The 144,179-nt window shown below is 39.4% G+C and overlaps 5 protein-coding genes across 40 annotated transcripts in view; 2 read left to right on the forward strand and 3 right to left on the reverse strand.

Moving 5' to 3' along the window:
• Nucleotides 1-6,144: 6,144 nt before the first annotated feature.
• On the forward strand, nucleotides 6,145-8,205 carry LOC112153046 (small integral membrane protein 32). The gene is made up of 2 exons (XM_024282927.2): nucleotides 6,145-7,007; nucleotides 7,275-8,205. Exons 1-2 carry the CDS (start codon nucleotides 6,952-6,954, stop codon nucleotides 7,648-7,650), a joined length of 432 nt encoding a protein of 143 aa, XP_024138695.1. The 5' UTR covers nucleotides 6,145-6,951; the 3' UTR covers nucleotides 7,651-8,205.
• Nucleotides 8,206-9,187: 982 nt separating this feature from the next.
• On the forward strand, nucleotides 9,188-91,135 carry LOC112153296 (protein diaphanous homolog 1). Of its 3 annotated transcripts, XM_024283386.2 has the most exons (28): nucleotides 9,188-10,195; nucleotides 24,608-24,634; nucleotides 26,354-26,515; nucleotides 27,352-27,453; nucleotides 27,952-28,082; nucleotides 28,600-28,683; nucleotides 28,789-28,852; nucleotides 29,707-29,846; nucleotides 31,288-31,393; nucleotides 31,585-31,695; nucleotides 31,885-32,003; nucleotides 34,099-34,215; nucleotides 36,129-36,244; nucleotides 38,457-38,521; nucleotides 40,141-40,320; nucleotides 42,262-42,846; nucleotides 44,277-44,391; nucleotides 44,537-44,545; nucleotides 74,667-74,765; nucleotides 74,844-74,938; nucleotides 75,683-75,784; nucleotides 76,157-76,396; nucleotides 76,924-77,053; nucleotides 77,178-77,302; nucleotides 77,446-77,610; nucleotides 78,003-78,135; nucleotides 81,698-81,787; nucleotides 89,241-91,135. In XM_024283386.2, exons 1-28 carry the CDS (start codon nucleotides 10,100-10,102, stop codon nucleotides 89,423-89,425), a joined length of 3,693 nt encoding a protein of 1,230 aa, XP_024139154.1. In that variant the 5' UTR covers nucleotides 9,188-10,099; the 3' UTR covers nucleotides 89,426-91,135. The 3 variants fall into 3 exon arrangements, with proteins under 3 accessions (XP_024139154.1, XP_024139156.1, XP_024139155.1); XM_024283388.2 differs by lacking the exon at nucleotides 42,262-42,846; XM_024283387.2 differs by lacking the exon at nucleotides 24,608-24,634.
• A 14,108-nt stretch (nucleotides 91,136-105,243) lies between these two features.
• The window catches only part of LOC112153685 (protocadherin gamma-C5), a 529,198-nt gene continuing 490,262 nt past the window's right edge, over nucleotides 105,244-144,179 (reverse strand). For 12 of the 34 annotated variants that reach the window (XM_036213896.1, XM_036213872.1, XM_036213895.1 and 9 more), the window contains exons 2-4: nucleotides 113,488-113,546; nucleotides 108,876-108,973; nucleotides 105,244-107,757 (exon numbers count right to left, since the gene is read on the reverse strand). In XM_036213896.1, the coding sequence (XP_036069789.1) occupies nucleotides 107,471-107,757; nucleotides 108,876-108,973; nucleotides 113,488-113,546 (444 nt within the window). In that variant the 3' untranslated portion in view covers nucleotides 105,244-107,470. Of the gene's footprint in view, nucleotides 107,758-108,875; nucleotides 108,974-112,724; nucleotides 112,779-113,487; nucleotides 113,547-117,727; nucleotides 120,449-121,545; nucleotides 124,323-124,961; nucleotides 127,788-128,318; nucleotides 130,973-144,179 lie in introns of those variants that run through there. The other 22 variants (XM_036213889.1, XM_036213885.1, XM_036213883.1 and 19 more) reach the window with 12 other exon arrangements.
• On the reverse strand, nucleotides 128,262-134,993 carry LOC118599224 (protocadherin gamma-C5-like). The gene is made up of 2 exons (XM_036213904.1): nucleotides 132,355-134,993; nucleotides 128,262-128,318 (listed from the first exon to the last, which is right to left on the reverse strand). Exons 1-2 carry the CDS (start codon nucleotides 134,812-134,814, stop codon nucleotides 128,277-128,279), a joined length of 2,502 nt encoding a protein of 833 aa, XP_036069797.1. The 5' UTR covers nucleotides 134,815-134,993; the 3' UTR covers nucleotides 128,262-128,276.
• On the reverse strand, nucleotides 135,580-138,675 carry LOC118599223 (protocadherin gamma-C5-like). The gene has a single exon (XM_036213903.1). The coding sequence runs from the start codon at nucleotides 138,497-138,499 to the stop codon at nucleotides 135,989-135,991; it is 2,511 nt and encodes an 836-aa protein (XP_036069796.1). The 5' UTR covers nucleotides 138,500-138,675; the 3' UTR covers nucleotides 135,580-135,988.

Below are 144,179 nucleotides of genomic sequence, written 5' to 3' on the forward strand. Positions count from 1 at the left end.
AAGGGAGATTCAGGCCAGTACTCAGCAGAGGCTCGGGGCCTTGGACCCACTGGCAGGACATCTGCCCAAACCAATCTGGCAATAAGCTGTTTTCTTAGAAATGTAACCAGACTTTATACTTGACCATGCAGTTCTAACCTCAGAAGCAGAAGGTGTCTCATATTTTTAAACTTTTTTAGGAGAAATTTTAAATCTACTTGACTCAGAAATATAGAAAAAATTTTAAAATGTCTAAAATAATTCCCATATTATACTTTTATGGGTGGATTCTGACAAAAACATAGCTTTCAAGGTTGTTTTCCTTTGCCACTGATCCAGTGATCCAACACTATGTCATTTTGTTATCCAGAAAAAATCAACATTTAAAATGAAAACTTTAAGGAAGCAAAATGTGTTTTTTTTCTTCATCTGATTTTTCTCTATCTTAACATCTCATTTCCCATTTTTTCCTCGACAAACACCTGCTTTTCTAAATCTCCATAGGACTAATAAGGTTTTTAAGCAGACTTGAGATGTGACACTTCAAAGAATCTGCACTCATAACAAATCAAAAAGCTTAACAGAGATTCTGAAAAGCTTGTGGAAGTTCAACCGAAGAAACCAAATTAAATACTTATCAGGCAAACTGGTACACACGTGGTATTTTTTTCAAGTATCACAGTTTGTTTGCAAATTAAAAGTAAATATGGTAACATTTATATTAAGATTCCTTAACGAACTTTATTAATACATTAACAAACATTATTAATGTGCTTGTAGGATGTTAGTGAGACATTTATTAGCACAACAAGCCGAATAAGCTTTATTATCATACCATCTAAAGGGAGACCATTGGCTAAAAAGTTCATATTAATAAACTGCTTACAAAATTAGCAAATGTATTAACTATCTTTGTTAATCTGAGTGTTTTGCAGGACCTCATCTAAAATGTTTATCAGAAGTCAATTCATGGTTTTACTTAGTTTCAAGAAATACCAAATGTTTAATCCACAATCAAGCTGGTTTAATCACCTTAAAGATGCTGACATGAGTTTTTAAAGATCATTTAAAGCAGTATTCCAATGGAAAGCACAAAATAACTAAATGCAGATCTATGATTTTTTTTTTTACCTCCTCTCCATAATATCTTCCTAAACATTAAGTCCATCTTTAAAGCAGTTTTCGGACTGCCAAAGCTCAGAAACTGCCTGATGCCATGTCCGGACCATGTGATTCATTTCTATAAGTAAACTTGAAAAAAAAAAAAAGTTCTCTACCACAAAGATCAATGAGAACCACAAACATGAAATAGTGAGTAAACATGGATGAACGTCATATTAAAATCCATCACTTTCTTTGACAAATACAAGTTTGAAAGTAAAAAAAAATATGGACACATCCCTTTTGTTTTTTAATTTCTATAAAAACAGAACAGTATCTCCTGAAGCAGATAATGAGCTTCTGACAGCAAAGCCTTCAAAGGCAGCTCTGCAGCAGCAGTCAGTCATGGTAAAGTAAAGGGGCCTGTATTGCTCAAGCCAACACACTGCCCAAAAAATCTCTAGTAATTCTGTAAATAGAAACCATCAGGAGCTTGATAACTTATGCGTAGACTAAAAAAAAAAATAACTATCCTGAGGAAGAAGATACTCTGACTACAAAGCCCAAATTCAACCTAGCTTGATTATTTTTCCACAGTTTACCAAGTTTTCTCATTTGAATTTCTGGTTCTCATCCATTGCTTATCCAGGAGACACCCTGCTGCTGATCTATATTAAAGTCCAGCTAATCTGAGCAGGTAATGAAGCCACAGTTTTCCCTACCCCATTGTTAAAGCCAACTTCTGCCATTTCAGCAAGCAGTTCTCACAAGCTACAACCTTTAAAAAAAAAAACACAGCACATTTTTAGTGCCTATTTGGAACTTTTGAAGCTTATTTGAGAGATTTATCCACCCCTTCAAAAACAATAGAACCATGAAGTCTAAAAATGAAACCACGCCGCCATACAATAGCTTTAAATATCTCATATATCACATTTTTTTTTCTTCTTCGTCAGGTTCCCAATCCCTGCCAGCTACGCTTTGTTAAATGTAATTACTTTTTCACACTAGAAATGTCCTTATTATAAAAGTTGTGAAAGTTAACATTTGATCCAAATGTTCCTGGATTTCAAGAACTATAGGGAGAAAAATGTACCGCGGAAATAAAAAAAAAAAAATACTATAGTTTTTTAAAAATAATTGGTTAATTCCAGTTGTGAATTTATGGAAACTTTAGGTTGAAAAGAATTTGGAAAAAAAATATATATATATTAATTGAAGGTTAACTGGGATATGACAACTAACTCTAGATGCCTTTTCTTCTCATGTTGTTTTCTTCTCCTTCTCAATCAAGTGAGAGCTGGAACATCTGATTTCTGCAGTCGAGGACATTCAATGGCAGTGGGAAATCTTACTTGGCAGAGTGATTTTTTTCCACAGAGGTTAAAGAGAAGATGGATTGGAGAAAATTGAGCACAATTACAGAGAATGAGATGGAAGAGAAAATTGTGGGCTTTGTTTGTTTGAGATTAGTTGGAAATTAGTCCCTCGAAAAATGGCAATGTATCGACATATATGGCACAAAAGAGTCAGGTGCTGATGCAGCTCGTCATCATCGTTTTTGCATGCTCCCTTTATGTGCTTTCTCTCTGCTCATCTCTCGATGTTTATGTAAGTCTGTGGCTGAAACTGTGTGGACTGCAGATTGTCATTTATACATGTCAAACACACAACTATGTGTGTGGTTGCTTTTGCACATATGGACATATTTTCACTGGCTTTATTTCATTTACTCATTTTTTGTTTGTTTGACAATAGAGTCTGGGAACATCCCTGAGTCCAGATGCCATTTATAGTCATGTTTACATTAAATTCAAAGAGAAAGAAACTGGTTTATTTTTTTTACAAGTGTTGATCATTAACATTTTTCTGGTAATGAGGAAGTGTTAACAGAAACTAATTCTAATTTTTTGCATCTCATTTTATCCCAAATGCTAACTTTTTGCATGAACTGTGCACGTCCTCTGATGACACTTTACAAAATATGCCTGTCAGGCTAATTTATGAGTAAAAGTTTCAGAAAATAGTGGGTGTTTGTTGATTTCCTCCAGCGACTCCACATAATAGCAAGCTGCACCCCTCCTCTTGCCTAAAAACTCCACAGAAAAATGCTGCAAAAGATAAGCAGGTAAGGCAAATTGATGAATAAAATCTGACATAATGGCTGAGTAAAGCAGTACTGTAAATATGGGTTAACTCCTCATTTGTTTGTGCTCTTCCCCACCTTTATTTGACATAATTAGAGGTGACAGGATTTTAATAATTATAATAGCATAATAAGGGAAAATGTTATAAACATCAATCTTTCCTCGTGGTTATAAAAAACACACAAATGAAATGGCTGCCCTTGAGCAGACCCAATTCTCCATTTAGCTGACAGTGCAGAAGAGTGTGCATCCCTGTGTGTACCACTGGAGTGTGTAAATGTGAGACAGATTTGTGTGTTTTTTTATGTGTGTAGACCACTCATACATAATCCCTGTTGCCTTATGCAGTTTACCATTTGCTTCCGCCCTATCATTGGAGGCATTAAGTCTCTGAAGCACTTTTCTGTCTCTCTTTTGACTTGTGGTGAGGCGGTTTTAAATTGAGATTTGCAAAAATAAACAAATAAAAAAAAAAGAAAAAGAGCCCAACTTTTAGTTGACTTGTTTATTTCCATTCAGTGGATGAGTTGTCTTTCCCTCTTCCACATTTATAATAATTAGTGGTGCAGTGGTGAAGGGTAAGGTGGAAGACAATAAAAAAACAAAACAAAACGTTCAGTTGAGTAAGAAAAAAGCACAAATTAAAATGCTTCAACAGGAGTATTTTGGGGCTAAACCGTGATACAGGTGTGTAGATTGTGCATGACCCAGGCTAATTGCACTCACAAAAACTGATAAATGTTTTGTTTTAAGTAGAGCTCATGCAGGAGAATCCCCATTTTATTCATTTTAATTGAATTTTTATGTTGCCAATTCCAGATAATCCACAAAAGCACTTTCAGTTATCAAGAGATCATACATTAGTCAATAAACTTCATATGTTAGAATGCATTAGATCCATTTAAGACTTTCAACCAAAGTCCAGCTTCTGCAAATTTCATGCTAATCACTTGAAATGTCTGACAAGAGCTGATCAGATGGTCTGCATGTTTAACATGTATATCATGGGAGTATCATCTTACTCTGCACAGATTGCAGCCTGAGAAGAGGCAGATAAGAGCGGATGGGCACAGTTCCATCAGCGCTGCAGTTTTTCTCCAGTAGCTGTTGCTTTTCTCCTGAAAAAAGACTTTCATTTTTCAGACCTGTATCTTCTCAATAGAACTTGATAGAAGGAATACTCTGCGTCTGCAAAGGACGGCAACTCACTCAATGAATTTCTTTCACACTTGCTTGGAGCAGGAAAATTAAACTTTCTGTTGACATTGTGTAAGTTATACCAGTCAAAATGCTGAAAGGCTTAAGTGCAGTTGGGAGTAAACAACATATTCACATATTTAATCCGTTTTCACTTTTTTTTTTTTTTTTTTTTTTTTTTTTTTTAAGCAAAAGGGATTTGTCAGGTTTGAATGCTGCTGTAAATCACACAGAGCTTTTGGGATTTTGCTTTCATCTGCAATGAACATGGGGGATGATGGAACATATAAGAAGAAAAGATAAAAAATTAGAAACTTCATGAATTGGGGCCATCATTGATTATTGTTGAATTTATTAATTGTTGATCCTCAAATTCACAGCCACATCCAGCATCCATGGCATCTACTTCTGATCTGACTCCCAAAATAAAGGCAACTCTTCAACTTGATTAGTCTTCTTTGACGTGAGGATGTTTGTTGGACGTATATTCCAAAGTTTTCATGGATTTAGCAATTTTACCATCCACTCTTGATTTAAATTAATCTTTCTATGACTCAGTTTTGTTCTCTCTAGAAATGATCCTTAAAACTCTTACAATCCCTTTGGTATTCATTGAGAATCTATGGTCTCATTAAAGATTCAATAAAACCAAAGTTTTCCTGTGAAGTTGATAAGCAAGTCTCCAACTCAAAGAGCACTAAAGACATTTTATGTGAAAAATGATTGGTTATAAGTGGTGTTGGCATGTGTTGAGTCAGGCTATAAATAAACCAACTTATCTGGCTTAAATAGCTAGTGAATAAAGTGCAAAGCATAAGTATTCTTTAGTCTTTTGGATATGTCAAAGCACTCATATTTTACTTCAATGAATTTCCATTCTCCTTTTTTCATTAAAAAATATTACAGCCCAGAGATTAGAGCCTTTTCTTTGTAAAGAAAATGTGTTCTCTTTCAAGGAAATAGAAAAGGTAATAAGAAAACAGTAATAAAGAATATTAAAAACAAAACAAGACTTTAATCTCTTTATCCATGCAATTACTGGTTTCCTTCTATCAATCTGGCTTCAGGCTGTTTTTTGGTATTTCCATGTGACACACTAAACACTGGTCCACAGCAAGCCGGTCTGTAGAGTTAAAGCAGAATAGTGCAAGGTTCATGTCTACTGTTTGTTCAGTAATTTGCTGCATGCTTGATTGTGCACAGATTTGCTTCAAATCTCTTTTTCCAGTCTGGGATAGATTTAGGTATTGAATAGTCAAGTATGTGAGTGCCTGTGCCACTCTACTCTTGCTCTTTATGCCTGCCAGGCGCTCTGTTGAGACAGAGCAGGTGCAGATGAATATCAAACAGATCGGCATACCTTTAAGAGACATGCATCTTGTATGAATACTGGTGATGGAAACACTGTGTAAGCACAAACGGACGCCCTGCAGCTCGCTTTGCTCCTGATCTAGCCTTTATTAAAGCATGCAATGCGATGCCATTCACACTCCACAAGCAGCAAACACATCTGCTCTTAAAGCAAGAGCATTGATCAAGGCTGAATAAATGGATATTGATCAAAACTCAAATGAGCAACGGCTTTTCCATTTTGCTCCAAACGTTTGGATGACTCACACCTGGACTCAGACAATGACCCGAACCCCGTCTGTCTGCAGCTTAATCAATGCTATGAGTTCATACACACATTCACCAGTGTCACACTTTCCCCCTGCTGTCTCATCACTCCAGTGTGAGACATTCCCCACACTGGCCCAGAAATGGACCCGAGCTGGGAACACACAGTCTCTCATCTCTCTGAAAATGAGGGTTTATGAGGATGGATGGATGGATGGATGGATAGATAGATGGATAGACTGATAGATAGATCAGGTGACATGCCCCCTCCTCACCTTCCCTTGATGTGCAATTCTCTCTTTCCCTCCCTCCCTCTGTCACACACAAGCACCCCAGGCAGCAGATCCTCGGCTCTCCACTAACCCGTGCGCTGGTGTCTTTTGTCCGACCTCCTTTTATCTCGACTCAGTGCCACCGAACCAATCGGTGTCAATAGATCAATAGACAGACCGTCGCAGTAAGTCAGCCTCGACATTTGACTGGACAAAAAAAGGGCAACCAGATGACCGGACTTTACAGGGACGGCTCTGCGCGCATCCAGACGATGTTTCACTGCGCACAAGCGCGACGCACAAGATTAGCCGCCTGTGTGCGCACCGTTCACGACCACCGCTGAACTCCATCAGCTCTGCCGGACGCTAAAGTCTTCAGAATACGGCTGTAGTGATAGTTTAAGAGAAAGAGGACTGCGTACACCACTCGCGCTCTGGGACCGTTTGGATTTAAAAGCCAGCAAGTGGAGAATGACGGTTGTTTGGTTTGGAAACTGGCTTTTTTTGGTTCCAGTGACTGAGGGGTGAAGCGCTGGTTCCCCGCAAAAATCGGGTGCACTTTCAGGGTTCAGCGCAGCCGCGGGATCGCTGCGCGTCCTTGGTGGAGCTGGAGGAGACGCAGCCGGGGATTCTGAGGAATGCAGAGCCGAGGTTTTGATTTTTCCAGACCACCTGCGAAACTCTGCGCAACAAAGTAAGTACAAACCCTTGAAGGTCGTCACTTTCAAGCGCTTCCTATAGTTTGACAATCACTTTTGCCTTATCTAATCATACAGTTATCGACCTTGTAATATTACTATGGATGCAGTAGATGTATAGAGTTCAAGTGAATGTGACTGAAGTGAAATTGGTGCCACTTGTTTGTCACGCGCTCTTGCTTAGTCAAACATTGACTGCTCTGCGCGGTCAAACCGTGGCTCAGTCAGCTGCGTAATTCTCTCCATGTGTCTGTTCTCTGCAGCCGTCCGTCGTTGCTGCTGAGCCCGCGGGGCACCATGCTGAGGCAGATCCTTCTCAATTCCACCGACTCCCCAGACTTTGACCTGATGCTCATGGCCCAGTCCCCCACAAACGCCCCCTCCTCCCTGAACGCCTCTCACGGCAGCTCGGTGAGCGTGGCCGCGCTCCTGAGACCCACCACGGGGAGAGGAGGCGCGGGGCTCCGGGAGGGCGAGCTCCACAAGCCGGACCTCATCACCTACTTAGTCATGTGCCTACTGCTTTTCTTGTTGGTGCTGCTTATCGTCTTCTTCATCAACTGCCAGCTCCGGAACTCTTTCTTCGCCTCCATGCCATATGACAGGTCCCTGAGAGAGGCCCGGACCTCCTACAAATAAAGTCCCCGCGGGGCATTCTGGGAGGCTTGGTGTTAAGTGATGAATCTACTCCTGAACTGTTTCTGGATCCACAAACCTGGAATTAATGAAGGCTTCTGTTGCCACACATTTAGCACTTAAGGACCCATGGCGTCACCCCATAACATTTCCAACAGCTGAGGCAAATTATCAAATAATAGCTGTAATTGGTGACTCATAGGACTGTTTTGCCTAAAAGGGAGCAGAGAGCAGCAGACTGAATAGGTGAACTGGGAGTATAGTCTATCACATGCTGTGATTCATTCCTGCCTTTTTAAGATGCATCCCTCTCAACGTAACCCCCTTCACATGCATGAACCTCAGAGCTGGACACTGGCTCAGTCAAAATGATTTTTTAATCTCCCTTACAGTCAAGATAGAAACTGCTGTCCTAAGTTGTGCTGTGAAATATTTTGTAAGACTATCTTCTTGTCTTGTAAAACAGTCATATCTGCAAACTTGTTGATTGTGATATGATTCAGTGACAAAGTGTACAGGCTATTCCAGCACATAAAGACAATTCGTCCTCAAATACTATTTTGTTTGTGCACCTCTAAATGATGATAGATGCCGAAGATGATTCTGCAGCGGCTGACGTGAAAGGTCAGCTGTTTATAATGTTAACCATCCATGGAGGCATTAGAAGGAGTCTCGTAGGGCTGTTTGTCTTATCACACACTTTCACTTTTAATTAACTTCTCCCCCACAACTGATAGCGTCAGTATGATCCCGGAGAATGAAGACTCGGGGCTCAAGTAGGATGAGCCCCTGTGCGATAAACCAAACTGTTGTGTGTTCCAGTGCACAAATCCTCTCGACTTGTTTTTTGAGAAACATCTCTCACATACCAGGACAGATAAATTTTGAGCCTATCTCTGTTATCCTTGTGCCTGATGTATGCGTGCGAGGGTATTCACATGAGTTTGTGTTGGTCTGAGATGAAAGGAGACACTGCATTTTGAATGCTAAACATTGTAATCTTGATATTGCCCCAGCCAAAGGGATTTGAGTCCAACATTTTCTAAACATGCATTTTCTCCTTGACTTTTTTATGTTATTAGAAATATTTAATCCCAATCAGATGAGCTTTTTATATTTAGCTTTTATGCATAAATGTGATCATCTCTGGAATACAAAAGATTGAATGTTTACTCAGTTTTGGACTTTTTTTTTAAATGTTCCACCTTGAATTCCTTTCTATTTTGAGCTTGTGTAAACTCAAGTCTATTTACAATTTAACCTCTTGGTGGAGCCCAAGCTCTTGTGGTATTCATGCACAACAATGTTATATTGGCCCAAATGAAGAAAAATAGACTTATATATAGAACAAAAAAACTAACAAACAGACAAATAAACAACAATAATAATAACGTGTGGTTGAAAAGAGCTAAATTGATAAAAGTTTCAAACAAATGACACCAAATATGTAATTTTAGCACTACTTATTTACCAAAGTGCAGCATTTTTTAAAAAGCTGGTTGCATTTTATTATGATAGTGTAAAGGGGGAGCAGCTCTGTGTGGATTAGAAGGCCTCTGCTGCCTGCTTGTGGTTGGTTATTATACTCATCTGACATTAATTTTTTTTTATCTTTAATTTTTTTATTTGCGCGGTTTTAATATACAACCTTTATCCACCTGGACATTATTTAGCAACACGTTTGTGAATCTGTGCAAACTTTGCGGCAGTGGCTGACAGACTGTGGTTGAAGCCTCCTCTGCGCTGGTTAAATCCGCTCAGGTGCATGAGCCGCAGGGCGCATGCTCCGCCCCGGCCAGGACGGCTAGAAAAAAACAGGAAGACACACCGCTGAAGACTGTCGCTTCCCTCTTGTCACCCAGGGGTTAAAAAGTTAACGAAACTTCAAGGAGTCATGGATACGCTTTTGGGGCACATCGCTGTTTGGATATACTCATAACACACACTCCTCATCCGTGTAGTTTCCGTGAACAGAACTTTTGTAGAGTGAACTTCGGAGAGAGGCTCTTTCCGCTTTTGCCAAAAATCACTTTAGCTCGAAGGCTAACCTTGCTAAAGCTAACGTTAGCTCGTTTTGCGCCGCGTTTGTCGGCTTTTGTGTACATTCTATAAACTTTTAAGTGGTGCTAAAAGTGGAATGTGTTGAGTTATTTCTACTTTAACTCCACAGGCGCAACAGGTCGTTTTGGTCGCCGTCGCTCAGTGAGCTGGGGGGGTTGTGCTTTGAATTTCCCTCCTTCGATAGGTGGCTTCGTACGGGGGTCGCTTGGCATTTCACCAAAAATCTTAGCAGCGTTGAGCTAATTGTGGTTTGCCCGTGTTGGAGCGACCAGGGCCTGGGACGTTTCGAGCGATTGAAGGGTCGGTGGCGTCGTGTTGGAAGACGGGGGGGATTAACCGCCACACGTGTTTAATTGGACTCGAATTCAAGGAAACAGATTAACTTATTAATATGGATCAACACTCGGGTGGTTCTGCCTCTGCCTCTAGCCACAAGGAGAAGAAGAAGTCAAAGAAGAACAGCGAGGATGGAGAGAAGAAGAAATTTGTAAGTAGCTCACTGACTCAACTTTTGTCATCAAAGCATCATCAGGGGCCTGAACATGCTGAACCAAACGTCACTCTTTTTAGGTTTTTTTTTTCTGACATTCCGAGAAGCACAAAGTGACACCATACCCTGCAATTACAGCCCCTCTTTAAAGCTGTTCACCAGCTGTCAGAGGTTAACGTACCCTGCAGGATTCACGATTTAGGTCAAAGTACCCAGAGACCTTCTATGAGGAAGTAGATTGCTCATCAGTTTAGAGTACAATAAGTTTCTTTTATTCCCCCCTCCCCCTTTTATTTTTACATTCTTGATAAATTACAACACATGACTGAAACCTATTCTGTCAGCTATGAACAGCCATTGTAGTTGCATTGTTTGCAGATAAGTTTAAATTGAAACTGACATGAAGTTTGGTGCTCTGTCAAGTGAAAACAAATGCTCTCTGGAAAAGGTGCGGCTTGTATTTTCTACTAGTGACTGAAGCGAAATGTTTGTCTCCACTGATGCGTCAGCATGTAGGTTCCTATGAGGTGTCTGCAGTGGGTAATGCTGATGACAAACAGCCTGTGAATCTTAACCCTTTAGAACAACACAGTGAAAAACTGCAGACACATGGGTTGCACATAGAAAATTAACAGAACTTTTCATATTTAGTTTGTTATTTTGAACAGTAAAACCTGATAAATTCCCATGTCCTTTGGGGGGAATTTGTCTTGTCTGGACTTGTGTCTGGTAGCAAGAATGCCATACTGTAGGAGTAGTTGGACTTTGTTAAAGGCCCGGTTTTGATTACAGGGAATTCATGTTGGTAGAGTTTACTATGGTACACATAACTGTAGGGCAGCTTTGTAAAACCTGTTCAGAACATGCTGTGTATGCCTTTTCCCCCTCTTTTAAGCTGTTTTAAAAGTTTAAAGACTGAACTAATAGATGTACTCAAAAGAAAATGTTTAAGCAAAATAAATATTCTATTACTTTTTCGTAAAGTAAGACTAACAGCTCAAATACTTGTCTTACTTTATACACAAAAGTACACTTTTTATTTCCAGAAAATATCATTAAAAAGTTACATTTTTGTGTTATTTATTTTATTTTGTTTTATTAGCTTATCTATGTCAGGAATTTGTTTTTGCAGCTTTCCATAATAATTCCATGGCTATTAGTATTCCTGTTTGACATCTGTATTCTGCTGGTGTCAGTTGTGTAGATGAAGTCATTGGAGACAAGGTGCACCATAGCGAGTCAAATTTCCTCCGTTTTTATGTTTGTGTGTCATCTGACCCGATTGCAGCTTTTGCAGTTAGAGAATCTCATTAAACAAATCCGTTATAAATTACAATAATTGTTCACCTTTTAATAAGTTGCATTGTTCATGTTTGTGTAGTTCAGTAGTCAGGGTCTTTAGATTTAAATACATTGTTGACAAACGCATTCCTTTTAAAATAATATTCATAACAAAACAGTGAAATTTCCCACAGAATTAGAAACCCTGAGTATTTTGAATTGATTCATAATGTGACTTCAGCTTCTAGTTTTCTCATGTTTTCAACATAACTCAGACTAAGGGTTTATTCAAACTAGAAACGTTTTTTGGTGCAGACAGTCTGCTTAATTTGGTCTGGATCTGCCTTTCAACCTAACGTTTCTGTTTTGAACTAAAGCTTGTAACAAAACCATGTGAATAACGATCTCTGCAGTCATTGGCCAGGAATTACGATGATGAGGCAAAGCTACGAGAGGCAGAAATTATGGAAGTCCTGCGCTTTGCAATCCTTGTCGGGAAAGTTTACTTATTTCAACTTATTATTTTTTGGAAAACATTGTAAGAAGCAACGTGTATCACATTAAAAGTTATTTTAATGAGCCTGCATTCATTTAACCACACTTTAATGAGTTGGTATTGCATCCTTGCACCACATTTGTCAGCTAATAACTGGCTACGGTGGCCATTTTGGTCCAATTGTTCCGTTCTGAGAACAGACCAAACCAAGATTCAGGTTGATTGGAAACGAGCTTAGACCACCTCAAAAGATGGGTCCGAGAACTGTTCCTTGTTCTGGACCAGGGTCCGTTTGCGTTTATTCCGACTTATTCCGAATTTGTCCTCGATTATTGTCCCACCCATTACACTTAATGCGTGGCAAAAGAGAACTTTATCAAATGGCATTTTTTATTCTGCTATTGATTCATCCTGATGTTAATAAAGAAATACTCAGAAATGCTATTTTAAAGCTACACTCCAACTACCTTTTATCTATTGTAAAGTTGTTCCCAGTGATCTTTCAATTATAATTACATTGTTTTTCACCAAATTCAAAAAGCCTGTGTTGTTTCTTGACATATTTTTTGCAGCACAGCAAGATTTAATTAGAAATTTGCCTCCAAGTTGTGGGGAGGACTGTTGGCGTAGAAGTAACCTTTCACTGATATCCTGTCATCCCTTTGTTTATACACTCCTGGCTAGCTTACAGCTCCTCGCAACCTTAACAGTACAACAAAAATGGTGAGCAATATTAGAGCTATCCAAAACGGAGCAAACAGTTGCGAGCCAGATACCACCTCAGACGAGGAAAGCAAAGACGTTAATGCATCTATTTGTCTGCAAGTGAATGCATCAGTATGGAGCTCAGCGGGGAGATTTTGGCCCACCCATTTCACTTGCATCACAAATATGAGCTTCATTAAATGGTGGGTTTTCATCTGCTCCTGATCCATTAGGATTTGAACAACGAAATACTCAGAAATGCAGTTTCATTGTTAAATTATTTTATACATGTCCTCCATTATGAGAAAAATTCTTACAGAACACGTTAAAAACACCACTATTCTTCTTTTTCAGGAACTTAAATGCAAAGAAAATTCATTTTTAAAGCATATGTTATTATTTTTTTATTAAGTCTGTTTGGAGATGCATTTATGAATTAATAGAATTAAAAGTTTGAATGCTAATTTGTTTCAGTCTTTATGATTTGGTGTGTTTTAATTTACAGTGTTAAACTTGACTTTTTCAATGGAAAAAAACAAGCAACATAATCTTTTGTATATAAATAGAATATAGCACATAACATTCAGAGTTATAATACTCTTTCACAAATGTAATATTTTCCTGCAGTAAATGTAAATGTAGCCGCAGCTGAACATAACCCAGGTATTTTGTTTGAAACCAAAGGCAGGTCACTTTTTGATGGTTCCTTAGAGGCTATCTGTTGTATTTAGGGATCAGCATCCATGACTGCTGTTGACATAAACAAGCACGCTGGCTAAACCCAGTAGGCAGGCTCAGTTAGGGATTAGCTACGGATCACTGCCTTGGACTGTTGTTTGGGATACAAGATGAATTTTAGATTACGCATTTAGCTGTTTTTTTCAGTGTCATTTATAATCCCTAGGTCTCTGAATTTAAATGTTTTTCTCAAATGCAATTTGTAATATTTTCATGCAGAAAAAAATTGAATTGGATCTAAAGGGTTTTGGCCTGCTGTAACCAGGTTACTTGAGAAAGGAGATTGTAACCTAGCGCCTTATTTATAAAACAGTGCGTGGATTTCAGTGTAGAACATGGCGGTCACCCAAATCCAAAAATGTGCCAACACAATTTATGAAGATATAGCAGATTTGTTTATCGGTTTAGTACATGCCTTCACACAGACGTCTCTTCACAAATGCCAGCCTGCAGTCAGCTGTCCGTAAATGCATGTTTTGTTTCTGCACACCCTGCTCCCATTTATCCATACAAGGTCCTTGTTAACGTACAACAATATGCAAATATTCATAAGCAGCTTTTGACAAGCCATAAGGAAGCAGACATATGTGGAAAAAAGGACCTCTAGTCACTACATGCGACTAATCACAAATATAGGGAATCGTCCCTCAAGCATGATATCTTGTTCTTTTCTGCAGCAATGCCTCTGCATCCTCAGGGGACCACCTCAGCAAATACTGTTCTCATCAATTAAGCCAACCAGCTTACTAATTTTCTGTCACCTCCGAGGCTAAATCAAAACCTCTGAGTCTACTTATAGAGTTAAACATTTAGCTTAGTGCACAATGCCTTTTTTATGCTGCTTTACACACAGCTACTCTACCTCTTAATATGCTCACCAGGCTGAGACAGACACCAAGTTTCCTGTTCTCTTCATAGGTCGGTAAGATGAGCATACTGTGAGTTGAACAGTAGGTAAACTTGGGGCAACATGAAACCAAAGTGGCTAATGGACGTCTGTTGGCAGAGATCCCTTTGCTTAGACCAAATGACAATATTTAAGAGTAAAGTTAAACAAGGAACTCAAGTGGACCATTAGTAAGCTGGGACAGTGGGAGGCAAGGGAGTATTAGTTATGGTCCATAAAATTTCAATACACACACAAAACATTCTAAAAATAAGTGGTTGTGACCAAGCAGTTAACAATATTAAAATTATGTGGAGGAGAAACAAAGCCCTAAAACAGCCAATTTACTCTTTTAATTGTAGCAACGATAATTGTAGCACTCACTCCAATGAAAACGTTTTTTTTTTTGTGTGTGTGTTTTTAACAAGTTTTTGTAGCATTTTTCTTGTGATGGAGGACATCTATAAAGAAAACTTGGATTTAAAATTGCGTTTTTGAATAATTCTTTGTTCAAATCATAGGTGATATAGGAGGGAAAAGTGCAAGTGTAAAAAAGCTTGTACATGCAAAGTACAACCAGCAGGCTATATGCTTGCTCTTTGTTCTTCACTCTGATGCATCCCCTTGCAGACAAATAGACCCTGTACAACTGGATGACTCTGATATTGCTCGCCATTTTTGTTGAACCGCTAATATTAGCTCGGGGTTGTGAGGGGCTGTATGCGAGCAGTAGAGTGTAAACAGATGGATGATGGGAAATGAGTGCAAGCTTTCTCTGTGGCAATGGTCCGGCCCACAACTCAGATAGGAGTTTTTGATTGACCACTGGGGCTACACAAAAACTGTCCTTGCAAACAGCATGCCTTTTTTTTTTTTTGAGCTAAAAACAACATAATCACGATTAAATTACCACTACCCTTTTACAAAAGATCAAAAGATAATTGGAGTGGGACTTTAGATCTATTCACTTGCTGTTTGCAATTTCATATGGGTGAATAGGAAAGGGAGATAGTTGTTCCATTAAGATGTAGGTACAGCCTATTCTGAAATAAATAAACAGAATTAAATACCCAAATGTGTATTTTTTTAGTCCAATTATTCATATAGGTGTAATAAACAGCAAATGTTTTCTCAAGGTGCCAAGAAAAAAAGTGAATAATGACAAAGCAAGGCAAAAGTTGCTTACAATCTTGCCTGTCACACCAGACTATAAATATTGGCCTCTCTCATTGACCAGTGGATGACATCAAGTCATTTGTTTTTTTCTATCTTGACTGATCCTTCAAGATTGGCAACTGGAAATAAAATCACTTTCTTTTTATTACCTCCTTTAAACGGTAACATTGTCAACCATTGCAGTAAATCGGTCAATTGAATTGGTAATCTAATTTCACAGAGGTTTTTTGCTATTTGTTTCTGCATGACTGTTTTACCATTCAACTGTAGTATTTTTATTTGGTTTTCCTTATTTTCTATAGTCTATTCAATGCTAACCCAGTCCAGAACTCTTATTCATTTTGAATCCTTTCTTGTTCAGATTTACCAATGTACCAGTACTTAAGCTATTGTCCTGTTTTATGATTGAAAAGATTGCCTCAATATGTCTCTAAAAAGCTCAAGCATACAGAGAAGAGTTCATGGTTGACTTAACGACTATGGTGTTATTCAGGTCCTGTTACTACAAAACAAATTTAAAACATAGCCTCACTGTTCTGTTATCAGTTAAAAAAACAAAACAAAGACGCAAAGAAAAACCAAAAAACCAAAAACACTTGTTAGAAAGATTCTTAAACGGCTTTTTTCTCCCTGTCCTAGACAACGGCATCAACTTTTAAGCCAATTAAGTACATTTTGGACACATTTCTCCCAGACGATTTCCTTAAGTTTTAATTTTCAAATTAGTTCATTCTCATTTGAAAAGTTTATTTGCAACTCTTTCAAACCAAACAGACTGTTAGTCTCCTTAGATTTAATTTGAGAAGTCAAATCAACAATCACAAAGTTTATCTGTTACAAATTATTGAACAAATTGGAATAGGGTCAGGTTTAATATTGCATCGAACCACCCGGTGGTTACACAGTGAAGTGCAGTGGCTCCAGTTGCTGTTCTCAACCCAACCTCCCAGAGTAGTTGAACATTTTGCCTCTGCTTTAAACTCTGATTGCAAGTCTTTCATCATGTTAGGTAGGAAAGAGTATTGTCTGCTGCTGATCTATGCTGTGGGCTTTCCAACCTTATTGCTGCATTCCATGCCACAATAGTGATTCTGCAGAAACTTTTAGATTTTTAGAAGGACTTTCCATTCAACTATTTTATAGCGGTAACCCTAATTTTAGTGATATTTAACATTATGCCACTCAGGGCTGTAATGAGTATCCGGGTGGTCGGATACTCGTGATCTACTTCCGAAAACTCGAGTACAAATATTCGCGACGTCCAAAATCGCTGATTCGCGATCTTTATAAATATAGTAGTGTACTAAAATATTATCATGAGACTTTTATATCCTTTGTTATATTCTGTTTTTACATCCATCCAGTAAAAAGACATTAACATAGCAACAAACATTATCTAAAAAAGTAAGAATCGTGGTTCGATTCGTGTTCTGTTGAGCTTAATTCATGAATCAAATTGGATCGCCACCTAAGCAATGTTTTCTAGCCCTAAATTTACTGTTACTTTCATTTCCCCAAAGTTGGTGTATTCACTTTGTTAAATACAGTATTTTGTCTTCTGTGGTTCTGTTTTTAGCTTTTTAGACTAAAGGTGATTTAAGCAAGTGTTTTATCTATCTATATATTTTTTTAAATCGTCATTTTTTCTTTTAACCACTTTCAAGGTGTGATAAGAACATTCCGGCAGAATGAAGATTAATCTACACTAAAATCTCTATTGGTGTTGTTACTAAACACTTCTAATTGGTACCAATAGTTTCTTTGAAGCCTGTTCTGACTTGATGTGATTGCTGGGTTGTTTCAAAAATGATCAACTTAGTTGGAAAAAAGAGTTGGAATGCAGAGCCTCTACACCTTTAGAAATTCCATTCTAAGAATAGAGTCCTACCTTAATACTCAGTTATTTGATTCATATCTTCTGTCTGTTTATGCCTCTGTCTTAAAAGCACAGTTTACCTGCTCAAAAAAATGCACTGTAGATTCTCACAAGAATCATGTCGGTCTAGTTTGTTATTTATTTAATTGAGTAAAACAATGACAATGAGGTGGAACTGGTTTATTTCAAATCCTCCATACACAGCAATTTGAGCCTCTCGGATGGCAGCAGATCTGGCAAGGATACATACTTTTCCACTTTCAAGGATGTTTTCTACAAATGCATATGTTTATTAAGGGAAGAGTTTGATCTTTCTGTGCAGAAAAAATGCATTTCTAATCAGATGTTTTTTTTTTTTCAGAGGAGGGAAAGGTTGGTCATATATCAGTCTGTTAACACTGGGCTGTTTAGAATTTCTGTGTTCAAATTACCATCATGTCCCCCTTATTATTTATGTATTCACCATGTTTATTTAATGGGGTAAGGCAAGCAAAAAAGTTAGAAGTCGGTTAAAAATTAATCAGTTGCACACATTCCATAAATAACATATTTTATCTCTTAACTAGTTGAAATTACTCTTGTAAAAATAGCTTTTTATATTAAAATGAAAACTGGTTAAGTAATAGAAATTTGGCAAATGGATTTATTTTAATTAGAACTTTTTAATGAATTGTTATTGAAATACATTGGTTTAGCAGTGAGACTTGCAATACATATCTTCTCAAAGAAATGTATACATTAGTTTACCACACAAAATAAGAAAAATAATGGAATCATGCAATCAGTAGTCTAACCAATAAATACATGCTGTATTAGTTACTGTAGCCAATGAGTATATTTGTTTAATACAGATTTAATACAGATTTCATATCATTTAAAGTAATATTTTCAGCTGTTATTTAAATACTGGAATATTTTTGCTGATGTCATACTTTTAAGGCCTCACCAAAGTTTTGTCCAAATTCACTTCTCCCTCTTGCTTCTGTTACAGTGTACAGAAGTTAGTTTCTGTGGTTCTACTGCACGGTATTTGCATTGATTAATGTATTCCGGTATGTGTTTGCAACAGTGTAAGTCTTCAAGTGTTAATGGGAGAGGTTGTGTTTAAAGCGGAGGGTTTCCGTTTCCTTCTTTCACTCTGTGAAAAGTTACGCAGAACCTGTTTCAACAAGAAGAGTTTTTGGCCAATGCTTTTTGGAGTAGTTATGTTTTTAGGAAAGAAGTTTTCATTTTCTGTAGGGGGAAAGCTGCTAAAGTCAGGAAACATTTAGTTTGGTTTCTTATAAAGCTACAGTGTCATGAAAGATAATTAATAAATTTAACCTTTGGTGATTATATTTTCTTGTGCATATACTTGTTGTTTTACACTATTCATTTTGTTTTTCATTGTAAATATTTCTTTATAATTTTTTAGACACCGGGTCTGTTATGTCAAAAGTTTCCTAACTGTTAATTTATTTCTCAAATTCTAAGAAAGCTTTGACAGGAAGTTGTGCAAAAATTAGTGAACAAGATGCTTCCTTTTTTGTCACAAGTGTCGTTTTCTCTTTTATTTTTTATTTATTTTTTTCTTCTTCTCCTTTTCCATAAGTTGTGGGGAAATGGAATTGCACTTGTAAATATGTTAAACTTTAGATGGCACTAAAGGCAAACCATTGAAAAGTTTCCTATATTAAATATTTCTCTCGGTGCAACAAACCCTCCTACAGCATGACACCGTCAATATATAAAAGCCATATGTGTATTTTAAAAAGACCAGTTAAGTTGTAGAATGACAAAACCTAAATTATTGCAGTTTCTTTGTCTTTGCAACCTTGGTCGTTTGTTCAATACTGCATTCAATGAAGAGCTTGGCTTAGTAAAAAAAAGAAAGGAAAAGTGTAATTCATTGAACTCAGAACTACTGAATATATGTATTTGTTGATCCTTTACTGGTTGCATCATGAATTGGCTAAATAACTACCGATGGTTTTCTAAAAATGTTTTGAAAATAAAGTGTTTTGATTTATGTATTCTAGGTACTTCTCCAGATAGCAATGATCTTTTAAATAGTAGTAATTCTGGTCAGCGACTACTTTAATTCATCATGAATTCATGATGACATTCTAAGCATATCAAAAATACAGGAAATCAGCTTATGCACTCTGATTAGGCTGTGTAAGTTCTCCAAAGTACAACTAGATCGGTTTGCTGATAAGCTGTATTATCTGGCTTCTAAAAATATGTCACTGTTGTTGTAGGTTGACTATAAAACTGGCTAAGACAACTTTAATCTAAGATCTAAATATCTTTCCAACTACTGCCACAAGAGGTCAAGAGGTCAAATCACTCTGAAGGATTTTTAGTATTTTTTTAATACTTTCATATATTAATTTGTTTGGGACCAATTGTTTTTAAAGTGTTGGTACTGAACTTTATTTCTTTGTTTTTTTTTTTTTTAACTCGCTAGCTCAGGGGTTTGAAACTTTTACCCTTGTGGGGGTCATCTGGACACCATAAGAGAGCACGAGGGGAAAGACCAATTTGGGACAGTTTTCTACTGACCAAAGCTATGGGAGAGCCCCAAAGTTCCACCTTGCAATTTAGAGAAATACACATTATGTTTTTATAAACAGTAATGAATTAGTCACAGGTCAAAGCCTTGTTTTTGGGTTGTCTGGGCCCCTGTAGAGGTTCGTAGACATGAGGGGAGCTCAGTTGTGTCTTGCAGGCACGTGGAGGCTACCTTAAGGGATATCATAAAAAATGGAATGAACTATTGTCAAATGTGTGTCATGAAGGATAGGCATAATGTAAGTTAAATTCACTCATGATTGGTTGGTGCTGTCGTATAATGCCCTTAATGCAGCACTCCAGTTGTTAGCAAGGTGCATGCAATGGCTCCTTACTGTCTGCATGCAAGAGGCATGCACATGATACAGAAGTGCACACCCCTTGCAAGATACCTGTAGAATGCCAACACAAACTATGCTCTGATTTTCTAATTTCCTCATTTCTAACAACCAGACTATGCGGAATACAAACTAAACGAAACAGAAACAACTTATTTGTGAAAAGTAGAAAGACTGATTAGAAATCAATAAAGGGGTTACTTAAAAATGTTTCTTTAAAAAGAACAAAAGAAATGAAAAAAGCAAACAATAAATTTGTTTTTATCTTACCGTTTTGGTAGATTAAATAATTTTGGGAGCTAGATTTTGTTTTTAATCTATGCCTAACTTGGCCGGTAAATGAAAAATAAAATGTTGGTCTCCGTACACTCACCAATGACTCTTGTGTCAAATTCAATTCAATTCAATTTTATTTATATAGCCCAATATCACAAATTCAATTTGCCTCATTGGGCTTCATGCCTGTAGTTTTTACAGATGCACAGATGGAGTCATAAAATATGCACAATAGGTAAAAACTAAACAGACTATAAAGAACAGGTCATCCCTGTCCTTAGACCCTCCCTCGCGGTAAGGAAAAACTCCTAAAAAAACCTGAGTCAGGAAAAAAAGAAGAAACCTTAGGGATTCCCACATGAGGGAGAGATCCCATCCCAGGACGGACAGGCGATACCAGAACGGTTAAAGAAAAGTTAGCTGCTAAAACTGCATATATGAGTAGAGTTCATTCATATAGAGCTGAGGGACGAGTGATGATTAAGTCCATAGTCCAGATGAAGCAGAACTGCAGTCCACGACCAGGAGCAGGAGGACAGACGACCCACCAGGAATCACTCCCACTCAGAGATGCAGGATGGTGTCGGGGCTTCATCCAGATGGGCGGGGCTTCGTCAGGATCACCAGCAAGTCTCCCGGAAACTGCAATCTCTCCCGGTCTCCCACAGGGGAGTCGGAGAGAAGGAAAAACATGTGAATTATACTGCACCACCAACAAAGGCATACAATTAGAAGTAAATAAAAAAGTAGAGGAGAGGAGAAGTAGATGGAAAAGAGGACAGAGCCCCAGTGCACCATACTTTCCCCAGCTTCTAACTTCTAGCAGCCTTCTATGTTATTATGTAGAGAATATACATATTTCATAATTTATATTTCAAGCATATATTGGAGAAGTATGTGATTATAATAATTATTTCCCCAAACTTCAGAACAGTATGGGAGCATTATGTTAATTATTCTATGATTACTGGCTAGTCTGGCAGAACGCCTGTCCAAATAGGAATGTTTTAAGGCTAGTTTTGAAGGTAGAAACTGTACCTGCCTCTCTGACATGAGCTGGGAGCTTATTCCATAGAACAGGAGCTTGATAGCTGAAGGTTCTACCTCCAACTGTACTTTTAGAAATTCTAGGAACTACAAGCAGTCCTGCATTCTGTGAGCGAAGTGTTCTGATTGGCTGGTAAGGAACTATGAGATCTCTAATATAGGATGGGGCCACACCATTCAGAGCCTTATATGTTAACAGGAGGATTTTGAACTTTACTCTAAATTCAACTGGGAGCCAGTGGAGAGAAGCTAACACAGGAGTGATGTGTTCTCTTCTGCTAGTTCCTGCTAACAATCTTGCTGCTGCATTCTGGACAAGCTGAAGACTTTTTAAAGAACTTTTAGGGCATGCTATCAGTAAAGAGTTACAGTAATCCAGTCTAGACGTAACAAATGCATGGATGAGTTTTTCAGCATCACTTTTAGATAACATATTTTTAATCTTAGCGATATTGCGTAGGTGAAAAAAATCAAATCACTCCCTAGTGCGTGTTTGTGTATTAACATGACAAATACGTGTGTTGTTGACGATTAACTGTATATGAGAACTGGACTAAATTACTCTTAAACGCCTCCAAGAAGCCAAAATCCCATAAACTTCCATTAGGAAACCGCTTGTTTTAGACTAATAAAGAATACAAGAAAAAAGCTTTAAAGGGAAAGGTTCTATTGAAAAAATTGCTTGTAGTATAAAATGTTTTTTCTGAAATAATCTCATTTTATCAACAACCATGTATGCTCAAGATGGTTATTTTATCTGTCATTCAGGATTACTTTAGTTGGCTATGTCTACACCAAGAAAAATATTTGTTAAATCAAAAGATATCCACTTCCCTATAGAGATCAACCAAGTCAGTAAATAAAAGAACAAATTCAACACTGGAATTAATGAATATTACATATTAAACAAGAGTAGGCAGTTTTCTTTGAATATGTGCATTGACTATGAATTTGGCAAACTACAAACTGCATTTCAGCAAAAATATTTTAGAATTATCCAATTCCTTTTTATTGTCCATGTTGCAGAAAATAATTGACTGACAAAGATAATGGACTGATTATGCATCCTTTGTAAAGATACACACTCTTTGTTTCAGAGTTATAGAATTGTTGTAGAAATGGCAAACGAAGTCTGCTGATTCTTGTTGCGACTCCCTGACTCAGTAATCCTCTTATGTACTTTTATGTTTCCTACTCTGTTCTCCTAATCTAGCAAATTCAGCTGCACTTTTAGCTGCTTTTGATTGACAATGTCTACAATCCCATCACTTGTGAATTCAATGTGAAAATAATTTGCTATCTCAAAATAGTTTTGTTATTCTAGCTAGGAAGACTTGTGCCGTTTTGTTTTAGCTTACCCATCTTCCTCCTGGTGAACTTAATTTACTAGATATGTTAAAAAACTCCTGGATTTCGAGAAAGTGTCAACACAAATGACTACCACCAAATCAAAGGAGTGAATGTGTTACATGAACCTATACTTGTTGATTCCACATATTCACATAACATTGTTGGCAGGAGTTTATCACTTGACACACTTGGCTGTGGTCTCAGTTGGAACATTAAAATGTTCTTCCTTGTTCAAGAAATAATAGATGTCCAAGACAATCAATGACCTTCAGAGTATTTTGATAATGGTGAACATATTACTATTGTATATTCAAACTGATTCTATTGTCTTCTGCTTTCATCTTTTTTTGTTTTTTTCTAAAACAAAAGTTAAACTTTTAAATTAGGAGGTTCTGACATGAAAGGAAATGAGTAATAAAAAGTTAATCTAAATGTGAAATCTTTGCACTAAACTTGTCAACTGCATTGTGTTTAATAAATTAGAGGAAATCGGGTTAGCCTTGAAATAACTCTGTAATTGTGGATTACATCATAGTTGTTCGTCATTTCCTGCTTTCCTTACATGTGTGGGCAACTTAACAGTGACGGGGTGTGTCTTTTGAAGTATCACTTTCTCATTTAAGCTCTGTTGACTTTTTTAAGTAGTTTTACTCCCATGAGGTTTGGGAGAAAAACTACTATACTTGTGCTATTCTTCTTGAAAATCTGTTTTAAAGCACTTTTGTTAAACCACAAGATTTTTTTTTTCATCTAAACAAAGTTTTAGTTTAACTTTCTGTGGTTTAGAGCCTTAGACATCTTGTTGCTCTGTTCTTTTTGTGCTACTACTGCTGCATTTGATTTTTACTAAGTACCTTTGATAGAACATGAAGCATTTTGCAAAATGTGTTTCTATTTATACTTTTTGGAATTCCTGTGGCATAAAATAGTAATAAAGGAACAAGGCATTTCTGAGTTTAACTAACCCTTGATCTTTGACCATACCACAGATATACTTGATAATCCATCCATATACATCGTAATGCTGTTATTTTCATTATCTACCTCTGCCCACATAACACACAAACAATATCCAGAATCTGATGAAAACACAGCACCAATGTCAGTTTCATTTTAAACTTTTTTGTATTTTAAAACAATGATCCAGTAGAGGCTGTTGCTGTTTCTCCTTTTTTGCTTTACTTTTTTGTTTCTCTAAGGATCAATGTATGTTAAAAATATACGTATATATCCCTTTTGGGTCTTGATGGTGTTCATTTTCTGTGGGGTTGTCATTCTGTCAGGGTATAGATTATATTTGATCTATTCTACTAAAACATTATTTGGTGTAGAGTGACATCTAGTGGTTCAGCTTTGATTTTATTTATTTTTTTTTTCACAAAAAGGGACTTGTGTATTCTTTTTTGTTTCTGTGCCCTCTTTATTGACTTCTTGGAGTATCATTACCCTTATAATGATGCATTAATCTTGGAAAAATACCGTGATGATGTTTTCATAGTTTTTGGTGTTTCAGTCTTTTGGTAATCATTCGTCAACTGCTTAGATAATTTTCTAGATCTGTTGCCTGTCAATAATTTTTCTCTGTCTAATGGATTCTTCTTTTTCTCTCTTTCCTCATTCTGTTCCCTCCAACCTGGTCAAATGCTTTTCCTGTCCTTGTCGTTTCTAATTTATTCATGCTCTGCAGACGTTGAAACGGCTGATTCCTGATGAGGTAGGTTGTTTGTTTGTGTGTTATTGCCATCACGCCTGCTTGACTCAACATGTCTGTAGATTTGGATAAAAACTCATCACCTAGCACTTTATGTAAACATTCAGTTTGATTAACATAATCCATGTTAACATATTTGCTGCTGAACTCTCTTTTTTGTGTTTGTGCTCTTGTGTGTTTAACAGCATTAAATGCTTTATACTCAAATATTAATGATGCCTTCATGGGAGGATATTATTGTATCAATATACTTGGATCTTATGTTTCCTTACATTCTTGTTTGTTGCTTCAGTGTTTTTTATTTCTTTTATTTAAACAAATATTGGCATTCCACCAGAGTCAAAAGAAAATTGAAATAAATTCAGCACATTTTGTTTTATCTTCTCACTGGCAGTTTTTGTTTCTTGTTGTCTTTGTTTTGACAAAATATGACTAATTCCTAATCAAACTGTTTTTTTTAAGACTATTTGAATCTTAGACCATTTCAGGCAATTTGGAAGTATAAATCGTTAATTTGAAAGTGTTGCAGCTACATATTGAATTCATTTATTACAAAGCCACAGTTTTACCATGACACGGATGTACATCCGTTTTGGTTCTTACAGCGACTCTAGAAAAAGATTTGCAAACATTCACCAAGCTTGTTTTTCCAGGAGTCTGCAGCCTGAGGCTCTGGAGCCAAATGTGCCTCCTTTACCCCTCCATTGTGGCTCTCTGGTTTAAGAAAAAAAGTTTGTAATTTTAAATAAAGTACCTGTAAAATAAAAAGTGAAATTAACCAACTCAAACTTTATCCAGCATATCCACAAACACTTAAAGAACAGTGAAAATCCCCCCTTGAGGCCCCTGACTACAGAGCTCATAACATTCATACAATCCATGAAGCGGTTTGGCCTCATTATTTACCTAAATGAAAACATTTTGAAATATTTTTGAGTTCTATTTGTCACAGAAAATCAGTGGAAGTTGGTAAGCACAACCAGATTCATACTTGAAGCGCACCAGATCTTCTACTTTTCAAAAGGATTTAAGGATTTTTAAGTGCATTTTAAGATTAAAAAATACTCCTGGGGTCACTTATGTGGCTCTGATCATTAGTTTTATATGCACGTTTGACAGTGATGCACCACATATGATAATTTTTTTTTTTTTTATGTTTATTATACAATTCTGACATTACACGACCTACTACTAAGATGATCTTATATGACACTGGTTGTCTTTTATTTTGAAAGGAAGTCATGCGACCCTCTTTCAAAAGTTATAAATATTATATATTTCATAAAAACACTATTTTGTCTTTATGCTTTTGTTTTATTTATGTCAAAAACAGCAGTTTATTTATATTTATCATACCAGTTACAATCACATAAATGCAAATGTATTTCTCCAAGGGGTGAAGTAAGACTTGGTGGCTCCTACTAGATTGTGGAGGGTAAGAATTCGAGAGCAGCTCTTTAAGTGTTGAAGGTTGCAGACCCTTGTCATGTGCATATAGCCTTAAATTTACATGACAGGTTAATAAGAACAAAAACAATGTCTTTTTTTTCTGGTATGCCTGCTTTTTCACTTTTAAGGTACCGGTAAATATTTAAGCATAAGTAACCCATGTGTGTCTAACATTCTAAAATTACATCTTTACTTGCATGCATATGAGGTATTGTTGTTGCACGTTTATTTTTTTTTTTACTTTGACCTGATTTATGCTGTTTGATAATCCAGCTGGAGCGTTTGACCAGCATGAGAACGAAAAAGGACAAAGAGAAACCTGGTGCGGCTTCCAGCCAGCGATATTCTTCAGCTGCCAACTATGAAATCAGCCAATCGGGTAACGCGCTGAACCTCTCTGATGAAGATGTGCTGGAGCAATTTGAAAGGATGCTGGTGAGAAAGATGATACAAATCTGTGAAATATTGTTGATTTAATGGTGATGTAAAAAGTGTATCAAATATAATTGGACAAAAATGACATTTAACAAGAACATAGATGATCAGCAGTTCATTTAATTGGTACCATAATTTTCATTTGATAAATAAAGCAGCTTCAACAAATTATGCAGCACTTACTTAACTCTTGTAGTGGTTGTCCTGTCCACACATCACATGAGGTCTTCACATGCAGAGGTTTGATATTGTTTTAAGATCCAGATTATTTCACCAGATCTCAGAAAGGGGTGGAGCATCAGTAAAGGGCCCGTTGCTTTGCAGCCTCTGTGATCAGCTGTTTTGATGCTATGACTAAAGATTACTGAGTAAAAATGCACCTATAAACAAACCATCATTGCAAATGTGACAACCAAGCATCACAGGGGATTACTGAAATAGAGTTTTTAAGGGAGTTGTGATAAAATTGTTTAAGGAATAAAAAGTAAAATATTTCTACCTTACATCAATATTCTCTTCAAATGTCTGTGCCTTTAAAAAAGAATCGATGACTTATAACTTGAAACCTAATATCTTGGTTTCGACTTGGATATACTAGAATTAAATTGTATATTTAAAAAAAGTATTTTACATATTTTATTAAGTAAAAAACAGTGCTATGATGATTTACATAAAAACTCTACTACATCATGTTTCTGACTAATGTGGTCCTTGATGAACACAGTTGCTCTAGAAAACCTTTTATTTTGTTCTAAAATATTTTGTTTTGAATTAAAAAAAAAGAAATGTGTGGCTTTTTATTTACTTTAATCCTGTCTTTTTTTTTAAACCACCAGGTGGATATGAACCTGAACGAGGAAAAACAGCAGCCTCTGAGAGAAAAAGATCTTAATACCAAAAGAGAAATGCTCTCCCAGTACCTGCACACATCTAAAGCTGTAAGTACTGCAATCTTTTTTTTTTCTTTTGGTCTCTTTTTGTACTTTAAAAGGCTAGTTATGGTATTATTCCTAAATTACTTCTCAAAGAAATGACATTTCTGCACTTTGATTCATGTTATTTATATTTACTTGTCACATAATGCCTTCTTTAGGTGTAAGAACTTATGAAATGGGCTTGGAGAAAAACAGATACTTCCTCTGCAGAAGTGTTGATTGGTGTAGTCTCACAGCAGAGTATGTCGGTGACAAATCAGTAAACAGAGAAAAAACATTTAAAAAAAATGGTAACCCAATTACGTACCATAAGTGAGCCCAGGTAAAGGCTAGCTACAGAACCAGAGAGTGTGACAAAATGATCTTTCTGTTCTTGTGTGTAACACAATATGATGACTTTTGTGTGTTGCTGTGTAAAGTTTTCCTAATTTCCAACAAGTCAAGTGGAAATGAAATAATTGCTATTTCTTCCCCTGCCGTCCCTTCCTGTCTGTTTTTCAGGGCCAGAGCCAGAAGGAGAGCTCAAAGTCGGCTCAGATGTACATCCAGGAGTTAAGGTCCGAAAACAAAGACAATCAGCTGCTGAACTGCCTGGAATCCCTGAGAGTCTCACTCAATAATAACCCAGTCAGGTAATACAGATAATACAGTAATGCTGTATTTTTTTTATTTCAATTCTATTAAGATGCACAAAAAATAAAACATTCTAGGAAGTTGTTTACTTTTGATTGTCTGAATCTTTCGTATTTTGTTAACTTTTAATTAGGTTATGGAATTCATTTAAATCAAGTTATGCTATTTATTCTAATAATAAATGTTCACTGTTGGTTGGACTTGAAGCATAACCAGACCAATAACTAAGTGATATGGGAAAAATAGCTGCCAAAATATACATAAAGTTTCAATAATTTAAGACAAAATTGTTCATACATAGATTGTTTGTGCTAATTGTTTTTAATTGAAGTGATTCTTTATAAGAATATTTAAACAAACATCCTTTTTGGCCACAAAATCAAAAAAACTGAAGAAACTCACAGAACATCCATGGAATGATATATTGATATATATCATGTTTTTGTTGCTAACAGTTAGAATCTAAATATAATAATCAAAATCGTAAACAATGCCTTTTACTCTGCTTGCTTCCAGTTGGGTGCAGAACTTTGGCAAAGAAGGCTTAGCTCTTCTTTTGCAAATCCTGAAAAAACTGCAGGAGGAAAAGGATGAAAACATGTAAGTCACATAAACCACCACACAGGAAGTGGTAGATTTTGCTGGTGGCAGTGAATTTGACTGATGTGATTTTTCTGTATTTGTCTCTCTCCGTTTACCAACTAGAAATTTTGGAGGCAAATGTCAGCATGAGATCATTCGGTGTCTGAAAGCTTTTATGAACAACAAGGTAAACCTTTTTTGTGAATTAATTATTTCTAGACGTAGTTCAATTTATATATGTTTTACTTGGCTCTCTGAAAGAAGTTCTGACTAAAATGTGATTTGTCAAACCTAAATATTGTGTTTTCATGTGATAAATATTGATTATTACCTCTTAATAGTGAGATTTGTCTAAAACTCTTTTAGTAATCAGTGGGGTTAACATTCTCATTCAAAGACAAATTTATTTGCACATTCATATTTACAAATTAATAGTTATGTAAAAATCTATTATTTAATAGATGGAACCAAACGTAAAGGATTATTTTTTTTTATACTGCACTCAGTAATCCTGAAAGGTAAAAGTGCAAGACAAACTATTCTGATGCAAAACTCTTTACATAAACCAATAAATTGTACATACCTCATCGGGTTTAACAAATAGAAAGTAGCATTTTAAAATGATTGAAGTATTCTTAGATACCTTGAGTCATCTATTCAAGTCCCTTAAGTTCACAATGGAGTTTGTTTCTAATCCTAGCTCAGAAGTAAATTACATTAACCAAAGATTAAATGAGATTGTTATAAACCAATTCAGTCCAAATCATTTCAGTAAAGACAGACTATTGTAGTTGTATGCTAATGATCGTTACAAGTACTCTATAGATTACTTTGCAAAGGCTCATGTTCTCCTTTTCGGAGTGAGTAAAAAGTGACAACAGAGTAGAAAAGTCTCTATAAATTAAAGATTAGAATGAAACCTCCACAAACAGCTTTCTAACTAGAAGCTTTAAAAAAAAAAAAAAGAATGATTTAAGAATGAAATGTTTACTCAAGTGATTTAATATTACTATATGACCTTTTTTTTGTCTTCCCTTTTAGTTTGGTCTGAAATCCATGTTGGACTCAGAAGAGGGCATTACTCTGTTGGTGAGAGCTGTCAACCCGATGAAACCTCCCATGATGACGGATGCTGTTAGACTGCTCTCTGCCATCTCCATCTTGGAAGAGCCTGAAGGCCTGTAAGGACCTGCAACTTTAAGATGAACACACAAAATATTTAAACGGGCTTCACTCTAGACACTAAATGGTTTGATAAAAATTAGAGTAAAAACGTAACTCAACAGGACACCAAAAGATGAAAATCCTTCAAAAAATGTAACTATACAAGCTTTGTTTTTTGTTTGTTAACATACTGCATTTTCTAATCTGATGACAGTTTAACAGATTCTCCAACATTTGAGTTTAAAAATGAACTTTTTTTTGGGGTAGCAAGTATATTTTCTGTTACTTTTGTTGGTTACAATGTCACAACTGTTTTGCTTTCTTTTAGACCAAAATAATTTCAGTTTCTACCCATTTCCTGCAGCAGTGTATTATACATTCACTGTGAATCCATTCTCCATGAAATAGAAACATTTAGTTATTTGACTTTTTTAAGTATTTAATAATAATATTTCATTACACTTGATTATATAGGAGCTTCAGCTAATGTTTAGTTTCCAATATAGTTTACTCTGTCCAAGGCCTTATTTTAATGATACACTAGGGAGTATTAATGGAAAAGGGGATGACCAAATATCAAGAGAGTACCAGACTAATTAAGCTGTAAATGTCACACACCATGTGGAAAAAGAGCCAAGTTTTCAACTTTATTACTGTCTTGGTTTTATTTCATCATTTGACATATCACTCACACATCTAAATTATTATCCAAGTGTTCTAGTCTTTTCCATGAATTAAAGTTATACACCTGGAGATGGAGATTGACTCTCCTCATGTGTAGAAGAATGAGGTGCATTCAGGAATTCAGTGGATTTCCGTTTGGTTCAGTGATAACCTGCTGCCTCTCCAACACGACCACTTGAACAATATTCCACTTTTAACTGTCAGTAGTATTATGATAAAGTGGAAATGTATATATGGGGAGCAACTCAGCATTGACATGGAAAACCAACGAAACTGCAAGAGTGGGAGTCAGCAGATCCTGAGATGTCAAACCCACAGAAATCATTAACTTTTTGCAGAATCGATCATGACAGACTTCCAAACGGAAGACCATTGATATTGTCTTGGAATGTGTTTACATCACCACGCAGCCTCATCCATGAGTTTGGGTTTGGTGGTGACAGTAACCCGACTCAAGTTTTTTTTTAGAGTTGATCTTGGCACACACCAAGCCCTGGGAAAGAAACTCTACCAGTAGATTCTGGAACATTTAATGGTTCCTTCTCTGTGAAATGGATAAGAGTGAGGAATGAATCAGATTCTCTAGTCCAGCGTGAATTTAAAATGCTCTTCGAGAATGGTCATGAAAAACATACTTTTGAGACTACATTTACACTGCATCTCACTACAATAGTTTATGAATCTGTCAGCTGCATTGTTGTTTCTATTGAAAGGCATAATTATCAAAAGCTGCTCCATGGTGGAGCGATTAACATCTGCCTCTTTTCTCTGCAGTCATGAGCGTGTTTTGGAAGTCATCACAGAAGAGGCTGAAAAACGAAACATTGAGAGGTTTCAGCCTCTCATTTCTGGCATGCAGAATAGCAGCATCGCTTTAAGGGTATGCACTTATAAGCAAATATTAAGTCTTTCTATTATTCCCATATATGTGTATGTGTTTGTGTCCTTTTATTAGGTTGATTGTGGCCTGCAACATTTGACAAACAAATTAAAGATATTTTTATTTAGAAATGAACTAAAGAAACTGACCTAATGTGTTTTTTTTTATTTTATTTTTTTATTTTATTTTAGGCCAGCTGCATGCAGCTCATCAACGCCTTAATCAGCCGGGCCGAAGAACTAGATTTCAGAATCCATATTCGTTCAGAATTGCTAAGACTTGGACTCAGAGAGCCTCTGAAGGTAAATAACATTGAATATGTGTTGAAAAGTACAGCTTAATTTATTTTTTTCATGAATTTCTCTCTCAACTTCAATGTTTTCCTGATGAGTCACAGTTGTTGTGCAGAAATCCTCTCTCAATTGACTTCTACACATGTCCTGTTATACTTTGAGCTCATTTGATCTCTGTCTTCATCCTGTACCTTGCAGGCGGTCCGGATGATAGAAAATGAAGAGCTAAAGGTGCAGCTCAGTGTGTTCGATGATCAGGCAGAGGATGACTCGGAGGATCTCAAAGTGCGCCTCGATGACATTCGTATTGAAATGGAATATCCTTGAAATTGCCAAACAAAAAAAAAAAACAAAGATAATCTTAGGTCTTTCTTTTTTAACTAATTAGGATGACCTGATTCTATCTCTTTATTGCAGTGCTACTTCCTTTTCACATTATATTAGAAGGATGTAGTGTAGAGTATTTCCTCTCTCCCTCACAGATCTCCCGTCGCAATCTCATTTTTTGTCCGTTTTTTTTCAGGGTAGTTTTGCACGCCTTTTCTCTCTCTCTCTTCAGCACACTGTGTTCTGCATCCTGATTGGCTTATCAATCTCCTCCATGCCATGTCTCCTGCATAGAATGCGTTTAGTTTACTAGAGTTACAATCTTTGATCGCCAGCAGATTATTGTTTTCATTCTATAAAATTGGACTTAATTTTCTATGTGGGTTTAAACAAAATTGTTAACTGTGAAAATGTTAATTTCTGTCGGACAAATGTGTATTCAGAGTGTAGTGAGAATTTTTCAGTCTTAAAACTTCTGTAATCCTACTTTGCGGGTTTCACTTATCGCGTAAGGCTGTAAGGATTAATCTATTTTACGATCCAACCAGATCTATATGTTTGAGGTAAGTTGATAATCAAATATGCCTATACCATCAAAAAAAAATTTCAAAATGAAATGAATCAATAATCTATATTGGACAGTACCGTTTAGATTGATGCATGGTAGTTGTATTCATTTTTTTTTTTAAAAACGACCAATGATCAAGTCACCATTACAATCCATGTGATGTAAATTGATTTGCCATTAATTCTTGTTTACTTGTTTGATCGTACACACATTTAATTTACACTCGATTATCTTTCAAGAGAAACAAGTAATCTGAAAAACTTTACCTGCACGGTTCTTTTAATTTTTCTTATTTATTTATCTCTGAGTCACGCTGGTTGAATTTTTGTCTTAAGATGTCCTGGATCGATTTAAGGTCGGAGAATCTGATCAAATCGGATTGTTCAATATTAACTAATATCAACTATGATTCATATCGTCAAACCCTAATAATGATATGAAGTAAATCATTAAAACAAATCGTTGTGCCCCTACTATTGCAGGTTATTTATGAAACAAATTCCCCACATAGGTCACAACATTCTTAATTCATTTTAATATTTTTACGCTTACTAAAGACTTGTTCCACTGAGTTGTAAAACCTGTATATTATTTATGAAAAGCAGTGTAGCTTTAAAATCAACAAACGGGTTGTTTTTTCATCTTTGGGCTGCATTTTTTTAAGGTTAACAATTGATCTTCCTTAAAAAATATGGGAATCTTACTTATATATTTATGTCTAGTTAAAGGCTTTTAAATGTAATGACGGCATAATTAGTTTAAAGTTTCATGTACTTGTCTTTTTTTTATCAACTTGTGGTTTTTTTTTTGTAAACCAGTTTCTTACAATCTGGGCTGTGAGAGATTGTCAGGTGCACCATGGGAAATGGTTCAATTTCACATAATTTGTCTAAACTAGCATGGCAGAATTTGAGCTCTGTGTCCTTTCAAATATACCCAGCTTTCACATTAAGTAGGCAGAAATATGAAAGATCCCAAAAGACTGACTTGTATGCATTTCATTCTTATTTGAGACACTTTGATAAGAGTAAACGTATATTGTTAATACTGAGTGCAGAGTTTTATTTTTCATGTTCACATTTTTTTAAATCAAGCAAAAAAGTGTACCATGGCTCAAAGGTTCAAAAAGGTTCAAAAAAACTTTTAATTAATAAGACAGACAGATGAGACTTGATTGGGTTTTTTTTATTCCAACACCAGGTGTCTCCCAAGCGCCACCAAACCCAGCAATCTGCTGTGCTGCTTTGTGCTTCTTTAAAGCTGTTAAAATAAAGCAATAGTAATACAGTAGAATATGTTAATTGTACTAAACTCAAGCATTATTTTCTGTTATATGTTGATTTTAATTATTATGTATATACATAAGTGCATGTGATGTGTGTTTAACAAGAGTCGTATGTTCCTCTTACATCTTCTTTAGCTGGAAAACATTAAATTGAGGAACTTTTATGTATTTAGTGTTGAGTATTTTCAATCTGTTGATTTGGTGAATTCGGCCTTGACTAAAGTGGCTCCAGTGATGTGAGGGAAGTGTTTGACATCGTCGTCAACACAGTGAAGGACTCCAAGGCTGAAGGTCACTTCCTTTCCCTGATGCAACACCTTCTACTAGTCCGGAATGATTACTTGGCCAGGTAACACTCATCTGCTCACACGTCACACATGAACACTGATATCTTGATTGTTTTACTTCATTATGTCATCTTCTGCTGTTTTATTATTAAGATCAATGCTCTTTTCGTGATGATTTTGTCAAAGTTTTCCTCAAAGTGTCTCTTATGCCAGTCTTACATTTTCCATTTAAAGGTCAATTCATTAAATCAATTCTTACATTTTTAGAGTCATTGTTTTGCTGCACAATATCCAACTCTGCTCCTTATCACAGATAGTTTTTAGAATGTCTGCATTTCTAGGGAGAAATTGGTTAAAGCTGTGTGAAGGGAAAATGTCTGTGAGAAGGACTGGAAAAAAAGGCACTCAAATTCCCCTCACATCCTCATTCTTTCAGTCACGTTTCCAGTCTGTTTGTTTTCCACCAAATCATTTCATAGCTGTAAAATTTATAAATTAAATAAGAAGTCCAATTTCATTTAATAGAGTTGAGCACCATACATCCTTATCAGTAAAATATGCTAATTTTTTTCCCACTGTGTCCTCCAAAGCCCTTGGCATTGTAGTTAAATAAAAGAAGGGAAGAGAAGCAGAATGACTAAATAACAAGAATAATATTCCAACTTGCTGAACATGTCTGTGTCCTCGTATAACAACACAGAAAGAAAAAGTTTTATTTAACGTGAATTACAACGCAGAGGACAAACTTTGTTGATTCCGAATGCTTTTGGAGCAGTTTCTTTGGTCGTACCTTACAGGCAGGAAGCCATGGTTTATATTTAATGTAGTTTCAGAAATAAATTGTCAAGAAATATAAAGGAGGTTTTCAGAAGAAACTGGTCCCAGCAGAAGTCTTTTTCCGACCCCCCCCCTTTTTATTTCTTTCATCCATTCTTCCCTCCTATTCAGCTTCGTTCCATACAGGTTAACACAACAGAGATGGTGTCTAATGGACTCCACAGAGAGACTGGAAGCCGGAGTGAGAAAGGAAGCTGTAGAGTGGCAAAAATATGTTTTTTTTCTTTCCTTTTTTTCTTTTTTTTAATACAAAGATGAAAGAGAAGGGAGTTGGTGGAAGCAAGACAACAGTTGAAAGGATGTCGAGTTGTAGTAAATTGCAACATAGAGTACTGGCTAGTTTTAGTTTTTTTTTTCTCCCAGAAAAGGTAATCTGGTTGTTTCAGATTAATTTGAATCAATCATACTTGGATCCATAGTAATATTTATTCTCGAAAACATATTATGTATATGCGCAATTTATAGAGTGCTAATAATATAATATGGCTTGTTTTATTAGTTGTCAGTATAGATGGAAGCTAATTTTAGTCTATTTCTTGGAGGTAAGCAGCATGAACAATATTACTAAATAAACTTGAATTAAGCTAAATGCATATTTTTTCTACAATTGTTTTTTAGACACTAGATGTCTCTCTTGCTCCACGGATAAATTTTAGTTTGGGTAATAAAAAAAACAAAAAAAAACTGAAGTGTAGTGATGGAGTGAAATAAGTGCTAGACAAAGGCAGAGGGACTAAGAGAGGGAAAGAAGACAGAATAAATAAAGTATTGAGTTTTTGACTCTGGCAGCATTTAATGGGGTTGGGGAATAAGACGGCTCCAAAATTGAATGTCTGTTTAAAGTTGGTTTGATCAGACAGTCGGTGCAGAACCCAAACCAGCGTGTTCCCACTGACATGGTTGAACATAATCAATCTTTGTGACAGGAAACTCAAACCGCCATGCTCTCACAGACCTCCAATCTCAGTTCAAAGATGTGTGTTCAGACGGCCAGGGTTTCTCCTGGTCACCATGTGTGTCTGATTTTGATGTTGCCACACACAAATTGTTTATAATTTGCTGACATGCAACAAACTCTGTAAATACTTTGTTTTTCATTCACCAAGCATCTGTTTTTTCCTTCTCTTTTTTTCTACAGGCCTCACTACTACAAGCTGATAGATGAGTGTGTCGGTCAGATTGTCCTTCACAAAAATGGAGCAGATCCTGACTTCAAGTGTCGTCACCTCAATATTAAAGTTGAACACTTAATAGGTGAGATTATAGACCCCTGTCAGCATACTCTCACAGTGCTCATCTATGTCTCATTTTATACTTCTAATCTCAGACATTTATTATTAAGCCAAAAGACAAATGGGCATTAAACTGAATATACTATATTGAGAAGACAGAATCAAGCAACTGTTACTCCTAAGATACTCTCATGAGATTCAACTGTTTCCATTTGCATAATTGAGCTTTATCACCACAAGGTGGTGCCAGAGAGGAGCTTATTATGAGTTGACTCTAGAGGTTATACCAAGGGTCATTCCTATTAAATACATTTTAGCACAGAGGAGGTGTTTTTTTATTATTATTCTAGCACACCCATAGTGAAATGTCAAATTACCTTCCATTGGATGTTGATGAATATATTCATAAATCAAGTCACCTTTGCTGCGCTCCTTTTTTTATGGCCTCATCTCCGTTTTATTGTTGCACAGAAATGCAAGACGCATAACATTTGTACTGTCACACTAAAGGCAGGAAGCAGATCGAAGGAATTGTAGCTGGTTTATACTGAGAAAACGTTAAGACATGTCAGCCAAAGCATTGAAACAGGACCCAATCAAGGACACTTTCATACAAGCCAAAAGCTTTGTCTGGACTTGTAGATAAAACGTCGGGTTAGGAGGTCGCATTACAATTCTTTGTGGAATGAAACATATTTTTTAATGATGAAAATGGGGGAGTTCAAACCAGTTCCTTGTGGTTGCACAACCTGGTCAAGTGCTGCATGAAGTCAATATAATAACAGGATTGCCATTTTTTTTTTGAATGGTAGAAAAATTGGTTGCACTCAGACCTCAAAAATCAAACATCAAAAAGGTCTCACTTAAGAGGATTAAAGGCAATTTTGTGAATGTCACTGATCCATTAAAGCCAATTCCTCTCAGTTATAGAGAAGTGAAAAGCAGACCTTTCCCTGTGAAATAATCATTTTAGCAAAATCTGATTCACACTTAATGCGCATGTGGACTTGTTGATTTGTTGTTGGTAATGGTCATTAACTATGCGAGGGTAAACCACCGAAAAGTGCAGGTGCAGGGCCGTGTCTCATGATTTCTGTGCCTCTGATGGCAGGCCTCGGCTGCTCACTGCAGGAGGCTTTAATTGCACTGCTTCTAAATGTGTCCTGACACACGCATACTGGCTGGCCTCCTTTAGGGCGACCAGAGTTATTATGGGTGAAAAGCAGCCCAATTCGGCCCAACATGCATTATTTAGTGTTTTTCTTTGAACTCTAAAATTCAGCACAGTTTTCCCCCCCACATTCTGTCTCACTTAGTGCTTTCTATTCAGAGTTTGTCCCATTTAGCCTAGCCACTATGACAACCCCCCCAAATCCATTACACATCCAATAACCACATAAAATGTTACACTCAGAAATTGTGTAGGTTGATGTATTTTTCTTTTATCAGGTAAAGTGTTCACATTTTATTCAGTTTATCTTGATTAAACCCAGTCCTTTAAAAAGGAACACAAAACTGCTCTTTTTGCTCTACTTCTATTGCAACAGCAGATATGAACTTTATCTCTGCGTATCATCTGTTTGATTCACTTTTTTCTTATCGTTTCCTATTTCTGGAGGGAGGGCAGGCTCACTCATAGTTTTATATCGTTTGAATCTTCTGACATCAAAAGAAGATACATTTGATCCACGTATATTTAAGCATTAACCTTCTTATTAATTACGTTTCTGCTGTTCTAAACTGAGACACCTGTTCACCCCTGCACTTATTCAAAATATTGTTTTGGTCATTCTTCTCTGTTCCACTCTGCCCTCCACAAAGTGTAACATTTGATAAAGGATGCCTCCCAGGCATTAGGTTTATCCGATATAAAAGGAAATCATTGTGCCGGCTTCTCTGTGTGACGCGCACACAGCCAAACAAAAGTGTGCACTGGAAGCTCACGAGCTGATATGAAAAAGCAGCAAGCCACACAAAGCCCGGTCTTCTAATAAGATGCCCATACAATCACTTCATAGATCTGCACTGAGTAGTGTGATAAGAGGAAATGGGAAAGACAGATTGGACACTTGCACTGTGATCACACACAGCCTGATGCAGATTGCCAAATGAAAGGTTATGCTGGCTTCATACTCGAGCATATGCCGCATGTGTCAAAGTCATTTCCTTTTACTGTACATTTTTTTTGTAATTTTTACAAGTTTTTTACTATTAATCACTGTTTTTGTTTGCAGACAACATGGTGGACAAGACTAAGGTGGAAGCAAGCGAGGCCAAGGCCATAGAGCTGGAGAAAAAGGTGAAATGCACACAGATTGAATGAACCAAAAACAAGCAGCACACACTCCACACACACAGATATATGTAGTTCCACACATCAACCCAGAGGCACGTAAGCTATCACAGAGGTAATGACACCGGAGAAAAATATACTGTGAAAGCGAACATTTCCCTTCACATGTGCAGACATATTGAGGTTGTAATAAAACTGTGATTGACCATTGTGAAGCTGACATGGGATGACAAATTAGAAAAAGGTAGGAATAGAGGGTGGACTGGAAAATGAGCGTACACACATTTGTCAGCCAGCAGACAGGAAAGTGCTTTAAGACGCACACACATTCACAAAAGGGGGTAAATGCCTTGATTGTGTTGTGCTGCTAACATGACATTTCTGTCCCAGTGACAGGATAATTGCAAAGAGGGAAGCAGAAACTAGCTGTCATTCATGCACACATAAAGACACACTCGCATGCTGTTAAATCCATCAAATATACACGTATCTACACAGCCGCCCAAACCATGAAGACACTTGGATTCATTCACACGGACAACATGAGAGTCCACGTCGTTCATGATTAAGTAATGCAGCCGTCCCTTTTGCAGGGAGTAGTAATAAAGCTTAATAAATCAAGAGTGATTGATTTTTTTTTTAACAAATAAAACATGTGTGTAATTATCTGTGTTTATCAGTGATAAACTCTTAGTAACTATATCTGTTTGGCAAGTTTGTCAGGAATGAATAAAATTGTCTGCTCTAAGTGAGATAATGAGAAATTAGAAAGTAGAGGTTTTACTACATAAAAATACCTAGTACAGAGAAGGAAATTGGTATATCATCCCTTGCTGATTTTGTAAGTTTGCCTGGCTAAAAAGAAAACAATCTGTCACAGTAATGGTAGGTTCATTTGTACAGTAGGATAGAAGATCCCAAAGAAAATTAAGAAATTGAATTTAAAAAATGTAACAGTCTCCAGACCTTAATCCTAGAAAACCTGTGGAGAAATGTCCAACTCAGTTGCCAAGTATCAGACACCAAACCTTAATGATTTAGAAGTCATCTGCACAGAAGAGTGAGCCAAAATTCTTCCTAATGTGTGCAGAAACCTGCTCATCAACTATATGAAACATTTGACCTCTGTGCTGCTAATAAAGGTTTGGCTACAAAGCACCAAGTCTTTCTGGCAAAAGAGTTCAAATATCTTTTTCTCTATCCTATATAAATTCTTTAAAGTCAATTTCTTGATTTCTTTTGTGATTTTCTATCTCCCACTGTTCAAATGAACCTACCATTATTATGACAGTCACTTAATTTATAAGTGAGAAAACCTGCAAAATCAGCAATGCACATTTTTAAAATACATTGAAGTGTCTCCATGTAATATAATGTTGGAGCTTGAGCATGTTTGAACAGGTTGTTTATATTATTTGGATTACTGTCTATTACAAAGATCTTAAAGGATTTAAGATGTAAAAACTCTTGATTTATATTTATATTTTTTACTTTGAAACCTTTATGTCCATTTCTGCCTTAAACAGTCAAGAAATCCAGCAGTCTTAAGACATTCTCTGTATTTTTTAAGTTAAAGCAAAAATAAACGTTTAATTGCGATGTTTTAAATATGTATTATGTTTCAGCTGGATGGAGAGATAACGGCACGCCACGAGCTGAATGTGGAGATGAAGAAACTGGAGTCGGATTATGAACAGAAGCTGATTGACCTGAGCCAAGAGAAGGAACAACTGGCCTGTGCGAAGAAGGACAAAGAGAAAGAAAACCAGAGTCTGCAAAAACAACTCGGCACTTTGGAAAAACAGGTACATACTAACAAACAAAACAAACGTCTGTCTTTGTAGTTCTGATAACTTTGAACTTTAACAATTGCTGTAGGGTACAAAACCTAAAAATCCAATATTAGATTGCTCCTGGTAGTGTCAGAGTTAAGTCAAATAGAAATATAATGAATCCAATTCACACTTTTGCAAGTATCAGAAGTAAACTGAGCAGATCAGTTATTCACTACTCAGTATTTCATCATTTTTAATGACAGTTCCCTAAAAAACAAGGAACAGCATTTAATAATGTATTTAAAATGAATATTCTAGCAGTTGGGATTAAGCTGAGATAAACATTTCTGGTATATTTTTCTAACAATTTGTCCTTGGCATATCTAAAGTAATTGGAGAACCGCAAGAGGAATGTGTTTGTATTGATCTTTTTGGAGCATTAAATTCTCTTCCTAAATTGCAAAATTGGGCCATAAACAGTTGATGTTTCATTAGTGGGTCCTTGAACTGCCACGGGTTTAAACTCTGGTAAAAATAAAGGAAAAAATGTTTTGAGAATTACTGAATATTCATGCAAACAAAAAACAACTCCTTGGCCTTAAATGGGGGGAAAAAAGATGAAAAAATATTGCCAAAAGACTAATTCTGTTTGAAATTTTAAGAATGTGAAAGGAAAATTGAAAATCAGAGTTTCTTGGATATAGACATGTAAAAGAGGAACATATAAAATGGCAAAACGTTTATTCCAAAGCCTAAATGCTCACACACTTTGTGTTGTGTGAACACTGTTCACTGTCCGTGTGTGCACAGGCTGAGATAAGAATTGTTTAGCTGTCAGTGTCCTGCTGCCACACCAGCTGGACTCTGCCTCACAGTGACACCCAAACTCACAAACACACCAAGTGACCCAGAACAGTCTGCTTTGGAGCGTGTGTGCTTATGTCCTCATGAAGATGTTTCTGTGCACGTCTGTGGGCTGAAGAACTACACAACTGCCAAAATGAGCCTCATCCAACACGGCTGATGCCAGAAGAGTCATCTATTCACCACACTAAAGCCTCGAACAAACGCGCACACACACGCACACAAACACACAGTTGTCCAAAGCATCAGCCGCCAAGCATCAAACAAGCTTCTTATTCTAAGATGGCTCACTTTCTGTGTTTGAGGCACTGCCCATCGAAGATTTCTTCACATGTAGAGATCTGTGTCCCCGTGTGTGATGTTTTGCCCAATTCTTCATCTGCTGCCTCACAAAGAAAGCATGCCTTGGAGGCTCTGTGTTTGTTGCTGTCATCTTTGTAAAGTCTGGAAACAACACAGTTTGCTATTCGTTTGCATACAGACACCGTTTTACACACAAAGGCACTGAATATTTTCTACTTGACACAAACGACACAAACATCAACTTGGCTCCTTAGTACTTGTTTTGCCCACATCTAATGTACAATGTCATTGTTTAGTGCCATTATCCGCCTAACCTGTCAATCAGCTAAGACCAAACTAAATCAGTCTACTGTAGAAATCAAATATAATGGAAATGGATCTGTTTTCTCTTCTACTTGATGAGGATGCTTTTTCTTTTCATCTTTTGACTGAACTCCCTCTTCTGTTTGTTATCTTTAAGCTTCTTTAATGATGTTTTCACTGTGTATCAAAACATCTTTCAAACGGTTTATTTGGTCCTCTTTGGGTTTCCTGGAACAAAAAGAAAAGCCAAACAACGGTTCCAGCTCATATCGCACATAACTTATTAGAAAAGAATTTTATTGATCTCTCAAGGAGAAATTTTCCTGATACAGAAATGGATTTCAGTACAACCCAAAGGATCAGATGTACAACAGAAACACGCACAGTTCAAGGTTGACTTGGGAGGGACACATTTTTAACTTTAGTTTTTGTTCGTATTGCTGTGTGCTTTATCGGTTTGAACAGTAGCTCATGCTGTTCCGTCCACACCTTCCCCTGCAGAATGAAAAACTCTCTAAGGATCTGGAAGATGCCAAAACCAAGCTTGCTACAATTCCCGTTCCTGTTCCTGTGCCAACACCTACTGTGCCCACTTCCCAGCCAGGCCAGCGCACGGGTGGGCCACCTCCACCTCCACCTTTACCTGGCCAGCCAGCCTTACCTGTTCCCCTAGCCCCACCTCCCCCTCCTGTTCCCGGTATGGCTGGTATTCCGCCACCACCTCCTCCGCCGCCCCTGCCTGGAATGCCGGGACCTCCACCACCCCCACCACTACCTGGAATGCCAGGGCCGCCACCTCCCCCACCCCTACCTGGAATGCCTGGACCGCCGCCACCTCCACCCCTGCCTGGAATGCCAGGACCGCCACCCCCTCCTCCCTTGCCTGGTATGGGACCTCCTCCACCGCCACCACCACCTGGAGCTCCAGGCCTTCCACCTCCTCCACCAGGCCCAGGAATGCCACCCCCTCCACCATTTGGCATGGGAGGATGGGGTGCCCCGGCACCACCTCAACTACCCTTTGGGCTGCAGCCTAAAAAGGAGTACAAGCCAGAGGTTCAGCTGAAGAGGGCAAACTGGAGTAAGGTGAGTCTTCCTAAAACTCTCTAAAATTTTTGATAGTAAAAGTTTGAAATCGCAGAAACACATTAAAGTAAAATTAAAGGCTTGTCGTGTCGTATTCATCATTTTAATTAGGCTGCAGATGGAATAATTTCGCATTAATGTGGATGCTTCCTGTCACAGATGATTGGAGGAGGGCTGATGATTGAAGAATTTGTCCGATCTGCCTTGATGCAAAAAGACGTGCCAGATTTGAGTCTTAATGGCCATTAGACATAAAATTCTGGATTTCTGCAGCTCAGTTATTGCATCAATGGAAGTCATAAAGTATCCAATGATGTTTCAGGATGGATGCATCAAAAAAAAAAGTAAAGTTTTGACAGAAAGATTTTTGACTGTGCCTTGATGCACACTTGCATTTTTCCAGTCCTTCCTCTCAACTGATGGTTAAAACATCAAAACGTCTTTTTTTCGTTCCTTAGCCTAAAGCTACTGTTTAATGGCTAAAGCAGACTTCATCAGCATTTAGCCTCCCTCTTTCTCACTCTCTTTGTTGGGCGGTTGCGAGGGTTTGACGAGGATGTCACAGAAATTGTGTTTTAATAAGCCTCCTTCTTTTAACTGCTCCGCTGCAAGATAATTAAATTGCAGCCAGAATGGATCGTATTCTTTTGTAATTTAAATTAACTTTTTTTTTTCTGACTTGGTCTCGTCCTCCTTGTTGCACGCTCTCTTGCTTTCTCTCTTTCTCTTTTTTAGCTCATCCCCATATCACATGTCCTTCCCTTATTCTGTCTTTTCTGTCCGACACTCATCCCTGAGGCTTTGTCCATAATGAAAGGCTTGATGTCTCAGGATTCACTTCTGCTGCTCTCCACTCGTTCAGGGTTTTATTTTTGCAGAATCCCTTTTCTCGTTGATTATACAGTTCAGGAGTTACAAAAACATGCAAACACAGTTATGTCTTTAGAAATCATGTAGAAAAAAGTAAATGTTCAGGTACTGGGGATTTTCTATGTCAAACACGTATTCTCAGGACTAAATGGTAGATAAATGCAAGATTTTTTAAAAAAAATGAATACATTCATGCTTTTATTAACTACTTGGTCGTTAATAACCAGTTTTATTTAGTAAGTTTAGTTTAGCAATTAGCAATTGTTTATATTTTATGAATGACCTTCTGCTTCTGCAAACTTACTGGCATGAAGCCCAACGAGGCAGTTGTTTTTGTAATATTGGTTTATATAAATAAAATTGAATTGAATTAATATCATAGTCCTCTATACTTATATTTATTTGCCATCATATCACAGCGTACTTTGGTTGTTCCATGTGTCATTGCCTTCATTTTTTTCATTACTCGACTAACCTTTTTAATAGAAAAGACGGTCTGTTTTGTTAAAACCTCAATATGTATGATTATATACATAATTTTCCTTTTTTGTGTGTGTTAGATCTTACCAACAGATCTCTCTGAGAACAGTTTCTGGACCAAGGCCAAGGAGGATCAGTTTGAAAGCAATGAACTCTTTGCCAAGCTCACTGTAACCTTCTCCTCACAGACTAAGAGTTAGTGTGTCTCCTGTGATTTTTTTTTTTTCTTCATTCATTGTATTCAAGTTAAATGTGATTCCAAAAAAATAACTATCTTTGTTTTTATTCCATGTCTCTACACGTACTCCTGGATGCATTCAAACTATTTTCCTCTCATCAGCCTCTAAGGGTAAGATTTCACCAACTGTTTATGAATATTTTTTCACACATTCTAAACAGCCTGTCTGGATCATGCCTTTTCTCTCTTGTCCTTTGAGGAAACAGCACATTTACATTATTTAGAGACAGCATTTTTCACTACTTTGAGTTATCTCATCACAGCTGGTAGTTCATCTTCTCAATGTGCCAGTGACTTGTACAGAGCGCTCACCTCTGGGTAAGATGGATTGGGACTTGAAGATGGGAGGGGAGACGGAACAGACCAGGGAGGGAGTATAAGGTTAGATAGGGAGAAGGTCGCCGATGTCCTTTGAATAGCCACCTGCCGTCCTGGCACAAAGCGCTGACACACAAACATAGACGCACATACCTGTCCACTTCTGTCACCTTGTCCCAGTGTCACAAAACCTTCTGCTCAAACTCTTCCATATTAAAATCCCATCCGGCAGGAACTTACAGTGCATGTGTGAGTGTGTATGACATTCCACCTGACCTTCAGCTTCAGCCTCATCACACACACACTGTCTGGTCTGCTTAGGTCATATAAGTAAACAGTAATGCGCATGCACACATAGCTGATGCTAGCTCTTGATGTCAGTTAAATGTCAGGCTTGGCAGCTGTCCCATCTGCATTCACTTGTGTAGCAAATCCTAACATCAGCCTGCCACTCTATAATTTGGCAGCCAGGCACCCATGCTGCCTCTTTTATTGGCTGAGACAGCCGCCTTTTCTGGATGATGTCTAATAACCTTTTCTGAGAGCTGTGTATAAAGATACCTTGACCTTTTCAGAGTCCCACATCTGTCTGTAGGCCTGCCTGTGTGAATGACGGTGAGGTGGTCAGGGGTGAAGGGGTAGGTGCTGTAGATTTCCCATGAGTGATTGGAATGTCCAAAAATGTTGTATCAGGTGCTAAAATGTGTTGTCAGTTTGCTGTGCATTTATTTTTATAGCATAGTTTTGTGTGGATTTTATTCCCTTATGGAGTTTTGTGTATTTAGAATGTTTGTGTGAGCAAATGCGCAGATGGTCTATTGGCAGCGTTCTCTAGTCATCCTCTAAATCTCACATCTGCCTTACATCCGTGCTCTTAATACTTGGACTCAGTCTTAAAGGCTGAATACATCATTGGGATTTTTTCTCAGAGCATCAGTGATGTCTTGGTAGCATCAAAGTTATCACTGACCCACCGTGACCCTTCTGCTTCCTCCTCATTATGGCACTGTGTGAGGGCTGTGGTCCTCAGGTGCTATAGAGAGAGCTGCACATATTTTTTTAGCACTTTGACATATAGTGTGCAAACATATGTTCAATTTTTCCCCCTCTTCTGCTGTAATTTATTTATTTATTTTGCTATTATATCTTTTCTACCCACAGTGTGCAATAATGAATAGAGGCAGAGGTTAATGTGTTCTGTATGAAGCTTTAGGATATGCCAGCGCTGAACTCGCCTCATTTTTCTCACAGTTTTGCATATGTTTGGTAATTAATAAAACTGTGGTTATGATGATCTGAAGAAGATAACACTGTGACATTTATCTTTTTGGTTATATGTTTATAAAGTCTGTTTTAAGGAATCTAATCTAATATGAACACATAATTGGGTATGCAGATCTTAATTTTTTTGCGCATTTTTTTCACTGTATGAGTTTCTTGCTCTTAGACAGCTATTAAAAAATCATAATCAAATAGGATGTGACACAATTTTGTTTTTATTTTGTTATAATTACATATACTTGATTAGATATTCTATGGAAACACAAAGTTTACCCCCTTTTGCAAACATTGATTAAGCATTGAAAAGTTTTCCCTAATGCATAATTCATGTCGTAAATAATACAATTAATAAAACGTTTTTTTTTTCCCCTGTCTTCATAGGAAAAAACACCTAAAATAGGTTTCTCTATATCACTAATGGCTTTGATGTTGAAAATAAATGATGGCAGACCATGTAGTTACCGCTTCCCTTAATGATTCACACACCTCACATTTCCTGCTAGCCTTGACACAGATGACTTGTTTGATTTATGCTGAATGCTGTGTCAGCATTAATCTCTTTTCACATGGGGAGCAGAAATCCTTGACATAAAAACGTGGAAGAGTTGCCCCTTTTTAAAAATTATGCTTCATCTTTATAAAAGCCAAGTTTGTTAGCTTTTTAGACTTTCAAGCTCAAGTTTTGATCCATTTTCTTTGTCATCCTGTCACTTTCTCTGTGTTTACAGAATTCTTTCCCTTCTCTTCCACATCAAATGTTGTTTGATATAATCTAATATCCAATCATTTTCAAGATTAGCTCTTGTTCTTGTAAGACGCCTCAAATGGCCTCTGACTACAGCTCATGAAAAATGTCTTTCACTGGGTGAAGGTGTTGTATGTCCAGAGAGATGCTCATTTAATAATTTATGGATGGACATTATTTAAACATGGATGTTGGTTATTTACAAGACAACCCAACTCAGCACCTTTTTCTAAAACCATCTTTGATTTATATCTAATTTCCAGCAAGATAAATTTAAACCAAATTGTTCAATTACAAATTAAATTTGTAAAGCTTTTCAAATTTAGGAATTCATTTTTTTTTAATTCTGACCAAATATCTGAGTATGATTATGTTTGTGGTTCTCCTGAGGAGGGCTGGTGATGAATCCTTGTGAGTGTAAAGTTTAATGTATTTATGAAAAGAAGGAATAATGACCAGATGCATTTTATACTGAACCATACTGTATCTGTTTTTATCTAGATATTTGGCATTATTGAGCTAGATTTGTGTTGCAGTAGTGTTGATTAATTTTCTTTGAGCCACAAGATGGTTGAGAAACAACAGCATAACTGGATGACAACCAAGGTCTTGAAACCAATTAAGAATTCGATACAAATCTAAGACTGAAAACAAACTATATTCTGGGTTCCATTGTGATCAGATCTTGGTGAGATTTTTCATTAAATGTGGAGATGTAACCATGTTCTATATTAAGCTCAGTTCAAAACACATTTTTTGTGTATTAATCATTCAAATATACTTTGAGTTTAAGTTCAGACCCCAAGCAATAATTTGATTATGATTATTACAAAAGTAGAGGATGACTCAAAACTGTTGGTCTAACTACGCATCCCAAACCATCCTTTTCACGGTCTCTGTTTGATAGTGGGTTCCTTTTTGAAGTCTGCATGTTGGATAGCCCAATTAGCAGAAGAATAAAATAACGCAGGACATGGAGGTAGGAGGTGTAGGAGGGTGAAAAGAAAAGCAGTGAGCATGGGGAAAGGCTGGGCTACAGGGATTGGTGGTGATTAATTTGATTTGGGAAAGAAAAGAGCCAGCAGCATATATAGTTATTAATCCTCATAATGGGAGGATCATTTTCATATCCCGATCCTCTAGCCTTTACATCGATCCGTTCTTTTTAAAATTGGTGCTCTTGTGCTGTTTCAGTACATTGTCCTCGGTTTTTGTTTTGATTTTGCAAAGATGAGCCTTTTTAAAACTGTCTGATCACTCCTAGCTGATGCAGTCACTACTCCAAACACTCTTACTGTCAAAGGATCATTTGTTGTTGTTCTTTCCCATATCCTGGTATATTTGCTTGTAAGGGTGAGTGAGGGAACTCGGATACAATTAGAGGGAAATTATTCTGAGCTTTTTGATCTTTCAGCGATCTGATGAAATCAATTTCCCTCTGTAATTGACTTGGTTGTTTCTAGGTGTGTGTTTCTATTTTAGCTCCTGCTTGGTTGATTTTTTTCCTTTTTTTGTTCTTTTTAGTCTAGAGCATTCCTGTTCCACCTTAATGATCCACCAATCAGCATTAAGGTACACGGCGTGTATTTGTGTGTTTGCGCAGAATCTTTCCTGGGGCTTCACAAGGATTGCGAACCAATCAGTCTTTGTAATATAAACCCAACAAATGGAGAATTATGGTGCTGTGTCATTTTGTATTCTGAGAAGAGCTCCTCTTTATGAAAAATTTCCATTTCCAAATTACAGATGAAAGCTCTGGTCTTTTTATTACTACTGTTTATCACAGTCTTGTTACTGAGCTGTCACCAGTCAGACAGCACAACAAAGTATTACTTTTCTCTGTGGTCAGTCCAAAGACACACTTCATAGACATTAGTTCTAGTAAAATAATAATGAGTTGTTCTATAATGTTCTTATACGGCCACATAGTTGTTTCTCCACTTTTGGCAGGTATGATTAACGACTCGCACGCTTTTATTAAAAACGGCAAAGTGAGTTGATAAATGTTCAGCGGTCTTGAGTAACCTTTTTCTGCCCCAGGCTTTGGTCATGACAAGTCATACACACCCCACCCCCACACTCCAACCTTTAAGATATATATATATATATTTTTTGCTCATTTAAGTTACAGTAAGAAGTTGTATCTTTTTACTTGTAATGCTTTGAGTTTTCAGAATAAAACTAAAGTGCAGATTTCCAGAGACTGATTGTCTGAAATCTGTCAGTTTGTTCACTAGATTGTAAACATTAAATTTGTATTTTAGTATTCTTAGATTGTAGTTTGTGTACGAGAATGTTAACAATTTGGAAAGTTTTTTTCTCAAGTTGGTTCAGAGTCTCATCAAGCTAAGTGTTTGTTTTCCTAGATAAGATCGTGTCTGAACAAGTGTAATCAGGAAATGAACAGGAGGACCAACTTGACAGTAGTCTGAACTTTCTTATCTGCAGTGTAGAAAATTATTGTTTTCTACCTTCGAACACATAAAAGGCATTGACATTCTGCAGAAATGTCTGTCAGGCTATTGATTCATTTTAATTGGTTCCAACCAAAGAAATATTTGAAAGTGCCGGATAGCAGCAATATCTGATGTTTCTCTTTGATGAATAAAGTGATGTGGGCCAATTTTATATTTGCTTACATTGATGAATTTTATGCACCAAAATAACTCTAAATATTGAGTCCAAGTTTTTTTTCCACTTGCATTGCAATGTTTCACTGCTTTCCTTTACCAAATTCCATCACAAAGAGAGGTAACCAGTATCTTCTGTCATGAAGCTGTCGAGTGAGTTAGCATTTTATCCTACCCCAGTGTGACAGAATTTAAGAAAAGCAGGATTTCTTTGCAGTTAAGGGCTTCATCCTTTAGCTTTCACTTGCTGTTACTTGAAAGGCTAGCCACGATAACAATATACAGTATAAACAGTATTTAAATCCTCCCCTTTTTAGTGGGTATATGACATTCAAATGAGTAGTGTTCAAAGGTTTGTGCAATATCGTGTATGTATTCAAGTGTTTATGCTATTAGCATTTAAGTTAAAGTCTGAATTATGCCTCCTAAGCCCTTAACAGTGGTGCTGCATTAGGTTGGCTTTGCTTACCCTGGAAGCCTCTGCATGCACCCTGGGTTCAGCAGTAGAAAATGTTCCCTCATTAACCATCTCTTCATGGTTCCAGCCACGAAACATTGTTTATGCATCAGGCCTTATCACATTCAAACACATCTGTGTGCGCTCACATTGCTTCTCATTGCCAAACGCAGAAGCTCCCTTTTATGCTCAGAGAGAGGCGCACGCTAACACACTCGTACGTGGGCATCCTCACACGCGCACGCTTTCACTTTTGTCCCAGTCCTCCTCATTCCATTTCTCCCTTCATCCCTCTCTTGTTGCATCTCTCTCCTCCTGTTTTACATGCAAATTAGCCAAGTGCGTTCATGCCACAGCATTACCTCTGTGTGTGCATAATCTCCTTGCTGCCTATTCTCTTTTCTGAAGATTATCCTGTGTTTTTTTTTCTTTTTTTTTGTTGGAAGAGGCCCTCCTCGCTTCACTCGGCTCCTTTCCCAAACAACCAGTCAGTTGGCCGGGCAGACAGCCTGCCACCATCTCAATCTGTCATCCCACTCTCACCGACTTCCACTGGCATTTCAATTTTCCCATTAATATGACAGCTGAGCACCAGATAAAAGAAGATGTATATTTACCTTTGAATTATGTTTACAGTCATGTGGAAAGGAATGCCTGAATAGTTCAAAAACTTACTGCAGACTTTAGGTGTTTATTTCCACTATCACCTAGACTCAGAAGAAAGGAGGGAAAATTGGTAGAATGTGGAAAATTGGGCATTTAGAAATGCACACATGCAACCCATCCACCCACTCTTCTTTAACTTTTCATAGTCATCAGATACTTATTCACGATTTTTAAAACAAAGGTTCTAATAAAACTTGCCGGATGGATTGATTTCTAGTGTCAAGAAGAGATGCATTAATTTTAGGGCTAATTGTTGCATTTAGAAACCAAGGGTCAGTTGCTGAAACCTTGTACATTAGCCAAGGGGAGGTCAAAGAGCAGGAGGCTTAGGAGGCATAATTGGTGGCCAATAGCTCAAATCCATTGATAGAAATACAAACATTATTTTGAGTCTTGCAACAATTTATTCCTCCTGATTTCCTTATCAGCTTCTGGATTTTCATAACAAAGACTAGAGATTGACTTTCAGAATTGAAGATAAACCAAACCCAAAATGAGAAAAGGAAAGTTAGTTAGCAATATTGCAGACACTGATGGATGTCTTTACTAAATCTCCTGGCTTAGTGGAATTGCTAAACTGTAGCCTTAAGGCTGGCACTGACTAGATCTTGGCTTTTTAGTGAGTTATTAGGGTCCTAGTAGGCTGTTACACTTCTGGTGCTAATGGCTCAGACTTTGTCCATAGGGTTCTCACCCAGCTACACTTATTAAAACTATCAATTTTACTCACCATGTGCCTCCTCTTCTAGGTGCTTCTAGGTGTGCCATGATTATACCTAGATTGTGTGTGCATTAGCTTTGATTCTTGACAGGTTATATGTGAGCTCAGCATGTTCTGTAAGCTTTCATTTCCACATCAGCTGCTATAACATACTCATTGGTCTCCTGCGTTGGAGCCGGTGGGTAAAATTGCTAACCTTCTGACATTTACATCAGACACTATTTGCGAGACTCAGTAGCCTAAAACTGGATCCACTTTTTTGACCTTAATTTGCTTACACCATTAATGAGACGGCATGTGTGGACCAAGCTGCATGTTTTAGAAAGTTGTAAATGTCGAGACCATGAACTTTGAGACGCAAAAATGATTAAATTGTAGTAGCCAGATTTGACGCTGTATGCCGCATGGTTAATTACATTTAACTTTTTATTTAACACAACTGGAGCAAGATGTTTTTTTTTCCCTTTATGTCAACTCTTGTTATAACTGCCAGTATATCAACCACCAGATTACTGTGTTTGAGTCTGTACTTGTAAGACTTTACTTCTGAACTGCAGTGTTATAACGGTCTTGTCAAGATCCTTTCCTTATCTTGATTGAAATGTGGTGGAGACTTAGTAGAGGTATGCCTCTAAACTTCAATGAACTGAAGCCTAAAATATATATATTTATGAGTTCTGCACATTTTTAGGAAATGAGTATTGCAAAAGCAGTTGAAGCTTTATGTTTCGACATTGTTCAAACTTTAATTGAAATAGTATATTTTCTTTTTTACACAACTGCACCTATGCTTGCTTCATTTTCTCAATATCGTCATTTGTCGTTTTCACCAAGACGTGGGCTGCGCTTTGCCCGGGGGGGCACCTTAATTTCTTTTACCACGCTATTTGCTACGATACACTGCATGAAAGTGTGAATCTACATCCTTTCCTTCGCCCTCTTTCTCTCCTAGATTTGCGTACCTCCCCCGTCCTCGCACTCCCTCACTGCAACCAGCACTCTACCCACTCACCCATCACCACAAATACATGTACCTAATCAATGCAAGAGGCTCTCTAGATTAGCACTTGAGAAATCACCCTAAAGCCATTCCTTCATTTTGACCATTTTCAGCTACTCTTTACTTCGCCTCGTCAACCCACTCCTTCCTTGCTTTGAATTTTTAACCTCCCCACTGAATAAGAGATATGGGCGTCCTCATGGGGAATTGGAAGTTGAAGGGAGGGCAAAAAGGGAAGAGAGAAGGCGGGGGAGGAAGAAGAAAAAAGGTTGTCCCTGAACACGCTTTCACATTTATCCCCTAAAAACTTCAGCCTGTATGCTTAATAATATATAGCCATCTCTCGTTTCTCTTTCCATTCTCCCTCCTCTCATTTTCCTCTTCCTCTATTGCCTTCATCCTCCTTTCATTGAATCCCAAAGCACTCTACTCTCCACCCAGCAGATTAACTGCAGGGTGAAAGTGAGACTGGCAAATCAGGGTGATGGTAGCATTTCAGTGGGGACTTAACAGTAAGAGTGTGAGAGAAGAAGCAGATGAGTTGCCTGGTGATCGGAGGGGGTGTGCCTTGAATTTTTCATCCTTTCAGGAAGACGGGGACGCTTGCGTTTGCTTTAGAATCTTAGATTTCAATTGAACCCCCTAGTATTTTATCTGCTTGATGGAAGGAGGGGGCCAAGTGATTAAATTTTGGAACCATATATGTCCCAATTATTTGTGAATAACTCATTCAACCCTAAAATCAATCTTTCTATTATTTTTTATGGGGGGCATTTAAATTAAATTTATCGCAGTGTTTCAATCTTTTAATGCAGAAAAAGTGGTTTATTTACCAAACCCTTTGTTTTGTACCTGTATACTCAGCAAACTGATCCATTTAGGACTTGTTCATGCTCAAGGCATCAGCAGCAGCTCCCAGCTGAGTGAATTAGTCTGACTGAAGACTTCTAAAGGTTTCTCCCAAAGTGTTTTCCAAGCCTACTCTTTAAAGTTTTCTAGAGTCCGGAGTTTGTGCTTTCAAACTTTAATGTGAAAATTTTCTCTGATCTTCTTTTGTCTCACTGTGTTTCATGCCATTATATTTTATTTTGTTCCCCAAAAAATAGATGTCGCTATAACATTGACGTTACGTACTGGAAGACAGCAGGCTCAAAATAATCGAGTAATTATTGAAACCAATTTTTGTCTGGTTATAAATGATTTGTAAGGATGCTGTAAAAAGTCTGAAATATGTCTCAGTAAACTTCAGAAACTCAGTTGATACTTTGAAGGACTGGTATATGTGCTGAAGTACAAAGCTTATATTTGCTTTATCTTTTTTACTGATGAGAAATTTACATAATTTTGATGTTTATGTTAAATCAAAAGTGAGTGAACTCGGGCAATGTGGATGATTTTAAGAGCCAAACAAGAACTGTTTCAAGAAAATGCACAAATACTGTAATAATGTGAATACACAGTGGCTGAAGAGAGTTTAGGAGACATTATTGAACTCAAAGTTCCTAAAACAACTTATTAGGGAATTAAAATCCTTATAAGGGAATGACTATCAGGTCTTCTTTATGTCAACTTTATTCATATGTTAAGTTGACATGTTGTGACTTAATTTCTTGTTTCTGGTATATTGGTTGAATAGATAACACAGATATCACAATATACCACAATAAAGATTTTCAATCATTCTCTGAAAAAGAATTAACAAAAATGTTTTACTTACTTTTCTGACTTTATTTTTTTCAAGTAACATTTTAATTGCACAACAGTTTAAAGTTCAGCAATACAAATAAACAAATAAAAACAATTGAAACGACAGAAGAGAAGTGGCATGATTGAGACTTTTCTATCGCCCACATGATATGTATCGTCATATTGCCCGGCACTAGCTCAGTCTACAAGAGTTTTAAACGTTTTATTTTCTTGCACGGATCTTTGTTTAGCAAACGAGAAAGCTGATAACGGTAGTCACTGAGAACGTTTCAGACCGCATGAGACCTGGAAAAGTGCAAATAGAAGCAGGAATTGTATGTTATTGAAATAGCCCAGACGAATGGAAGGACAAATTATCAACAAGTAAGAAGTGAAATCATCACACTTTAGGAGAAAAAAAAGGTTCAAATTTGAGACATCTGTTAGGATATGAGAGCGTGGAGACTGGAAAAAGTAAAATGAATGCACTTAGAGGAAAGTATAGGCATTCGTGTTTTCCGTAATGATAGCTGACTGTAGCTTTTTCCTGAAGAGCCGATGTTGTTACTTTTAATAAAAGGGACTTCATCAACCCGTTTCTTGCTTTAGAAAACAAACACAATAGACATAGGTCTTTCTCTGGCTATTTATGATCACACTTTGCCTTCCCCTCTTCAGTGATGTTTGTCTCAGCGGGTGAAGCATGTCAGAAAACATTTTAATACCTTTCTCTTCATAAAAGTGTTTTGTTTCCACATAAGTCCCCCCACCCCCGTCTGTGTTCCATGTAAGACTTACACAGTTAATGGTCAGTCGGTACACAGCAGTCTTTGCCACTGAGCCTCCTCAGAGGTTGTCTGGTTAATACTTCATGGCACTTAGAGGGATCAACAGGCCCTGTGGTGTTCAAGTGCTGCATAGAATGCATGAACGCATGTTAATCCCCCCACCCCTACAAACAAGCACATGCATCTGCCTCGCTTTGTGAACCTATCGTCATTCCACTTCCTGCTTCTTCCAATCAACTTTCTGTGGTTTTAACACAGAATGTTTGTAGTGCTGTTGTCATTGTAAATAGTGGTAATTGATTCTCTCTAATTTGGTGTCAATCGTTAATTCTATACAAGGTAAACATGTTTTTCTACAAAAAGATAGTTTATTCAAAAGTACTTCAATAAAAAAATGTTTTGTCATAAAATTATGGTTTTGTTTTGGCAAGGTGCCTTTTCACATTACAATGTAAAACAGGATTTTTAGAGGCAGTTTATGTTACAGTTTATAATCTTTATTATCTATTAAATAAATTGCAAAATAATAAAAAGGGTGTTGAGAGTTCTTGTTGTCGATTACGAAAGCTGATGGACTTTTCAAGACATTGCATCCAGGTACTCTCAACTTGTGTACATGTGGAGCCTCGTTGTGTAGAAGACATGTGGGTGTGAAAAGCTTCCTCAATGGATGAGTATGTGTCGGTGGCAACCATTAACATTGTCAGCCTCTTTTTTTTTTCCTTCTTCTTCTTTCCACCAACAGCAGCCAACTTTATGGGTGTCCAAGCTGAAAAAATGTTAGGATACAAAGTCTTAGAGGGGAGTCCTGGTCTTGTTACGCCCTGTACCCTAATCCAGTTGAGAAGGATTAATTAAGAATTACGGAATGTAATGTTATCGGTGCATGATCCATTCACACGTGTACACATGCACATTTGACACAGTGTGTATATAGTGCATGGATTACCCAGAATTAACAAAATGAATGTTTTTTTTCCCTGTAAATTTATCATTTTCCTCTTCATTTTTCATTTTCCGTCTATTCTTTTCTCCTGTGAAAGCCTTACTTATCACCCTTGTCCAATAATACCCTCTCCTGCTTTTCATCTGTCTTCACTTTTTTTTCCCAGCCCTCAACTGTGTCCACTTTGTAAGTTCCAGGTAAATCAATGAAATAACTTTTTCAGTGCTGTTCTTTTTTTTTTTCTTTTTTTTTTACCCGTATTTCCAGTTACTCCTTATTGTGTCCTGTGCTTTCACAGCCTTTGAAGTTGGTTTTAGGCTTTCATTCAGCGCTTTTATCCTTCCAGCCTATAAACAGAGAAAAATGAGAGATCTCTGCAGCTCTGCTTCACTTCTAAGAAAGTAGTTCATTTTAAATCTGGCTTCCCTTTTTTCTGTCTTTCTTTATCTGACTGTTAAGGAAGGGGACAGTTGATGACTGAGTAGGGGCACTATTTAACACTATTTAGTCTCCACCTCTTAATTTTTTTTACAGTAGTTCTGCTCTTAGATTGTAGTTTTAGATTATTTTTGATTCTTTCATCTCTTCAGATAGTCAATTTGCTTTATGTGGATCTATGTGCTTACATATTTTCATGCAGTTTTTTTCAGTAGTAGATTTGTAGATAATTAAAAGTAATTGGAAAAAGGAACAAAGAGATTGGTGGAATAATGACAAGAGGAAAAAAAAAAAACTAGAATGTGTGAACAATAAATTTAGTTTTGTATAAGTGTTTCCAGACCTTGCAATTTTCTGAATTCCTGAACTTTGTCAGAATTAATATGTGTGTGTGTGTGTGTGTGTGTGTGTGTGTTGATAGTTTAGGCATGCAGTAATGAAAATGCTTTCATTAAAGTCTAATTAAATTTCTCGCATACACTGTGCCACTATCAGCCATCTTTACACACAAATACAAAAGGCTGTCGCTAACGTGTTGCTCGAGCAAACATTTCAGTCCACCCAGTTGTAGATTTTTCTGTCAGTCATTTTGCCACCGCGCTCAGCATTATCCATTACGCCCTTATTTCCCTCTCAGGGATTCTTGTGCTCTTTTGTCTGTATTCTTTAGCCGTCTTTCCATTTTCTTTCTCACTGTCTGCCACCTTCTGCCTCTGTTCCCTGTGGCACAATTGGCAGCACTCAGTCTCTGTCAGGTGCATGTCAGATAGCTTTCAAAGCAATGACTTGGACGAGATGGGCTTTTAGATGTTTCAGTCACTATTCAGCTGCTTCTTTCAACCCCTCCCTTCCTAACCAAGAAGAGAAAATCATTTGTTCAAGCTCATCTCTCTGGGTTTGATTGAAGGGTAGTTTCTCTCCTAGCATAAAGTGTCACCATCTGTTACTTCCACTAGTTGTTTAATCCTGAAGAGTTAACTGCCACTGTGTTATCATAGTCTTGTCCTGCTAGAGGCTGTTAGAATATTAGATCTTAAAGATCTAAGTGTATCCTATACATGTCTTTTTTAATTTAATGAGTTACAACTTTTCTCTGCAACAAAGAAATGTACTTCTTGGATCATTTAGTGTAGGAGAGAGCTTGCATATATGTGGCTTTGATGAATTATAGTATGGTCTTTTTTGCAAGTCAAAGCCTTTGCCTACATTTAAATGCAAATTAGTTCTGAGTATTTTGACTGCTTGCTGTGAATGTCTTGACATGAGGAACTCTTATGATAATATAAAAGGTTTAGGTTCTTATGGTTGAGCCTGTTCACAGAAACCATGAAGCAGAGAACTGTAGGGACTCCAAATTTTTGTACTACCTGCTGAACTCACATTGTGCTGAAAGCTTGTCTTGTTGAATAGGGTTTTCATTTTTTAGTTTGGCAACCGGCGCCATGAATTATTTGACATTACAAGGATCAAATGATTCCATAATGTCAAAACAAGAAAACATTGGATCTTAAAAATTCCATAAAATCCAGATTGTTAAATATTAGTTGAGGGAGCAGAATGATCTCATTTGAAGGACTTTATAAATAAAAGAAGTGGACATTCTTTCTAAATATTTGAAGTAAGACATTATTTGTTATGCAGCGGTTTGTGTACTGTTTTTGCTACTTGTGAAATTGTGTGTATGTGCAAGAGTGAATAAGAGGGTGGGGAAAGAAAAAAATGTCTAACAAGGCCAGCTATGCCTTTAGGCTGTTTGGCCCCAAACTCTCATCAGCCTGCTGGTGCTGAAACTGAGAACCTTCTGCCCCATGTCACTTTATAATCACATGCAAGCTCATATCCAAAAAAAGAAGCGCACATGCGTTCTTAACGCACACTATGTTTTGTGACTGTATAATCTCCCTTATCTTGTGTTTTATCACTGATTCCGATCTTAAATCCACCTTCCACATCTGTCTGTGTCTCGGTTAGACTGTCCATTTTTCTACAAATTGCCTTGGAGAAAAGCTTTTCCTTTTTTCTCGCACCTCCACCCCCTCTTGTGTGTTTCCTGTTTCTTCATGCTGCCATATATCCACCACCTTTAGATTGATTTAAGAATGTATTTTTTGTCCTTGTTTCCTTTTTTTCGATCCCTCTCCATCTCCCGTGCCCCCCCTCACCATGTTTCGCTCTCATGTCAGCGGTCGGTTTTAATGCATTATGAAAATGGACTCGGGCTATGAAAGCGAAACAGGACAAGTTTGCCAGTTTAATGTGACTCCTTTCACTCCTTATCTGCCTCATTGACAGCATGAAGTTGTGTGTGATTTCTTGCTGTTATGCTGTTTCTATGTTTTTGTGTGCACATATTGGTATAGCTGTGGGCACGCACTGCTTGCTTTGTGGCTGTCAACACTAAAGGTTGAATGTGACAAGCGCATCAGCTGGTTTTTAAGAGATGTAGCAGCTCACTCTGGCTCTTTAACACAAACTCCCAACACTAAAGCATGTACACGCTTTGGGTGAGCATTAAACTGCATGAATAATAAAACAGGCAGCCAGTGTATAATGCATTTTTCCCAGAGATGTGCACTAATGGAAAAATGTGTAGGCACGGATAGAGAAAAAACATGTAGGGGTTTCTCCAGACTTGGAATAAGTTTTACCCTACAGGCTAGTATGACCTGGATGGAAGTCTCCCCATTTCTTTCTTTCCCACAACCCATCTTCAACCTCCTGCATGATCCGTACTTTGTAAATTTGTGTGAAGTTAAAGCTCTTCCTCCCAGGAGAGGAAGAGCATCCTGTAGAGAGACGGTAGGAAAGCCGATAAAGGAGAAATAGATCGTTATATGGTCCTTGCTTGTGGTCAGATGCAGTGTTTGGGGTATTAAATGAAGCTGGCAACAGCGTGTGGTGTCACAGAGAGATCTAATTCTTTTATTTTTAACACATTATTTAAGTGGTGCAGCGAAAACTGATTATATTCAGGCTTGAAGTGTAATGAACTTTCTTGAACAGTGACGCTGATTTAAAATAGCCTCAGTCTTTTGTTGTAATTTCTACTTTTTTTTTTTCCCAGCCTCCCTGTTTTTGCCTCTGTGCCACCTCCTTCCTTGCTTGTACTTTTTTCTTTCATGTTGCAGGGAAAAAAGTGTGTGGCTGGTAGTGGATATTCTGAGCGCGTACGAGGCGTGTGTGTGTGTGTGTGTCAAGAGTTTAATTGTGGTGTGCATAGAAACTAGTGTAATTAGCCAGTGCTCGCTTCCCTGCCACCCAGCTAACAACCAGCATCCCCTCTGTGCCTGCTCCTTCTCGCTTTGCCTTTCTTCTTTGTCTCCCTCCCTCCCTTTCTTGTCTCCTGCCTGTTGCCACAACGACAAGCCCCACTCCGCCATTGTTCCCCACTGTTCTCCAAGAACAAAAGAGGAGGCTATTAGCTCCCTGCGAGAGAAGAGGTGGAAATGGAGGATAGGGATAAAGAAAGAGAGAAAGTATTACTGTGAGGGTGGGTTGATGAGAGTGTGGGAGAGAACTGGAGAACAAGAAAGTGAATGTAAGAAACAGGAGCGAAGAAGTGTGCCTCGACATAAAGGGTTGAATAAAGGAAATGTGAATTTCTAAAGGGGAAGAAAGAAAAAGAAAAGATTAGAAGTAAACATAAGCAGGACTTTTGGAGGAGTATAAAGGTTCAGGTGTCGGAAATATTTCTGCTACAAATCCCTCCAATAATAATGAGGTTGTTTGGTTTCAGTCGGACAGTTTTTCTCTCAAAACCTATATGCTTTTAACAACCAGTCCATGTTAGCCAGAATTGGATTGCTTGTTGTTGTTTGCACTTGCAAAGGTCTTTACATGCACATGCTTTTATGGTTCCATCGCCTTCCTTTTGTCTGATGTGTCAATGTGTGCTGCCTGTGTAAGAGACATTAGTACCAATTGTAGGCGGGTAATGTACTGTCTACACTGCTGGCCATCTGAATGTTAACAGATTGTAATGCAGGTCAGAAAGTGAATTTGGTTTCCTGGGGAAAATGGAGCAAATTACACTTTTATAGCTCTCTGCCACTATCCTTTCCTCCTGCCATTACTCACTATGTTCAGCAAGGGAGAGAATGGAAGAGCAAGTGAGAGGTAAAAAGTCTTTATCTCACAAAGAGGTGCTTTGTACTTGACCAGACCAAGTTTTAATAACTGTCTAAATTCCCACTGTAAATGATTTTTTTAATGCTTTAGCTATCGACATATCAGGTTTGTCTGTATAAATTGCCATACATACTCAGATTAGCAGTTGGCCACTACAAAAATGTCACAGTTGTAATAATTGTATCAAAAATATATAATAAAATGTCAACTCAGTTACAGAGAAAATGTGTTTGGCTCTGTAATTCAGTTCATATCAAAAAGTCATTATGATTTGACATCCAATTATTCTAATAGTTTACTTTAGCTTCAGTATTCACGTAAATTGTACTAATTCAAAGAGATTGTAGGCATTCTGATTACGGTATGTGTTTTTATTGACTTTTGAATAAATGGAACTATTGCAAATTTTAGTAAGGACTTTCAAATGAAATATACAGCTCTCTGTAGCTGGGATATGAGGAAGGTGGTACTGCATTTCCTGATTTACTGAACAAATGCTCCACTTAAAAGTCCAACTGCTTGAATAAGGCTTATGAAGTCGAACAGAAAGAGCTATTAAATGTCTGCAAAATCAGTAATTTTTGCTTCTGAATAACCTTACCTCTTCCCATTGACCTAAAAGAACTGTTTAACTCATTAAAGTTGAATATTCTTTTAAAGATTCACTTGGCTTCTGTTCACTCTGACCCTTGATTGTATATATTATCTCACCCACTGCTGACTTTGGCGTGGCATTTTGACACTGTAGGGCATTTGAATTTTAAAGAGGAGCCTAAATTGATTCACTTTTGATGGTGGACTTTCTAATTTGAAGTTTAGAAAGACACTTGCAGCAGCGATGTTGAGGTATGGGCTTTAACCTCTCACTTAAAGAAGAACTTAAGCCAACAAGTTCAGAATGTGCAGTGCATTACAATGCGCATTATACATTTATTTCTTTCTTGAAATAAGTTATTTGTATTCACTTTAGAGTTTTTAGAAATGCACCAAAAACAGCTATAACACACAGGCAGTTTTCACTCAAAAATGGACAGACATTAAATAAGTTATAACAATGTACTGTATTGCAGCTTTTGTTTATTTGATAACTCCTCCATTGGTTCAAAATATTCAACTTTTCTGCTTGGAATGTATTGTTCACTACGTTGGTTTCAGAATGAATCTTTTTTTAAATTTTTATTATCATAAATTTACAAAAACAAAACTTTTCAACTTAAAAGTGTAAATCATATCAGGGTGTAGTGTTTAATACCAACACAAAAACTCTGTCAATGGAGTGTCTGAATTTGGTGACTAACTTGGTGAATTATTGCTTTGTTATTTCCGTTTCTTTTAACATCTTTGGCTCCTTCCTGATGTCTGTTGACAGAATTAGTAAGGACTTTCTAACTTTCCAATTAAAGAAACTGAGATAAATATCCACCTGTCTGTCAAAGCAAATTGGTTGTGTTTAGTTCCAGTTTTTTTCCAAGTCTTCACAGTAATTTGATATTAAATATTAAGTATAGTGCATTCCATATCAAGTAAACACATGTGTGACTTTGCTTCATTCTGTTTTTCTGCTGAAGAAGTAAGCCTTATGAGGCAGTGAAAATATATATTTTTTGGAAGAAGCGATATGAAAGCAAAAGACATGGTTTCACTTAGGCTTCTTCAATTCAAAGTCACAAGCCAAGTGAATCCACGGTCAAGGTTGACAAAGGGCAACATTTGCAGCCAGGCTATGAACGTGTTCGTGCAGCAGCACACAAATATACTCGGAGCCTTATACACTCTCATATGAGGATTCACCCGCTTGACCTGGCAAATCCCATTCCCTTCAGTGGAAGGTGGAGAATATTTTTCTTGGTTATGTGTTTCTTCTTAGCATCAGGAGAGATTGCATTCCCTTCTTGTAAAGTGAGCACAGAATGTGAAGTGTCTCCATTCTAACACAATTTGCCTTATATTCCCTTTTCCTCCCCTCTTCCTGATTTTGTCATTTCGTCTGTCATACTCTTCATCTTCCTTCTTGCATTAACTGACTTTTGCTAACAGGCAATTTGCGGAATTTATTATTCTGACTTAAAAACTTGTTATTATTATCAATACACTGTTCTAGTTTTCTGTTTCTTTTCTTTCCATATTCCCAAACAGCTCTCTAAATGTACTTTTATTTTATTTTTTTTCCATCTTTACCAGATTCAGATTTGCATAGTCTGTCAATCATTCTCTCTATTCCTCTATTTCTAACCCTCTCTTTGTTTAAAGGTCAGTCCTTCCTTTTTCCAGTTGTTTCTTTTTTTAAATAAACTTTTACAATCTTTTTTCTTATTTTCTTCCCATAAAGTTCAGGTTGAAGTTGCTCACAAGGACTTTGTGTATCTGGCATTTAATGAACCTCTTTGGGCCCTTTACCCTTTCCATAAAGAAACATCAATACATGTTGTTAACTTCACTGTGTTTTTTTTCCATTGGTAATTCATGAACCTTCACTGTTTTCTGTGTTGTTCCAAACTACTAATGCCAACTTACCTCAGATTATTGGGTTGAAATGATGGGAGCATATTTTGCCCACTCTGAGTTCCACTAAAGTAGCCAGGAGAAAGGAGAGGGTTGTCATGGAGATATGAATTCCTTGAGGGGATATTTCTATCCCTCATTTACTCTCTCCACAAGTCTGCATGCTGTTCACAATATCATTTTTTCCCACTCTTATCCCATTTTTTTTTCTTTTTATTCAGTCATATCAGTCTCTCTGCCTGTCAGACCTGTTTCCTGTTTGTCTTGTGTGTCTGGGCTTTTCCACTTTTATCTTAATTCCTTTTTTGTTCACATCTTTCTTCCTCTTCCTTTTTCTTTCTTTCATTTATCCCTGTGGTCTTCACCTCTTGTCCAGTCGTTGAGGGAGAGACAAGCAAAGGAATGGAAGGAATGCTAATTTTATCACTGAGTGCAGGAGGAGAGACTGAAAAAAAAGAGGGAAATGTCAGGCGTCTGAGGAAATGACATGGCCGTTGCTCTGTGTGTGCGTTTGTTTCTGTATGTCTCGACAGGAAAGATCACGGTGACAGTCTGAGTGATGTTTTGTGTATTTCTCTGCCACTTTTCCTTCCTCTCCCCTCCGTGTAAATGACACGCATGACTTGTGTGTGTGTTTTTGTGCATTAGCTACAAATTGTTCTGTATATACGTTGTGTGTTTAAACATTTTCTCCAACTCTGGAGTTGTTTCCTGCCCTTTTGTTCAAGTCAGTCATCCCTCACTCTCTCTCTTTCGTTCCCCTCATCCTAACGCTCTCTCTGCACTCCTCACTCCTGTCGGAAATGTAATCACCTTCAGGGGCTGAACTCGGGCAAAGATGGGGAGCTTGGTGGGAGGAAAAGAGAGGGCAAATGAGAGAGTTTGGACGCAGGGAATGTGGGGAAGAGGCAGTAACAGCCTTTGGTATGTGTACCCAATTACCACTCAAGCCAGCCCAAAGTCACCTTCGCGGAGAATGAACGCACGCGCTCTCAAAATAGCTACTTCCATCCCGCCTCCTCCACATGTGCGTTGGTTACAGTGGTGATGAGGTAGACTGAATAATATCATGGCCTTCCTCTCATCTGTCAGAACTGGGCTTATTATTAGTGTCTCGTTCTGTGTGTGTGTAAGACACAGAGTGATTGTGTGTGTCTTCTGTCTGATTGCGCTAGCTGATTGAGTCCTAGCCTAGCAGGTTTCAGCCCAGGTCCTCATCCTCTGATTAGGTGTTATGTGAAAAGAAGTGGATTTTGCATTTGAGTGTGAGATGCAGACCAGCAGTCTTAAAGAGTATGTGTCACTCTCTTAGCAGTCTCTGTTTTCAGGCAGTAGCTTGATTTATGCACATTTTTCACATTGTTAAACTTGTGCAGCAACAGTAAGGTGTTTGTAATGCACGAACAAAACCTAATAACTTTTAAAGCTTTGCTTTAGTCGTGTCTGTATCGTAGTCTTGTGATTAAGATCAGGTACAGTTAACTGTAGAGCTGCCGTCAGCGTGAGTCCTTAAAAGTAAAGCGGTGTAAAATCTGTCTGTGTCTGCCCTTGTTAGCTGTGGCCTCGTTCTGCTATGCTTCTTAATTAAGAGGCCATAGGCCTCCCAGCACTGCTCGCTATCCTACACTCCGCCGAGGCAGGAAAAGACGAGAACAGAACAAGAGAGTGAGGGCGCCAAGAAGACTGGAGGGAACAAAAAAAATTGGAAAGCAGTGTGCTCAAGAAATTTTGAAAGGGGCGAATGATGGATCTAAATTAGGGAAAGTGCGGGAAAACAAAAGAAGGATTACTTTAGAGGGAATAAGAAACCAGAGAAGCGAGTGAGAAAGTATTAAAAAGTGTGTAAATGTGGGTTTAGAAGGAGGGATTGTTCAGAAAAAAGTAAGCTTGAAGCTGTGTTTTCTTCGTTTTCCTGTCTGAAAACGAAGCTGTCTGCTTTACTGTGAATCTGAAATACTCCTATTTAACTTTCCATCTATGAGGATCTCTTTCTTCACTGTTTATAATCTTTACAATCACCTCCGTCTCCTTGGTAGTTGTCAAGGTCATTCATGTCCTCTGTAGGGGGGCATTGGTTTTGGGGGTTTATCTTTTAATTTATTCTCTGATAAACTTTATACCAGAGATTCTAGTCTTTCCTGGGATATCTCTGTCTTTATGCCGAGACAAAATCGAGACTGCGCAAAGATTTGTTTACCTTGGTTCTCAGGGGGTTATCTGTCTGTCTCCCTTTTTTTTTCCTTTTCCATCAGATGCATTTTATATTCGCTTATATGCTTGCTGGAGCGTCTTTGCTGTTCTCTCACCCTCTCGTCAGTGAGCGGTGAGATGGTGGGTTAAATTTTAATCATGCTGCCATCTCTCAGTAGCTTCTGATAGAGCGCCAATGCAGACTGACACATTCACTGAGCCGTAATAAGAGACAAGATAGAGAGAAGTGATAGCATGCTAGACGAACACATAAATACAAGGCCTCTGTGTAAACAACAGGTAGATGCACAGACACTGCAGTGCTTTACAGTATCCAGGGGAGGATCCTGCTGTCTTTTAAGGCACCAGAGCATTGTTATTGTGGAGGCAGAACTATATCCTCTATAGGGGGCAAAAACACAGCACATGCTGACCAACTAAGAAGCATGTCTGCTTAAACACCAATCCTTGCATGACATTCCTTATGCTGAGGTTTTAGACCAGCGTATCCAAACGTATGGCCAATCCTAAAACAATGACTTTTCCTTTTCTTTTGCCGTAAAGCGATTTAGTTCCGGAAGACCTGTAAAATCTCTCTCCTCTCTCCCTCTCACGCACACACTCCCACTAGAAATGCATTAGGTGAACACAGAGGCCAATCTGAATTTAGCCAAGCAACCCCTTGCGCACATAAGCACGTTCCCCAAGCCATATTTTGTTATTTCTTGATTGTTCTCATTCACTCAACCTCACACAGCTTTCTGATTGGCAACACGTCCCCTGATGGCTCACTAAGCGCATAGAGGGATTAGTTTTGTGTACGTTTGTGAAATCTGTGTTTTTGTTTGTCTTTTGTGAGTGTGTGTCTTTTTGTCTAGCCTCAGCTACAGCCAATTCCCCAGAGAGGCCAGCAGACAGATGTTTCAGGAGAGGATTTGCATGTCTTTCTTTTTGTTTAAATGTCCATTTCTCTTGTTTAATTTATTTTTTGGAAGGTTGGGGCAATTTTCCTCGCCGGGGAAGGGGTTAACTAATTTCACAAACCGGGGAACCTGCTAAATCCCAGCAGTTCTTTAAAAGAAAGACTTACCACAGGGTTTTGTGTGGAGTTAGTTTCCCACAACACTGTTGTCATCCCTTTTAGTTTCCAAGGTTGATTGTAATTTCTTATTTTTTAAGTTTTAAGTAAACATACTGACTTGTTTTCCCAAACAATATGAAAGAAAACCTGGGGTTTAATTCAGATATGTTGAGATAAGTTTTTCATTTGTTACTGGTAGCTCCTTTATGATATTCTTTCTGTCCAATAAAATACATTGCCAGTAGTTTTCAAAAATTAAACATCATTTATAGTGTTCTTCTCAAGCTATAACTAATTGTTAAAAATAAAAATAATTAAATGTCAGTTATATTAGTATTTTCATTGAAATTCGTCTGCAAGTGTTAAATTTTTTTATTTATACTTCTTTCTCTTGAAACAAACTGAACTGCATACACGCACACATACTTTACAATAGCATTTAAAAGTTAAAAATAAATAAAAAAATAGCATTCATGTTTGGGATGAAAGAAATTTGAGAAAGCAGAACTTCAAAAATAACTGCCAGTTTTTCTCAAATTGAGTAACAGAGCCTGAGGCGTTTGTCTGGGAGGGGACCAATGGCTTGATAGTCACTGTAAGCATACTTCAGAAGTCCTCTGCGGAGACTGGAGATCTTCCCAGAATCACTACCATCTTGGCAGCACTTTACCATCCAGACTTTTAGTGTCTAGTTTGCCAAGTGACATCTGAAGGATTCTGAGAGCATACCAGTTTTACTTCTCTGCGGAGACCAAATGTTGCTAAATCGAGCTCTGTTTTGGGCCAAAGCACGACGCTGTTCAGCACCTGGCTAAAAGCACCCCAACAAAGTCGACATGTCACCATGTCAGGATTTGGCTTATGCTACTGTGAGGAGCTGGGAATTTTGTCAAAATAAAGGAAAGTTCAAGAGCAAAACAAACACAGAGAGGACTATAAGGATAGCCCACTTGAATGAAATGAGACTTGTATGACCTTTTAGTATGACGATTAACGCTTAAAGCAGAGCTCAAGGGCATCTAGTCAAGACCGTCCATCAGGGAGTCGCTCACAGCAAAACCTAAACCCTGTAAGAGCATCTGTGTGGAGACCTGACAAGCAGCCTCCAGTCTTGCATATTAATTTATAGACTTTCAGTTTGCTGAAGGTTAAGATGATGTTCAAAATTATTTGTTGAAGTGTTTAAATCGAAGTGTAAAAGTCTGTGGAGAGTTGGAGAAAAAAAATGCTGCTACTGAAGCTTTCTGTAAGAATATTCACTTTGTACATTTAAAAGATCTGTGTTTATATTTGGAAAAAAATGCATTTACATTTGTGAAAACATGTCAGTATATGTTATTAGATGGTGACTGGTATCAGCTTCATCAATTTAAAGTTTAAAACCCTGCGGTACTGTTTTAAAACAAAGAAAATTACTCTGAAGCGGTCTGAAATTTTAAGAAAAACCCCATGGGTCTGGAGAATTTCTGTCTGTGTTAATCACAAGAAATGTCACAGTATTTTTAAAAGCTGGGCTCTATTCCTTTTATTTCTTTATTCATATTCCACTGACCATACAGCTGTCTTTCCTTATCCGTGTCTCTCATCCTTTTTGCCTCAGTTGTACAACTTTGGTGCTTAACTCCCTCATCTCTTTGCCAGCATTACTATTCACATATTTTTTTCCTAATGCCTTTTCCCATTCCTTCTCTTATTTCCTTGGCTCCATTATGTTAATGCGTTGGCTTGGGGGGAAAAAGGCGAAAATAAAAAACTCAGCATAGCGACAAGCACCAGAAAACAGCCCAATCTTTTTGCCTCCAGACAGACACTCAAGTGTCTGTGCATGTATGTCTCCCCTGCGGGTGATGGCTGACATTAAAAAAGGCTAAATTGCCCACTTCCTCCCATCCCTCCCCCACTGTGCCTTGCTCAAGGGACAATCAGACCAAGCAAAACTGACTTTAGTTCTCCTCCTTGCCACATTTGTGTGTCTGGACATACACTTTTTTTTCTTTGTGCGTGCTCGTGCTCATGAGCGTCTCGGTGCATGTGTGCCAATCTTTCCACCATGCGGTCAAGTCACAATTGCTAATCAAGCCTGTGAGCCTTGCCTGAAGAGACCACGAGAAAGGATAAGGGAGAGGAAGGGTGGGCAAATGATTGAGTGCTTTCTTTTGTCCTCATCACTGAAGCAGAGATAAAGACGAGTGAAAGGATAGATGGCTGAGGCCGGAAGACGAGAGGACAGAAACCGAGGGATTAACAGGGATGAGTGTGTGCACCAGAACTGTGATTCACTTCTAACGGTCCTCCATGGCATGACATTGTGTAGACCTAAATTTTTTCCTGTCCTCCTTTCATCTATTTTGCTTTGCATAAGTCAGAAATGCTTGTATTCATAGTGTCTCTCTATCACTTATTCATGCTTTCTCCCCCCTCCCTTTTTTCTTGCTGCTTCTTACTCCCACTTGTTCTGTGTCTGCTATCTTTCCATGAGGTAATAATGAATATTTGAGAGCTGACAGGAGTGCAGTACCTAATCCTTCTTGCCCAGGGCAAAATGTGCCTCATGGGGTCCAAGTGTGTTAGAGTTCATCTAACTTTTTAATTGAGATGGAAACCCAATTTTTAAGTTTTCATTTCTACTGCCCTGATCATGTAAATGAGACTCTTCATGGCAATGCATATATTACAGGGGCAGTTATGGTGGAATGTACAGTTGTTGATGGTGGAGGGGAAGGCAGGTGCGTTAAAAGGACAGCTGGCTCTGTGTGCATAGAGAAAATATTTAACTTTGTTAACTGAATCATTTTTTTTTTCATAAAGTATTCACAAACTTGCACAAGAGAAATCACATTTACTTTGCTGAAAGCCTAGCATTCTCCGTAGATATTTCTTTTCTTTATCTGCTATAAGCTTTGTTTAGGATGAGTGGTTGCTTGGCCTTCACTCTGACCATAAGAGAAGTCATGTCATCTCTCAGTGAAGTGCATGCAGATCTGAACAAATGTCACCGAATCCCACCTGAGTCCCTCGCATCTGAGCCTTCAGTGCATACCCAGCATACCTGTTTAATTCTTTTCTCCGTAGAGGAAGCAGTGTGCTGTGAAAGCCGGAGCAACACCAAGGACATTGACACTTTAAATAACAAACACTACAGCACTACAGAAAAGTACTCATGTAGTGAATGAGTCACTCACTTAGTCTGCCAGAAGCACACAGCTGGCTTGTGAGTCTGAACAATAAGCCTTTGTGTGTTTGGGCTTTGTGCCTCCACCACATTAAGGCTCAGGTGTTTCAGGTGGCTCAAGGTCTCTCTCTCATCATCTTTGTCCTTTAAACTTTTCTCTTTCTTTCTTTTTTATTTGCTCTCCTGTTGTCTCACTTTTCCCACCTTTATTTGCTCTGTCTCCTTTGGATTTGATTTCCTTTCTCCCCTTTACACTCTGTAGCTCTCCCACACTCCCTCCCTCTCTCCTCCTTGTAATTAGCCAGTGTAATTGCTGTAGTAAATCTTTTCTGATGTCCCAAGGAGACTGGCTGATATAGGACTGATTTAATAAGCACTCCATAGCAGCTCACATCTCCCTCTGAGTGTGCGTGTGTTTGTATGCGTGCGCTGGGGGGCTCTGTGTCCTCTCCTATTCGCCGTGGGGATTTATTGGCTCTTTGTGTGGTTTCAGCAAGTGCAAATTCGAGTTCAAGGTAGTGTTGTGTCGATGTGTCAACTGTAGCGCACCTTATCAGCAATGCTGGCAGCATACTTGTGTGTCTCATCAGTGATTCTGTAACGTGCCATGTGTGCGTCATCGCCGAAGACCTTCATGGCCAGGAGAACAGAGAGGGGTCACATTGGCCCTGAGAGAACAGCACCAAACACACTTGTCCACACAAGCAGACCCACTGGCCATGTTGTGCATCTCTGTCCCCCCCGCAGCATTACAGATTCATAAACACAAGCATTATGCTCCACTTTAAAATAGTATCTTCTCTCCCTTTCTCACGTACACACGCACACCCAAAATGGTAAGTGAGGTGGAGCATGAAGGTAATGGTAAAGTGTTTGTCTGCTTTGTGTTATCCAGCAGCAGTTCCCTAGTTGCACCAGAGGAGGGCACTGTGGCTCCACACATAAATACTGACCCAACTGAAAAACTCTCACTTTCTTGCTCCATAACACACTACATTTGTTTTAACAACAAGAAAAACAATGCTACAGTTTTGATTACACTTTGAAATGTATTTTTTCCTTTAAATCACTTGGTTTAATCGGTTAATGTTTTGCAATGCTCATTTTGTTTGTGGAAAAATAGTTTTTCAAAGAATTGAGTTGTTGAGTGGCTGCAAATATTTTAGAATTTATTTAAATAAAAAATTAAATTAATTAGAAATGTGTGAGTTTCAAAAATCAAATTTAATTGAGTTGTGAGTGCTGCAGATTGCAGGCTAACATTAGGAAATATTTTGAGACTGTTTTTTTCTCTCTTGTGGGTTAAGTTTGTACTTTTACCTGCTTTAATGCAACACAAATATATAAGAACAAAAATATCTTAATGTATCCCTTTTTGAACAGAAAGACTATTATTTTTTCCCCAAAAATCTTACTGACAATTTAATAGTGCAGTTTCTTTTCTTCTTTACTTAAGGCAAAAAAGCAAATTAACTTTGATTAACAAATTAAAAACAATGAAAAAAAAAAATCAGCTTGACTGTATTTATTTAATTTTTTTTATTGAAATTCTTTGTAAATTTAGTGCTAAATCTACATTTATTGAGTAAAAATAATTGTAGTTGCAGTTACCATGTTCATGCACCAGAGGAGCGCAAGGGAGCACGCTTGTTAGCCCCACCCACATGCCCGCCCCCTGCATTCTGGCCCTCCCACATCCTGCCCCGTTCCCCCTCCTCGCTGCCCCACCCTGCCATCTGGTCCTTTTCACACAATTGTATGTGTGCGCGCACACATGCACACACTGAGTCAGGAATCTATTTTCCTCATTTCCTTTCACAGTGGAAAAACAGGATGAAAGAACTCTTTCAGACCCCAAGTTACCGTGGAAACCTTCTTATTCTCATGTCAAACACTTGTATTGTATCACGCGCACTCTTGTATAGAGGACGACAGCATGCTGGACATTTAAAGTTTAAAGGGACCAAGGCAACAGCTGTTCATCTGTCTGCCAAAGTTTAGGTCCTCTGTGTACTTCAGAGAGATTGTGCTGCTATGCCCTCAAAATTACAATTCAGAAGCACAAAAAGTTGATTTTTTGTTTTAGGGTGTTTGTCTTTTGTGTTTTTTCCCAAAACTACTTCAGAGACTTTCCAAAGAATATCTTGAGCTTATTCTCATGCTATGTAGAAACTGCGAACCCCCCTTCTTCTTCTCCTCTTTAAACAATTTCTAGCCTCTGGAATGCTGAGTGGAAAAAGTTAGTTTAAGGTTATATAAAGTTAAACTTGTGCTTTTCTCTTGTCTTGCCACAAGATGGCCAATGCACAACTTTGTGTGCTCCTCTGATACAATGGAGCAGATCATCTGAAAGCTTTTAGTGGGGTAAAAATAAATCAACAAACTCCACAAACAGGAAGTGGGGATGAGAGGATGGAGTGGTTGGATAAAAATAGTATAGCAGAAAAGAAGTGATACTTCATGGCAAAGACTGAAACTGTTGAGCAGAAGCTGAAGAGAAAAGTTTTTTCTTTCTTTTTTTTCTACTGTTTTTCAGTATTCTTGTTCATCTTTTTCATTTTATTTCAATCTATTTTTTTTCTCCGCCATGCTGCCCTTCACCTTCATCTGAAGCATTTTCTCCTTTAAAGGAGTGGAGGAATGAGAGTGAAAAGTAATGGGGGGGAGTGAAGGACACACACTCCTGTCTGCTAGCCCATAAACAGACTCCTCTTTGTGCACATTAAAACACACAGATACTTGCTAACAAACTGATGAAGACCTCTGCGTGACTCGACTCCGCGTGATCCTGCCGACCCCCCCTCCCTCTTTTCCTGCCGTTTTCCATCTTTCTGCTCTCCACTTAATTAAAAACAGAAGTCTGGAATGGCAGAGTTTCTTGTTTTTGTGCGTGTGCACACACACACACACACACAAGGATATTTTAGTGCCAAGCAGCTGCTGGTGATGGACGGGGGGGTTGTTCCAGGAAAATTACTGTGGAAGGGGTGTCAGTTTCTCTCCAGAAAGGGGGCTTTTTTTTATCTGAATATACAACAAAAAGGCAGCTGGAACATTAAAAGCATGTGGATTTTGAGATGTCAGCACTCCACAAGTGAGTTTGTGCTTGTGTATATTTGTGTGTGTGTGCGGGTGCACTCATCCTCCCCCTTCTTCTCCTTTCCTCCTCCACGGTGACTTAGCAGTACCCTCTCCAGTGCTCCATGTCCACCACTAGAGGTGCCATTGGCTCATAAATGAAGGAAGGCTGTACATGTGGAAACCACAAAGCAGCCATTTTACACTGCACACCAGACCCCATTTTATGAATCAGCTGTTAGGTCATCATAGCTGCGGCTGATTCTATTGGTGGAGCCCAGCCGGCATGGTGGAGCTTTGAGCACACATGCTTCCTCACTGGCTCCATATGCGGCAGACTGTCCCACTAACACACACTGACCCAGTGACATGATGCTTCCACTAAGTCACTCGTCTTGTCCCTCTGTAAGTGGATTGCTTCACCAAGAGATTATATGCCGTCCAGATTAGAAGTTCAGCTCCTCTGTCACACAAGTCTGTGAATGTCTCCTGATATTTGGTAGAATAAAAGACCAACATTATGATGGATATAAATAGTTTTAGGGGTTTGTTCTCGACTTGGGAATGTTTCAACATGTGTTTTTCATCTGAGCATGTGGATAAATCCAGATCAGTGTCACTGATCTATGGACTATTGAAATGTCATATCCTAACTTAACAGTGCAGCTGTGACTCATTTATTTTTGTTTGCTCAAAGATGATAAAGCTCGTCCTTCCTGATTTCCTGAGGAATTTTCCTTCCCTGTGTTTGTAGCCTCCGGCTTCCTGCATCACTTCCCTGCTCTTAGCAGGGATTCTGAACAGACTTGAAACAATAGTGCTGTAGTGTAATAATCCTCCATAGTTTTTACATTTTAACAGTATTAGAGCAAAAGTTAAAAGTGGCTGGAATGTGGAGGTTTATGAAGTGGTCACTGTTTCTGAGCAGAACAATCAGCTGAGCTGTCATGGGCTCCTGGACTCACAGTTCTGTGTCTTTATATGGATTCACTGATTAGGAGCATGGCCTCATTAACAGATTGTTCAACTGACTGCCATCACCCATGGAGACAAAGCGCTGCTTCACTGGTCATGCGGATGGGTCAGCAGATCAATGAATGTGTTGTGATGGTGTCGAGGCTTTTTTGTGAGTGTTTTTTGTAAGCTTACAGTACTGGGAGTCGTTTAATTACTCAAAATTCACCAAGAAAGTGAAAAATAAAGTTACATATAAAGCAAATTAACTTGAGTTTTGGGAAGCTCTAAATTACATTAGATTGTGCTATTATCAGCCATTAAACAATATTTAAGATTAGTCTTTCCTGTGGAAGTCAAACCTCCTCATCACCTGGAAGTATAAGCGGATGGAACACTCAGGATGGTGCCGGATATCTATTGTCTCACCGTGTCTCTGAGGAAGAAAACGAAAAAAAAAAAAAAGAGGCCGTATGCTCACACTCCAAATGTCAAAACAACCTGGTTCCTGCCCTTTATCCTAACATTTTTCCTTGTGTCCAATCCATGCACAGGTAGAGGAAAGACAGGGTCACAGAGAGGCTGAGAAGTCCCACATTTTGATGAATCTAAACTAAATGAAGTAAAAGGTCAACCTTCTGTTTATCATTCCAAGGAGATACAGAGAGGCTGTCAGTGCTTTTAAGAGGGCTGGAAAGGTTTTCACCTTTACCATCACCAACAGACAATTTGAAGGAATAGTTTGACTGATTTGTCTAATCCGTTTAGCCTACATCCAGAAATATTGGAAATCAAATTTGAGTGGTTATATAATATTGACAGGAGCAACAAAACAAAATGTGACAGCACAGCTCTGCTCAGCTCAGACCTCCTGTGCCTGAATACATTGAACTGTTATATGGTCAAACCCACGTGATTGTTCCTCTTTCACTTCCAATTCTCATCCAGAGCACATCTACCCCCTCGCTCCGATCTGTCCTCGCAGTCACAATCCTGACCTTGTCCAAACAAGTTAAAGTGAAGTGTTTTTCTGTTGAGCGTGCGATAAAATGAAGTGTGTATGCGCACCCAGAAGTTGATGGCAAATTTTTAATGCCCCGAAGTTACCAGCTGTCAGGCAGCATTAAAAGAGCACACTTCCGACGACATGGTTCTCACAGTTTTACAGCCATTTCACGTTAGTTCAGTTTTACCCAAGGCAGCTTACGTACAAATCCGACACCTCTGCGGCATCACGCACTGGCTACAGTCATGGAGAAAAACTGAAAGGGCATGCCAACTCTGTCACTTTTTACATCCATCACAAAGGCCCTCACTTGATCCCTCTCTGTATTCAAGCTCAAGGGTTTTAACTCTTTGTAACTTTATTTCTAACAAATTGTTTTATAAATCACGTTTTCTGTGTTGTCCTCTTTTGTGACCTTTACCACTCTTCTTTTTTTCTTTTTTAGCCAAGAAAGAGCAGGATGGTGGGGATGACAAGAAGCAACAGCAGAAGAAAAAGGTGAAGGAGCTGAAGATTCTTGATGCCAAGACTTCACAGAACCTCTGTAAGTTGACAATCTTGAGCCTAATTGTACGAAAAAGGAAAGTATTTTCAAAATAAATCTTAACTTTTACTTATGCAGCTATTTTCCTGGGATCATTCCGTCTCCCCTATGAAGAGATCAAGTGTGCCATCTTGCAGGTTAATGAGAAGGTCATCACAGAGTCCCTGGTTCAGGTATGTCTTTTTTATTCTAATATACTGACATTAAATAATAATAATAATGTGTTTTACATTAGACCAGGTTAATGTTACTTTGGCATTATTGGAGTCTTTATTGAATAAAAAGAGACTAATCTATACTTTACAGGGGATGGTTGAAGTGTTCAGTCGTTTAGAGGTCACTTTTAATTTATTTTACTTTTTTAAAGTTTCATGCAATGCAAAAGATTTTTTAGAAGAGCACACAAGATACAATAGAATTTGAAAGATAAGACACTTTAGTTCACTGGAAAGGAAAAGGTCTCCACACATTTCATGTTTATGGTTTGTTTATTCCAGGGGTGTCCAACTCAAACTGTACAAAACCCAAAACTCACAGAAGGTTGCGGACCGAACAGGACAAACATTTATTAAATACATAAAAAAATGGTTAAAACTTTTAAAACATAACTTTTTAAAAAATAATTATCAATAAAAACAGATAGGAATATTGTTGCAGAAGAAATCAGCCTGAATCCTAAATAACTTTTAATATTTTCTCTCCATAAAATATATATTCTGTTGAAATTGTGATGTTAAAAGATAACATTGCGCCATTATTAATAATAATAATAATTTATTTACCCTGTGGGCCCGATCCAGCCCGCGGGCCTTGACTTTAGCACGTGGTTTATGCCATGACCTAGAGAGGTGCTCTAAATGGACATAAACCTCTTCACATTCATCTGTATAAATCATTTCCTGTGTGCTTCTGCTCAGAACCTGATCAAGCAGCTGCCAGGACCCGAACAGCTGAGCGTTCTGGGAGACATGAAGGATGAATATGATGATTTGGCAGAGTCTGAACAGTTTGGAGTTGTGGTAAGAATAATCAGATTTGGAAAGGAAAACTCTCAAAAGAAGATGAAGTTCTCAGAACTAATAATTATGAGCTTTAACATGTCTAAAAATTATGTATAAATACTGTAGCGTTGTTTAAATGACTCATTTGCAAATGTTTCTAGACTTTACTGTTTGATATTCTGAAATGAACCAAAAAAAGTGATTGTGCTGTCCAATGTGTATGAAACAAGATGATACTTTTGAGAAAAATCTGCTTTATTCATCTGTGGATGTCTAAACAGCAGATGAAATCCCCTTTAATTCACATCTGTGTGCACACAGAGGCTCATTGTGTGGCAACATTCATACCAGGAATCGGGCCTCAAATTTTCCATCTTTTTGTTTGTCCAGATGTCTGGCGTGAAGCGACTGATGACACGGCTGCAGGGCATCCTGTTCAAGCTGCAGTTTGAGGAGCAGCTGAACAACATTAAGCCAGATGTGGTGTCTGTGACAGAAGCCTGCGAGGAGCTCAGGAAAAGCGAAACTTTCTCCAAGCTGTTGCAGATCATACTCGTCGTTGGAAATTATATGAACGCCGGCTCCCGAAACGGCAGCGCTTTTGGTTTCTCCATCTCGTACCTTTGCAAGGTGAAGCGACACATGTCGAGTCAGCTGTTGTGTTATTAACCCTTTAAAACCTGATGTCACCGGTGATGCTTAAACACAAAATCTTTAACATACTGTAATTTTTTAATTGCTGATATGATCAACATAATTCCAGTAGATTTTAAAGGAGAAAAGCCGCTTTTCTCCTTTAAAATCTACTGGAATTATGTTGATCGTGCTAAAAATTGAAAACTTACAATAAATCAAAGAACATAAACACTAGAGCACCGGTGTTAAAACATTAGTCACAACAGCGGGAATTCATAAAAGAATATTTTTGATACTAATTGATTCACTTTACAACATCCAATACATTTATGCACTCCATAAGCTGTTTAATACAAGTAATGACAAAGAGTAGATTAAAGAAAACTTGTAATTTTTCCTTTCTCGTGTTTATAGTTCAAGAACGCACAAAAACAATCAGCACAGTCAAACTTAGAATACAAAAACATGTTAAGTTGTTACATTTCATTGTTTTTGTCTAAATCTATATTTTGTCCCTTTAGCTCCGCGACACCAAATCAGCTGACCTGAAGCAGACACTGCTCCACTTCCTTGCTGATGTGTGTCAGGAACAGTACCCCGATGTGATGAGCTTTCCCGATGAGCTCATTCATGTGGAAAAGGCAAGCAGAGGTAGGCTGGACATCTGCCCTCCAACTGAATCAATTTGTATTGATGATTTTTTAATTTTTTTTAACTGATATCACCACCAAATGTATGTTTAATGACGTTTTGAGATTTTCTTTTTGTGTTGCAGTTTCTGCCGAAACGATTCAGAAGAACCTCGAGCAGATGAGCCGTCAGATAAAGAACATAGAGAAGGATCTGGAAACTTTTCCCCCACCGCAAAATGAGAACGACAACTTTGTAGAAAAGATGTCTATATCCTTTGATTTCAGCTATTTGAGATATTTTTATTGTAGTACAAAATGCAAATATTTTTAAGTGAGAAATATTTGTTGTTTTTTTAACTTGTTAGGAGTCCTAAAACATTAGTATTGTGTACCTTAACACCTTGCCTTTACATTTTTGTGAAGCAAGCCAATGAGCAGTATGAAAAGCTGGACATGCTGCATAAGAACATGGAGAAACAATATGAAGATCTAGGAGAATATTTTGTTTTTGACCCAAAGAAGATTTCTGTGGAGGAGTTTTTCAGTGACCTAAACAACTTTAAAAACATGTTCCAGGTGTGTGGATTTGTTTTTGTGCATAGAAAAACATGTTTCTTCTGATTAAATATATATTAAAAAAAGACAAAGCTGTATGATTAAAAAAGAAGCTGCTCCAGATTTCTTCAGATGAAAACAGGTCCCTCTATGTTGGCATAATAAACATTATCTGCACTGTTTTTGAAGTGTTATGGATCCACTGTATCTTTACTTGGGCTATTTTGCCATTAGTGATAGCAAGGTATTGTTCTTTTCATTTCATGTTTACATATAAGCACAGATCTGATGCCTTTCATTTCCTTCTATCATAACTTTAAAAAACATAATTTTTCGCCCTGTAAGCAAACCGCCCATTTACTTGTCTGCACTTTCATTTATTTATAACCTTTTTTTCCTCTTTTTGCTCACAGCAAGCGGTAAAAGAGAATCAAAAGAGGAAGGAGGCTGAGGAAAAGATCAAGAGAGCCAAACTGGCTCGAGAAAAAGCAGAAAAAGAGAAAGAGGAGAAACTCAAGAGGAGCAAATTACCCAACATCAACACAGGTCACGAATATTCATGTTTTGCTTGTTTGACTAAAAGAAAAATAGCAACTTCTCTCCCTCTGTATTTCTCTCTGATTCCTGTTGGGGGCACTCCGAGTCCACGCTTCGGCTGAATATCTGTGTGTGTGCTTGAATGTTTGTGTGTGTAAAACACCAGTTCATCAGTATTTATAGACCAGAGTTAATCTAATGATGATGACATGATTACAAGAAGACAAATGACATTTGAAGCCTCTCAGGAAATGAAGATCTGGATTATAGAAACTTTATAACACTTGAGGTTTTAGGATTTTCTTTTTTAAAAGAAAGCAAATGCTCTTCTCTTCTGCTTAATGCTGCTCCTCTGAAAAAGGCTCCAGGCTCATTGTCCCATAACATCCACCCGTGACCACTCTCTCATCCCTGTATACACAGTGAACTCTCAGATCCAGCCTTGTGGCCACATTTATGCTCCCAGACTTTTTTTTTTCTCGTCTTTTTAGACTGTGACCTACTTTCAGTGCATTCCTCCCCTCTCGGGCTCAGCTAAGGTTCTCCAGAGATTCAGCTGTTCCACACTCCAGAGTTTCTACAGCCTCAGTGCATTTTTGCTACTATAATTCCTGACGTTTACTTTTGACTTTATTTATTTTGTTTTACTTAAGTTTTGCCCATTGGATCAATTTTCTATTTGTTGTAAAACTTTAAAAAACCCATCTTGGCCTCTTTTCCTGGTGGCTCATGGTCCAGCTGGCACCTTCTCATATTTTTCTTTGTCTTTCTATTTGTTGTTTTACTTTATCTCCCTGTATTTCTTTCATTTATATAAAGGATGAGGCCCCTTTTATTACACTATATCTGTCATTAAAGACTAAAGCTATGTCCCACTCATGTCCATCCTCTCAGACATAAATGAAACAGTAGTGCTTCAAAGTGTTGGGATGTTAGTGGGCCAGACCAAATTTACATACAGGTGGATTATTTGCCTGTCCTGCACTCTACTCTCATCCTAAGCCCCTATTTGAATTAAACCACATTTAAATGTGTCCAATATGAACCTGATCTTTGTTCAGGATTTGTTTATAACCCCCATAACTAAAATGTTGTTGAAAACAGGAGCTGAAGCAAGTCCTTTACCTGCTGATCTTCTGTTTTTTTTTTTTCCACCTGTTTGCTCACATACTTTTGCTATCTTTGGAATTCACTCTGCCTTTTTTTACAGTAAACCTCAGATCTCAGTTATTTATTTAACCTTGAGAAGGTCGGTGTGTGTTGTCAGTTTGTGGCCTTGTCATTCTTGTGATTCAGACGCACGCTGGAGTCTCAGTGACACTCCCACCATCACAACACAAACACAGACATGCAAAGACATGCACCCAAGCTGTGTAAATGTGCTTCATGGCAGTGGGTTGTTCTCTGAACGTCTTCAAAGACTGCTCCTCATCTAGCATATGTCAGTGATTTAATAATTATGTACATTTACAGTGTTTTATTTATAACATGTACTTGGATGTTTCAGAATACTAAACAAAGTACTGAGCCAGTCATTTTCTGCCACACCCAACAGCTCATAGTCGCCATATGTCTTTAAGTAAGATGTTTGTTCTAATTACATCTGACAGACGAGCTCATCATAAATTCATCTTCCAGGGGCTGAAATCCTTCTGTTCTGCAGCTAGGTGTCAGTCGTGTCTGCAAAAGACTGAATGTAGTCACATGGGGTAAAGGGTGTGTGCAGTTGTGGCTGGAACGCTTCCTTCTACTGTTATGGGAACTGCCACAGGGAGTGCTCGTGCTCCACGGATGGGACTGAGGCGTGGGGGAAGGGACGGCCGAGAGTAGGGCAGCAGATGCTCAGCGGCGGATTAGACTGTGTGGTGTCTCCAGAAAGGGGGTTAGAGCAGGAGAGGAGAGCAGCACCACACATGAAAGGATGAAATAGGATAAGTCTGGGGCGCCTGATGTCTCACAGCAAGCTGCTTTAAAAAAAAAAAGTGGAACTTAGAACGGTAGACAATAAAAATCCAGGTTTAGTCAACACAGTTTGTGTGTTTAAAATTCAGCAATCGTCCCCTCTGTGTCTTTCTCTTTAAATTTCAGTGAAGTTGTTTTTTTTTTTTCTCTCTTCTGCTGTTGTGTGAACTTCCATTGGGGGTGCTAGTACTCCTTAAAAGAGACTGGACCTTTGTGTGTTTCACAAAGATTGTCTGTCACATTAAAGTAGATCGGATCAACAGAAAGACCTTTAAAAGCTCGCTCTGTAATACTATTAAACTAAATAATCTGTCTTAGCTGCTTATTTACTTTAGGTGCTACTCTGGTTTTGTCGTGCACTGTCAAATGTTCAAAATAATAATTTCCTCTGTGCTAATCCTAAAATAGACATGGTCTATTCCACCAATGCTGTATTGTTGATCATATTGGCAAAAATTGAATTATTACAAATTTTAATGCACATTTTAATACAAAAACATTTGTTTTTCCTCATTTTGTATTGCTGATAGTTTTGACAGTTTCTTCATGATTAAAAGACGTACAGTGCCTTGTTTCACACAGTAAGACAGTTTTTCACAACTTCACAAAAACAGTTTGTATTTAACTTAAAGAGCTTGAAGCCGAGAACATTTTTACTCTGACAACAAAAACTATGTTAAGTGAACAACCATTTCTTTGTTCTTTCAGTTCATTTTTACAAATAGGTCAGTGTTTGCTTCCAGTCCTCATGTGGTTACTCCAAGTGAAAACAGTAAACAGTGGATTTATTATTAAGGCTGATTTGTGCAGTTCCTGAGGTTGGACATTGAGGGGTGTATGTGAGCTGTAGAAAACAGGAGGAGTGTGAGGGGAACTTCCTCAAACATGACAAGTGAGACCACGAGCCATCTGCCTGATGGGTTACTGCAGGATTAAATCATGTGTGTGCTGCGTTTGTGATTGGGAGCTAGAGATGTGACAACACAAACCTTTAACCCCCCCCAACACTACTGCCCCATCCGCTGTCCACTCTGCCTGAATTCTGAATAAGTGAAACCATCTGTCTGAGGGCTGAGCTTTGCTACTGAACGCTGCCCACCGTGTAGTCATGACGACGCTCAGTGTTGCACATAGCAATGAGTAAGCACCCCACTTAGTTTGGAGCACATTCACTTGTTGAGTTTGAGGCAGAATGCAAATATAAACAAATGCTGAAACTAAGAGACTCCACATATAGACTGTATGTGTGTTTTATGCCAAATTGCTCACTCATTCTGAGTGTTGTTGTAAAATTGTCCCTGTTTTCTATTTTGAAGGGAATGTTAACTTCAAGAGGTTTGTTTCTTGAACTTGTATTGTTTAGGTTTCAGCCTGACTGGCTCCCTGCCTGTCTGACATGTATGTGCCAGCTTCTGGTCACATTTGTTTTAGCAAATTCAAAGCAGGCAGAGAGAAAATAAAACAAACTCCCACTGACTCGTCCTTTGTTAGAGAGGTAAATGATGTGAATTGAGGCGTGTTTATGTAGAGATCTCTGAAATGTGACTTAATTATTGTTCTTAATGCTTTGCTGACTTTTTGTTCTGACATATATTTATTTATTTTACAGAGGACGACGAAACTGGTATCATGGATGGCCTGCTGGAGGCTCTGCAGTCTGGTGCTGCCTTCAGGAGAAAAAGAGGTCCACGACAAGCAGGTACGCATAAATAAGAAGAGTAATTCATCTTCAAAATACAAGTAGGAGTTTTCTGCAACATATCCTGCCTGGAAGACGGAAGCAAATGAGCTAGAATCGTTTTTCTTGTGTCCACATACTGGAACTCATTTGGTTATTCTGGGGATGGCCTTTGTCGCTGTCTCTGTCTGTGAACGGTGTTCATTTCTGAGTGATGCATTCAGGGGACCAAACAAATGTCAGTGACGGCTGCTGCACACACAAAGCACGAGTGTGCCAGCAGTGGGAGAGAAAAGCATCATTTCATTTCTTACATTAAAACGGGATTTACAAAAAACTAAAGTAACATAAACGTATATTAAACATGTGTGTAACAAATGAGCTCCTGCATATTACTTTCCTCATTACAAGGTTAGCTTGGAGATCATGTCCTATAAAGTACTTTCTTACTGTTTTTTTTTTCTCATTCTTGGCGATGGACTTGAAGCTGTTCACTGACTTGATTTACTTTTTTTTTTTTTTTTTTTTTTTTGAGACTATTGGATGCACAGTTGTAATTCTAAGCGCCTCCTGAACTTTGACTTCCTGGAAAAGCCAGACAGAAAAGTTAGTAGAAAATCTGTTTAGATGATAAGTGCAGCATGAGGCCTGGTGTTAGGAAACTCACATGTTACCTCACGAAGAGAAGTATCCAGCGCCCATTAGCTTTGAGCAAGACGGGCTCTGTGTGTGTTTGTCCTCCTACAGTGGTGTGTGAGTTTAGCATTTACACATAAGAAACATTGTCGAAGAAAGCATGCAACCTAATCCCTGCCTTAATAAAAGCCAGATGTGAAGCGTTGCTCTAGACTGGAATAATTCCGAGCCAGATGGTAGACTCAACTATTTAGTTTCCTCCTCTTTTCTTTTATTGCTAATCCTTTCTTTTCCCTCTTCCTTTTGTTCTTATGAGTCACTAAATCTTTTTTCAGAATTTGTTGGGTGTATATCAGTTTTTTTCCACTAAAGCTGTATTAAATTCCAAAAAAAGAAAGTAGTTGCTGTAGAAAACTCCTAAATAGCAACAACTACCTCATCACCAAACAGAGACATGTGAGGAGGGCTAACTGCAGGAGACTAAAAAGCAGGAAAAAAAGAAGGGGCCTACTTTAGGGCTCTCTCAATGATCCATGATACAGCTAGGCCACCTCACACTCCTAACAGGAAATACCTGACGGTGTGTGTATGTGTTGGGGTGGCGTGCTTTTGTCTCCTCAAATGCTTTTATTTGGGGGGAAAAAAATCTATTTTTGGAGTCGTGTGTCAAGTTCAAGTAAAATGTCTCCTCCCTGGAGTTTCATCCACCCTTTTCTTCTGGATTGTTGAGTTGGAGTTATTAAAATAGTGGAGCTGAAGTAGCAGGAGGCGTCTTCTGTCTGGCTCAGCTGCTGCATATTTGACATCTCTGTAGCCACAGACCATCAGCAGGCTGCAAACATCCATGTGGTTAGATCCTGCACTCATGCAATAGTTTATCAGCGTTGGTAGTATGAGCTTTAACAGGAACATTTGCTTAAACTTTTGTTTTATTTAAAAAAAGGAGAAAAACTCGAGCAATCATTTCTTTAAAACTATTTCAGTTAGTTTTTTTTTTTAAGTCAATGAAAAAGTTTGATTAATAGTAATTCATATTGTTTTTTTTATATAACAAATTTAGATGAAAATTTGAATTAATGTTTTATAGTCTGACAAATCTTCATTTGAGGCATCATATTATATTGTTTTTTTTTCCCTCGCCAGAATGAAAAACTATATTTAGTGGCCTTAAAAGAGAATAAAATAGATCTTTTTTACTGTGTTACTCTCATGTTTACTGTTTTTCACTTAAACATTATTATGTTTCCTGTCTTAACTGATCATAGATAACAAATGTGTTTACTGACAAGTGACAGACTCGAGGACAATATCCAACAATAAAGTCTGCCACCAGTTATTGAAGCTTTGATGGAACCAGGAATATTGTTTGACAAATGAACTGAATAGTGACCCAGAAAAACATTAAACTCTATGATTGGGCCATCCCAGATAAACAGTGGTTAGACCTTTCAGCTGTACCTAAAGTAAGGAAAATTATTAAAGCTGTGGCAAAATTATGTGCTTCCCAAAACTGTCTAATTCTCCACAGAACAAAAGTTGTTAAAAAAAAATATGTGAAGATGATCAAAATCACACTTCAGATTACACTTCACTTCAGCTATGATGACTCAGTCTTGTTCACATGTCTGAGAAAAATGTTTTGCATTATACAAGATAAATCAGCAAATATATCAGTTTATGGTTTAATAAAATACATGAACTGCTTAATTTATCTATTTTAGGGATTTGTTTCTTTAGTTTATGCTAATGTAGTTAAATTGACACTGAAAAGTCTGAAGTTTGGATCTGGGATCGATCGATTTTACCCGCCACAGACCACATTAATGTTAGACAGTTGAATTTTGCCAGAAGGTGCTCATGGAGCTCGATGCCAAGAAAGTTTCGAACAAGATCCAAGTCCTGAAACAGAAACTTCTAGAATAGACTTGAGATGGAAAAGCAAACTGTTCACAAAAAATCAACAACTGTGGGTGTTGGTTACTTCACTGGTCAAGACTGTTTAAAAAGAGACAAAGTTCGTGAATGTTTTTATGTTAAATACATTTATTGTGAAAATGCAACTAATGGCTTGCAAAGTTATTTTGAAATGACCCACAGCTTTTATTTAAATTTTACAGATTATATTTATTCTAAATGTTCATATAGGTGCAATGTTAAAAATTGAATGTTGTAAAAACTGCATAATAAATGCAAAATGTTTAAAAATGATTTACTGGCAATGTTGTTTTTGTTCACTTCAGGGAAACTGCTTGTTTATGTTAGGATTACTTAATGCAGTTGCGTGCAACCGCTTGACGCAAGGCCTCAAAAAAATAATTCTTTAGATTTACTTAAAAGCCTTGCGTCAAGCGGTTGCACGCAACTGCATTAAGTAATTGTAGTAAAACATGCTTTTGTAGCTTTAAATTGGCATGTTTCAGTAGGATCTATCTAGATTGGTTAAATATATGCAAGCTTATTTCATTGTGTAAATACTACTCAACTTTGCTAAATACATAATACATGACTGCATTGTGTAATTCCTTAAGAAAATATTTTATAATAATTACTCGACATTGCAAGATAAATTTTAAGAAAATGCCTCAAAAATCCTAATTAAAAATATTGAGTACTTTGTATTAAATTACATTACATTAAACTTACATCACCTTTTCCATAATATTATGCAAAACATATAGTTATATTTACTCAAGAATGTTGCGTCAAGCGGTTGCATGCAACTGCATTAAGTAATTGTAGTAAAACATGCTTTTGTAGCTTTAAATTAGCATGTTTCAGTAGGATCTATCTAGATTGGTTAAATATATGCAAGCTTATTTCATTGTGTAAATACTACTCAACTTTGCTAAATACATAATACATGACTGCATTGTGTAATTACTTAAGAAAATATTTTATAATAATTACTCAACATTGTAAGATAAATTTTAAGAAAATGCCTCAAAAATCCTAATTAAAAATATTGAGTACTTTGTATTAAATTACATTACATTAAACTTATATCACCTTTTCCATAATATTATGCAAAACGTATAGTTATATTTACTCAAGAATGTTGCGTCAAGCGGTTGCACGCAACTGCATTAAGTAATCCTAACATAAACAAGCAGTTTCCCTGAAGTGAACAAAAACAACATTTCCAGTAAATCATTTTTAAACATTTTGCATTTATTATGCAGTTTTTTTACAACATTCAATTTTTAACATTGCACCTAAATGAACATTTAGAATAAATATAATCTGTAAAATTTAAATAAAAGCTGTGGGTCATTTCAAAATAACTTAGCAAGCTATTAGTTGCATTTTCACAATAAATTTATTTAACATAAAAACATTCACGAACTTTGTCTCTTTTTAAACAGTCTTGACCAGTGAAGTAACCAACACCCACAGTTGTTGATTTTTTTGTGAACGGTTTGCTTCTCCATCTCAAGTCTATTCTAGAAGTTTCTGTTTCAGGACTTGGATCTTGTTCGAAACTTTCTTGGCATCGAGCTCCATGAGCACCTTCTGGCAAAATTCAAATTTCACTGACCAGCCTGTGTGTGGTGCGTCCATTTAGTTATTTTTTTCAGATTCACCTAGTTTTGAGGGTAAAGTTTATCTTCATATTTTGTAAAATATCTGTACAATTTACTTGTACAATACCATTACAATGTGATATTGATTTTCCCTTAACCCATAAGTGTGAAAGTGGAAACTAAAAAACTGTGTGCAAACTTAAGCCTCATTTGACTTGTAAAATGCAACAAAAAATCAATATTAAAAAGTAGACAATAGAATGTTGACTTAAATAATAAAATGTTTGTTGTCACTGTGTGGCACAATATAGAATCTTATATAAAATCTTTTTAAAGTTGTTTAAATCTGGTGAACCTGTGTTTGCTTTTCTAATGGTCTCAGTTCCTTGTAATCCCCATCAGCTGCACCGTCCACAAAAGGAGTTGGGTCCACTGAGCACCCACTCAGCATTGCGTCATCTCAGTGTGACGGCAAATGAGGCTGTGGAAGTCATATACCCACTCACCTTTGACCTGTGCGTCAGCTCACTCTGCGCCTGTGTGTTGTGCTGGTTTTGTGGACTGAGCAGCTGTCTGCCCCCCGTCTGTCTCCTGCCACCCCCTTAAACACATCCAAACAAAGCACACACGCCAGATGCTTGCATGGCGATTCAAAGGCCCGCATGTGTCTTTGCATACCAATACATCCAAGCAGCTGCTCTCATTACATTCCACAGCAATGTAAAATCACCAGCAGCTTTAGATTATTAGCTCAGGAACTTTTCATTTTAAGATTGGATGATTGGTTGTCAAATTTACAACAAAAAAACGTTTAGATGAATTAGAGGAATGATGTCTAAAAGTTCTCTCAGACCCATCTGCCAGGTCGTGACCCCGTCAGCAGCGGCCAATCACTAAGGCTGACAAAGCACCAATCGTAGCTGGACTGAGATAAAGAGCATAGCAACCATGAAGGCACACGATAGTTTAACATTGACACGCTCTGAAGGCGTGTGCTCTCACAGATGTTCACAAACACAAAGAGATGTCACTCAGAAGAAAAACAGACCCATCATCAGTCAAGAATAGTGATGTCACTTAAAGCTCCGCCCAGCTAAACCATTAAGTTCAACCACACAGTGACAGGAAATGCATACTTTTGCCAAAATACCAGCACAGGGGATGCTGGATGATGTCACGGTTTCCCACAGTCCTTTGCTCTGAATCTGGAGTGTGTTACCCTCCATAACCTGAAGAGGGTGACACGATTCTCTTCTTTGTTTAACACCTTAAGGTCCAATCTCCATCTGCAAACACCCAATGACATTCATGAGGCACTATCACAAATCTGAACTATTAACAGAGCATAACAATAAAGGGTTATTAAAGTTACAATATCACACTATCTTTTAAAAATGTTTGTGTTTTGTACAAAGTTTTGGGATTCTTGTTGCACATTTGTTCATCATTTCATCTTTTTTTTATCTTTCATGTGTTTGTCCTTCCTCTCATAAAAACAGCTAGACTTAATTTCACAACAAAGCATTCTTTCTGGCATCAGGCAGCCATTACTGAGTGTCCTAGTGTGTAATGTCTCACAGATGATCCTTTCAGCTCAGTCTGACCCGACACAATCATTTATCAGTGAACTGTTTGTCTCCGTGTTGCACCCACCCCATCTTTTATGCAAAGATTTTGTGTCATGGTCTTAACACAGTGGTTATTGAGTCTCTATATACACAGTGAGAATTTGACAACCGTGTGCCCATCACACAGCAGTTTTGTTTTCTACTTTCAGTTAGATTTGCCAGAAAAAAAAGTGCAGCTGGAAAAAATGTGATATTTCTGGAGGAGATCTACATATCCCTATTTCAGGATCCTCTCTAAATCCCAGGCTCCTTCCTCTGTTGTCTTCCTCTGCTGCATGTCTCTAAAGAGGAAGTGGGAGGATGAGAGAATCTCTGTGACAGCCTTTGAAGAGGCTCTCTCTGCTGGATCTCATTTGTGGACAAGATGTGTGCATTTCATGACACGTTTTCAACTGGATTTTTAGGTTGTTTGCATCATTGATAAATAACAAGGGAGAGAAGTACAAGTGGAAAACCAGAAATCTGTATACATTCACATTGATGTCTCTTCAGTTTTACTGACTGGTCCAACTCAAATAACCTTGAGTCTCCACACCTTCCTCTCCCCGTCTTTTTCTAGACTCAATTATATCTTTGTCGCAGCTTATTCTGGAAACCTGATTGGTAAATGTGTGCCTCTTTTTCTGTGATACGTGTGTGTTTTCATCATCAGATTGTGTGACAGTGGGTTGTATTTGCATGCATCTCATTACCAGTGTGCTTATCTGATATACTTCTCTAACATAAATGTCCCTTGTATCGACTCTTGAGCTGAAGAGCTGTCCACATGTAGCAGGCATACACGAACAGCACTCAACCTCCCACTGACCTATATATTCCAAGATGGCGGCTGCTGCTGCACCAGCTGATGCAGAGGGAGAATAGGATGGTAAATAATGAGATGAGGCAGGTGTGTGGGAGGAAGAGGAAGACAGGAAGCAGGGTAAAGAGTGAGAGCGTCTTCAAATCACAAAACACAAATGTAAACGTTTGGTAGGAAGAGATATTAGAATATCCCATCATACACTCTGTTCCTTCAATGCTTTCCCTTATCCTGTGGATAGCTTTCTGCCACCATCCCTTCCACTGTCTGGATGTCACTTGAGCTCCTTCCTGCTCTGAGTCAGATCTCCTCATTCATCCCTCAGTCTTTAATCTTCCACAGTATGAATCATCCTGCTTTCCACAGTGTTTTTCTCTCTGCGGTGCCACAACTCCTACCTTCCTCGTCTTGCATTAACACACACCGTCCTCCATTCCTTATGCTCCCACATTCTCTTCCTCTACACACTTCCTGTCCTCACTTTTCATTCCTTTCCACCCCACAAGGATCACATCGACTCTAATCTGACTTTAGCACAAGTTGCTCCAGTTATTATTTTAATCCATATCCAGAGTGTACGTTTGTGCTAGATTACTGCATGTGTGTGTCAGCAACATCCAGTGTGTTGGATTATTGTAGTTTTCCTCATACTTAAAGTTGGCATGTGAAGCGTGTTACATGTTGCTGTTTGCTTTTGTGACCATGTTACTTTTTTGAAGTTCTAAATTTGCAGTGAGACAATCAGCTCCTACTGATATGGGGACATTTGGTTAACCATCTCGCCGTTTCCCTATTGGGTTTTGCATGAAACGCACTGATACATCTGCATGGAATGATTTGAAGTGGTTTCTTTGTTTTTTCTCACTCTGCTTTTTTCTTCTTCTTAGCCAACCACAGGCAGGCCGGCCACGCAGTGACCAATATCCTGGCCAAAGAGCTGACGGCAGACGACAAGTCTTCATCCAGTAAAGACCGCACAAAACGATTAAAGTCGAGCAAGGATGAGCCAAAATTAGAGGGAGCACAATCTTTGGAGGAGTTACTGGATACTGCTCTTTCTCGCGCAAATTAGTCTAAAATGGAGAGATTCCCCCTTTGTTATTCTGCATGAATATAATTTTATTAAACATTCCAGCAGCCAATGTAAAATTAAATTATTTTCAGGTTCCCCAATTTTTTTATGCTAGCATTGTTTTGTTTTTTGGGATGGCAGCGAGAGGCGGAGGCTGAGGACAGGACTGTTACCTCAGCCTTAACCTCTACACGGCCAATATAAAACAGACTGTACTGTTTTCTGCACCACATGCACATAAATATTCTCACTTTTTTTTCCCTACCTAACGTAAATCACATTCCACTCTTCAAAGGGCAACTTGCTCCTTGCAAAGACTTTTCGTTATCATTGACTGATCCTGGACATGCCTGAAAGCTGGCGTGTCGTGCGCACGGTTTAAAGTGCTCTCTGGAAATTCCAGCTACTATTTTTTAATGGATAGCACAATGATTTGTCATTTTTGAGACGCTGTCGGTAATCGTATGATGTGTTCACTGGAAAACAAAAAGTGCCAACCAAGAGGAGAGGTGATGTGATTTTTACAGGAGGTTGTGGTCCAGACCTCTTCACCAGCAGCACTCACCACCTTTATTGTCTGTGTGTTTTTACAGCAAAGGGATTTAGTTCACTGGTGTGCTTTAACATATTTTTAAATCTTAAAATGGGATCATTTACACAATTCTTTTGAACACCTCTTTGCTTATTTCTGAAAAACCAGCGTTCTCCCTGGAACATAGATTTGCTCTTAAACTGTACAGGGATTTAATGTTAGATGTGAGGAAACATTTTTTTGAAAGGGTGTATCCACATAAACATGCTGTAATGCGAGCGGTTTACATGCCTGTGTTTTTTTTTTTTTCGTCCATGAGAGTCTCAGTTTGACGTTAGGCTCCTATATTTAGTTTGTGTGCGCCCAATCACTTCCATATAGGTTGAAGTGCGTGTGATATGCCATCTGTAATTACTGTATGGTACTAACCATGCTGTCAGAAATGATAGTGTTGTGGTTTTTCTGCTGAGAATATAGCGCACTGGAAAACAGCCCTGGAACTGCTGACACAACTATGTGTTCACATGTTGATCTTTGAATGTTTTTTTTTCTTCCCCCAGCTGAACTGCAGCAATAATCTCTGAAAGTCTTTGCCATCATGTTGCCATCGTTTAGGTTTTGATCTGATACAAGCCGATACTCAAAGCAATATCTACAAACCTTTGTGCTCCCAAACCTGAAAACACGATCGGAGGGGAACTCCGTCTCTATACAACAAACTTTAGTTGCATAGAAATAATTTCTACATGGCATGAAAGAAAATGAGTCAAGCACAGGGTTTTGTGGCACCAACAACTGCTGTTTTCCATTCAATCTGGGAATAGGTCAAACTGCTGCACAAACCGTGGTGCTGTAAGTAAAGAAGCACGGTTGTTTATCATGTCTGCAATATTCCTAGGTATTGTGTCAGACATCAAGTGATTGTTTGAACTGGATGCAGAAAGTCTAGAAGTGAGAAATGGGTTGTTGTTGAAATGGATATCACTGGAATATTTGTTGATTTGCATTGTTCCAATTGTTCATTGATTGTTTTTCATTTTAAAGAGATTGTTTTCTATGTACATTTTTATGACAATTTTAACGTATTTGAATTCTTTTCTTTTTTCAGAGATTGCTTTATGGAGTTGTGCACACATTCTGTTTGTTACACTGAACAATTAAAATGTCTTGCATCATTACTCATGCGTGCAGTTGTTTGAATTTCCCAGGTTTTGGGGAAGTAAAGTTAGGAATTCCTGGACCTATCTCGTAAGAATCCTTAGAGCGCTCTGTGAATCTGCTAACATTCATAAACACTGGACTCGTTTTTGTTTTTACAGATCAATGCCCGGGTTTCTGTGGCTCCAGTCTTTCCAAGTACATTTTATAGGTTTAAAAATAAGCATTGTGTGGTTTTGTGTGTAGAAACACACAAGTATGTAGGAAAAGGGAGAATACGTTTGCCTCTTCTGAACTGATGTTTCTGTTTTGTATCAGCTTGGTTTATTTTTCCGCACATGTACATGAAGCCAACAGCATTCCTAAACACATCCAATAGTCTGGGTTTAGTTTTTCCATTTTCTTTCTGTCACTTTTTCCTCTTACAGTTTCAGTTTCCTTCTAATTACAGATTTATTGGAGTTGAGTTTCAAAACAAAACCATCCATAAGAGATGATTAGTAATTCTCTTGTTTATGAAAAGGGTGTATATTCTTCATGTATCATATGCCACCAAAAGTACTTTTACTTTCTAAAATCTATATGAACCCAGGATAAAATTTTACTAGCCCTTCCAGTCCTCTGGGTCAACAGACTTCCTATTTGAGTTTTTCAAATCTATAAAGTTCTCCTTTTTTGTCTTTCATTTTTTTCCGCCTCATGCTACCTTCTGAATTCTTACTTGTCTTTTCCTTGATTCTGTTTATTTTTAGCATAATGTCAAACAAAATATAGGAAAAACTTGATACACTGCAGGAAATGGATCAGTCTGACCTCAAAATTCATAAATTTAAGAATTTACACTGCTCAAGTATTTACACAAAATGAAGTTTTCCTCCTACGAACACTGAAATGAGGTGTTTATCTTTTATTAGGACTAAGTTCTACTTCAATCTGGTTGTATTCTTGCAGCTTTGGTACAAGATGTCACAAAATCCTGCTTTGACAAAGTTGAAGGAGGAATCAAATGTCTGCGTTGAAGCTCTAGCATGCTCAAAAATAACCAGACTTTTGCCTAAGCTTACTTAACTTCAACAAAAGCAGCATATTTTATAGGAGATTGATTTATGTATTATCACAACAACCTCTAAAGAAAATACTGAATTGCTCTGGAATACTGAACTTAACTTTTAAAGATTTTTGGTATAAAAACCTGCTTAGTCACTTCGTTTAATAGGCTTATTGGGTTTCAGCCAATATGAATGAGGCTTGTTTATCTGTACAGACTAAGCCTGGTAAGTGAATGCTACATGGTCATAGTTTATATCAACAAAATTACAGTTCAAAATGTGCTCATAACAATCAGGAAATTCCTTCAGCTCCAGATGTTTTTCCATCTCTTTCTGGCATCAGTTTCTTAAAGTGAGTCTGTCTGTGACCTTTATGTCGACTCACTTCTGAGAGAAAACCTTCAAATGATCTTAGTCAGTGAAGTGTTATAAAAATATGTCTTTCTCAGAGTTTACTCCCTGTAAAAGTTTTAGAGAAATCCAGGATGTTTGGAGAAAAAAAAAGAACAGATACTTTAATTTACTGTTGTTTTTAGGAAGGTTCTTTTCCAGGCAGATGGTTGTAAAGAGAGGAAAAAAAGGTCTGCTTGTCATTCAGTCCTCCCACAGCATTGTGTGAGCAGACAACAAACAACCTGTGTCTGTGTGTTCTGGACTCATGCCTGCTGCCTGCACTTCCTTTTTGTTGCCCTTGTTTGGAGCATTGGGAACCGTCAGTCAATGGAGTCTCCAGGTGTCTAGTGATGTGGGTGTGGGTTTGTGTCGGGATACAAACGTCTTTGTGTATGTGTGTGGATAAACTTCTAAGTTCTTCATGTTCAGGTCAGCTCCAGCTAACTGGAAAAAGAAAGTGAAATCATTTTTATAAAGGTCATGTGGACTTTTTTCTTTTTTCAGTTTTTCTAAGTCCAAATGACCTTTTAATCCAGGATGAATGATGAGTCTTCACAGATACAGTGAAGGAGAACAGGAAGTTCAGAGTGAAATGCAGAGAGCTCATTGGCTAGGAAAAACTCTTGAAAATGAGAGGAGAAATTCACTTCACTTCCCTTCACTTTGATGTCAAAATACAGGAAATACGACTCGTTTGAAATGTATTCTGATAAAAAGCCATACAGAAGGCTACCTAGCTACCTAGATAGATTTTAACTTGTGTCCTTAATAGAAGCAAAGGAGGTAAATTCACTCGAAGTTTCTTGTCACATTAAAATTCAAATTTGAATCACATTAGTGGTAAACTGTGATAACAATGTCCAATCGGACTTTAGCCCTCAATTCACATACTAAGCTCACCTTCGGCAACTCCATTCAGATTTACATAAATGTGAAGCTAATTTATGACATTTATTATCCTTTATGGTTTTATAGCAATGTTTGTTTCATCCCTTCCCGATTACTCCTGCCTCTTGTGACATTCAGGGGAGTTTGGGAGATTTGTGTGTGTTTATGTGGTTCTATGCATGAAAGGAAAAAAAAAGATCTGAACAAAGAAAAGGGGGCTAGTATAATTGGCTGCAGCAGAGCCAGACAACGCAATGACACGGCCATCAATACAGGGATGGGCTGGCAGGCGCGGCGGCCCAATGAAACGGCAGCAGGCTGTTTTTCTCGTCCTCTGATTGGCTGGATGAGAGGAGCTGTCGGTCTCCAGGTAGCAAAGTAAACCTCCGAGCATGTCTGCCACTCTCTGGCTCCTGGAGGAGGGAGGGGAGGGGAGGGCTTGCTGGATGTGGAGGAGTGACCTCAGCAGCTGAGAAAAAAAAAGGGGGCAATCAATTGAAATACATAGAGCATGTCATCCGTGTGTTTGAGCCCTCCTCCCTCATAAAAGATCCCACTCTTCTGGATTTGCATGTCTGTGTGTCTGTGGCTGTTTGTTAGCGTCAAACAGAAGGAACTCTATTTAGTTATTTCTAGGAAGAGAACTGTTTAGATTAGACATTTTTCAAAGTTTGCCTCTCAGAACCAGGGAAACTGGATTTAAATAAAAAAGAAAAACAAAGGAAGAGGGGTTAAATCATTTTATTAAAACAATGATTTTTAGGATATATTCAAGTGTTTTGAGGTTTGTTTTTAATTAGTTAACTCAGAAAAGCCCTCCATGCCTGTTAGTCTGGTTCTGCCTGTTCCATTGGTCATCATGTCTTTATGAAATTCCATTGATCAAATTATTCGGCTCCTTGTAGAACATTCTCCACGTATTATGCAATTAACAGATAATTAACATGGGGCATAGAGTGTCAACCGATTGGCTTTGCCATGGCGGCGCTGAGTGACATCTCCATCATCGGTTGGCCTGAAGCAGCAGCAGCAGCAGCAGTGTCTCCCTGAAAGCTTACCATGTGATCCGTCTCATGATCGCTTCTTCCTGTTGATAGATCATTGACTTTCTTTGTCAGGTGTCCACGTTTTTTTTTCCCCAGCATCTCCTTTTGTCCCACATTCTGTTTTCCTTCCCTCCTGCCTGTCGTCTGCATTTCCTCCTTCTTTGTTTGTGAGTTTAGTCAGGTGGAAGTGATGTTTCTGCTGAGGAAACGCTCCGTCCTTCACGTCAACATTGACTAAAAGAGTCTCATTGTGAAGACCAACACACTGCATCAGACAGCCTGGGTAAAAGCAGAGCGTTAATCCCATTACTGAGCAGATGGGGCTTCTGTGCAGACATTTTTGGTTGATTGAAAAGTTACAAATGTAATCTGTATTCTTTTCACCTATTAAAACTGGTTCCTACAGGACTCAACATAAGGATAGAGAATTCGAGATTAACCCAGAGTAATGGCATGGAATAGGAATTTTGATTTTGGAGACGAATTTGTTCAAGTTAAAGGGAAATATCAGTCCATCTTCGTATTAGACACTGTTTACCTTCCGCACTGGATTATTTTTCACATTATTTTGATCCAATTTACAAAATGGAAGTCACTGTCATTCATTTTTTTTAATTTTTTTTTTAAATCTCAATCATAGTTATAGTCTTTTCTTTTTTTTTTTTTAGAAAACTATAATTTCTTTCTAGATTGTGGTGATCTAATTATAACACTCCTACCCCCGTGCCTCACCTTAAGGACTGAGTATTCCAAAATGTTTATTTTCAATGTGCTCACACTATTCTGAAACGTTGCTTCTTGTTCTGTGATAAAAAAATAAAATAAAAAAATAACAGTTTTGATTCAAACTTTTTCATGTACATTTTTGTATTTTATTGTGTTAGTTTGTGTCTTAAAAAGCAACAAATCTATAACGGAAACTGCAGAGATTACCTCTGAGTCCCGTCTGAAGCAACTGTCCATCTGTTAGCTTTTTTTTTTGTTTGTTTGTTTTTTTTTTAAGGGTTTTAGAGGGACGGTGACTTCAGCCCTGATTAGTAACAGGACGTGTCCCTGCTTAAGTCCTGCTTATTGTTACCTCCTCCAGACTCCCTGTTGGCTGCCAGCTCTCTTATATTCAGCCTCATCCCTCAGAATGTTTCCACGCTCGGTTCAGTCTGGCTAAACTCGCCCTTTAACTGAAGTTATTCCACAGGTAGATTAAATCCTTTAATGGACCAAAGGTTTAACTCTGTTATGAGTGTCAGATTGTAAAATAATTCTTTAAAGCTTTTAAGCAGTTTTAATAGCTTTTCAATGTATTACTCAGCACAGAGGTAGGATTTGTTTATGTTTAAGTTATTCTATTTATTTCACATTCATAACATATATTATAGAAAACAACATTTGTGACTCTTAGCAGTGAGAAAAGCAAGCAAACATATAAAAAATGTTATTAGTAATGCTTAATTAATTAAGGATTCTGTTGTTATTTATGTATTATAGAATATGAATTCTGTTGCATTTTTTATGTGCAATTAAATAAAGAAAAGAAAAGTAAATTTACAAGTTGATGTCACCACGGAAACCTAGAAGCTTCACAGTTCAGTTCCCTGTTATATCTGTCCTTTAGGAAGAGATCAGGAAGAGACGTCCAGCAGAGTCACACTCAATGTATGTGTTTGAGAACAGGACAGAGAAACACAAGAAAACACATCAAATCGACCCCACTTGTTAGGAATATAAGGAGGGATTTGTTTGGATCTTTGTTATTTAGTAACATTATTATACAAGCTTAAATTCTGGTTATAAGTAACATATTTTCTTTTTGAACCCTCATGCAGGTGTTGTGAATGTAATTCATCTTTTGCACCAGAGTAAATTAAACTCACATTGTATTCTGGAGGATTTAATTGCTTTTACAGGAACTTAAATATGGAAAATTCCTCAACCAGATGAAATTTAGTTTTTCGGTTCAAATTCTGCCCCTAAATCAAGATGTCAGGCTCATCCCAGCAGTCCTTTGTGACTCTGAATGACGTCTTTGTCCCTGTAGCTTCAGCTGGTTGGGAGGTAGAGGAGGGTCTGTCTGCTCTGCAGGCTGTGCTGAACGCTGATGCACACGGAATATCAATAAGCATCGGAGGCTGCGCAGACACACAGCTCTCTCTGTCCCTCCCTTTTTTCTCACACTTACAGACGGCGATGCACCTACCTCGCATATTCAGCAAGCAGGTCGTAACGGTGGGCAGAATGTGCGGACACAGTGGGCCTGGTGTTCAGCAACCCAAGTTTTGATGTGACCCACATCAGTGTGGGTTGTGTGTGTGGTCACTCGATGGGTGGGATATGTGTGACAAATTGACTCCTCTGAAGTGGAGTCACATGTCGGTCTCACTGGGTGTGAACTTTTTTTAGGTTTTTGATGCATCACCCAGTGACTAAAACTGAATTTAGCAAAAGACAAGCAGTGCAGTGTTGGAACATTGTAGTGTGGTGGATTCTAAATGTTTGCGGTTTGAAAAAAAAGGTCATAAAGATCCGGTAGTGGATGTCTTCCCTCCAAGACACAGAGGACACACTGCTCCTCTGTAGTGCACCTTTGTGTTGTGGTTTTTGTGTTTCTTGTTTGGCTGGGACAGGCACATGCTCCTGCAGGGCAGACGGAGACGACGTCTGGACAAACGGACAGGTTGTTTGAATGTGGAAGAGTCATGTGCTCCTAAAGCTCTGGTCATTCAGACTCTAACCACGAGGATCTGAGTCCCGGACCGGTTTGACAGGGAAAATCAATATAATTGAGTCTGAAGACCTGTTTTTATGTGTTTATTGGGGTGAGATTAGACCAGCCCCTCCTTCATGCCCCCTATATGTCCACATGCGTTGCTGGAGGTAGAGGGGTGTTCAGTCATTCGGCCTACATCAGCAGAGCCTGCGGCAGGCCGGTTTCCTCTGAGGGTGTGGTCTCCATGTGTGTGTTTGAGATGCATGTATTGACGGGAGTCTCCATCTAAAGAGGGTCAGTGTGAGGTGAAGACGGCCCGTCTACATCTGCAGTGACATTTAGAGGTCAGACTCTGGATGTGGACATCTCTTTTTGGATCTCTGGATGGAAGTGTGTAGCGAGGCGTGTAGGGTTTTTTTTTCTTCTTTAATTTGTTCAGTCATTGTGGAAATATTTCAAATTTTCTCTCTTACTGTCTTTATTCTATTTAATATCCAACATGTGTACAATTTTTGCTGTGGTATTTTAGGGGCATCAATCAATCAATACATTTTGATTACTGCTCTTTTATTGTGTGTAGTTGGAGACAAAAACAAAGAAACACAAACAGGGCCCAGGGGATGATGCATAAATTGCTGTGTGGAAAAAGAAAACAAAGCAGACACAGAGGCAAAATCCCATTAGGGGAGTAGGACAAAAATTTATTTTGGGAAAATATCTCAATACTTCATCTGGCGATACTTGTATCGATTTAAAATAGTGACAAGGAGATATTTGATTAATTATTCATGGGCGTCTTTCTTTTGTTTCCCGCCTAAACCTGACCACTAGTTCTGGATAAGCTACATTTAGCAATGTTGAGAATAAACCCCAACCTTTTCAATCAATCATACTTTTAGAATATTATTAGTTAAGGCACATTCATTCTGTTTTTTATACTGAAAAGTATTTTGTCGTGGAAATATGAAAATGTTGACTGTTCCCTAGAAGAACAAATATTTTTGTATTTACCTAAATAAAAGTACCAGGAATTTGTTGTGTAAAAGCAACTTGTATATGAGATACATTTGCAGTTTTTAATGTTGTGATCATTAAATAAAATGAATTTTACAATTTTATTAACATGAAAGATGTATTATTATTCTGGTAGTTTTTTTTTCCAAGTCATACTTTTGGAAAAAAATAAAAGTAAAAATTTGTTCTTTTACAGTCTTTTAGATATATCGCGATACATATCGTATTTAGAGCAATATATGGCATTGTGTATCGTATCGCCAGACTTTTGCCAATACACACCCCTAATTCCCATGATTTATTTCACTTTAATTCTGTGATATAGAGGCTGAGACAAAAGAGTAAACGCCACTACTGTGCCATGTGGTTTTTAAAGGCAATGACATCATTCCTTTGCCTGGTAACTATGGTTACGCCTAGCACTTGCTCGCAACATCAGCATCCAAACAGATTTTTTCCTTTCTTCTCTTCCCCACCTGTCTCCTCTGCTTTTCCTTTCTTTCTCCTCTCTCCCAGCATTTATGATTTTGTCCTTTTCTCCCCATCTCTTCCTCCTGGAGATTTTCTTTTTTTATGGTTTTTGCTTACCTTTCTTTTGGGAAAAAAAACACCTTTGTGGTGCTCTCCTCACTTTCCTTGTTTTGTGAAACAGATGCGGAGGGGGAATTAGGGAATGAAAACAAACATGCGTGCACACAGAACCATAGATGACCCACAAAAACAGAGAGAACGCAGATGTAAGCAGATAGCTGCAGCTGCAAAGGCGGGACATATTTATCACAGAGAGCGATGCAAGCAGCGGAAGATGCTCAGTCAGACAGAAAACAGAGAGCAGACACAATGAAAGGAAAAGATCAGGCTGGTAAATAACCAGAGAGAGAATGGACAGTCACAGCTGAGCTCCTGGTCAGTGTGTGTACAGCGTACAGGTTCAAATCTGCATTCCAGTTTGATTCTAGGAATGTATTTCTGCAAAAAAAGTTGGAGGACAGTACACATCATTTTGATTCAATTCGTATGTGTTGGGGGGGGTTAAACAGATCCTATTCTTACAGTCCCTTTTCTGGTTTTCTTCCTTCTTTGGTGGAGGTCTGTAAAAGGACAAACAAACAAAGATGAGAGCAGAGAAGCTTGCCCAGGTTGACTAATTTTGAATAATCTTTCAGATCAGTGCTTCTTTTTCTCCTGCTTCTCCTAAATGTCCATGAATGGCGTGCATTTTCTCCTCCTTCATCCCTGTCTCTCCCCTGGTGATCGTCTCCCTGTGATGCCAGCGTCTGTCTCCCGCATGTAACATGTTTCCAGGTGGGTAGTCGTCATCCTCTCCCTGTGTTTTTCCAGCCGAGCCCAGCGAAGAGGGGAGTGTAAATGGGTGATGATGGTTGCCATGGAAACTGGCAGTCTTTCACTAGCCTACATCATGTGCTGTTGCATGCCGCGGATTGTCTTCATGAATATTTGAGCTTTATTAGGAGACAAGCAGCTAAAACTGTTCTCTCTAAATAGACACTAAGACGGACTGGTGAAGAAATCTGTAGAGGAGTGATTGTGGATGGAACGCTGAAAGGGGGCGGGGGGTCGCACCGGAACTGTGAGAGCCAGGTTCATGAGGTTAGAAGACAAAAATCAAGGACGGTTCCAGGAGAAAAAAAAAAAGGAAAAGAATAGGCAGAAAATAAAATGATCAGGTTTAAACCAGGTTAAATAAGTTTACAGCATTCAAAAAAAAAAAAAAAAATAGTGCAGCAGCCAAACAAGATGGCAGAGTGAGAGAACAAAGAGACTGAGGAGAGATGGTGGGTGACGTGCCATGAGAGCAGAAAATTAGGGCACTGGAGCTGGCTTTTTTTCCCTCCTTTTTTTTCCTTCTCATTTTTTAGAATATCCTGCAGTGATTTCTAATTAATCCCTTTCTGAGGGTTGTTTCCTTCGCCTGATAAACACAGAGACATGCATTCATGCAACAAGCAAGCCATGATTCACTCAGATTGCAAAAAGAGACTAGTAAGTATGCAGGGAAGTTGTTGCACTGCGTCAAGAAGCACAGATTTTGGAACAAGCATGCCCTTTTTTTTATTGCCAACCCCAAATTCTTGCTTTTATCAGATGTCATAAACGAGTTATTTCAACCATGCAGCACTTAAATGACAAATGCTCTTTCCTGGAATGCCCATGAGTTGATTTCTGCTGGTTCTTCACTGCAGACCCAGATTTTTGGGAGTCTTCTGCTGCTAATGGCTTTAACACCTGTCCCAGAGGTCTTGGCAGACAGCTGAGTGCCTTTCTCCTGCCAGATGTGCTGAGTTACGATCACAGTCAAATCCTGAGATGTGGCTCTGAAAAAGAAAAAAAGAAAAGAAAAACATTCCCATGCTCTTCCTTGTTGATTTTATAGTTAATAACTAGTTTGTTATTTCCCAGGGGTTCCCAAAAAATGCAGCTTTCACAGACACTCCTGATGTTTATGTGCATCTGTCTGTCTGTGCTCTCATGGTTGTGACTATTTAAAGCTGCTTTAGTTTTACTGGTGATGAGTTTGTATTTTTACCACTAAGATTCAGCTACAATTTCTAAATACTGTATTAATAATAATATGCTGTTTTTTTTTTTCAAAACTGCAATAATCCACATGAACTGCAGATTATTTAATGTAAATGTGACCCAATTCAAAGAAGATGAAATGATTAAAGGTTTTATCTTTTTTTATAACTTTGTAGGAACTTAGACATAAAAACAACAACAAAAAATATATATAATTATTGATAGATAGTTTGGCAATTGCATTGATTCATTGTAATTTCTAAGTTAATTTTCATTCTGGTTTTTATTTTTGCTTTTTAAATTCTTAAATACTTCATCTATCCGGATTATGCAGTTAAGGTTCACCAAAATGTATGGAAAGAGAAGGCATAACTATTTATCTTGAAAAGTCTTTCATCACCAAAGCAATGAAATTATGTCTGATTTTTTTTTTTTTTTGTCCTCACAAGTAAAAATTTGTGTTTTTTTTACCTAAGGTGGAGGCTTTCAGGAGATGGATTGAAACCAAAAAAATGTTTAATTTTCAGCAAATAAACAAGATTTTCCATTTTTGAGGATTAGTTTTATTCTCTTTAATCAAATTACTTGTTGCTCCATCTTCATAAGTATGGAAAGCATTAAAATAAAAATTCATGTACAAAACCAAACTCTGAAAAGTGTGAAGGGTAATCTTTTAACATGTCCAAATATACTTTGTATTTTTATACAACATAATGTTGCCACAAAAAAGAAAGGCATACAAATGTCCCCAGGAATCTTGTACGATTTGACATTTATCTACTTTTCTTTGAGCTTGTTAATTGATTGCTTTCAGACACTTGATGAAGGCTGATTAATTATCTGATCAAAGAGGAAACCAAAACCTTTTAAAGTAAAAGTTTTACTTAAATGTCTACTCAAATTTTGTCAGATAATAAATATTTGACATAAAAAAAAACAAAAAAACAATCCAACCCAGATAATTTTTTATTTGGGGAAAATATTTATATATTTTGACCCTAATCTACCTTTGAAATAATATATATTTTTTTAATATCTTCCATTATGTTACAAACCACCTATTTTATGAACTAAGACTGACCAGAACTGCCTGTTTAGACTCCTCTCAGAATTTGTGTTAGCTCACAGTGCTAAGAGGAAGAGGAGAGGTGGAGAGCTTCTTAATAGTGTACGCCTATTAGCTTGAAATATCCATGCAGCAGCTGCACCATTTCCGTGGAAACACCTGTCGCCATGGCGCTGAGCTGTCCACATGCCTCAGTGTCAGTGCCGACATGCCTCGGGGACAGCACATTCACAGCGCGAGCGCACCCACGTTTCCCTGCTCAGCTCATTTCTGCCACGTATAAAGCTCATGCATGTGGCACAGCTGTGAAACTGACAATGCTTATCAGGAAGCCTTTGATGAAACAAAGACGCACAAACTGGAGTCTTTGTGCATCACTGTGCAAAAGCATTCTGATCCCTCTTCCACCTCTGAAACCTGGAATTTTCCGTAACCGTGACAACCGCAGCAGAGATTAGCTAGTCTGTGATGTGCTGGGGGGTGTGGGAGCTGCATGTGTGTCAGTGCTGGGGTACCAGGCTGCTTATGGGGCTTATAAAGAGGGATTGGGATTGTGTGCTTTAAACGTGTATGTTGAAGAGGGTGCAGTGGGGGGAGAAGATGGACCAGATGGAGGCTTCAGATCAAAACAACAGTGTAACCCTCCTCCCGTTGTTTCCTCCTGATGAGCATTTAACCCCATCTTTTAGTCTGGATTTTGCACCTCTATCGTCATTCCTGCTTCCTGGTCCTCCCTCCCCTCTTCTTCGTCTGACTTCCATCTTCCCAGCTGAGAAAACAGGAGCAAAGAACTCTTGGCAAATGAGATGGAAAGAGGGGAGAAGGGGCTTTTCAGATGAAGAGAAAAGAAGGGTTTGCAGCGTTGAAAGGGACCATTGTTTTTGATCATTGCAACAGCTCCATCTCTGTGATTTAGCAAAGCCAGCAGCCAGCGCGTTACTGTGTCTCTTTAAATCAGGACGGGGTTAGCCGTAGCAACGTTCAGGCTCCAGTGCTGCATCTCGATGGCTGCCTCTTCTTTCAGCCAAATTCCTCCGAGCTCCCTGTTACTCTGCCTGAACTGCACATTCCTCTCAGATGAAATAATAATAAAGCTGACTTTTTTAGGAATTAAACTAATGGACTTTGAGGGGGAATAATACAACCAAAAAATGAAAAGAAATTTGCATTTATTCTTTTTTTGCTTCAGAACAGGAAAGCCTGAGTATTTTTTTAATCTGCTCTGTTTACCAAAAGAAACACCCTTTCATTGCTCTCTCACCCTGTTAATTTTTTACAAGGAACATCCATCTATAGACAAGAAGAGTCTCTCTGACCCTGAGCTTCATGGGAACAAATCACATTAACCTGTTTGTCTCTTTCAGGCTTTAATATCTGATCTTCATTAAAAAATATCCTCAGGATCTAATCACGCTGTAGAGTGATCTTCTGCTAAAGTCTACATTAAACTGCTCTTTGTCCTGTTCTGACCGCCTGCACAACAGAGCAGAGCTCTGTCCTCCAACATGTGCTGACCCAGAGACAGCTGCAGGATGGGAGGATGAAGGGGATGTGGGGGAGGGCAGAAAAGGAGGAAGACAAGGAGGCAGTAAAGGGAGGGGACTCCTCTACTTTGCTTCAGAGGGGTAGACGCACAAAAAAATAGGGTCAAACTGGCGCGGAAACTCACTTCCTGTCCCGCCACTAGTGGCTGATTATGTCACATCCTGCCTGGGCTCTTCCCTTATGCTCTGAAATAAGATCCCTCCAGCTCATTCTCTGGAACGAGAAAGCGTTTTCTTTATTCCTGCCACTGTGTTCCTCCGTATACAGTGATCTCAACATGACTCCTGACTGATTGTGTCTGTTTGCATGTACACACCATATCCAGGAAGCAATGATGACCGTCTTTCAGTCCATCCTGTGACTAATGTTGTTACTGAACACAGCAGCTCCATTGTCAACGTTCATTCTGCTTTAGCTTCTTCTCTTTTTGTCAATTCTGCTAATATGTGGCTAGTTTTTCTTTTCCACTGTCCTTTGTGTCGGGTTGTGTGTGTAAAATCAGTAGGAATGTACTTAATTAAATGAGATGGACTGGAAGGCCGAAAAAGGGACAGTCTTTCCATTCTACTGGATATGCTCCCGGACAAGAAATAGGTGACACATGGTGACAGTAGGGGTCTCTGTGAGGAACAGTCTTATAAATCAGCTGGTAAAGTAACTCTAAATCCCCATGGCACATGTTTTGTTCACTCACTTGAAAAAACACACCTCACTTTCCTTTGATTGTTCCCCAGAACGTGAAGATAAAAGTCCTCCAAAGTCTGACTAACCCTTTAGTACTTTATTGCTCATGACTCATCCGGCTGTGTGTGGGATACTCTCCTCTCCTCTCCTCTCCTCTCCCAGCCATGTTTTCTGCATATGTCTGTCTGCGTTGCCAGGCTGGACTAATAACTAAATATGTTTAGGTCACTCTGCTCTGCCAGCTCCGAGGTGCAGCCAATGATGGCAGCTTCGTGGATCTGCAACGACGATACCTCCATCGGTGATAGAGGAAAAAAGGAGAATCTGGGGCTGACAGTTGCTATGGTAACCGTTTAACACAGGGAGATGAGGGGAAAAGGAGTCAGCCATTTTGTGATGGTGAGTCTGCAGTGATGTTGAAGAACTGGGACAAGTTATAATCAATTTGATTAATTTATAAATCACTCTAAAGCTTAAATCTGGATCAACCTAATACATGGACTTCCACGTTAGCTGGTGTTGTAATAAATAACCCACCCAGTTCATAAATATCCAACTCATCTCCATCCTTTTAGCCCTTTTTTCCATCCTCCCCCATCATCTGCAGCATTGAGTTCAGACCAGCTCCCTTTGTTTTGCTCAGTGACGTCTCTCCATCTATTTATAGACTTGTTATTGTGTAAGACCATGTGAAAGGCCTGCAGAGCATGAGCGGTCCCCCACCACTGGTGGAGTGGTCTAAAAATGAAAGCCATGTAGCTTTAAAATGAAATGACAGACCATTTCTTTCCTCTTCTTTAATTATTGCTTACTTTTTTCTTAGTGAATAAAAGCCTTTTATTTAGAGTTACCACAAAAAATATATATATAATTCATTTTTTGTTTCAAAATAAGTGATCTTTATTGCATCTTCAACTTAAAGCGACATGTAACACAGATAAAAAAAAGCTATATCTCTGCAAAAATTGATTTTCTATGTAAACACCAATGAGCTAAGACATCAATTCAAAAATCCTATTTACTAAGAGACAGCTAAAGAGGAGATTTATGAAAGGATCCCTGCATCATTTCCTCTCTTTACAGCATAAGACTAAATGAAGAGAAATGGGGGAAAAATAAAAGTCTAAAGTTTTTGTTAGCACACAAATAATGAGATTAATGTCAGCTTGTAAGCATTAAAAGCCAAACCACACAGGGATATTTTTTAGATGATTTCATTTTATTTGAAATGTCAGTGTTCAAGAGAAAATAAAACAGCAATATAAATATTAGCATAAAAATAAGAGAGTAACACAGGGTGTAGCGTGAGGCGAGGGGCTAAGCATTTGATAAGAAAGATAATACAGCAGGATAGAGTAGTATTAATTCAGCAGCAGACGGACTTACACATATATAATATTTATAGTCATTTGTTCATATGGACAGAAAGAGAAGGAGAGGCATTCTTTCACAAATGCACAAGATAAAATCACCGCAAAAGAACAGTAAGAGGTTACAGAAGGATAGAAACATTTCTAGATATATCTTTTTTTTTTGTCTTTACAGGGTGATAAAAGATAATGGAGGGAGAATAAACACAAAAATATGAGCAACACATACCACAAGTTAACTAGTCTACGTGTGCCACTTGTTTTTTTTTTTTTGACTTATCTAAAGTTATCTTTAATCGTTTATTTACAATGAAGAGTTAGTTGGCTTCCATAGTGCTCAGTTACTACATCGCAACACCATTTGTTGAAGAGCATGTCACTGTTGATTTTTTTTTCACTGTGATCTTGTTAAGTTTCTTGAAAAAAAAACAAAATGCAAAACATTCCAGTAAGCCAGGCATTGTTGAGAGACTTTTACTTTGAAAATCTAGGGACATGCTCCCTGCTTGCCAAGGCCTGGCTCACACCGTCGACAGGACGTGTTTATTTACAGAAGTGGAGGGACGGGGGAGTGAATGTAGAGAGGTGAGAGGCAGACAGGCTCAGGTTTCCCTTTGATTTTGTTTCAGAGGGCCGAAGAGCGGCTTCTCCTCAGCGACAGGGATGGCTGTGCTTGGCTCTGTTGACCTCTGCCCGGGTCAGTGCATTAGTGAAAGCTTGGGGTGTGTCGACAGTGGTTCCTCTGTACATTCAGCGCGTAGAGCCGAGGTCATTTCCCACCCCCTTGGTTAATGTAAGGGTGTGAATTTCCCCCAGGGTGCACCCCCTTCCACTCCCTGTGACCCAGCCTGCAAGCTGCCATCGTTTTCATGCACTTTTCTCAGTGGCCGGACAGGATGACAAAGCGAAGACTTCAAATCCTTAACATTTCTACGCTATCGAATCACTATCTCCAAAAGAAGAAAACAATTGTTGTGTCACATCAAGAAGTTCCTTCAGCACCTCAGGAAAGTGAAGGGACGATACTCCATCAAGGCCCTAGAGGCTTATAAGGTGTCTAGAAACTCCTAAGCACTTAAGTTTACCACATTTACATGTTTCCCTAGAGAATAAAGAGATTGTGACTCTAGTAGTGTCTCATCTTCAGAAAACAAACAGTGCATTTCTAAGTTTGGCTCTCATTATGAGGGGAGGACACAAGGCAGGTGTGAGGACGGGAGGGCAGCGGGACATGCCATCTGGAAGGAACTAGTCCCGCCTGCTGAAGCCCCCATGGCTGTGCCAGCCCTTCCTCTGGGTGCATGCGCAGGTCATAAAAATATCAGAAGCTTCAATTCTTAGTCATTTTTTTTTTCTCTCTAACTATCATTACAAAAGTAGTTCTCATTTTTAGTCAAGCAAATGCTGCAAGGGCATTTTATTGACCTTGGATTGGACCGAGGACAGTAGATTGGGAATGTCCTCTTTGCTTTTGCAATGCATAGTTTGCAACTTGCACTATTTGGAGTGGTTTGAACCTTAGTAAGCATGCAGAAAAGGTTTGTAATAACTGTCAAACACCATCTCAGACTTTACAACCCTGCAAGGGGAGGGGGGCTATGAATGGTGGCTAGAGCATTTAGCAAAAGCGGATTTTCAACTTGAAAAAAAAAAAAAGAAATCCAACAAAAATGACTGCTTACAGCCTTGACATCCAGCAAAGTTCATTTCACTAAAATCTCTTTGTCCATAGTAATTTAAATTTTTCTTTGTTTTTTTTTTTTCTTCTTTTTTTTTAAACATTTTTTATATGTTAGAAAAAAAAGAACCCCCCATACCCTACCAAAATATCAAGCCACAAAGAATACATGAACAATACTAGACCTTTAACACAGCACGGGTTAGTAACAAACATCCTTTAGCACATTAAGATTCTCCGAGGAGAACCATCAGCGAGGTCCCCGTGGTCAAAGGGACCTGCTGTTTGGCTGTCATGAGCAGTGAGATATCTGCAGGTGGGGTGTGGGGGGTTGAATTTCTCAGATCCGGCCGGCTTCATCGTGACCCCATCAACCTTTACTTCTTCTCCTTCTTGGTGGACTTCTTCTTGGAGGCGGGGGTCTGGACGGCCTTGGGGGGCTCGGACTGGGCCGAGGCCTGCGGCGGGGGCAGAGCCTGTTGGGTGGCCTGCTGGGCCGTGGCCTGCTGCTGCTGCTGCGGGTTTGAGGTGAGGGTGGCCGTGCTGCCAGGGATGTAGACGTTCTGGCGGTAGTCGGGCACGTGCTGCAGGGTGAACTGGGGGCTGTAGCGGGTGCTGAGGCCCATGGTGCCGGGTCCGAGGGTGGCCGTGGCCTCACTCACTTCTAGGGAGAACAGAGACAGAGTGGGGGGATGAGGGGTAAGGAAGGACGGGAGAGGGGGGTAAAACATGTTAGGCAAGCGTTGGAAAGTGAGACAGTGGAAGCAGTGAAATGAAAACAGGTCAGAGAAAGAGATTAAAGCTTCTCTAAGAGATGGAGAGTCGGTGTCTGATTAAAGTAAAGAGGGTGGAGGGCTGAACCCAAAAAAATTAGGTCACAAATAGAGAGCAGAGAACAATGCAAGAAGCAGAACTAGTACTAAAAATAGTTAAGTGTGTGAAGATGCATTTATTGTGTATAAAAGAAAAAAAAAGCTGGCTCTGCGGTGAAAAAGGCTTTCTCTGCGCGCACGATGAAGCTGCTCAGCCCCATAATTCTCCCACAGCCCCTGCAATGCAGAGCTGGAGACACTCCCTCCCCCATCCTGTGGCTTCTCGCAGCATATAGTTTAACACACGCATGCATGTAGGAAGAATCCAAATATCTAGCTGTGGAAAAAGATGATAAAAAAAACCTCCCTGCTCCTGCTTATCAATGCTGATGTTGAGCATCGAGGGGAGATGACCTTCAGTGCTCTGATTCTTCAGCCTAGTGCTGCCTTGCAGGCTCCCATAATACCAAGCGACTTTTTCCTTTTTTTTTTCCTTTTTCTTGAGTGGAAAAATTCCACACAGCATCACGAGTCCATGCAAAAAGTGAGGGAGACATGATGTGCTAAAACAAACGCTGGAAACAATGAGCACATCAAATGTGTCCCTCTGTCTTTACTGCTTGTTCAAAACTGATTGAATTCTTCCATAGCCACAGCCCAGGGACGGTCTAAATGTGTGCATGCGTCATCGGCCTGCCATGCCCTCATTGCAGCTAAGAGGAGTAGCACAGAAGGATGAGGAGGCGTGTTTTGGAAGAAAAAACGCATCACAAGAATCTCTGTAGCTTTGCTTATAATAAAACAAAGCGTGTAATGAGTGTAAACATGCATCTCGCGTATGTTTGAATTTAACACAACTGCTGAGATGAGTTCACTGACTGTCTAAGCATTTATATCAAAGTGGATGGAGCACATATGAGAATATAGCCTCTAATCAAACAGAAAAACAGAGACGGGGAACAGGACTCACCGTTAGCGGCTGCCATCAAGGCTTGAAGCTGCTCTGCTTCAGTAGGGGGCTGGGGCCAAGGTCCAGTTCCCATGGCAACCTCAGGTCCTCCAGTCGCCCTGTTGAAAGGATGAGGACACAGCTGTAAGTCTTAGTCCATCCTTCATGTGTGTTTAGCTCAATGGCTTGACAGTTGATGGTTTACAGTAAAAAAGCAAAGCAGCTGATGGTGGACTCGGAAGGAATAACAGGGAGGATGTGCAGTTTACCAAACAGGCTGGTCTTAAACAAGCGCACACTCCCGTTGAGGCACGGACAAATGCATCTGCAAACACACGGCAGCGTCTTGGTGCCCTCACTGTAAAGGGTTCACACTTTCCCTGGAAAACCCATGAGCACCGAACCATCCAGTAAAACTGATTCAATAGTTAATGAGCCACCTCTAAAGGAGACAGACTCAGCAAGGGTTAATCGTTTCCATCTGGACAAACTCCACCTTCAAAGCACTGCTTCTTTAGAGGCTTCCATTTGCATGTGGGATTAAAGGAGAAAGCAGACATGATCTAGTGGGCTTGACAGCCCACTCCCACATGTGCAACACAACAACGTAAGCCCTGCAGCTGACAACTAGGTCACAGAGCGTTAATCCTGTTTCTGCTGCTGCCGTTGTCGTCCAGTTCCATGTTCACCCCTTCATTGCAAGGAGGTAGAGCATGAGATCTTTGCAGACTAGCCATTGTTTACGAACCTGAAGCCTGTCAACGCTGTTGTTTGCAGCTATGCTCACATAGAAAACCCTATCAAAAACCCAGTAGGAGCCTCAGTAGAAAACCCACAAAGTAGAGACAGAACCTTTTCACATTTATAGCTGTAAATTGAATCAAACCCTCATTGGACTTCACTAATGTACCATCTCTTCCTGATTCAGTTAAATAGAGGAAGAAAAATAATCGTATCTGTGTCTGAGCGTGCAGTGCTCTGCTAATTTAACTGTTTTGGCTTGTATTGCTCCTTATCTGGTGGAGGTCCTTGGTGAGGAGGAGGTATGTCACAAAAGAGAGAAGCAAGGCTGGATGTTAGGCCATTTTGTTTTCAGGTCATTAACAAGATAAAAGCAACATCTGTGAGTAGAAGAAGAAACAGATGCAGAAGATTTTGTGAGCGAATTAGATATTTGAACATGTAGATACTTTGTTCACTGCAAACTATTTGATACTAGTAAAGATGTTAGACTTTATTTTTAGACATTCAAGATATTTCACCAGGGTTGAAGTTGTTTACACCTTTCCAAACTTTTCTCAAAATCTGCACAGTTGAGTTTTTTTTTGACTCATTAAAGCTAGGATCTAGAAACAAGTATAATATTAAAATGGGTCAAAATCCTTTTGAGAACTTACATTGCACTGTAATTTTTGGTTGAAATTTTAAGGATGTAATTTTAAAGTTCAATGAATGTCGACCATTTGAAGTGCATTCATTGCCATTACTTTGGAAACAAAAATATGTCTGTGTTCTAAGTACTAGGATTAAGACTCTGTTTTTTTTTTAATGGCCCTGCTTGTTCTAAAATGGCTTTCTTATTTTGTTCAAATGTTGTTCCAAAATAAGTCCACTTATTGCACTATTTTTTTGGTCACTTTAATCCAAATAAACTCCAATTAGGTGTAAAAACTAAAAAATAAAAGCTATTTGCTCAGAACTAGCAAAGAAATTGGACTCCATGGCATTATAACATTCAATTTAAAGTAGTGCTGCCACAAACGATTATTTTAATAGTCGACTAATCACCAATTCATTTTTCCAATTAGTCGACTAATTGGGTCATACACAAACTGGATGTAAAGAACACGTCCTAACCATCATTAGCTTTAAAATAACTAAAAATTATACATATATATATATATATATATAGTCATTATCTGCAATATTGCTAGTGTGAATGCTGTAAGCTGAATTTAGCAGCTGAAGATGCTGAAATTGATAGCTAAAATCACTGAAGTTGATAGCTGAAGCTGATAGCCAGGTAAAATATTAGTTAAATGTAAAATTTGCCTAAAAAACAGAAAAAAGCCTAAGTTAGCTAAAAACAACTAGCATGCAGCTGAAAAAATTAGCTAAACTCCAAAATAGCCTAAAAAAGTCTAAATTAGCCAAAATAGCTTACATGTAGATGAAATATTAGCTAAACTGCAAATTAGCCTAAAAAAACGTAATAAATGCCAAAATAGTCCAAATATCTGGCATCATAACTTTTAACTTCACTACACTTTGACTCCACATACTATAAAATAACAACTAATTGACCATTAAATTAGTCGTTGACTATTTTATTAGTCGATTTGTCGTTGATTAGTCGACTAATCATGGCAGCCCTAATGTAAGGCAATTCCAACAGTTAACTTTTTTAGTTTCTTTTTTTTTCTTTTTGAATGCTTGTGTATAACTTCTCTCTTCTAGATTTTGATACCTTATGTTATCTTAAATTACTTGCTACCAGGACACATTTTACTACTTTCAAGTGATATTCTTAAGATTTGTGGTCTTTTTCATTTTTTGTAGTGATAACCAGACAGAAAACTACTGGCAGGATCTTTTTTGTGTCATTAGAGTTTTGTTGTCTTAACAAACGACAAGAAAAAAATTCTATTCCTTCTTTTACTGGAACATCTTTCTACAGTTTCCACTGGATTGTGACTTGCAAGTTAAATATACGAGGTGTAAACAAGGAGACGCTTTTCTACTCTAAACCAATTCAAAGAACTTCAGACAAATCGTTTTTCTCCCAGGATTGAAGTGAAAGTCAAGGAAACCTGGACTCAATGAGACAGGAATTCAAACAAAAAAAATAGGCCATGTTAAAACTAAGGTTGCCAAACTGCACTGCCAAAATTCTTGAGTTCTCATTATGTGCCAGAGAGAGACTGAGGGGAGAGGAACATGCGGTTCTACTGCCAAGTGGCCACAGATAAACCAGCTGAGTTAAAGTCTGCTTGATGCAGCATTTTTGAGCTGTTTTACACAGTTTAAGATAAAAGGAACGCTTCGTTTATGCTAAATTAGCCTCACAGTTTGCTTATCACATCCTGCGGTGTTGTAGAGTTTCCTGTGGTCAAGATTATCACTTCCTGTGGGCTGGATTACACACTAAGGGCTAGACGGGTGACCACCAGCATTTTCATTCTGCCTTTTGTAACCTTAATTGAAATGTTTTGTCTCCAAAGAAGGCTTATCTAACCGTTTTTCAGAGAGAAAACAAGTATGACATCACTGTCAAACCTAATTTGGATTCAATCAGAAACATAATAGCCTTTACCCGTCTGCATCAACCAATCCATGCAGACTCCATTTCCCCAAAACCAAGCATGACTCATGTGTTTCCTTCGTCTCTGTTTGGCGAATCACAGGAAGAAGCTGCGTGTGGTGGTGCTGAGCGGCGACCATCACAGACACACATTAAAGGCAACACTGCGTGATAAGCAGGTCTCCCAGAAGGAGAGAGGAGACCATCTCTTGGGCTTTACTGGCACACATATATGGCAGAGCAGATCTACAAAACACTGCACACAGATGCACCACAATCCTTTCTAAGCCACAGCAGGCATTGTGGCCTATGTGCACATTGATAAACAACGACCCCCATCAAACTTTAAGGGAGACTAACAGAAGCTATAGGTTAGGTACATCTACACACAGCACAGCACTCAACTGCAGTCCACTAACTAAAGGATTTCAGTCACTCTGCCCTTATCAGTGGATCAAATCTTTCTTTCCATTGAACATAATAAAAAAAAATAAATTAAACCAAACAAAAATCCTGATCAGCTGTTAAGGACAGAAAAGACTGTACAAGTTCTATGTCTAAATCGGTACCTTGTCCCACTTTTCGGCGTCCATCGTATGTGTGTACCGTACGGCATGTGGGGACTAAAAACACAACAAGTTATACAGCCTGACAGAACCAACGTGTATTGATTGAGGGCAGTTTTACATGTTTGCCTCAACAGCTCAGTGTGTGCTGAGTGTGTACTGTCCATTTGAAGTACCTCACGTCTATCATTTATTTATTTTAGAAAAGCTGCAGCGACTTTAACACTTTCCTAACACTGAGGGAGTTTTTGATGCAGAGGCAGTGTCAAGACAAATCTTTCTGCACATGAATCGTTTAATCTAAACAACAGCACGCACGCTCTCTAACAAAAAGGAAAATTACACACACTCACACTTTCCTTGTCGACATTCAATAATAAAAAAAATAATCTGAAGTATCTGATGGAGGAAAATGAAATGGGAGCAAGATGGACAAACACATTTCCCATCCCCCATCCAGCTCTGGTCACCATCCCTCATCAGCGGTACGGAGTGATGGCGCACAGGCTGAGGGGAGTGCAGAGAGGAGAGGAGCGGTGGGGGAGGGGAAGCTGCGGCAGCCATTTTGTAAAGCAGCCTGGAAACAGGCAGGGATGCTCGTTCAGGAGGCTTATAGCAGGAAACCAAATTCACCCGACAGCAGATCTAAAAAGTCTGAAGCTACCAGCGCTTGAAAATAACTGTTATGACTTTTTCCTCATTTTCGCTCTGTCTGTAATAAAGTGTGTAGAAACCACTGATCATTTCATCAAACATGTTTACTCACCCACTGGGTCCTGGTCTCTGTCCCTGGGTAAAGCGCCAATCATTGTTGGGGGGCTTTTGCTGTGAAGAAAAGATAAGAGCCAACATGAATCGATGGGTTTCTCAGCAGCAGCAGTGGCAGCAATATTTATGCATGGGTTTGTTTTGTGGTTCAGGCTCTTGCAAGTGATGAGGTGTGTTTTTGTATCGTTTTGTGCAATTTTGCAAAAAAGGTTTTTCAAATGACCACATGTGTGCAGGGAATCATGTTCCTATAAGTTACTGCACACGGGCTCAGACAAATAAACACACTCAGGGAGTGCTTAGACTCAACATTGGAAGAGGAAAAGATCAAAGTAAATAAAAAAGTCACCAAAATTGCAAGTTAGGTGATCCTACAATTGGACAACGAAAACATACCAACTGAGACAGATTGTGAAACAGAAATTGAAAGGATTATTTCAGTGGATATAGAAAATGAAGATCAGTTACAAAATAAAAGCTATGACACTGTTTGAAGTACCTGTGTAGCTCTTATTTCTAATAAATGTCAAGGTCACACAAAGTCCTTGTCAAGCACTTTTGTTTAGCTCATGTGGCTCTTGTACCCCTATATTGTGGCTCTCTGGTAAAAAAATTAAATTAAAAGTTTTTTATTTTTTAAAAGTATTTGGAAAGTAAAAAAAGTCGACTCATTCACAAACAGTTGAAGGACTACGTATCTCTCTATGAGACTCCTGACTACAGTTCCCATAATGCTCCAGCAATCCATAAAGCAGTTCTCATATTTCACCAAAGTCAAACTAAAACATTTTGACAGATTTTCAAGTGCCTTTTACCACAGAAATTAAATTGGAGAATTCATAATTAAGACGCACCAGATAATAAAGTGGATTTTATATTTTTAAGCAATATTTATGGATCAAAAATACAATAAGTTTACTTAATTATCTCTAATTTAATTTTGGTTAGTTTGGGTTACAAATTCCTGATAGAGATGGGCCCCAAACGGAAAAATAAACTGCATATAATTTTTTAAACCACTGCTATCATTATTTGTTGCATAGGGATAATCCCATGTGATACAATGTCTTTTATTTTGAAAGGAAGTGAACCTCTATTAAAATTTATTTTACTTTTTGGTTTAAAAAAAAGATTTTATGTTTATTTGTCTTTGCCAAATAAAAGCTAATGCATATTTATTATGATAGTAACAAAACAAACAGTAACAAAAATTAAAATTTGTGGGGTTATTTTAAGGTTGAATGAAGACTTTATGGCTCCTGATGGGACGTAGTCAATGAGAAATTAACTTGAGCGGCTCTTTTAGCTTTAAAGGTTGCAGACCTCTGGTTTAGCTTGTGCAAAAAAGCTGCAGTGGTTCCAAAACACATAAAAGATTCTCCTGTCTGTTGGTTCCACTGGACTCCCGTTCATCTCTACCTCAATGCTCACGTCTAGATGTCTTTTCCATCTCTCTAATTCCTCCCCTCACTCTCTCTGCCTCTCTTGTTGTGCAGTGATGCAGTGAATGGACCCCTAGCTTGGCTCTAAATTCTCCTGCATAATCAACACAAGAGCTCCCCTGAGAGAGAGGCCAGCAGCATGATGTGCTGCATTATTAAAAGAGCTTTCCTGCTCCAAGGACTGATGGGAAGGAACCAGAGAAAACTAAAAAGACAGAATCCAGCTAAAGTTCCAGCACAAAAGCAGCAGATATAGTGGGGATTATAGTGACTGAAGCGTCTGTCAACATCCAGTTGAGAAAGCTCGGATGAATGGAAACTTTTTGAAGCCACAGGAAGAAGGAAGTACATCTTGTTAAAACAGATCAAATGGAAAGTAAAGCCGAGTTATTAAGCAAACAAAACAAATAGTGAATGGAGATAAGAATCAAAACTCTCCCACTTGGTAGACGCACAATACAGTCTAAAAATTGACTCATCAATGAATGCATGTGGGTGGGACTATAAGGCTGTCAGAGTTGCACGAAGAGAAAAGCACCGATCAGTGTGGTAGCAAACATCCACAGAAAGAGGCCCGGCATTCCAGCTGTGTGACTTCTCACCATGCATATTCAAACCCAAACTTCCCAGGTCTGAAGTCAAGTCCCTATGCAGGAATCTGAAGTTCTAGCTACTGCTGAACCCACTCAGCGCATATCAACGCAGAGTTTTTATGCCTAAGAAAGCAGTTTCTCATAATTAACATTCAAAAGTTGCCATGTTTTCCCAGAAGTGTGATAAAAGTGAAGCTCAGACAGTCAAACCTCTACACATGCTAAACTGAAAGCTTCACAGGACATCAATCTTTTATCAGATAAATCAAAATGCTTGAGGTATCTCTATGGATTACAATCATACTAAGTTACACCATCATGTAGTGAGCAGGTGGTACTGATAAATCAGTGCAGAAACTGGACAGATCCTCACATGGGAACAGATGGAGGCCAGCAATACATTTTCCATCCTGAGTGTGAACTTTACTCCAACATCTTGTTTACCACTTCTAACTTTAAGATTTATTCAGGTGCGTAAAAGAACAATAAAATGGCGACATGATTTTTCTAGCTTCCACATATGTTTAAAATTTTACCACGTGAAACCACCTGTTTCTTCACTGCCAGTAATAAAACACATGACTTGCGCTTGTGGTAAAACTGCCAGAAATGAACCACTAAAAGTATTTTGGTTAGAGTGCTGCAACGGAGTTTAAGACAGACATTCATATGACAGCGTTTAACTTTTACAGGACAAAGACAGTGTCTTGGTATTGAACATGCCAGTGGAAATCTCGAAAAGGTTTCCCATCTGGGGTGAGTTTGCACTGACATGTCTGATTAACATGAAGCTTTCGTCTAAAAAAAAGTGTTTTAAAAACTGCTCATTCTGACCCAGCAAAGTCTTTTTACGAGATTCACTGAACCGCAGGAACCAAAGGAAAATGATGGAAAATATGGCTCTGATCTCAAGACAATACTCCCCACCACCACCTTATATTGCCAATAATATCAAGTTTTATGAAACATTTTCAATGCTATGACAATGACAATATATAGGGTTTAAGGTGATTAGTCAGATCCAGAATCAACTCAAAGGATGTAAGACATGTGCCTCAATGGTTTGTTTCACTGCAGCGACCTCCACCCAAACCTTTGAAGTTTACACATTGATGAACAGGGTGTGCCAGAACAGCAAACAACAGATGTAAAAGGGATATAAAGAGGGACAGTGTGGAGGAACTAAAGCCTCAGGGTCTTACTAAAATTACACTCTGCTGCGGGGCTTCTTTTTTGCTCATAGTAATGGTTTATGCTCTGCAGCCATGCTGATCTGTGCCTTCTGTCCCCATAACACACATGCGGGAAGTTGTTTTCTCTCCCCAGCTATCTCTCTCTTCATTCTTTTGTGCTGATTGCACACGTGCCAGTGGGGCAGGGAAGACAGATGGCACCCTGCTGACCTCAGGGACTACGCAGATCAAAGCTCTATGTATAAAAGCACAGGCTCACACAAAGAAAGCCTACACAGAAGGTAAAGATGACATCTGAACATTTGCATCTTTTTATCTTCCATCAAAATGAGGCATGATTGACATCCTTTCCCAAAACCACTAACAGGATCTTTTCTTCCTGTACAATTAATTGTGTTCACCGAAAATTTGAATGAATGGAATGAAGGATGGAACAACCTCTCACTCTGAGCTCTGGAACCAATCTACTAGGAGTTCAGAGGACAACAGGAAGCCGGGGGTCAGACTAATGACCCCACAAATTCCTGTTTTTCAGCTACTGCTTTACTCTGTCCCTCCACCCCCTAACCTCAGACTCTGTCCCTCTGTCATCCTGTTCCTCTTGGTCTCCTCGCTTTCAACTGAGTCACCCTCATCTGGACATCTCCTCCTAGCCATCTGTTAGTGGCTGCTAATGTTTTCCCGTTTCCTCTTCCTTTGCCACTTCAGCGTTTTGTTTTACTGTTTTCTGCCCAACTTTCTAGTCTTTTTCAACTAAACTACTTTATCTCAAATCATTACCATATTTTAATGAACTAGTAATGTTTGCTTTTTTTAATGTTCTAAAGCCTTTTAGAACAAGAAAAAAATAAATAAATAAAAGCGGAATCCAAATGCTTCTGTCAGGAGCAAGATGTGAGATCATTGTTTGGAACATAAACATGAAAATCTATTTCTAAAAGTTACTGAAACTATTCAAATGGAAACATCTACATGAAACATATTCCGGTAATTCCTCATGAAGCCCTCACCTCACTGATTGAGTTCATAGGCTCCTTCCTGCTGAGTGTCATGTTGAGTGTGTTGTTGTGACTCAGCATGGGAGTCTTCATAAATACAAAGTCACTTCGACTTGAGATGGTGGAGTAACAGGGCCTGTAGGTGCGTGTGTATGGCTCCTGGGGGCCTCCTACAACCTCCATATATCGGATAGGTCCATCAGTGTTAAGCTGCAGGTGCAGGTCTTTGCTGGGCCTCTGATGGTAGCGGCTGGACCTGTGGCGACCGTAGCAGCAGCACTCAGAGTCCCCAAACCCTGGGCCGCGGTGCCGCAAGCAGCGTACCATAAGAACAAAAAAAGTGATGAAGGACACTGCTGACACGCAGGCCAAAGAAATGATGAGATAAAAAGTGATATTCGGCATCCCGGTGCTGGGATATAAGCGATCAGGAGCTGCTGGAGGACTGTTGATTGGGCTCTTTTCGTCCACAGTTACTGTAATGTTCACAGAGCAAGATTTCGGGGGGTCACCATTGTCCTGGATAATGACTGTTATGTCATACGTTGACCCCTCTTCCTCCTCAGCCCACTTTCGAGTGGTTCGGAGCTCCCCAGTGTGGGCCCCAATGCGAAACATGCCAGCATTTGGCCCTGGCGCGATTGAATAAAATAACCATGCATTGTGTCCACTGTCTGCATCCACTCCAACCAGTTTGCTTACAACATGCCCCGGCCCAATAGAAGGGGGCACCGTAAGCTGCAGTCTTTTGTCTTTAGGGAAGGAGGGATGAACAACCACTGGTGCATTGTCATTCACATCCACCACAAACACATGCACAGTGACATTTTTTGTCCGTGGGGGCACCCCGGCATCCTGGGCCTGCACCTCAATGCGGAAAGCATTGAGCTGTTCATGATCCAGCGAGCGCAGGCTGTAGATGTGGCCTGTCTCTGGGTTGATGTACACATAAGACGTAATGGGCGAGCCCTGCACCATGCTGGGGAGGATGGTGTAAGTGACGCGAGCGTTTTCTGCCAGGTCCGGGTCGGTGGCAGAAACGGCTGTGATGGGGGAGCTGGGGACGTTGTTCTCGGGAATGTCTACGGAGTAAGAAGCCTGAGAGAAGATGGGAGCGTTGTCGTTTACGTCAGAGAGCTTTACTACAAAGGTGGTCTGTGATGACAGAGGAGGGGAGCCGGCATCAGTGGCTTTGAGGAGCACTGTGTACTCTGGGACAGTCTCTCGGTCCAGCTTGCCTGCAGTGGTGAGGCTGTAATGTGACCCAGCAGCTGAAGTCAGTTTGAAGGGCAATCCTGGAGCGATGGTTAATGTGACCTTCCCATTGTCACCAGAGTCTGGGTCCTTGGCACTTACGAGCGCAATCACTGTTCCTGGAGGTGTGTCCTCTTTGATGGGACTAGTAAGTGACGTCAGCGTGACCTCTGGCGCATTGTCGTTCACATCAGTGATGCTCACTATGACATTACAGGAGCCCTCCATAGCAGGGGAGCCGTTGTCTCTGGCCTGGACTGTGATGTGATACTCCGTGGCTTTCTCGTAATCCACGTCCCCTTTCACCCGAACCTCTCCACTTTTCGAATCCACACTGAACAGCTGCTGGACGCGATCCGCCGTGTATTTGCTGAACAGGAACGTGATCTCCCCGTTTCTGCCAGAATCCGCGTCCGTCGCGTTTAATGTGGTTACTAAAGTGCCCGGCGCCACGTTTTCCAACAGATTCACTTTCATGACTTGCTCTCGGAAGACCGGCGCGTTGTCATTCACGTCCAGAACTCGAATGAGCAGAAGCGTGGAGCCGGATTTCTCCGGCGTGCCGCCATCCACCGCCGTGAGCAGCAGGCGGAAGGAGGCCTGCGTCTCCCTGTCCAAAGGCTTGTCCACCACCAGCTCAGGAAACTTGCTGCCGTCGCTTTTAGTTTGCACATTTAGAACAAAAAAGTCATTCGCTGCCAGATGATAGTCGCGCAAAGAGTTGGCGCCCACATCTGGATCGTGCGCGCTCTCCAGCCGGAACCGCGTCCCTGGCGCGGCCGCCTCTGACACCTCCAAAGAAATGTTGCGCGTGGAAAACTGCGGAGCATTGTCATTCACGTCCAGCACTTTCACCTCCACGCGGAAAGTATCCAATGGGCGAGTCAGAAGGATTTGAAGATTTAATAAACATATTGAGCTCAGCTCGCACAATTCTTCTCTGTCAATTTTTTCCTTGATTATCAACTCGCCTGTGTCTCGTTTCACCTCGAAGTACTGCACGGAGGAGGGCTTGTCGGATGACACTTGTAAGTTCCTCTCGGCAATCCTCTCAGGCGAGAGCCCCAAATCTTTAGCAATGTTTCCAACCACAGAGCCCGGACTGATTTCCTCCGACACCGAGTAGCTGACCAGAGCGGACGCGGAGGAGAAGCAGGCGAGGCAGAGGCAGAGCCCCCACAGCCTCCCTCCTCCGGAGCGCTTCCTCTGCCCGGAGTCCATTGTGCTGCGCTCCGAGGGAACTTTTTCACTCCTTTCCTCGTAATGTTTCCATTGTCGCGCTAAAACAGGACTCGGTGTAAACACTTCCACTCTAAAAGCAAAGCGACGGGCCGCTTTGATGAGATCATGACGAGAAAATAATAGTAAAAATAAAGTAAAATAACAAAGAAAAGAAGTTCGGAGTAGTTTCTGACTCCGCTAGAACTCTCTGCCGTCTCCCTCGCCTCAGTCTCCTCATGGGCGGAGAGAGCGCAGAACCCGTCCCTTTCATTGGAAGGCAGGGCAGCGCTGTCACAGTTTTTACGCACGCGCGCGCGCACACTGAGCGCCCTCCACACACAGAGAGATAAAAGGAAACAATCTCTAACTTTACAAAGTTTACTAAAGTTCACTGTTCCAAACTTTTGAGACGTAGCCAAAAAATGATCCATATTTATATTACTATTTGACTAATATACTCAATCACGTGACCTTCAGAGGTACCAGGACCATTCATAGAGAAAACAAAACATGAGTGAACTGTTTGTCTTATGAACTGATGCTCTTTGTGGCCGCTCGGAGGCGCGGTTTCCAAACTTGCCAAACATTTCATGCCATCTTTACAAAAAATACAAACTCAGGGTAGAAAAAAAAATTCCTTAAAAAGTAAAACAAAAGTACATGCAATTAAGATGATTTAATGGTGCAATTATTTTTGACGGTTTAATCTAAATCTAAATTTGTTTTAGCTCTTTAATAAGGGTTCGGTTTTGTCCAAATGCTATTTTATACTGAATATCTTAACCGTTTTATAAAAGTAACAGTCAAAGTACTGCGATTATAAACGCGTTCAATCAATATCTGGCCAATATTTTATAATTCAACCATTTTTTATGAATCTGAGGTCTGTTACCCAACAGTTCTAAAATTAAATTATTCAGGCTCAAACTTCTATATAATCAAACATTGCTACTTTAATAAAAACAAATGGAAAAGTATCCATCTTATACTGCATAGAAATTAATTTTGAGATTGATAAATTATGTGGGAAATAGTGGTTGCTTTAGCATAAAAAAAGAACCACAAACTTCCCTCACATTTTTTTTTTTTTTTTGGTTTTTACAAAGGGGCCTAAATTTCAAAAAATAAAAACAAGAGTAACATGACTTAAAAAAAAAGTTTACATGGCACAATTAACAAAAGTTATGTAATTGTTGCATTCAAAACATTTGTTTTCATAAAAATTTTTTTAACGCAGATCACATTTTAATTTCAGAAAAACACATTATTTTTTAATGTAATAAATTACAGAGCTTTTGTTATTAGATCCTGTTTCTGCTTTTAAAGTTTAGCTTAGACCAGATGCTTCTGCTCACCTGCTGGCTCTCAAAGGTCCAGGTGCTGTCAGGTAAAGAGGCGTCCAGCACACTGATGACCTCCTTAAAGTCTGTGGTGCTGCTGGGTTTAATCAGAGTGAAATCACTGTACTCTGACATGGGAGACATGCAGGACCTGAAGGACTGACTCTGAGACATCATGTCTCCTCCCAGGACCTCCACGTACTTGATGGGTCCATCGGTGTTGAGCTGAATCTGCAGGTTTCTGTTGGGGTTCTTGTAATCCTCAGAGTCTTGGCGTCTCATGCAGCAGCAGCTGCCGCTGCTTCTGCTGCTCCTCATGCATTTCACCGCTAAGATGACAAACGTCAGCAGAGACAGCACGGACACCGAGGCCAGAGACAGGATCAGATAAAGGGTGATTCTGCCGCTTTTCTTGCTGGGCTCGGACGCTTTGTGGAGTCGCAGCTCTGAGATGGGCTCATGGAGAGCGTCCTCCAGCAGGATGGACACGGTGACGGTGGCGGATTGGAGCGGCTCTCCGTCGTCTTTGATCTCCAGGATCAGCCTCTGAGAGGAGTCGTCCTGCTCGGACACAGCGCGTTTAGTCCTCACCTCTCCTGTGTACAGATTGACGCTGAACAGAGAGGCGTCTGTGGCCTCCGCCAGTCTGTAGGAGATCCAGGCGTTATGGCCCGAGTCCGCGTCCACTGCCGTCACCTTGGTGACCAGGTGACCCGCTTTGGCGGAGCGGGGCATCCTCTGGTGAGACAGGGAGCCCAGAGCAGCGGACGAGGGGTAAATGACGGCGGGGGCGTTATCGTTCTGGTCCAGGATAAAGACGTGGACAGTAGCGTTGCTGCTGAGAGAAGGAGAGCCCTGGTCCTTGGCCTGAACGTGGATCTCAAACACCTTCAGCTTCTCATAGTCAAACGAGTGCATGCTGTAGATGCTGCCGTTCTCTGAGTTCATGTAAACATAGGAGGACACGGACACGTCCTGAACTTTAGAGTCCAGGATGGAGTAAGAGATCTTTGCGTTTTCACCTGAATCCAGATCAGACGCGGATACTGAGAACAGAATAGAACCCGGAACTCCGTTCTCCTTCAAATACACGTTATAAGACCTCTGCGTAAAAACTGGAGGGTTGTCATTCACGTCAGTAACGCCAACAAATACGGTTTTCTTGCTTGAAAGAGGAGGAGAACCCGAATCAGTCGCCATTATCTCGATCTTGTACCTTGGACAGCTCTCTCTGTCTAAAGCTGCGCTCGTAACCAGCGCGTAATTGTTAGAGAAAGACGGTTTCAGGCTAAAGGGGGTTCCTTTTGTAAGCTGTAATGTTACTTTTCCGTTATCACCCGAGTCAAGGTCTCGAGCACTGATCAAAGCAACCACCGATCCACTCGGTGCGTCCTCGCGGACAGGTTTGGGCTGAGAAGTGAGGACGATTTCAGGAGGGTTGTCATTGAAATCAACGACATCCACTTGGACGCGGCAGTGGCCCTCCATTTGCGGGCTTCCTTTGTCTCTGGCAGTTACATCAATGTCGTAAGATTTTGCGGTTTCATAGTCTAACTGTCCTTTCAGCGTGATCTCACCTGTTAAGGAGTTAATATCAAAGGTTGATAAGACAAATTCTGGTGTTCGTTGGCTGAATAGGAATTCAATTTCGCCGTTCAAACCTTCGTCTGCGTCCGTGGCTTTCGGTTTAATAATTAAAACTCCTTTTGGACTATTCTCAGTCACGGATACTTTGTACATCTTTTTCTCAAATAAAGGGAAGTTATCATTTATATCAAGAACGTTTATAGTTAACTGCGTCGTTCCGGATCTTGCGGGATTTCCTCCGTCTAAAGCTGTGAGTAAAATTTTGTGAACAGATTTCTTCTCCCGATCTAAAGTCTTTTCTAAAACGAGCTCTGGAACGATCTTACCACCTTCAGCTTCTTTGACTTTTAAGGAAAAACACTCATTTTTACCGAGCGTGTACGATTTGAGTGAATTTGCGCCAACGTCGGGGTCTAATGCGCTCTCCAGAGGAAAACTTGTACCTACTGCTGCCGATTCAGCTATATTCAAAAGTAATTCAGTTAAATGAAAAGCTGGAGAATTATCATTAATATCTCGTATTTCTACTTCTATCCGATGCAGCTGAAGCGGGTCTTCAATAACGACTTGCAGAGGTAAGACACAGCTCGCGCTTTGTGCGCACAAAGCCTCCCTGTCTATTCTGTCGTTCACCAGCAGCTCGCCCTTCCCCGCATCCACGCTGAAATACTGCTCACCAGCCTCGGACGCGACGCGTAATTTACGCTCAAAAATCTCCGACAGTCCCAAACCCAGATCTTTGGCCAGGTTTCCGACCACAGATCCTCTCTTCAGCTCCTCCGGGATGCTGTATCGAGTCTGTGCGTCTATTGTACTCCACAGGAGAAAGAAATGATGCCACCACAGAGCCCGCCATCTCCAGGCTCGGTGTCCTTTTCCTTTTGTCATCCCCGGTTAGAAATAAAACATAATTCCCATTCCTCAAGAAAAAATGATCAAGGAGTGATAATCCATATTCCAAAAACAAGGCATATCCAGATCCGACCGTGCATTTTTATGATCTAAATCTGAGTTAGAATAAAAACCTACAGCTCTGTGAAACCCTAGCGCGGTTTGCCGGTCACAGCTTTGTGGTTGCTGAGGCTGCATGGAGGAGGGAGTAGATCTCTTTGTACAGTGATGAATGTGATTGGTGCTCAGCTTCCATCTCTGATATCCAATGAGGAAGACGCAGGGGAGCACATACCGAGCTGCAGTAAAAGATTGGAGGCGCCACATCCTGCTTTTAATTTTTAATGGGGGATATTTTTAAATACACCCATATGAAAATTGTATATTTTAAGGACAATTATATTTTAATTTTTGATGAAAAGTTTACAGAAAATCTTTTATTATTATTATTATTATTATTATTATTATTTTAAGAAGGTGTGTGTGTGTGTGTGGCATGAGCTTTCCTTACTACTGCATACATTAGGTAAATATTAGGTTAAAATATAGTAATGTTTCTTTAAAAAATATTTTTAGGTTATTTATTAAGTCATCTATTGTCTTGTTAGAAACGCAAACGAGAAAAACTGCTTCAAACAACGTTTTTAGCTCTCACAATAAAAGGAGCTGTCCACCACTCAAGTGCTGAACACACTTGCTTCAAAATGCCATCCAATCAACGAATAGTTAAAAAATATAATTAACAAGCCTCTCTCAGATATATTTCTATAGACAAAAAACATATATATTTTAAAATATAAGCAAATTATTAATACTGTAACACAATTATTTGGGTTTATTTTTCAGTTGATTTTTGCTGTACAGATGTCAACACAGATTCAACAAACTAATCGATATCACTGACGTGCAAAAAATAAAATATATTTTTTTAAGGTGTATTTTTACAGGCTCACCTGCTGACTCTCAAAGGTCCAGGTGCTGTCAGGTAAAGAGGCGTCCAGCACACTGATGACCTCCTTAAAGTCTGTGGTGCTGCTGGGTTTAATCAGAGTGAAATCACTGTACTCTGACATGGGAGACATGCAGGACCTGAAGGACTGACTCTGAGACATCATGTCTCCTCCCAGGACCTCCACGTACTTGATGGGTCCATCGGTGTTGAGCTGAATCTGCAGGTTTCTGTTGGGGTTCTTGTGATCCTCAGAGTCTTGGCGTCTCATGCAGCAGCAGCTGCCGCTGCTTCTGCTGCTCCTCATGCATTTCACCGCTAAGATGACAAACGTCAGCAGAGACAGCACGGACACCGAGGCCAGAGACAGGATCAGATAAAGGGTGATTCTGCCGCTTTTCTTGCTGGGCTCGGACGCTTTGTGGAGTCGCAGCTCTGAGATGGGCTCATGGAGAGCGTCCTCCAGCAGGATGGACACGGTGACGGTGGCGGATTGGAGCGGCTCTCCGTCGTCTTTGATCTCCAGGATCAGCCTCTGAGAGGAGTCGTCCTGCTCGGACACAGCGCGTTTAGTCCTCACCTCTCCTGTGTACAGATTGACGCTGAACAGAGAGGCGTCTGTGGCCTCCGCCAGTCTGTAGGAGATCCAGGCGTTATGGCCCGAGTCCGCGTCCACCGCCGTCACCTTGGTGACCAGGTGACCCGCTTTGGCGGAGCGGGGCATCCTCTGATGAGACAGGGAGCCCAGAGCAGCGGATGAGGGGTAAATGACAGCGGGGGCGTTATCGTTTTGGTCCAGGATAAAGACGTGGACAGTTGCGTTGCTGCTGAGAGAAGGAGAGCCCTGGTCCTTGGCCTGAACGTGGATCTCAAACACCTTCAGCTTCTCATAGTCAAACGAGTGCATGCTGTAGATGCTGCCGTTCTCTGAGTTCATGTAAACATAGGAGGACACGGACACGTCCTGAACTTTAGAGTCCAGGATGGAGTAAGAGATCTTTGCGTTTTCACCTGAATCCAGATCAGACGCGGATACTGAGAACAGAATACAACCCGGAACTCCGTTCTCCTTCAAATACACGATATAAGATTTCTGCGTAAAAACGGGAGGGTTGTCATTCACGTCAGTGATGCTCACTGTGATCATTTTTATGCTGGAAAGTGGAGGAGAGCCTGAATCTGTCGCTGTTATCTCCACTTTATACTCTGAAAATATCTCTCTGTCTAAAGCACCATTTGTTATGAGAGCATAATTATTAGAAAAAGAAGGCTTAAGTGCAAAAGGAGACCCGTTAGTGATTTTTAACCTTACTTTGCCGTTATTACCAGAATCTTGGTCTCTTGCATTAATTAAAGCCACAACTGTGCCTTTCGGTGAATCCTCTTGCACTGGATTTGGTTTCGAAGTTAAAACGATTTCTGGCACATTATCATTAAGATCCATCACCATAATCTGAACCCGACAGTGTCCCTCCATCTGAGGAACTCCCTTGTCTCTGGCAGTTATCCGTATTTCATACATTGCGCCCTTTTCATAATCTAAAGGCTCCAATAATGAAATGTCCCCCTTTTCTTGATCTATTTTAAAAACAGACTGCAGCGACTGCGGAGTGTGTTCAGCGAACACATATTCAATCTCGCCGTTAACACCCTCATCTGCGTCCGTGGCTTCAACTCTGACGAGCACGGAACCAACCACGCCATTTTCAGGAACCGTCACGTTATAGAAAGGCATTTTGAACACGGGAACATTATCATTGTTGTCCATCACGCTTACAGTAATTTTTGCGGTTCCAGTTTTAACGGGATTACCTCCGTCTGAAGCAATCAGTAGCAAATGATGGACACTTTGTTTTTCTCTATCGAGGGATTTGTCTAAAACCAGTTCAGGAACCTGACGGTCTCCTGACAAATCTTTCATTTTCAGGCTAAAACACTCGTTTTTACTTAGTGTGTATATTTTAACTGAATTGCTGCCGACGTCCAGATCCTCCGCTGGGTCTAAAGGGAAACGGACCCCCGTGGCGGTGGATTCAGCTATCTTTAAAAATCGCTCTTCCGTTAAAAAAACGGGATAATTATCATTAATGTCTTTTATTTCCACCTCGATTCTGTGTAGTTGCAACGGATTCTCGGTCACAATTTGCAGAGGTAAAACACAGCTCGCGCTTTGTGCGCACAAAGCTTCCCTGTCTATTCTGTCGTTCACCAGCAGCTCTCCTCGCCCCGCATCCACGCTGAAATACTGCTCACCAGCCTCGGACGCGACGCGTAATTTACGCTCAAAAATCTCCGACAGTCCCAAACCCAGATCTTTGGCTACATTTCCGACCACCGATCCTTGCTTAAGTTCCTCTGGGATGCTGTACCGAGTCTGTCCGTCTGTTGTACTCCACAAAAGGAAGAAATGATGCCACCACAGGGCCTGCCATCTCCATTCGCGGTACCCCATCCTCTTTTGTCCTCCCCGGGTGCAGCCCGGCCTGTTAAAATGATTGATTCCCAACAAAAGGATCCATGTGAACTGGATTAAAACCCATACCGAGAAACAAATATTCCTGGTGGAATTGTTGAAAAACAAGCAATAAAAATCTGAATCCAAAAGCCATCGAGTGCGCGCATTTTCTCTCCGCGCCTCCGCACGAGCGCACTGAGAGATGCTGTGCTGGAAGCGAGAGGGGGTGGAGTTGATCTCTTTGTACAAAACTGTCATCTATTGGACTACATCATCACACGGGACTGTCCAATCACAAGAAGCGTGAGCTGCTCAGAAAGCTGCTCCGCTCTCAGTCAAACACTGAGGGAGTGAGAGCACAACCAAACGGTATTTGGGCTTGTACACCACACCTCACAAATACAATCTAAATGTGGCGGTTAAATAATATTTTCTAAATGATTGATGTTATTACGGTCATATGTTGTTTAATAATTCATTCCAAACTAAAGCCAAACACGAGTTCAACAGCTCAGTTTTTGTCTTGTAAAGAAATAATGTAAAGAAAAACTGTTATTAAGCCTCATCTGTAAATGGGAGGGCATGAAATTGCGTCATTTTTCAGCCTATGCTTCAGAAAAAAAATAAAACTAATTAAATTTTCACTCGATGTTTAATTTATGTGTTCTAACAAATAGACCTTTACAAAAGAAACATATACAAACACTTTCGAATTAGGTTCTTTCTGTTTGTCATTTGATTTTATATAATTGGTTCCAAAACAAAACAAAAAAAATGATGTACTTCGGAAGCAACAAAACATATTATTACGTTCTGTTTTTTAAATATAATAACTGTGACAATGAAATTGCAGCTGTCACTCGTTTAAAACTGCATTGACCGATGATTTGCGCATTTATGGCTCACCTGCTGACTCTCAAAGGTCCAGGTACTGTCAGGTAAAGAGGCGTCCAGCACACTGATGACCTCCTTAAAGTCTGTGGTGCTGCTGGGTTTAATCAGAGTGAAATCACTGTACTCTGACATGGGAGACATGCAGGACCTGAAGGACTGACTCTGAGACATCATGTCTCCTCCCAGGACCTCCACGTACTTGATGGGTCCATCGGTGTTGAGCTGAATCTGCAGGTTTCTGTTGGGGTTCTTGTAATCCTCAGAGTCTTGGCGTCTCATGCTGCAGCAGCAGCTGCCGCTGCTTCTGCTGCTCCTCATGCATTTCACCGCTAAGATGACAAACGTCAGCAGAGACAGCACGGACACCGAGGCCAGAGACAGGATCAGATAAAGGGTGATTCTGCCGCTTTTCTTGCTGGGCTCGGACGCTTTGTGGAGTCGCAGCTCTGAGATGGGCTCATGGAGAGCGTCCTCCAGCAGGATGGACACGGTGACGGTGGCGGATTGGAGCGGCTCTCCGTCGTCTTTGATCTCCAGGATCAGCCTCTGAGAGGAGTCGTCCTGCTCGGACACAGCGCGTTTAGTCCTCACCTCTCCTGTGTACAGATTGACGCTGAACAGAGAGGCGTCTGTGGCCTCCGCCAGTCTGTAGGAGATCCAGGCGTTATGGCCCGAGTCCGCGTCCACCGCCGTCACCTTGGTGACCAGGTGACCCGCTTTGGCGGAGCGGGGCATCCTCTGATGAGACAGGGAGCCCAGAGCAGCGGACGAGGGGTAAATGACGGCGGGGGCGTTATCGTTCTGGTCCAGGATAAAGACGTGGACAGTAGCGTTGCTGCTGAGAGAAGGAGAGCCCTGGTCCTTGGCCTGAACGTGGATCTCAAACACCTTCAGCTTCTCATAGTCAAACGAGTGCATGCTGTAGATGCTGCCGTTCTCTGAGTTCATGTAAACATAGGAGGACACGGACACGTCCTGAACTTTAGAGTCCAGGATGGAGTAAGAGATCTTTGCGTTTTCACCTGAATCCAGATCAGACGCGGATACTGAGAACAGAATAGAACCCGGAACTCCGTTCTCCTTCAAATACACGTTATAACACCGCTGCGTAAAAACTGGAGGGTTGTCATTCACATCAGTGATGCTTACAGGAATCATTTTTGTACTGACCAGAGGAGGAGTACCTGAATCTGTTGCTGTAATTTCAATACTATAATCAGAAATGCGTTCACGGTCTAAAGGACCGTTTGTGACAAGAGCATAATTATTGGCAAAAGATGGTTTAAGAGCAAATGAGGACGTTTTAAGGAGCTGCAGAGTCACTTTTCCGTTCTCACCAGAATCAAGATCCCGAACGCTGAGTAAAGCAACTACAGTCCCACTACTAGAGTCCTCAGGCACAGACGTAGACTTTGAAGTTAAAATGATTTCTGGAGCGTTATCGTTCACATCAGTGACATCCACCTGAACGGTGCAGTGGCCCTCCATTTTAGGGAACCCTTTATCTTTGGCACTAATGTCTATTCGATATGAGCTCTGAGTTTCGTGGTCTAACTGGCGTTTTAAATAAATATCTCCAGTTGCAGCATCCACATGAAACAGCTCCTGCACTGATGGGTGCGTGTGCACGCCCAGAGAATACTCAATCTCCCCGTTTGGCCCCTCATCAACATCCGCCGCTCTTGTTGAAATAACAAACGATCCGTTTGCGCTATTTTCCTTCACATCTACTTTATAAAATGCTTTTTCGAACTGCGGCACGTTGTCATTATTATCCAGCACATTTATGGTTATCTTTGAAGTACCCGATTTCACCGGGTTCCCTCCGTCCACAGCAGTCAGGAATAAACTATGAACCGCTTTTTTCTCTCGATCTAAGGATTTATTCAGCACCAGCTCCGGAACCTTCCGCCCGTTTTCAATTTCTTTCACTTTCAGAGTAAAACACTCATCTTTGCTGAGAGTGTACGTCTTTAATCCGTTACTTCCAACATCGGGATCCTCCGCCATCTCTAAGGGGAAGCGAACACCCGCCACTGTGGACTCAGCTATTTCTATGACGTGATCGCTTTTCAGAAAAGTGGGAGCGTTGTCGTTCACGTCTTTAATTTCTACCTCCATCCGGTGTAACTGCAGCGGGTTTTCTATCACCACTTGCAAAGGTAATAAACAGCTGGCGCTTTGTCCGCACAAAGCCTCCCTGTCTATTCTGTCGTTTACCACCAGCTCTCCTCTCCCCGCATCCACGCTGAAATACTGCTCACCAGCCTCGGACGCGACGCGTAATTTACGCTCAAAAATATCCGACAGTCCCAAACCCAGATCTTTTGCGAGGTTTCCAACCAGGGAGCCTTTTTCCAGCTCCTCCGGGATGCTGTACCGAGTCTGTGCGTCTATTGTACTCCACAAAAGGAAGAAATGATGCCACCACAGAGCCTGCCATCTCCTGCCTCGATGTTCCATTCTCTTTGTTATCCACGGTTGTCACAACACGCAAGATCCCGCAGAAATATCATCGACTGAGAATATCCATGTCCATATCCACCGGGGATTTTTCCCAGAAAAATCCATAGATGAGCATGACTGGAAGTAAATTAAAAAGATGTAATACCGGAACGCCGAAGCGCACCGTCCTCGAAGCAGAACACACAACGGAGGAGTGAGAGCGCGTGAGTGGGGGAGGGAGTAGATCTCTTTGTATAACACTCAAAGCTATTGGTTCACTGCAGAGAGCGAATGGAGATCAAGAGACGCGCTGGAGAGTCAGCAGAGCAGTGCAGGATGTTAAGATAGGATTTGTAGCACATAGATTTTCACAAGAAATAAGCAGCTTATGAATTGTTTTAATCAATACGTGATTTACTGTATCATTAGGTAAATATCATTTTAAACATCAAATTTATCAGGAATTTAAAATGAATAAATCTTGTGATTTATTGTAATGAAAGCAATTTGATGTATGTTGAGATTTATAGGGGCACATCAGAGTTCAGCTATTTAGTTTAAGTTTTGTAGCAGGATTTAAAGGGAGGGGGAAATTGGCTGTTTGTTTTGGTATAAAACATATTAAAATATGTAATATATGTTAAGTTTTGCCAAATAACTTTCCAATATCAACTCAAACAAAAATCTGATGGGATCAAACTCTGATTTAAGGAATTATTTTTACACAAAAATGACAATCTATTGATAGAGCCCAGTCTCAGTAAAATGCGTGCATATGCCACGATTTGGGAAATACCGTGTATAAAATACGCCAAAACCGGTTTTTGCGTGCATATAATACGCGCGGTCCTAAACATGTTAAAGTCTGTTTTCCACGTTTGACACGTCCCCTGGTGGAGCCGTGAGCATCACAGACAGCCCCACAAACGAACAATTTGCTTTTCTAACCCTAACCATAACCGTAATCCTAACCTTAACCGGGAACGACGTCATTTAGAAAAGAGCCGGAGGATTTCTGACCACGTGATCAAAACGAAACCTAAAAAGCGTGTATATTGTACGCCGGCGCAACCTATCCTCTACCATTGCGTATCATATGCACGCAAAAAGCGTGTTTGGCGTATATTATACACGGTATTTCAGAGTGCAAAGTCGTGGAATATGTACGCATTTTACTGCACTGTGTTGTTTACACGCAGGCTTGTCGCTGTCCAGCTAAATGGTGCTGAAGGTCTCGCTCTGGCAGTAGAAAAGGAACATCAAAGTACGTAAACTATGGGGAATAATTCATTTCTTCCCTTTTAAAATCAAACAATGTTTATATTGGAAAATCAGTTTTTTTAAATGTTGAATACTGATTTGTTTGTCCACATTTTCAGTAAGAACATGTACAAAATTCCAAAGTTAGTTCCCGAAATAATGTAATGACTTTAGTTAAAACGCATTTGTAAAAACACCAAGAACAAATCCAGTAATTAAAGAATTAGGTAAAACATGTAAAAAAAAAAACAAGACAAAAAATCTAAGGAAATAGGATATTTAAAAACCGTTCAAATCAAAGCCTTCAGATCAAACCAAATAATCTTTAAAACTCTGTGCTCACCTGCTGACTCTCAAAGGTCCAGGTACTGTCAGGTAAAGAGGCGTCCAGCACACTGATGACCTCCTTAAAGTCTGTGGTGCTGCTGGGTTTAATCAGAGTGAAATCACTGTACTCTGACATGGGAGACATGCAGGACCTGAAGGACTGACTCTGAGACATCATGTCTCCTCCCAGGACCTCCACGTACTTGATGGGTCCATCGGTGTTGAGCTGAATCTGCAGGTTTCTGTTGGGGTTCTTGTAATCCTCAGAGTCTTGGCGTCTCATGCAGCAGCAGCTGCCGCTGCTTCTGCTGCTCCTCATGCATTTCACCGCTAAGATGACAAACGTCAGCAGAGACAGCACGGACACCGAGGCCAGAGACAGGATCAGATAAAGGGTGATTCTGCCGCTTTTCTTGCTGGGCTCGGACGCTTTGTGGAGTCGCAGCTCTGAGATGGGCTCATGGAGAGCGTCCTCCAGCAGGATGGACACGGTGACGGTGGCGGATTGGAGCGGCTCTCCGTCGTCTTTGATCTCCAGGATCAGCCTCTGAGAGGAGTCGTCCTGCTCGGACACAGCGCGTTTAGTCCTCACCTCTCCTGTGTACAGATTGACGCTGAACAGAGAGGCGTCTGTGGCCTCCGCCAGTCTGTAGGAGATCCAGGCGTTATGGCCCGAGTCCGCGTCCACCGCCGTCACCTTGGTGACCAGGTGACCCGCTCTGGCGGAGCGGGGCATCCTCTGATGAGACAGGGAGCCCAGAGCAGCGGACGAGGGGTAAATGACGGCGGGGGCGTTATCGTTCTGGTCCAGGATAAAGACGTGGACAGTAGCGTTGCTGCTGAGAGAAGGAGAGCCCTGGTCCTTGGCCTGAACGTGGATCTCAAACACCTTCAGCTTCTCATAGTCAAACGAGTGCATGCTGTAGATGCTGCCGTTCTCTGAGTTCATGTAAACATAGGAGGACACGGACACGTCCTGAACTTTAGAGTCCAGGATGGAGTAAGAGATCTTTGCGTTTTCACCTGAATCCAGATCAGACGCGGATACTGAGAACAGAATAGAACCCGGAACTCCGTTCTCCTTCAAATACACATTATAAGACCTCTGCGTAAAAACTGGAGGGTTGTCATTCACGTCAGTGATTCTGACAGGAATATTTTTTTTACTTGAAAGAGGCGGCACACCTGAATCTGTTGCTGTTATCTCAATATTGTATTCAGAGATCTTTTCTCGGTCGAGAACACCGTTAGTAACGAGCGCGTAATTTTGTGAGAACGACGTTTTCAGGGCAAAATTTGAGTTCTTCTGGACAGCCAATGTGACTTTTCCGTTTTCACCCGAATCAAGGTCTCGCACACTGAGCAGAGCTATTACAGTTCCATTCGATGAGTCCTCCCGCACTGGCTTTGGATGTGAGGTGAAAATGATTTCCGGTGCGTTATCGTTCACATCCAAAACTTCCACCTGCACACTGCAATGCCCCTCCATTCTCGGGGTGCCTTTATCTTTAGCACTCACGTCCAACTCATAATTAGAAGTTGTTTCGAAGTCTAACTTTCCCTTTAAGAACACGGTTCCGGATACAGAATCAATGGTAAAAACAGAGAGAACGGTCTCCGGTGTGCGCGCTCCAAATAAATATTCGATCTCTCCGTTTTGACTCTCATCGGCGTCTGTCGCTTTTGTTTGCACTATCAATGCACCCTTTTCCGCATTTTCGCTCACTGATACTTTATATGATGGTTTCTCAAACAAAGGAACATTATCATTTATGTCTAAAACCGTGACGGTGATTTGAACTGTCCCTGATTTTACCGGGTTTCCTCCATCTAGCGCTGTCAGAAGCAACTTGTGAACAGCCTTTTTCTCTCTGTCTAAAACTTTTGCTAAAATCAATTCAGGGACTTTCCTTTCACCAGCAACCTCTTTTACCCTGACGCTGAAGCTCTCTTCTTTACTGAGACTATAGGACTTTAGTGAATTACTGCCGACATCTAAATCGACCGCGCTTTCTAAAGGAAACCGAACCCCCACTACTGTGGACTCTGCAATTTCCAAAGTGATTTGATTGGATGGAAACCTGGGTGGATTATCATTTATGTCTAAAATTTCTACTTCAACGCGAAAAAGCTGCAGCGGATCTTCAATGACGACCTGCAAAGGCAACACGCAGCTCGCGCTTTGTCCGCATAAATCCTCCCTGTCTATTCTCCCGTTCACCACCAGCTCGCCCTTCCCCGCATCCACGCTGAAATACTCCTCTCCAGCCTCAGAGGCGACGCGTAATTTACGCTCAAAAATCTCCGACAGTCCCAAACCCAGATCTTTGGCGAGGTTTCCTACCACAGAGCCCTGCTTGAGCTCCTCCTGGATGCTGTACCGAGTCTGTCCGATGGTTGTACTCCACAAAAGAAAGAAATGATACCACCAAAGGGCTTGCCATCTCCAGTTCACGAATCCCTTTCTCTTTGTCATCCTTTATCGGCTACAACACACGGATCCAAGTCGACAATGTGCGTCAAAAAACCTCAAATCCATCATCAGTTGCGCAATTTCCAAAGATCTATTATTTGCCACGCTCCAAGATGGAATAAAAAGTCATGTTTAAAAGCGTTATAATCCAAAGCACAGCTCATCGCTTCCTCCGTGCTCCAGCTCTTTGCAGTGTGACTGTTAACAGCGCAGAGGCTGATGGGGGCTGGGAGTAGATCGCTTTGTACAGTTCTCTCTCCTATTGGTGCAGAGCTCACTGCTGTTTTGTCCAATCAGGATAAACCTGAGACACAAGCAGCTTCAGCACACACTCTCCTCATTCTCCTCCCGTTTGACTTACTCAAAGATGGAAAATAACAGATATTTTTGGAAAAAACAATCAATACAGTTTAGGAATAAAAGATTCAATCTGGCAATACATTGATGAAGGTCTTGTTATTTGCCCTGGTATTAAACGTTTACTTTGACTTAGAAAATTATATTAAAGAAACGCATTTAAAAGTATAGATTTATATTTCATTTTAATATTAATGCTAAAAGTCTTCAAATATTCACGTCATTTATTGACACTTCTTTTGTTTACACTTTGTGTATTCTTACTGTCAGTTTTGGCGCCCGGAGGGCCGCGGGTTGAAAGACAGAACTGATCTCTCGGCTACTTTTTGCTTTGTTTTGATCAACCTACATAATTTGAAAAACTCTATTCTGTTTCATTCCTGGTTAACACTTCCTACTCAAAGAACAGCGGCAGCCGCTTCAAGTGGAAGTCCTCAGTCTTTGGCCTTTACATTTTATTTCTACTAAGGTTTTATTCATATGCATTTTCAATGTTACATCTGTTTTATTTCCATGTGTAATTTGATATTTTACAAAAAATCGTGAAGTATTAAACTTTTTATATAAATAGTTCCCCTGTCAAACATGCCATGCAGAAGTGCGTAACTTTAATTATGCTCAGATGTGGAAACAAAGCACATTCTGTTTGTAAACTAAAAAGAAAAAAGTGCTGCAAAGATTTCAGTTAAGTATTAAATGTTATGTTTTTGTGCAAACCTAATCATATAGCATAATGCTAAAGAGCTGAGCCGAAAAAAAAAAAAAAAAAAAAAAAACAGAACTACTTTCATCACGTCACGGTTTAAGCATTAAAAAAAAGTTAATAAAATATTTTAAAAGTTTTTTTCCTGCTCACCTGCTGACTCTCAAAGGTCCAGGTACTGTCAGGTAAAGAGGCGTCCAGCACACTGATGACCTCCTTAAAGTCTGTGGTGCTGCTGGGTTTAATCAGAGTGAAATCACTGTACTCTGACATGGGAGACATGCAGGACCTGAAGGACTGACTCTGAGACATCATGTCTCCTCCCAGGACCTCCACGTACTTGATGGGTCCATCGGTGTTGAGCTGAATCTGCAGGTTTCTGTTGGGGTTCTTGTAATCCTCAGAGTCTTGGCGTCTCATGCTGCAGCAGCTGCCGCTGCTTCTGCTGCTCCTCATGCATTTCACCGCTAAGATGACAAACGTCAGCAGAGACAGCACGGACACCGAGGCCAGAGACAGGATCAGATAAAGGGTGATTCTGCCGCTTTTCTTGCTGGGCTCGGACGCTTTGTGGAGTCGCAGCTCTGAGATGGGCTCATGGAGAGCGTCCTCCAGCAGGATGGACACGGTGACGGTGGCGGATTGGAGCGGCTCTCCGTCGTCTTTGATCTCCAGGATCAGCCTCTGAGAGGAGTCGTCCTGCTCGGACACAGCGCGTTTAGTCCTCACCTCTCCTGTGTACAGATTGACGCTGAACAGAGAGGCGTCTGTGGCCTCCGCCAGTCTGTAGGAGATCCAGGCGTTATGGCCCGAGTCCGCGTCCACCGCCGTCACCTTGGTGACCAGGTGACCCGCTTTGGCGGAGCGGGGCATCCTCTGATGAGACAGGGAGCCCAGAGCAGCGGACGAGGGGTAAATGACGGCGGGGGCGTTATCGTTCTGGTCCAGGATAAAGACGTGGACAGTAGCGTTGCTGCTGAGAGAAGGAGAGCCCTGGTCCTTGGCCTGAACGTGGATCTCAAACACCTTCAGCTTCTCATAGTCAAACGAGTGCATGCTGTAGATGCTGCCGTTCTCTGAGTTCATGTAAACATAGGAGGACACGGACACGTCCTGAACTTTAGAGTCCAGGATGGAGTAAGAGATCTTTGCGTTTTCACCTGAATCCAGATCAGACGCGGACACTGAGAACAGAATAGAACCCGGAACTCCGTTCTCCTTCAAATACACGTTATAAGAACGCTGCGTAAAAACTGGAGGGTTGTCATTCGTATCTAAGAGTTCAACGAGGATTATTTTTTCACTTTTTAGAGCGGGTTTCCCAGAATCTGCGGCAATAATTTTTACTTCATAATAACTATACATTTCCCGATCAAGTTTACCATTCGTCACTAAGGAATAATGATTTGAGACGGATGGATTTAACTTAAACGGCGAATCAGAAGAAACTTTCAGCGTAACTTTACCATTATCACCTGAATCGGGATCTCGTGCGCTTAATAGTGCGATTACGGTACCAACCGCCGAATCTTCTGGAACCGGACTAGTTAAGGACGTTACAATAATTTCAGGAATATTATCGTTAATATCTAGCACTCTCACTTCTACACTACAATGTCCATCCATCTCAGGGTTGCCTTTGTCTTTAGCAGTGACATCAAATCGGTGAAAAGCGTTTTTTTCGCGATCTAAGACTCCTTTCACAACAATATTCCCAGTGGAGGATTCAATATAAAAAAGAGACAAAATTAGATCCGCAGTTTGTTCTGCAAAAAAATATTCAATTTCCCCGTTTAATCCTTCATCCTCATCTGTAGCTTTAACGCGCAAAACTTCATATCCGGGAGTCACGTTTTCACTTACATTAGTTTCGTATGCGTTTCTTTCGAAGCGTGGAGCGTTATCATTGATATCAAGGACTATAACTGTTATGTCAGATGTTCCTGATAGCACCGGATCTCCCCCGTCCACAGCAGTGAGGATGAGGTTGTGCACGGGCAGCCTTTCTCTGTCGAGCGGCTTCTCTAGCACCAGCTCGGGCGTCTTCCTGCCGTCCTTCTGACTTTTGACCGACAATTTAAAATGTTCGTTTTTGTTCAGTAGATACGAGCGCACGGAATTGATCCCAACATCCGGATCCTGGGCAGCTTCGAGCGGAAAGCGTGCACCTGGATTTACCAGCTCTGCAATTTTGACCACTTTTTCTTTTGTCGCAAAAACAGGAGAGTTGTCGTTTGTGTCGAGGATTTCAATTTCAATTCTGTGCAGCTGCAGCGGGTTGTTTATGACTAATTCCAAAGGCAGCAAACACGACGCCTTTTGTCCACACAGATCCTCTCTGTCTATCCTCTCAGCCACCACCAGCTCTCCTTTCCCCAGGTCGACGTTAAAGTACTGCTTCCCAGCTTCAGACGTTATCCGCAGCTCACGCCGGTACAGCTGAGAAACAACCAAACCCAAATCCTTCGCTATATTTCCAACCACAGATCCCGCTTTCAGTTCCTCCGGGATGCTGTAGCGAGTCTGAGCGTCTATTGTACTCCACAACAGAAAGAGGTGGTGCCACCACGAAAGCGCCCGCCATGTCGGCAGGCTCGTCCGCATTATTCCACCTTCTGTAAATCCCATCTCGCTTCTCTCCTTCTCCTCTCTTTCAAACAAAGCGCGGGGTTATAATCCAGTATAGATGAGCAGGCATAGAGACGATTGAACGTCATACTTTGTGTTTGAATACGTCTCCCTCCCCTCCATGTACCGAAGAGTAGCGTTAGTGAGGGTGATGCTGTGCTGCTGAGGCTCACTTGATCTCTTTGTACACCTCTGCACGCGATTGGCTGAGAGGGAACAGTGATTTTAACCAATCGTGGCGCTGGTGGTGCGTGCATGCGCAGATGAGCAGTGAACACAGAGGGAGACATAGACTATTTATTTTGTCTTTTTATTACATTTTAATATATTTTGGATATTAAATAAATAGTTAAATGTGCATATTGATATGCACTAATACATTTATTGCAAAAAAATGAATGCGCCTTTATCAGGATAAATAAAGTCATTATTAATGGATTTGTTGTTCCTTCTTTTGCAGATCTGCATCCACCTGCTGCCTGCACTCGCCTTTGTGCAAAGGCTCTCCGTTGCCTTCCTGCGGTCAGACGACGGCAGTGCACCTGCTACGTCATCCCGGCTTTGCACCTCCACAGATCATAGAGAGCAGTGACAGCTGCCTACACAAAGTACCCGTATGGAGGTCTGTAGAGCAAGAGGAAAAGGCGGGGGCGAGTGCGCTGCAGGGAAAAGCGCCTCTCTCTCTCCTGCTCTTTCTCTCAGTCACTTAGACACACGCTTACATATCTAACCCCATTCATTTAACATACAGATTATAGTCTAAAAGGAGCAACGCATGATTTTTCTTAGGAACATTGTTGCACAATTTTCTATGCCTTTCATTGCAAAAATACAGAACAGGTAAATAAACACTGTTTTGAACCCTTCACTTAGGTATACACACTACTTTCTTATACATTCCACATCTTAAAATTAAATAGTCAAACATAGGGAGAAATCGGACAATCTGACTTCAGCACCAGAGATGTGGACAGCGCTATGCGAGCGGTCAAGCGCTGCACCTCCATGCTGCAGTTCACACGTGCTCCGTGAGCTCAGTTAGAGAAATCTCCATATATACTCAAATGTAAATGTATCAGAATATTTAGAACATGGAATCAAAGGGAAAAAAATCAGATTATTTCCTTATACATGATACATCTTCAACAAAGGGAACGACAGAAGGAAATGTGGAGAAACTAGAGAGACGCATTAACAGACTAGTCTGGTTTCAGCACTAATGTTGTGGACAGCGCCACACAGGCGACGAAATGTTGCCACTGCAAGCTGCAGCAGAGGCAGCGGCTCACACATGTTCTGTGTGCTCAGTATCAGCAGGAGAGAGGGAGAGAAAAAGAGACAGTCTGCGAGGAAGATATGCAATTCTTGAATCTATAAATAGAAATTCTAATAAACACAAAAATATGTACATAATTGTATTTTTGTTATATAATATGGCACATCTTAAATGCGGTGAACGACAGTGGAGAGTACGGTGGAGAGCAGAGCCAGAGGAAGCAAAAAGACCTGATTTCAGCACCATACATGTGGACAGCGCCACACAGGCGGTTAAACAGTGCAGCTGCATGCGGCAGCCGAGTCAGCGCTCACACAGGCTGTGTGCTCAGTCAATGACAGAGTAGGGAGAGAGGGGAAAAAAAGGATGAGAACCATGAATTCATTTGACCATTTCCCCCAAAACAGACAGTTTAGTGAATACAAAAATATATATATTGCACATAATTGTAAATGTATCAAAATATTAGAGATTTTGCGTCAAAAAAATGCACATTTATGTCACATTTTCAACAAGGCAATGAGGGTAACGACGGAAGGAGATGTGGAGAAACTAGCGAGATAGACAAGCAGGCCGATCTGGTTTCAGCACCAACACGATGGACAGCGCCACACAGGCGGCTAAACGTTTTAACGGCACGCTGGTGCAGTCAGCGGCTCACACTGGTTCTGTGTGCCCGCAGTCAGCGAGAGAGTCTACGAGGATGAGTCATCCTTCAATCCATTTGATCATTTTAAAGAAAAAAATATATTTAAGGAACGTAAAATAGAGTATATATTTATGGAACATCAGGAATATGGTGTCGAAAAATAGCAACATATTTCTCAGATGGTACATTTTAAGTTATGTGAACGGCAGAGGGAGATGTGGAGAGCACCTAAAGGTCTGGTTTCAGCACCGAGGTTGTGGACAGCGCCACACAGGCGGGCAAGTAGTGCAGCTGCATGTTATGGCTGAGTCAGCACACAGAACTAATATCAGCACACAGAGCACATGACACGTGTTCTGTGTGCTCCAAGTTAGTGAGAGAAGAAAAAAATCTACAAAAATGTAATTATGTGTATGTTTATGAATGACTTAATTATTACATTTCCCCAGAAAAATGCTGCTTAGTGAATGTATAATATTCTGTACATATTAGTAAATGTCATAATATTTTAAACATATAGTGACAAACACTTAAAGACACAAAAATAGTCATTTAAAATATATAGGAAGGCTTGTTAAAAATGATTGAAATTGAACTTGAAATTCACCATAAATGTATATTTTAACCTGTTTTTTTTTTTTTTTACTTTGACTTGAATGTGTTCAGTTTGGACTGCACTTATATGTACTTTGCAGATATCTACTGAAATATTTAAAAGATACATACAAAGAGTTGCTTTGTACTATTACTGTAAATCTAACTGCATGATTTCTGTCAGCTGTTGAGTCATAACAGCACAATAAATGTATTGTTGCAAAAGTTTGCTAGATAGATATATTAGGATGATTTTAACATGAAAGGGAGAACGCTTAGACAAGTCATTCTAAAAAATAAAAAATAAAACATCGGTTTGTGTATTTGTGGTAGCAAAATGAGAATGACACAAAAAACACCAACAGGAAGATATTATTGTGTTGAAGTAAATGATCCTTGATGATCAACAGCTAAACTGTGGAGTAAATCCTCATTAGATATGTAGTTTGTTTCGATTGCTTGAGCTCCCTTTAAGATATACTAAGAACATGTAAATATTGAAAACGTCATAATCTGTTTGTTTAACTTTAAAAACTACTTTAAGATTTTGTTATCAAATACTTTAACTGTATAATATATATATATATTACTGTAAAGCATCAGAGAAAGAAAAAAAAACATAATTTCTGGCATGTTGTGACATAAAGGAACACTTGCCATGCAGGTATGTGCTTGTAACAGTACCTATTTCAACATGTATCTGGATGTATTAAGTCACTTTTTTTATAATAAAAACACACATACTTTGACAAAAGAATACCGTATCAGCTAAACGTGGAGATATTACGGTATAAATCAGTTTGATCTTTGGAAATTAAACCAGGCATGAGCTCCTTTAACAGCTGGTGTTCTGTCTAATGCTTTACTTAATTCATTTAAGCTTGTTACTTTGCAGAGTCTTTTAGCTTACACCATTATACAGCTCAAACGTGAACCACTTCACCTCCTAACTTTTCTAAAGCACTGATGTTGTGATTGCAAAAGCAATTTACATGTAGATTCAAATTGATAGGTAAGTAAATAAAATGTGTCTTGTTACACTGTGTGCTGGATCTAGTGGAGCTGCTTCTCTCAAAGGTGAGGAGTGTTGTTTGAGGATGGAGGTTAACAGGTCAAGTCAGTAAAAATGTAGTAACTTGGTGGTGGATTGTTAGAGTTGAATGGTGTCCGGTAACTGAATAAAAAATGTGTTCTGTGATACGTTTATGGCTGTATGTGTTGTGAAGAATGTAGATTAAATCGAGCTCTTACCTTAATTTGGAGAATTCAGGATTTGACAGAAGCCAGGCAGATCAAGGAGAGCAGAAGAAAAGAGACATGGAAGAGAAAAAATGGGAGAGAAAAGAAATAATCTATTAGATAACTGGTCAGTTTACAGATTTTGGCCTTTGGAATCGCTGCCCTCAGTATACTCACCGTGAGGATCACATTAAACAACTCAGAAAACATAAAACCTTTTTTTTTAAACTGCTTGAAAGTTTAAAGTTAAGAATTTCTTTTTAAGCTTAAAGTCATTAAGTCAAGAAGTGTTAAAGAAGTAAATCAATGACAGTTTTGTTCTATCAACACAGTACATAATGAATGTGTATGAGACTGTGAGAGTGTGAATGTGTGTGTGAGCTTAGGGATGAGAAAAGAGAAAGGATTGGGTCCAAGAAAAAAAAAATAGCTGCAAAAGTATTTATTTCTCTAAAAAAAAAAAGAAAGAAAAAAAAAGGCCAAAACACTTTTGCTGTAAAAAGTTACACCATCACTTCTGGCGGGTAATTTTTACCCAACATAATATACCTAATAAAAAGTATTTCTCACAAAAATTAGTTCAAAATATGGCAACATATGATACATTTGAGTAGTTATTTTTTTATTTTTAACTGTGGTTTATGTAAGAAAATGGAAAATAAATACATAGGCAGATCCTAAAAACATGTTTGAAAATGGCTGAAATATTAGGAATTTGAGACGAAAAAAAAATCTTAAAAAAATAATTCATGATACTGGAGACTTTGGTCTTAGGTCCACCTATTCCTGGGACATGTGAGACTTTACTCAGGGACAATGACACAGAAAAATGCAGCTTATTGAACATCATATGAATACTTTTACTCAGGTGAAAGTCACCCAGGGATTGTGGTTTACGGTTAAATGGCTAAAAAAACAACAACAACAAAAGAAAAACAGCAACTTGTTTTTTGTATGCCAGAAGGTATGCACAGTTGGCACAGAGGCAGCACATATGTAGTAATTTCGCTTAAAAAAACAACAACAAAACAAACATTAAAATAATGGATGTTTTCACATATTTCAAAGATATTCTGCCACATACAGATACTGTGATATTGGGCTTAAGAAAATATTGGCCAAATATAAACAAAAATCTGTATTTATGACAGAAAAATACTGCAGTGCTGCTCAAATTCACTAGCAGTATAATAACAGCAGAGGGCATCAAGGCGATGCCCTGAGTCATTAGTATGCTTTTTTTGCACCATTCCTCTTGTTTATCATAGATGAAATTGATTCTTGTTGTTAAATCCTAGAAGAATTCTCTGTTTAGTGGGACAAAATACTTAGATGAGTGCATAAGTGTACATAAAAACCTATATTCTGTAGGCACAAAGCAGTGATGCATCCCCTTGTATTTGTCTCTGAGTTTAGGAGAAGCTTCAAAACGATGCAAGATATACCAGCAAGAAATAAATCAACATGTATAGTTAAAGCAATTTTTTTAAAGCAAAAGAAAGGGCTAGAAACCAAGCAGAACAGAAAAAAAACAGGACTATCACCGTCAGCTGACCCCCTCCCCCTCCTTTGCCATCATCAGACACCCCAGTTTGAGGGTTTGCAGCACATTTGTTGAAAAAAGGGGGGTTTCCTGTCCCCTTTTCTTCAACGTATGCACAGATCTGTCACACATCAGAGTCTGCGTCTGCTCCTGAGCCCCTGTAACTGGGTATAGAGATGGTACAGTCCAGCCCGTGAGTCAGCTTGTTGCTATGCTACCACATCCCACCTCCCGTGTTTGCATCCCACCCTGGATCCTAACAGCTTTCAGGGACAACGAAAGAAAATAAAGACTAATAAAAAATAAACATATATATAAACATATATGTTTTTATTTTTATGTGAACACATGTATAATCACAAATGTATTCCCTTCAGAT

The sequence above is a fragment of the Oryzias melastigma genome, linkage group LG10 (assembly GCF_002922805.2).
Source record: "Oryzias melastigma strain HK-1 linkage group LG10, ASM292280v2, whole genome shotgun sequence".
Lineage (NCBI taxonomy): Eukaryota > Metazoa > Chordata > Actinopteri > Beloniformes > Adrianichthyidae > Oryzias > Oryzias melastigma.

Excerpts from the sequence above, each read along its gene's own strand:
- LOC112153046 (XM_024282927.2), top strand. The coding sequence starts at position 6,952 with ATGCAGAGCCGAGGTTTTGATTTTTCCAGACCACCTGCGAAACTCTGC. Across the intron at positions 7,008-7,274 it reads GCGAAACTCTGCGCAACAAA|CCGTCCGTCGTTGCTGCTGA; the intron begins GTAAGTACAAAC and ends TGTTCTCTGCAG.
- LOC112153296 (XM_024283386.2), top strand. The coding sequence starts at position 10,100 with ATGGATCAACACTCGGGTGGTTCTGCCTCTGCCTCTAGCCACAAGGAG. Across the intron at positions 24,635-26,353 it reads AACGGCTGATTCCTGATGAG|CTGGAGCGTTTGACCAGCAT; the intron begins GTAGGTTGTTTG and ends TTGATAATCCAG. Across the intron at positions 74,939-75,682 it reads TCACAGAGTCCCTGGTTCAG|AACCTGATCAAGCAGCTGCC; the intron begins GTATGTCTTTTT and ends GCTTCTGCTCAG.
- LOC118599224 (XM_036213904.1), bottom strand. The coding sequence starts at position 134,814 with ATGACAAAGAGAAAGGGATTCGTGAACTGGAGATGGCAAGCCCTTTGG. Across the intron at positions 128,319-132,354 it reads GGACCTTTGAGAGTCAGCAG|GTGAGCCATAAATGCGCAAA; the intron begins GTGAGCACAGAG and ends GAGAGTCAGCAG.
- LOC118599223 (XM_036213903.1), bottom strand. The coding sequence starts at position 138,499 with ATGGGATTTACAGAAGGTGGAATAATGCGGACGAGCCTGCCGACATGG.